At 44.0% G+C, this 144,179-nt stretch overlaps 3 protein-coding genes across 12 annotated transcripts; 1 reads left to right on the forward strand and 2 right to left on the reverse strand.

Moving 5' to 3' along the window:
* Positions 1-16,719: 16,719 nt before the first annotated feature.
* Positions 16,720-68,816, reverse strand: CSNK1A1 (casein kinase 1 alpha 1). Of its 9 annotated transcripts, none has more exons than XM_038412028.2 (11): positions 68,181-68,806; positions 67,265-67,371; positions 48,376-48,502; positions 46,335-46,433; positions 43,739-43,822; positions 39,574-39,713; positions 35,915-35,993; positions 34,817-34,891; positions 33,354-33,460; positions 32,246-32,394; positions 16,720-18,217 (listed from the first exon to the last, which is right to left on the reverse strand). In XM_038412028.2, the coding sequence occupies exons 1-11, from the start codon at positions 68,301-68,303 to the stop codon at positions 18,210-18,212; spliced, it is 1,098 nt and encodes a 365-aa protein (XP_038267956.1). In that variant the 5' UTR covers positions 68,304-68,806; the 3' UTR covers positions 16,720-18,209. The 9 variants fall into 9 exon arrangements, with proteins under 9 accessions (XP_038267956.1, XP_038267960.1, XP_038267963.1 ...); XM_038412032.2 differs by having other exon boundaries at positions 32,282-32,394; positions 68,181-68,760; XM_038412030.2 differs by lacking the exon at positions 16,720-18,217 and adding an exon at positions 23,933-25,387 and having other exon boundaries at positions 32,282-32,394; positions 68,181-68,760.
* Positions 68,817-83,108: 14,292 nt separating this feature from the next.
* Positions 83,109-86,431, reverse strand: LOC119860305 (toll-like receptor 13). The gene has a single exon (XM_038413850.2). The coding sequence runs from the start codon at positions 86,367-86,369 to the stop codon at positions 83,505-83,507; it is 2,865 nt and encodes a 954-aa protein (XP_038269778.1). The 5' UTR covers positions 86,370-86,431; the 3' UTR covers positions 83,109-83,504.
* Positions 86,432-114,789: 28,358 nt separating this feature from the next.
* Positions 114,790-140,446, forward strand: ARHGEF37 (Rho guanine nucleotide exchange factor 37). Of its 2 annotated transcripts, XM_043520168.1 has the most exons (13): positions 114,790-115,122; positions 120,571-120,788; positions 121,926-122,049; positions 122,911-123,058; positions 125,593-125,792; positions 127,320-127,450; positions 128,218-128,322; positions 131,000-131,107; positions 131,950-132,279; positions 133,022-133,150; positions 135,488-135,683; positions 136,464-136,640; positions 137,374-140,446. In XM_043520168.1, exons 2-13 carry the CDS (start codon positions 120,585-120,587, stop codon positions 137,601-137,603), a joined length of 2,082 nt encoding a protein of 693 aa, XP_043376103.1. In that variant the 5' UTR covers positions 114,790-115,122; positions 120,571-120,584; the 3' UTR covers positions 137,604-140,446. The 2 variants fall into 2 exon arrangements, with proteins under 2 accessions (XP_043376103.1, XP_038269557.1); XM_038413629.2 differs by lacking the exon at positions 114,790-115,122 and having other exon boundaries at positions 120,504-120,788; positions 136,464-136,636; positions 137,370-138,593.
* The last annotated feature ends 3,733 nt before the right edge of the window (positions 140,447-144,179 follow it).

Raw genomic sequence — 144,179 nt, forward strand, 5'->3', positions numbered from 1 at the left:
AGTGAAGACCCAGGCCATGGTGCAATGTTGTGCAACCTGGATGGCATACACGGGGACGTTTCCTTCCTGACTCCTGGGGGAATCAGTTTGCACCCTGAAGCATGACGCTGGCAAATGTCAGGACACTCTGAGCTGCAAAGTCTGAGCATTTGCCTAGCTGGCCTCCTGCGGCATTAAATCCCAGAGGGTGGTCACAATAGCATTTCCTGCTAACCATTCAACAGCTGCTCTCCTACCAGCTTATTGAAGGCCTCCGCACCCACTTGCGTAACTCTTGGCTGATGGGGCAGATAAATATTTGAAGGAGCTGGGTTCTGCGGACAAAGAACTAGCTGGGTCACCCCAAAACAGGCTCGCCTTCAGAACGATCGCCTGGGCATGGCGTGGGCCAGAGGCCATGCCCAGAGCGCCTGGTAGGGGCTGCTGGAGGGGCGGCAAGGCAGATGCAGTGTAAGTGATTAGGAAGGACAAGGCTGAGAAGCTGGAGATGAAGGGGGTGCTGGGTGCCCTTCCCGGCCAGGCACACATTCCCGCTGTCTGCCCTTCACCCATCACAGCACAAACTCAACAGCAGGGGAGTTACTACAGTGCAGCACAGCTCTCCCGTTCCCCGCCTGCCTGAGTCAGCACTTCAGGAGATTCATGTAAACACCGAAGTGCCCGAGTGCGTTTTCCAGGCCTGCCTCGTGTGCGTGAACAACAGCTGCGTTATGCAGCTCGGGCACAGCCGAGCACAGGGAAAGCAAACTCAGCAGAGGGGACCACACAGGAAAGGCCCAAGGGGCCAGGGTGCAGCAAAGGGGGTGCGCCTGGGGCCGGGTACACTGGGGTTGTGGTGCCCTTGGGAAGACAGCAGAGGAGCGGAGGTCATATTCCTGCCCACCTGAAATGGGCACTGCGAGGGGAGGGGCCGTGCTAGGGCTGTCACTTTTCAGGAGGAGCTGCCGACCCCAGAACAAGAGAGCAGCGAGACCCGACGGGCTGTTGGCGCTATTGGTATGAAGTCTAGCCTGCCATTCCAGTGCCCCCTGCTAACCTAGCTATGCCAGTGCCCCTACCCATGGCCCTAACACACTACTCGTCCCGTCCTTGCCCTGTCCCACTTCCCCTCCGGGCCTGTGAGCCAGCAGCGTCAGCTACGCTCAGACACCCTTGCTGATGGCACTGGCAGTGTGGGGCTTTCTGACCCAGCTCTCTGCTCCTTTTTAATAGAGGAGATAAAGCCAGGTGTGGCCCACAGCTTCCTCTGCCAGCAGACAAATGGGAGCCCGAAGTTCTCAGGCAGGATGGCACAGGAAGAAAGGAGGGCCAGGCCAAGCCCTGCCCTGGAGAGGAAGCGACGGCCCAGACATGCCCAGATTGTCAGCCAAAAGCAGGGCTTGAAAGCTCCATCGTCAGCAACCTTCGTGGCCCAGAGCGGAGCTGGCATCCCCGCCCATGCTGATGAGCAGAGCAGCTCGAAACCTGCTTGGCTGGGCTGGGCCATGGGCCACAGCAGTGCTGCAAAGCAGAGAGGTGGGGCCGCTGCTCCCCGCCCCGCCCAGGGCACCGCAGCCTGCTGTGCAAGCACCAGGAATGAGACAAGGGGCCAGTGCACCAGAAAGTGAGTCGAATGCAGACAAAACGCAAGCCCTGGCATATGGCAACCAGAGAGTCCTCTGGAGGCGAGAGGCTGCAGCAGCAAAGACATCCATCCCTTGCACCCCATTAGGTGGGGGGAAAGCCCCTCGTTCATGACAGGGCCAGGAATAGAGCCCAGCTCTGATCTTCCACCCCCACTCGGGCCTGTGCCTCATGGTGCTGAGTGCGGGTGGCAAGCACAGCCCTGAACCAGGCCGGAGATTAGCTGCCCCCAGGAGCTCACACACCAAGAGAGGGAGCAGGGGCACACCAGGAGGCCCTGAGAAGGACCTGGTGGGGAGAGAGGGCTGTTCTCTTCTTGCAGGCATCCTAGGAAGAGCCTGAGGTGTGGCTGCAGGGCAAGCTGGGTCACGTACAGGCCCAGGAGCTAAAGGGGGCCTGGCAGTTGGCAAAACTGGCAGAGAGGAAGGGGTGGGAGGGCCTAGGGCAGGGCTAGGGCAAGCAGGCAAGCACCAGTCACGCCCTTTCCTGCTCCCCCCTGAGATCAGCAATTGAATTCTGGCCGTTGGGGTGGATACCAAGGCAGCCTGCACTTTGACCTCTGGGCCCCAGGCTGGTGGCGGGGAATACCTGGGAAAGGAGGGTAGTGCCCTCTGATTAGCTCCTTTCTTCTGCTTTTGAGCCATTCAAAAGCTGGTGGGGCTTTATTACACCCATAAAACACAAGTGAAGCAGACTTAGCAGCTTTGGCGGCAGGTGCAGGAGTACCTGCTGGTAGGGGTTAAGTGCCTGCTCCTACCCTACAGCCTGGGCAGGAGCTCCTGCAGCTAGAACAGAAGGGAGCTTGACCCTCGCCAGCCAGCAGAGCTGGACCTTACTCTGCACATTCCAGTGGCTTTTCAGTAGACAGGTCCCCCCAACACACATGGCGTCCTTTGATGGTCTGCAGCCATTAACAGGCTGTGGTAGCTGCCTGGGAACACAAGGGGCTGCAAACCAAAGGGACTGCAGTGACAGGACGGGAAGAGAGTTCCCTGATGAGTTAAGAAGCCAGGGCTGTCAGGCTCTCTTCTACCACTTCAAACTCCGGGACTTAACCAGCATAACAACAGCTACGTAGGAGAGGACACAGATAGAAGCACATTCCCCCTCTCCCCCAGTGTCTTTTGAATTAGGAGTCTGCTACATACTCCCCAGCTATATCTTTGCTAGAGGATCACCATGGAAGAGAGAATACTTCTGCTGGAATGGGGCCACAGCAGTCCCCCTGCCTGCCCTGAAAGGAGATGCAGGAGAGAGATGGCGGACTTGCTTACAGGGGACAAAGCTCTCCAGCACAGGAGCCATCTTACCATTCTGTGAGTGTACAGCCCCTAGCACAATGGGCTGTCTGCAGGAATGAGGAAAAATACAACATCGTCATTGCTGAGGGGCCCCACCCAGGGAATGAGGGGCTCGCCCTAGCCAGCTGACTCTGCTCCAAAGAGAACCCCCCCTCCCTGTCCCAGCTCAAATCTCAGCTTGCAATGCGTCAGGGCAGCAGGAGTTCTGCCCCTCTAGCTTTTCCCTGTGATTCTGTTCCCAGCCCCTGCCTATAATGGGGACCGCGCTGCTTCCTGGCCGGCTGGGGCATCACCATCGCAGCAACCTGGCCTGCTGCTGAACTTCACCTTCGCCCCAGCCTTTTCCCGGGAGCCTGGCCGATCAGGGTTGGCTGGTCTCAGGAGGCTAAGTAAATAATTCGGCAATCGCAGCTGAAATCAGTCCTGCCAGGAAGGGGGTGGAGGGATCAGTTTGTATTTGGGCCAATACCAGCTCTTGTCTAAAGGATCTGCTTCAGCAGGGCTGCTCTCGCTCACCTGCTGTTGCCAGGGGACAGAGTGAAAAGCTAAGCACACACAATCCTGCAGAGGATTACCGCCTGAGCAGGGTAGGGCCTGTTTGACTTCCTGCTGCTCCAGCTGCTGCACCTGGATTGAGAGCAAGCCCAAGGGGTTCCTCAGTCTGTTAGCCAGCTGCACCCCACACTGCACCACTCATCCCCTTCTGCAGGGAAAGGGCCCAGGGGCTTGTGGGGTGTGAGAGGCAACACTCCAGCCACATAGGCTCGTTTAGCCTGCGTGAAACTAAGGACGTTAGTTTTGAGATTTCTTCTTCCACACAGCCCTGACAAGCCCCCCCCCCCCCAGTTCTCCCCCGTTATTCCACTTCTTGAGCTCTCCCCTCTCCTCCCCTCCAATTTACCACAGCACCTCAATACTGATCCCCGGTGCCCCTCTCCTCACTCCAGCCCTTGGCTTCACCCAGCACCACGGAGTCTGTTTGCTCTACCCGGAGCCTGGCGAGACCCCTGGGTCTGTGCAGTGGTGAGAAGGCTGCTGCGGTCTCTGCTCCAGGATTGGCCTTTCCACTGGGTTGCAGGATGGGGCCCAATTATTTGGGGATTTCCAATGTACTCCCCTCACCCTGGCATCAGGCAGTCTGGGCCCAACTGATCAGAGTCCCACCCCGTGGGTCATGCCTCATGCTGGTGGAGAGCTGGTGCAGTGCTCCCATGCTGATGGGTCCAGGGTAGTGCAAAGCTGGTTAGCAGTCAAAGGAGACTGTTCTGACCCTCAAGGAGAGTTCAGTCAACTCCACCATGACTGGTTTCAGAGTAGCAAAATGTGTTAGTCTGTATTCGCAAAAAGAAAAGGAGTACTTGTGGCACCTTAGAGACTAACAAATTTGTTAGTCTCTAAGGTGCCACAAGTACTCCTTTTCTTTCCACCATGACTGTAAGACATGTGAGTAAATAAGGTGGGCCCTTGCACCATGCCCTGATGGACGAGTCCCCCAGGCTCTGTGGATTGGCAGAGCTTGCTGCAGACACCCACATCCAGTAGGAACAGGGCTGAAAGCTCTGGCAGGACAGTGGCAGCCATTCTGCATCTCAGACAGATGCTACAGGCCTGTGGCTGTACTCAAAGCAGCGACACAGAGACGAAGAGCTCTCCCTCCTGGCGCTGGTCTTGGTTTGGTCCAGTCCCCCGGCCCCCTTTAACAATTTCCTCCCCAGAAGCACTGTCAGCATTTAAAGTGGGGAACACCGGCCTCTCGATTCAAACACAGAACTGCTAGCACAGATTGCAGCAGGAGGGCCCACCCCTCTGACATCAAGTCCCTTGGCTTCCCTTGCTAGAGAGGTTTGACAGGTTCCTACCAGACCCACAGACAATGCAGCTTAAACCTGAAATCAGTCATTCTGTGAAGTGAGCTGTAGCTCACGAAAGCTTATGCTCAAATAAATTTGTTAGTCTCTAAAGGTGCCACAAGTACTCCTTTTCTTTCTGTTAAAGTAGGTAAGCACTTGCAGACAGAAACTACAGGAGGGACTGCAGGGTGCAGGCAGGAGGGCAAAGCTCAGGAGACAGGTCTGAATGATGGACAAGGGAGACCATGTGTGGCAGGACTCCCCTTCTTCTCCCCACCCCCATGCTCTACACTGGTTGGCTAAGAAAACAGCTAGAAACTCAATCCTGGCTCTTTGAGCTCCAACAGCAGCCCCTGAGCAGACAGACGACCGTCATTCCTGGGGCATTAGAAGGAACAGGGTAACTGGAGGCTCCTGGGTCTCATTACAGAGAGTGGGGTGTTCTGGGCCTACTGCATCGTCCACAGCAGGAGGTGGCCATACGAGACCATGACGCCTATGCTCTTCACCATGTGTGGAGTGGGGCATAGAAGCTTTAATGAAAGGAACTTACACAGCATTGCTATTTCTTTCTCAACAATTGGTTTGAAAAGTGTCCTGTGATGACCCTTTCTGTGCAAGCAACACATTCTCTGTCTCAGTCCCACCCGCACCCTCCTGATGTACTGTTATTGCCATTTCTCTTCTGGTAATAACCATTTTTAGGCTATCCCTTCCTGAAACTCTGCAGAAAACTGATACAATTAGTTCAGGGCTCTATTGTCCAACTTCCTGCAGTGTTAGCAAAGCGTCCTATGTGCTCAGACTAAACACCTCTGTTTAGAATGGCTGCAGCCCGTATTTATATCACTATGGCTGCAAAAGACAACACAGGGGATATGAGAACTAGAGCAACTTCGGGCCTGTGTGTAATTAACAACTCAATGCTTTAGAGGACATATGGGCAAAAAGGGGATGAAATGATTAAAAATCCTCAGAATTTTTTCAGATTTTTCAGAAGCACTCGGTGCTGGCTGATCAATTTGCCTTTGGCTTCACATGGGAGCAGAGAGTTAGGCCAACTGTGAATGTTTTGGAAAATCACGCTCTTACCGGTTGGAATGCCTAATCTTTACTGCCTCAGCTCCACGGGAGTCCCTTTCCTGAGGAAATCACCCACCCCCACCCCCCCTTGGATACTTATGCAAAACCATCATTGGCACTGGCATGAGTTCTGTTTGCCTTTAATAAAAGATTAGCAATTTAAACTAGGACAATTCATTGTACTGGGGCCAGAATCTACTGCTCTGGCTTCAGATTGCAACCTTGGCCCTAGGGCAATAGATTGATGCAGTTTCCCCTCTGTTATAAATCTTACTTCATCTCAAGCAGACTGTGTTCAAATGCATCTTCAAGGCCAATGGCTTGTGGCATCAGGAGAGCACAGACCTAGCCAGCCCACAGGTTTCGGGCAGGGATATAACCAGCTGGTAGTGTCCTTGTTTTTATGAAGGCCCATCACAGGATCAGGAGAGCAGTGTTGCTGGCATATTCTTAGACCCAGCACTATGGCCTAGAAGACCTTTAAGGAGAGGCCAGGAGAGTTCAGGGCCTGTTTCTTGACAACCTCCCCTCCCAGTCCCCTCAATGCTCACTGAGCTATGACTCTGAGCACCTGGAGCAGGCAGAGTAATTAACTTGGCATAAAGCACAGAGACACTTCCCTTTGCACACATGAATTACTACCCATGGGAGATAAGGAAGTGCCTCTTGTTTACGTCACAAGTGGTTTTCTCAGATCACTTAGCAAGTCAGTGACAGAGCAGGTATTAGAGCCCAAATGACCTGACTCCCACCCCAGTGCTGTGCTGACATCACAAAACAATCCTTCCTCCCTGACCAGGCTTGGGAGTGGGAACAGACCAACCACCACAACATGAATGTCATGAGTTATCCAGAAAGATACAAGTTCTAGCTACTGACAGTGACCAGGGTGATCCAGCACGATGCATGCTCCATTTGCACTACTTGAGAAGTCTATTGATTGATGTTAGCCGATTACAGTTCTTCCACTTTAACAGATGGGGCTAGAAGCACTAGAGCCACTTGGGGTATGTCTACACTGCACACTAAGCTCGGGCTCTGACTCGGGTTTGAGCCCAAGCCCTCTTTCCCTCCACACACAGGCCAGTCCGACTCAGGTCAGCAAACATTCAGGACCCAGATCCTGAATGTGGGTCAGAGCCCAACTCGCCCTGTCATTTTGCAAAGTGGACACAACTCAAGCAGCAGACCCAAGTCAGAAGGGCTGCGTAGTGCAATATGGACACATTAGCATGACTCTGAGACCAGGTCTAGCAATTGTAAGCTCAGGTTTACAATTCAGTGTGGACACCCCAAGTCCACCAGGCTGGGTTTACAGTGCACTACCCTGTAGACATACCCGTGTAGCTTTGAATCCAGCATGTTCACAAATCTCAGTATAACCAGCATTATTAAATCAATTGCCCAGTTCACTGTTAAATATTACACCAGGCTCAGCGCCCTCTGGCAGGATAACGACAGGATGCCATGTTTAGGAGCGGAGTAGCAAGATGGGAGGGCGCCGGAGGATTTGAGAGGAGGGAGGTTGCAGTTTGGTTTAGCAACACTATGGGGGCTTTTTTGGCGGGAACTGGGGCATAGAAAGGCCGAACTGCAGCGCGATGGGGGTAAGGGAAGACGCGGGGAGTCCAGCTGGAGGCAGTTCTCTTTGTGGAACGGGAGAGAAGGGAAGATTCTAGGAGGATTCTGCCACCACGTCCTAACATGGTGTCTTATACGGGGGCTGTGCAGCCACCCAGCCGAGCTGCTCTGATCAGATGGAGAACAGCTAATCCTTTCAACTAGCTGCCCTGGCAAGGGCTGGCCTATGGCAGACCATCGAAGCCGGAGCAGGAATAAAGCCTTCTTCACTGGTGAGCTATGGTGAGCACAGTGAAGATGGAAGGAGAACATGAGATGAAAACCTTAGACCTTGTCTTCACTAGGAAAGAGATGAGTTTGTACTGTGTGCCACGTGCTAGTGTAGATGCTAGCAGTATTTAACACTAGTTTTAAAGCCAGGTGATGGCCCCAGCCAGTGTGTTAAAACTAGACTACCTTATCTACACTAGGATTTTCACTGTGTTTGTTAAGGTGTTAAACAGCCTGTTTTTTCCAGCAAAGGAGGTGGAAAATCTTAGGAGGTGTTGTCTCCTTTTCTCAGTAATTCTGAGGAAATGCAATTACGCCCCAGGATGGCCTCGAACAGGAGCAGAGCTCCTGCTGAAAGGGGCTGTGTCTGAGCTGGGAGGCCAAAGGGCAAGCAGGGGCACACTTCCCAGCCGTCGTCAGACAGTCAGAATGCGCTGCCCGCACTGAGCCAACTGCCTTCCAATGACAGTTCTGTAACGGAGACAGCAGACTGCGCTACTTTGGTTTGCGCCCCATTGGGCCAACAGCCAAACTCTGCACTAGGTGCTATCCCATTGGCTGTATGCAAGGTAGGCAATAAATAACCCACTTGTCCATTCTCCCTCTCCCAGCTGTAAAGCACAGGCTGAGTGGGGTGTCACCTTTAATAACAGCAGGGGGACAGCTGGGGAAATTGGAATCAGAGCAAATGATGGAGCCTGGTGGCGTGGAGCTGTTTATGGGGAAAATAAAACAGCACATTCTTCTGCTTCAGCCAGGGCTGTAAGTATCAGAATCTATGGCTGAACGACACTTGCCTATTATGAACTAAGCATGGGATTTTCAGAAGCACCTAGTGAGTTAATAGCACGAAGCAGTGGGACTTGTACTCCTTTCTCCCATTGGCCTTGTCTGCCCACAAACATATCACTTCAACTAGTGCTGTAGTTCAAACAGCACAACCCCCTGAAATGGACACAGTTATACTGGAATAAAGGTGCCTTATAACCGTACAGCTCACACCCCTGTCCATGCACGGAGCTGGTATAAGAGACAGTGTTGGACTAATTAACTACAGCTGTAAGAACCTACCCATAGCTAACAGCAACATCAGTCCAAACCTGGGAATAGAAGAGGGCAGGGCATTTTTGAAAAGCCCTCCTTAAACTGCTCCCAACGGTGCCTTGGAAGAAGTTTACTGGCACAGAAGGTCATTGGCTACTCATAACCACTCCTGTTAGGAAAGAATGTAGGCAGACTGTTAGAGCTCAGGCAAAGACAGGCGGTGGCTGATTGAGATGCACATGTGAACAGCTGAAGCCTCCTTTTACAATGACAGTTTTTGAGACAGAGGCTTTTCCATTTGCCCAATGGAACATTTTGACTGACGCAGCATTTGGCTCCAGTTGCCCAGTGCTAGAGAAGCAAGGCAGAGGTCCGTACAGAAGCCAAGGTAGCTCTCTGCCCTCAAGTGCACAGGGCACTGAGCCCACACTGTCACCATGATCATCTCAGCCCCACCCAAAGGTCAGACTGGAATGGAGGACAACAGCTGGACATAATTTTGCTTGGAGCTGGTCAGACTATTGGGGGCGGGGGGAGAAGAGGGGAAATCAAGAGCTTGTCTCCAATTTAAGCTATTTTTGTCACTGTTTTTTAACCTAGGCTGTGTCTACACTTAAAATGCTACAGCTGAGCCCCCACAGCGCTGCAGTATAGACATTCACTACAGGTTCTCCGGTCACTGTACTCCCCGAGAGGCAGTAGCAAGGTCAGTGGAAGAATTCTTCCTTTGACCTAGCACTCTTGACACCGGTGATTAGGTCGGTCTCCCAGGTGTGCGGATGTAAGTAGGCCAGGGTAAGTTTCCAGCATCGACCAGCCCTGATGAGTGGCTGGAGGAGATAGCCAGTCTCCTCTACACCAGTTACCGTATCCTATTCGACACCCTTGGTAAACACCCTCCTCCGCCTCAGCCATTGGACAGTGATTTTATGTAGGGCTGTTGGAAAACATTGCCATAAAGATCAGCATCTCCTGCTTCCATGAAGTGGAACTGCTTCCTCCGTGACCACAACTGGGGGAGATCATTTACTTCCACCAAGGTCCGGTATCCCAGCAATAAAGGCTGGACTGAGATCAGAGCTTTGGCTCTAGTTCACACTTACAGCAGCGCAGATGGCAGCATCCATATGGTGTCAGCTCCAGCTGATGGAAGTTGTTCCTGCATATATCTGTGCCCTTCTAGAAACTGATGTAAGTAACACACACAGTTCTTTCCTGGAAAGAGTTCACCTGGGTTTAGTATTTCCCCCTCGTGCTCTTTCCAAATGGATCCCAAGTGCTCTGCATTCTCCCTTGGGACTATGGCCCAGACACATGAAACAAACAGCAGCAGCTGGTGAATGTCACTCTGCAGGAGGAGCAGGATCCCTCCCTGCCAGCCATTAGCCGGGTATGTGTTAGTTTCCTCACTCCAGTTCCATGATCTCCCGCCAAAGACAAGGACTTTGGCCAACATCTAACTGAAAGGAAAGCTGAGCTCTGCTGCAACTCAATATGCTTCAGCTCCAACACAACCCAGGAGGTGTCAACTTACTCCAAAGAAATAACTGCTCTTTGGAGAGGGAAGAGCTGGGTGCGCCGTGACAGCCACGTTTTTTCCTTCAGAGAGACAGTTTGCGTGCAGTCCATCAGGAAACCTGTTGCAATTTGGTTATTTGCAATAAACAGAAGAAATGCTCCATGGAAGCAACGCTAGACCCCCAGAAGTACTCCTAGGATTCAGAGAGGGCTCTGGCCCAGGAGACCAAATGCCTCGGCTTACATACTGCAAATCTTGAGAACGGGGCCAAGCAGCTGCTGCCGACATGAAGGACTCCGGCTCTGACCTGTGGAGTTCATCAGCATCAAGGAGGCCCTCCTCCAATGTTAGAAGTGATTTTAATGTTGGCAAAATGAGCTAGACAATGAAGTCTCTCTCCACACGCCTCTGCCTGCTTTGACTCTGACCTACTTTGAGTCCCTGCAGGTAATGAAGTCTCCATGCCCACCCAAAGCCTCTCGGGAATACAGTTAATACTAGATTGCACTTACACATTGACAGGGCAATTTGAATTCTGACATGCTCAGCCAGAACGGAATGAAGGGCCATAGGCCCAGTGACTTCATTTCTCCCCCTGCGCCTTCCCCCACCATAGCCAGGAGGGGTAATGGAGGAACAAGGTGCAACAGCTGGGCAGCGCAACCCCCCTCCAGTTATCCCCTCTGTTTACCCGTTTCCTGGCAAATGTAAAGGAGGAGAAGGCTGTGGTGCGCTATTTTCACAAGCTGCCCCGCAGCTGCCCCCTTTTAAAGGTAACGAGGCAGGTCCGAGACAGTCTGTGCCAGCCACTCTTCCAGAACGCACCGCACCCTGGCACTGACCAGCACCCCAACAGGGAGAGAGGAAACCAACAGCAATGGCCTTTAACCCCACACTGACTAGGTGATTTGATTAGGCCCATCTGGCCTTAAATTCTGACTTCGTCTATGGCAGCCAGAGTGCAACAGAAGCAGGCAGCTGTTCATGTGAGCTTGGCGATGGACCCTGGCTTTTGTTGAAGTGATTGCATTTTTTTTTTAAATTTAAAACACACCCACCAGTTAAAGGAACTTATCATGATGGCAGAAAGGTGCTGGAAGACTCGGGCATTGCCTGGTGCTGTCAAACATCTAAACTGATGACTAGCATTGGTCCACAAAGAGCTGGCCAGCCCCCTGGTGCTGCCTCTCCTTGGTCCCAGCTGATAAGTTAAATTTTAAAAGACCCAGCTAACTGTGCTCTTCCTAAGGATACTTCTTCCACATAAAGCAATTACTGGAGGCATCACAGGGAGAACATGCAAGCACAAAAAAGGGGGAAAGAGGTGCATGGGACAAACCACACGTTTGGACATCTTTAATGAGATCATTTGCTATGGGAGGTGGGGGGAGGAAATTTAGTGTAATGTGTAAGAGCTGAAGTTTTGCTGCATGACACGCAAAAAACAAACCATGCCTGAGCAGGATTAGAGACACTGCATTCTCAGGCTGCACTTTGCCTTCTGAGCACATGCAAAGATACTTTCCCAAGCACATGACATACTAGAAAAAAAGCAAGTCTCTCTCTGAATTGCAGGGAGCACATTATTATTCTGAGGCCCCTATAGTACCCTCTTCATGTGCCCACTGACAGGAGAGGCTCTGAGTATTTTTGAGAGGTACAGGAACAGTCAGATGAGATACAAATTTAAAGAGTTGTCAGCATGGAGAAAGTTCATTCAACAGAATGATTTATGAAAATGGCGTAATCAGTATATGGAGCTTGCTACCAGATTAATGCTAGCCACAAAGCCATTATCATAAGCCAGATGGGCTCATTGCAACTGAGTCCTTTGAACTTATCCATGTTTTACATAAGTGTTGGGCACTGCCGCACTGGAATGACTGTAGCACATCTATTAAAAATATTGCTGACTCATTTAGTGCACCTAGAAGAGTGAAAAGTACATTTATTAGGGCTAATTGCAACCCCCTGAGGAGGGAATCAGGGTGGGGTGCATTTCCAGGATGTGACTCAAGTGTAAATTTCAGGTATTATCTACTAGTACCACTGCAATTTGTGACATAAATTGGCAAACACCTGAGTCACATAAGGAAGAATTGGCTCTTTCTCCTGAAGGATTGATGAGTACTCGAGATTTTGTAATGGCCCTAAATACTAAATACATATTAATCAGCAGGGCTTGCCTTTTTACATGTCATGACAACAGCAGCATACCCTTGGAAGTGGGCCTTCTAAAATACCAACTGCTCCTGCAGGACGAACTGCCAACAAAAAAAGAAATGAGTTCAGCACGGAAATCTGAGCTTAATTGCTTCCAGTAACCAGGCTAGAAGGAACCTGTGTCCCTCCCCTCTGGTATTTTCCAGTTTGAGCTTTTCTCGGCTGCTGTATAGAACTGTCATACAAGTCACTGGGTCCACACAGTGGCTAGAACTTAATCAGGGATATCCCATGGTTCGTAGCACTGCCATAAGCAAAGCCATTCTGCGATTCTTTTCCAGCAAACTGGGAAAATGTCTGGCCTTCTAGGCACACCCAGGGAATTGCAGGAAGGCAGGATTTTTCTCAAGTAGCCCTAGGGATATGTATACCCCGATTTGAAAACTGCCGCTTTCCATAATGCTGTTTATACAGAGGAAAACCCTAGTCTGCAGGAGTAGGTCATTACACAGGTGCATGGAGAAAGGAACTTCCCTCACAGGAGGGAAGCTTATGAGCCAGTCTAGGCATTATGTCAAAGGTGATTTTTTTTTTTTTTTAAAAAGGGGGATGGGGGAGAGGAAGAGGAATCCGTTTTCTGATCAGGTGTTGGTTTACATCCCGAATTGCTGTTTTCATTGTACCTTTAAAAAAATTTCTGTTCAAAACTCTGCCACTAATTAAAAGGTGACTAAATTTAGTTAAGTTGGCAAGCTCTACCCAGTATGTACTTAAATTCAGGATTCCCACCCCATCCTCTGAAATATGCACTAGTTCCATTCAAAATGCTGCCCCATTTGTTAGTTTAAAAACTTGAGACTTTCCCTCTCCTTAGCTCTGAATACTGATATTCTGCATGACACCGCAGAGAACCAAGATTCACTGACATACAAGTAGCTTCCCCCATTCAACCCCCCAAATGGGAAATTTAGGATTTCCAAAACCAAAATTAATATTTCAGACTGATAAACCCAGGAGAGAAACGATTGGGTCACAGTAGAGGCAGGGGAAAAAAAAAACAAAACAAAACAAAAACAAACACAAAGATCAAGTATTTACTGAAAATTTGCTTAAGTACCTTCAGGAAGCAAAACATGAAAGCTTTCCATTAGTAATACAAAGTACTTAGACTTTCAACAATAATCTAGCTGCATAATTAGAGTACATGAAAGCTTAATTCTAATTTACCTACTTCCCCTGGAGTTCATCTCTTCTTCACAAATTACTCCTAGCTATCCGAATCCAGCACTGGTTAATGCTGGCAGTCAGACTATACATGGTGCACTTGTGAACAGTTTTTTTGCACATGCTATTTGATGCATGCATTCAATGAGTCAACTAGACCAAAGCTTTTGTAAGTAAAAACTTTAATGCCTCAAACTCAGCTGAAGAATATGTTTGGGACCTGCAAGACTCTTTTCAAAACACCCAATTTCTTTGAGATAGTGTGTTAAGAAGATAGCTTTCTCTTCACAACTTAGGACAAAGCAGCTTCACATGTGTAGTTTGGAAAGGTTTCCATCAAAGTAGTCCTCAAGGCCGTGCACTTGTCAGCCTTATACCTCTTGTCCACCAGCCCAAAGAGACTTCACTGCATACAGGATTTGCACCAAAAGCCCATTGGTTTATTCCTAAATAATGGAACTTTAAAGATGCACTGTCCCACACTGAAGCAAGCCATGAAGGGAGCTGTCCTAGAAAGGTGGTTTTCTATAGTCCCTTGCTTGCCCCATTACAATTATGGGAGACATTTGTGCTTGCCGCAGTTAAGAGCTCTTCCTCACAGGTCAACTTCACCTTTCTGCTGGAGTCTGCGGTGCTTGTAAACTTGCATTTACGACACCAGGCTGTTATGAATTCAGCATGATAGCTTCACTCTAAGTAAGGAGCAGATGGGCTGAGGAAGCAGGCTGGCTCAGCAACATCTTCTAAATTAGATAACAGTGTCAAGGGAAATTAAAACCCCATGTGAAAAGCTCACTGGATGTAAGTTTTGAACTAGACATTGAAGGTTCCTTGGTGCAAAATTCCCACTTCAGTAGGTGTACAAGCCACATTCAAGTTCAGAGAACCTTCCAGAAGTGCACACTTACAATGGTAGAACAGAATAGATACATCTCTTCAACAACTGAATTTAGGTACAAAAGTTTAATAAAAACCAGAATGAACCCTCAGACACCTCAAGAGAATAAACTTAGTTAAAGATTGCGTACATCAAGGTTATACATTGAACAGGCTTTCAATGTGTTTAGTAACCATTTGGCAGGCTCCATTCCTTAAAACAAACCTGCATGTCCCAGTTAAAACCTAGAATCTCTTACCAGAGGCCCCACTGCTAATACCCGGTGACATAAGCAGAGCGCTTGTTCCAACATGAACAGAAAAGTGCATAAAACTTTGGAGCCCTAAAAACTTGGTAATGTGCCTACACTTTAAAAACAGCATCAAAGTGACAGTACACTCTTGGTTATTTAAACAGTTACAAAATTGCTTAAAACCTGTTTATTGTATTATGTTCAATTGTCAGGAACTCTGTTCTCACTAGGAGGCAAGTTCACATGGAATTGGGTCTTAGTCTGTGCCGTATATATGACCATTGTAGGTATGTTATTACTTGGAAATTTGTTGCAAAATATTTTGCTTTGCCCTTTAGGGCACTGGATATTAGTAAGGGAACCACCCATGTGACATATCTGGCAGAGCTGCAACTGAAAGCATTAGCCCAGATTCACAGAGTTTAGTACTTTGGCTTCAGTTTTACATCTTGGTTACAGTATGTATTGCACAGTATACAGCCATCCAACATTCAGCTGGTGTCCACTCTCTTTGGAAGAGATTCTCTCTTCTTTGTTCAGCCCGATGGCTGCAAGAGTGAGAAGTGCCTTCCAAAACAATGCCATACTGACTGACGTGCATATGACAGCATCTCCCATGCTAGACTCATGTTTTCACATCAAACAAGAACCATATACAGTATTAAATAGTACCAATTAGCTTCCATCCTTTCCTGCACATGGAAGTAGAACAATTCTGACTTTTGTAGTTTAACAGGATCTCTTGACTCCACCAAATCCAGGTTTTCCCGATAGGTGAACAAGGTAGGCAACTAGGAATGGATTTCACTTACAGTGCTACACAACTGCTGAATCCCCCCCCCCATTAATAATCCATTACAAACTCATTTGTAAACGGAACAAGATTATAGCTACACAGGAAAGGAATTCCCCCTGCCCCAACTGTCATATCTTCCCAAAACAGTAGATGATAGTGGCTGTGATGGCATCTCCCCACAATTTTGGGGAGCTACATTTATGCAAGGAAATAGCATTGGTGGCCTATGAAGTTCAGATCAACTAATCCTCTCTGGAAACATTACAGCTGTCCAGGAGGAGCTTACATTTCAGATCAGCGTCTTCCACTTATACCAGTGTGTCTTACAGAAGTGGGACTTTCCATTCAGTTTAGATATACCTCAGAATACTCTGGTTTATGCCTAGTTGTAAATTATGTGCCTAGATGCTATGGCAACAGGTGCCTTTGAAATATGGCTCTTTCCATTACTGAGACTGGGATTTGTCAAATGCTTAGAATTTCAAGTTTCCTTTGGCAAAATATGAAGTAGAGGAATGCCACCTAGAACCTCACCACTACCCCAGCAGACTCCAAAATATATGAAAGAAATCAGTTCCCTATTCACTCTGGAAATGTAGCTCTCTTAAGCGTCCTCCCCCCCCCGGCTGCAATAAACCGTCTTTACTCAAAGGCAAAGTTACAAAAGAAAAATGAAGCCCTTCAGATATAGGCAGAAGCACTGAAAGTATATTTTGATATATCTGAGGTCTTGAACATTTTCAAACCCCTTGCCCATCCAAACAGATATTTACCCACGTTAACCATTGAAGTGGCGTTTATTAATATAGTTGCCAGCTCACAAGACAAAAGGTTTCTCCGGATATGAATTTAACATCTTATCAGGAAAACTAGAATACAAGCCCACCCACCTGCCACCCCCCCATTAGGTTGCCCACTTTTTGGAACAGCGACAGTCTGTTATGATTGTGATCTCAGTCTCTTTAGTAAGAGTGCACAGGATATATTGCAGACTTGGAATAATAGAGTTTTTCAAATTAAAAGATTTTTTCCAACAAGAAAAATATGCCCCCTGGCCAAAAAAAACTTTGCTATATGCATGGAAACAGTCTAAAAATGCTAACGTAAAAACACCATTTACACAATAGGCATTTGGCAGCATTTTCAGATTTTTTTTAATTTATTCTGACATGCTATAAAGGAATAAATTACACTGTTAAAGAATTACCAGCAATAAAAGTACTTTTCTTTCAGCTGGGCTAAAGTAAGAGTGAGGAGGAAAGCCCAGGGCAGTAACCAATGTGAACACTGCACAGTGTGAGGCTGTCCAAGAACAAGAGTTAATTTGATTATATCCACTTCACAAGAACTTGAAAGAAAATGCCTTGGTTTAAAACCCTCCAAACACTTCCATTCTAAATTTTCAAAACTAATCACCACAAGTCAGTCCAGCCAACGCAAGACAACGGCAACACTTGTGGGCTGCCAATACTGGGGTCTTCAAAAGATGCCACTCTTGTTATAGAGGGCTGGGCATCAATGCAGCAGGTTATAAAAAAAATTGCAAGACTGCCCTTCCCCCTCAAGAAAAAAAAATTTAAAAACGAAAGTGAGGAAGAATTACAATACTAAATCTAAAATGATTTAGAAAGAAAAATGACTTTTTGCTTAACAAATGGCCTTGAAATTACCTGTTTAAAAAGAACTAGGGTGGTGTTGATTTCTTTAGACTGAATTAACAAGGCAAATTTAAAAAAAAAAAAATCTCATTTCCTTACAGAAAGTTTTTAGTTTTTAATGAACTTGTAAACAAAAAAGCTCCCGTTTCAAAATAAAAACAAAATCCCAGATCATATAGATGTTTACAGTGATTACATTTATCTAAGCAACTTACATACAGGTTGAGTTGTAAGATGTTAACTAAATTTCTGTGACAAATATGCTGTTTTTCCTTTTATACCAAGAACATTATAGAGTTAATGCAGAGTCCTAAAGATTATCTAGTAGTCGCTAAGTTTCTCTTAAGTCTTCACTTTAGATGCTGTTATTTCTAGCACAGGTAAGCAGGCAGAGTCTTTCATACGCTTAAAAACTGGAATCTTTGGTTACTACCATGTCAGCTGGCTTGGTATGCTGCACATAGAAGCCAACAATTTTAAGAATGTTTTAAGTGTACAACTTTCAAAACCCAGGGAGGAATAACCAGAAAGAGTGCACAGCTGTGAGCATTTACAATTATCACAACTGTTGCTGAAGCCTGTTCATGCCATTCTTTCAAAACAATGAGACCTCATAAGCAGTGTAGTTCAAAGTAAAAAGGTAACAAAAATTGGCATATGCACAATTTTCTCCACCATTTTGTGTCAACCATTTAGTTAACTTTTCCACTTGAAAAAATGCAATAGAAAACTGGACACCATGTTTCACTATCTCAGTAATTCACAATTACAGCTGCTGCTACAACTCAAAGTGCAGCATCACCAGCGCTGCCCAGAGCCAGTTTATACTGAAATTAAGTTCTTTACACCAAGTAAATGGTTGCCCACAACCACTGGCAAGTGTACGTATGAACTAAAATTTCTAGGATTTGGGGAGTGACAAGTCCTGCTCCGATCTGCTCTGCTTTGTTTGTTCCTCTCTTCATGCTCAGAAACCTGCAAGATAAACAAAGGCAACTTACTGATATTTGAAAAGAAAAGGAACAGCCTCCGGGATGGCAGGGTTAAACACAAATAATTATGGTCCTTTACAGAGAAAATGTTGTTCCATTTTAGAACGATATGGTCCCTGCTTTCTCTCGAAAGCTAAACATGGTTTGACTGATCACTGTTCCGAACCAACATCACATGCTTATAAATTTGTAGCAACAGTATACATATGCACTAACTAGATGCAAAGTCCTTCAAATGGGCATTCAATTTGGCAGCCAGCCATACAATTTCAGAACAAGATGTGCTCTTGCCACTAGGGAGCAGGGTGTAATTTCACAGAGTTGTTTTCTACTTGTCTAATGCGTGCATGTTTTGCAGAATGTCCCCACAGGTCACCTGATGGCAGTCTCTCGGAGGAGCATCAAGTGGCAGGAAGCAGATTTTATCCTGTTCTCTGGGGCCAGCTGGATTAGAATAGTTTTGGAATGGTGCAGAAATATTTTAAAATGCCTTTTCACTCCATGAAGCAACTAAGAATCAGCTGGGTTGCTTCAGATCCTTATTTTAAAAAGGCACATTGTGCTGTGTTTGGAGGGAGCCACTGCTTCGGCTGGGCACCAGTTACTTGTACAGCTCCCTCAGGGCTCCATTTAAGCCCTTTGTAGTTGTCTACTTATAATGTTGCTACTGGAAATGCTCAGGTTTAAGAATTGTAGGCAGGCCCCAGACTCTAAGGAACACTGTAGACTGAAGTGTTGTAGTGAGATGTTCACAAATCAAGGTGCATTTTGTTTATGAATGAATGTCTGGCCATCTGATAGTTCCCCTCCCCCCAATTCATTTGGGAGCAGTTACTGGAAAACTGCAATTCTGTTCTCAAACAGATGCAGCCATTAGATTTACTACACAAGAAACCTTCAATCAAATCACCCCCATGAAGTCATTTTGGTACCCCACAACCTTTAAAGGTGACAAGTATTTTAAAATTGGACTTGCGGCCATTGCTATTTCATGAGGGATAAAAGCCTGAAAGGTTGCTTATTTTTGTTTTTGAACTTCAAAAAAATTCAGGCATTTCTGAGGGAAGTCTGAACACTAATGACTTACTGAAGGGACTAGAATGCTGAAACTAACAGATTTCCTTTAATCAGAGTCAATCATTAAACAGATTTTAAAGAATTTTAAAACCAGCAATTAAAAAAATCCCTTTCCTTTAACAGCTCAGCTTTTAGCTCTTGTGATATCACCATTTCACTAGTTCTGGAGTCAGAGCCTTCCAGAATACACAGCACTTAGATTTCTAATGGAAACAAGCAAAAAACACTTTATGATCTGTAAAGAAAACTGAACTTCAATTAAAGAAGCCAAAATGGATTAGAGTCAAAGATTTTCTTCTTTGCAACTCATCTTTAATATTCCTTATCCAAATGACTGCAGCTGTATGTTTTTAGTTGAAAGAAAGGCCCATCTGACATGCTTTGTCCCAAATTACCCAGCTTCAGACTATTTTACCAGCCTACCAGAATGTGAAGTGCACTGCACCTAATTTGAAAAGCATTTAAAATGCTCAGCATTTACACCATCTTCTTTTAAGCACCCTCATTAAAAGCGGCTGGAAATACTACCGTTGTGCAGTCTGCATTTTTGCTATGTGGCTGTGTCCTTTTGTTGCGATAAGCCAAGTTGACCAATGCTTCCTACAGTCTCAGCATTGGTTACACAGATACTGGGGCTGTACTTTGGGAAGTCATGCTAATAAGACTGGCAACCACAATCTGGTATGTACACTTTCCCCCAGCATTCTGGTCACAATACCATCCAACACTAGTGCCATATCATTTGTTCAGATGCCTCTATTACTACACACCTATCACTGTTATAGATTCACTGCATTTTGGAAGTTCTCATGCTCAGGAAATCAAACATAACATCTTTAGAGCTTTTATCAACTCTCCATCACAGATACTCAATGTACAAGATAACACGAACAACACGATCTAAAGAAATGACTTATGGGAGATAGTGGATGAAACAAAAGGAAACAAAATGAAACAATCACATGAATCTCCTGTGTTCTGTATTACTGTTAAGCAAGGCAGGATAATCTACATCAGTGACCAAACTGTGGCCTGTGGACCACTAAATTGGCTAGTCTTGTGACAATAGCTCTTTGTTTCCAGTTGTCAAGCTGCATTAAGGACAATAGTACATGTCTTAAAATGAGAGAGGGGAGGAGTCAAAGAGTGTAAGTTTGGGAATCTTCCTAAATGCCAATAGCCATTTAGGAACCATGGGACCAGAACAAGATTCACTAGTTTGTGAGTTTATGGTAAGGAAAGCGATCTAAAAATGACACATTCAGTAGATTTGTTGTGTATGCTTGAGTCTCATCTCTGAAAAAAAGCAGCCAGTTTATAGTGATCAGCACTGCAGAGTCCATACAGCTATGGCACGATGAGCTGGGCTCTTCCGTGTCATGAAAAACCCCCATCAAAGATCAAATTGCAGATTACTGGGGATGATAAGAAGTGAATTTGAGCAGGTTATTTTTTTGCATTTCTGGTGTTAGAAGCTAGAAAATCTCTCACTAAATAACAGAACAAGTTTTATTTGAATCTGGGAAAATATGAAAAGAAACAAAAGCACATTTTTACACTGCCACTTTTGCCTATTATCAGAATTTGCTCAATTAGGTCTTAGGTACTGCCATGATCTATGAACAGCATGCCGTGTTTTGGATACAAGTACTACTAACATTAAACACCAAGGGAAAATACTGTTGCCATTTCTTGGCCTTCTTAGGCTTTAAAGTCAGACGTTCTACCAGTTTGTAATATTTTAATTGACAAGAGAAGCTTTCAGGTTGTTTTTTCAAAATCATTTTTGCTTTCAACTTTTGCCTCCACTTCCTGGAGGAAAGCCCAGAGTGGATGCAGTGCTCTGACAAACGAGCACAGCAGCACTTATCCAGGATACAGTGTCCTGGTACCGTAATGAACCAGCCCTCATGCAGCCTCTCCTCTGTATTACTGATGGAGGACTGTGGGATTAACAAAGTGAGGAAGGAGATGGGAGCATCCCCACCACAGAGGACACAAGAGATAGGTCTCATGCTGTGGAATCCATGGACCTCCTTAATGCTTTCCTCTAGCAATCCTGAGCATACAAGAAGAGTTAGAGGAACTACTGGGGAGGGAGCAAGAAGAGTACAGAGTAAGTGCTCCCACCACATAAAGAGGATCCATTTCTTGGTTCTGGTAACTGTCCAGTCCTCGGATGAAATGGCTGAGTTGGGACAATCATAGAATGCCAGGGTTGGAAGGGACCTCAGGAGGTCATCTAGTCCAACCCCCTGCTCAAAGTAGGGCCAATCCAATTTTTGCCCCAGATTCCAAATGGCCCCCTCAAGGATTGAATTCACAACCCTGGGTTTAGCAGACCAATGCTCAAACCACTGAGCTATCCCTCCCCCAATGTCTTCCCACAAAACCATGTCCCAACAGTTTGTTGAGACCCTGCGATCTACTACCTTTCTTTGCATAGAGCAATGCAAGTGGCCTTCATATGAGAAAGTTTCCTGGCTTCCCTCTTAACTACTTTTCCCTACCCACCAGTTACCTGACTACGTTTTACTTTATAGCCCTAGGACTGACCATCACTAGCTAACAATCAATCAATCATGATTAATCGCACTGTTAAACAATACAATACCATTTATTTAAATAAATATTTTTGGATGTTTTCCACATTTTCTAATATATTGATTTCAATTACAACACAGAATACAAAGCGTACAGAGCTTATATTTATTTTTGATTAGAAGTATTTGCACTGTTCAACAAAATAGTATTTTTCAATTCACCTAATACAAGTACTGTAGTGTGATCTCTATCATGAAAGTTGAAATTACATATTTAGGACTATGTACAAAAAAACCTTGTATTTAAAAAACAAAACGTAACATTTTAGAGCCTGCAAGTCCACTCAGTCCTGCTTCTTGTTTACGTCACCTGAGCTAATCGCTCAGATAAACAAGTTTGTTAACATCTGCAGGAGATAATGTTGCCTGCTTCTTGTTTACGTCACCTGAAAGTGAGAAGAGGCGTTCTCATGGCACTTTTGTAGCTGGTTGCAAAATATTTACATGCCAGATGTGCTAAAGATTCATATGTCCCTTCATGCTTCAACCAACATACCAGAGGATGTGTCCATGCTGATGACAAGTCCGGCTCGATAACAATCCAAAGCAGTGCGGACAGACATTCATTTTCATTATCTGAGTCAGATGCCACTAGCAGAATGCTGATTTTCTTTTTTTGGTGATTCAGGTTCTGTAGTTTCTGCATTGAAGTGTTGCTCTTTTAAGACTTCTGAAAGCATGCTCCACAGCTCGCCCCTCTTGGATTTTGGAAGGCACTTCAGATTCTTAAACCTTGGGTCGAGAGCTGTAGCTATTTTAGAAATCTCATATTGGGAACTTTTGTGTTTTCTGAAATCTGTCCTAAAAGTGTTCTTAAAATGAACATGTGCTGGGTCATCATCCGAGACTGCTATAACATGAAATATATGGCAGAATGTGGGTAAAACAGAGCAGGGGACATTGAACTCCTCAGGGGGGAACTGTGTCACAAATTTAATTAATGCTGGTTTAAAAAAAAAAAAGTGTCATCAGTATGGAAGCATGTCTTCTGGAAAGTTGGCCAAAGCATGAAGGGGCATACGAATGTTTAGTGTATCTGGTACGTAAATACCTTGCAATGCCAGGTACAAAAGTGCCATGCAAAAGCTTGTTCTCACTTTCTGGTGACACTAAATAAGAGAGCAGCATTATCTCCCATAAATGTAAACAAACTAGTTTATCTTAGCGGTTGGCTGAACAAGTAGTAGGACTGAGTGGACTTGTAGGCTCTGAAGTTTTTACATAACTGCACTCAAAACAATGTAAAACACAGCAATCTACATTTGTAAGTTGCACTTTTACAACAAAGGCTGCACTACCATACTTGCATGAGGTGAACTGAAAAATACTATTTCTTTTGTTTATCATTTTTAAAGTGCAAATATTTGTAATCAAAAATATGCACTGACTGATTACAACACAGAATACAATATATACGAAAATATACAAAAACATCCAAAATATTTAATAAATTTCAATTGGTATTCTATTAACAGTGCAATTAATTGCAATTGAGTTAATTGTGACTAATCATCAGCCCTAATATATATATATATACACATACATACACACACACACTCATTTAAGCAATTTTAGTTTAATAGTTTTGGATTAATTTACATTTTCAGTATGTTAGAAAACAGTGAATGATATTGCTTATTTACTGGATAATTAACTTTTTCCCATAATTTGAGTCATGCTGCATTAGGATGGCAGCTGGAATTTAAACACACAAAACAGCATTTTTATTCAACAAATTTTGCTTATCAAAACATATTTCACATTTACAACTAAATGATTTAGCAAATAGAGGGATTAACTGTGTTTAGAAGTGATTAAATTGATTTCAGATCAGCTCCCGTTACTTTCACTTCGGCACATTTGCCCAGGCTGAAGTTTCTTTTCGCGCAAGTCTCTTGAACATGAGAGAATCTCCTACATTTCTTAGGCCCTCCTTCAAACTTAAATTTCATCCCTTCTCCTTGTTTTTATTCATAGACTAGAAGAGGGACTAGCTTTCCTGCTTTTTCGACTCCCAATTGATTTCTCAAATTTGAATTAGTTCAAATAAAGCAAAATATTCACTGTGCTTGCAGAAGAGGCTACTGCTGTCAAAAGCAGGTTTAGCACTTCAAAAACCTCTGGTTCCAGGTGCTTAACTAGTGATTGCCACCAGTTCAGCGGTGTGACTTTGTTTAAATCATTAGCAAGCGTGTACGGCTTGAATAGTTTACCTCCAGCCCTGAAATTTATAGTAGTTGGCATGTTTTTTAGATACCAATACTATAGTAGCATCTTCAGCAGTTAAAGCATCTACCCTGGTACTCTGCATTGACAATATTGACAAGAAAAGGAGATGGAGTAAATGATAGATCCATCCGCTTCCTTACTGCCTGCAATTTAAAAATGTGTTCATTATTTCCTTTCCTCAACGTCTCTTGATGTTCCTTTCTAAATTTCAACAGCATCAGCAATACAGCAATCTTTCTGCAGTTTATCCAAGGCTACAAAAAAAGAGGTTTCAGTATATGCAGCATACATTCTACATTTCTCTTCAGTCTGATGTTGACTACTTCAGCTGTGATAGTTCCATCTATTTTGCCAACAATTTGCTTCACAAAGAGTCATCAGAACAGGTCAGTTCTTAATAAATACCTCAAGAGTCAACTACTAATCCCATTGTACATATTGGGTGAGAATTGGTTTAGATCCTCCTCCTCCTTTCAGCAAAGCTGAGGCAAAGTGGTTGTTAGGGAATTTTGAAATGTCAACATTTTCATTTATTCCTGGAGGTGTCCTTCGGCTAAAAGATTAATCAAATGAGCACTGCAACCCTAAGTTTTAGGGTCCCTTCATTATTTTCTTCTAGATATCTTCTCATCTTTGCAACATTTCCAGCATCGTCTATGATGCTACACACTTGAACTTTTGTTCAACTTGTTATAGCTTTTACTGCTACTGGTAAATATTCTGCTACATGGATATTTCCTGATGTATCCATTGTTCTTGTAATATAGACAACCCCATCTTCTGTTGTCACATAAGCACAGATTATTGGATCATTGTGTACATTGCTTCACTCATCAAGAGTCAGATTAATGAATTTCCCATAAATTTTTTTTGCACACTGTTCAATTTCATTCTCTCACTCTGTGTCCTGTAACATTCCAGCATGGTCCGCCTCTGTGTGTAGCCTCATCATAATGATTGCGTCACATCAAGGAAATGTTTGCTCTGAACAAGACAAAAGGGAGAATTTGTTGCATAAATGAACCAAGCAATCTTGTCACCAAAGGAGTCTGGCTGGAATTGGCTGATCCTGATTACTAACGCATCCATGGTTTTACTGGATGATGAAGAAAGTCTTTTCTTGATTCAGGTCATTTACTGTGACGCACAGTTAGTTGCAGCAATCTAGTGGTACCAGCAGATGACTCTGAAGTTGTAAACACTGCAGATGGATGTTCATAAACCCTTATTGTCTAAGATGGGCCCTGAAACAAAATGGTAAAAGTCACTAATTGAGTATTACTCAGTGTTTTGCTTATAAGTAAATAAATGAAGTATATATAACACACATGAAACATGCATCCTATTGGACCTGTTTGTACCACTGTTTAATTTATTCCGAACCTAGTTTTATTGGAAAAAAAGTCATGAGAATTATCCAAATCTATTTAAAAACCCTCATTTCTAGAAACATACCAGACAGCGTGAAAAGAAAAACCCCTTTAAATGTTAAAATTCATAAATGCCTAATCAAACTATACTTTTAAACAGGAAATCTTCACCTAGGATGTTTGATTATACTGCACAATAAAGTCATTTCAGAAGTCCACCAGTAACAGTAAAAATGGAATTGATAAATATTCCCACAACAAATTAATATACCAATTATATTGTGAACACAAAAACTTTGAAATTGGTAAGTAATCAATCTACCCAAAACACTGGTGTGAGACAATAAGCTAAGTTATCATTTACTAACATAGTAAGACATGGCAAGCAGAGTCCATAAGAATGGTGGAAAAATAAGTTTACTAACCAGTTAATCCAGATTGTTCAGATATGTCCACTTCATCTTTGAAATCACTGCCTTCTGAAGAGCATTTTGCATCATGCTTCATTCTGACAACCAGACCTTGCATCTCTGTTGTACTGCTTACATTTACCATATGGATGCTCCTTTTATACCCAGGAGGTACAATTTATTTGTTTGTGTTTTATAAATATGACTTGCAGCCATGGCAGGTCTCTTCCCTCCTCTATTCCCAAGTGTTGAAATGAATGGAGAAGGATTTCTCAGGATAAATGTTTTGGTGGCTTCAGTGCGGCCACCAACTTTTGCTGGTGGCCACTCATTTTTTCCTAAAATATTTATAGGCTGGAGCCTGAAACCTTGTGTCCAGATCCTGAAACTGACAGGGGATGGGGTCTGGAGCCCAAAGCTGTGCGGCTGGGGCCTGCTGCTGCACAGCCGGAGCCCAGGGCTGGAGCTCGAAACATGGCCAGAGTCTTATGCCCCGCCTCCCCAGGGCTGAAGCCCAAAGCCTGAGCTCCACTGTCCCTGGGAAGGTGGGGAACTCACTGGCTGCCTGCTCCTCCAGCATTGTGCCCCAGGTGTCACCGGAGGGGGGCAGGATCCAACCCCTATTGGCAGCCCTCCAACCAATACCAAGGCAGTGCATTCAGGAGCAACAGGGAGGGGCCGCTACTTTGCCACTCCTTGCCCAAGTCTCCATCACGGCCCAGGAGGCTGCGGCCACAAGAAAAGCCCAACAGCTGCATGTGGCCACAGTGGCTGCATTTGAAAAACACTGCGCTAGAGGCTGCACTCTAAAGAATGTTATCCCTTTTCCCCAGTGTCCTGTTTTCATTCCAGTGTTGCACCCTTCTGCTCCTTCTCCCTTGTTACAACTAAACTCCTCTACCCTGCCCCAGCGAAACAAAAGAATTAAATCCAAGCTATAAAACAGGAGGAGGAGACCTCCAGGCGGGCTCAGTGGATGATCCTGATGAGATGCATGATATCTCCTGAAATTAGAGGCCTGGTCCAACATTTATGATGACTTTGCCAGTCTCTTGCACCAAGCAGTACAGCCTGTGAGTCCACCACAGGATCAAGCTATTACAGTACATGACCTATTATGTCATTTATAAAGCTTCACCTCAAAAGTTAGAATCAGGGGGAAAACATTTTATATAGAAAAGCATCCTTTGAACTCGAAGCTTTTGATAGACTCATATTTTTTTATTCAAGTGTTGAGATTACAGCAAGTTTAAGCCTTAACATATTTTGTAGTAAATTCAAACTCATTTTAAAACAGGTTTATTTTTAAAGAGAAAAAATTGTTTAAAAATTTAAAATCTAGAAATCCTATTTTGGTATTTTTTCAAAAAAAATTCACCCATTTAGCAAGGAGAATCACAGAACAGTTCTTTTGCAACTGTTTACTGAAAGGGACATGAATAACTCAAAGATTCTTTCCTTTGGTGTTTCCCTCAGTGAATAAACTTGCAAATCAAGCTTTAAGAAATTGCATCAACTGCAGTTAGGGTTGGGCATTCAATCAGTCCAAAATAATTGGCCTACTGACTTGGTCAAACATTATTCAAAAAAAAATGTCAAATATGGAAAACCACTAAATTATCAGAATAGTAACAAAAAAGGTAACACTTTATGGTCTTCAATAGGCTTAGCTTTAAATACTTGTGCCTAATTACGAGAGTAAGTTATTTAACTTAATAATGTGAAGTACAATGAAAACATTCTAATAAATAGAATTACTACCTTTTTAGCAATGTGAATGTTATGCAAGAAAACCTCTGTGTAAGCTTCTCTCTCCTCAACAGAAGTTAGTCCAATAATAGATAATACGTCACTCACCTTTGGTCCCTCTAATATCTTGGGACCAACAGGGCTACAACACCACTGCATACAACAGTGCAAGACTGAAAAGTTAAGAGAAAAATTAAACAAATCAAATAGCATATGTAAAAAGTCATTTTTTAAATGCACTTATGCTAGTGAGTAGCAGGCCAACTCTTCAAGCATCTTGCTTTTCATTTATCTTTTTCTTCAGCTTCAACTACTTCATTTCTGCCACCAAATTCATCGGTATCGCTTCCCTCTTCATCCGATGAATACTGAGTCAACTCTTAATCTGCCATTTTCTTCTCTAATATTAAATTGTGACACATGGTCACCAGCTTCCCAGCAATGGCGGTCTTCAGTCTATTTCTGGTTTCTGAATGGAAGAGGATTCCCCAAACTGACAAATTTTGTTCTGTACATGCAGATGTACCCGGAATCACTTCTGCCACTGTAGCTAGAGTGCAAGGAGGACACAGCCCTTTCCACCGTGGTTAAGGAGCAAGCTCTTCTGATTCCCTGCTTTGCACACCATATTGTTTTGACTCTGAACAGGCTTCCTCTTACTTTATAATTTGCCACCTCCATCAGAATTGTTTGCACATTTGTATATACTTTAAAATTTGCAACAGTCACTAAGGTCACAAGCTGAATTGAATGCGTCACCAGAAAGGTCTTGGTCTAGAAATGTGGATCAAGAAGGTAGGCAGGATTATGTGCAGGAGTGATCACTTGGCTTTTCCATTATACTGTTTTGTCTATTATCTTTCCTCTTCAGCTTTTGTAAGTGGATTGTGTTCAGTATTCTCAGAAAATTTATCAGCAACTCATTCTTAGCATCAATGTTTAACTATAATTTTCCATAGTCTGAATGGACTGAGCTATGGGGTACAAGCAGTGAAATGAACTTTGAGCTTTATATTGAAGATATTGATATTGCCAGTGCAGAGTACTCAGGGGCAGCACTTGGCTACCCCTTTTTCCAACAGCTGTTTATTGAATGACCTTCTTGAATATTTGAAGATCTTGGAAACATTTAATAGAAGATGCCAATCGAGTATGACTATGCTTACTCTATGTGGATGATACTGAGTCCTGTACTCAATAACTTTGAAGAATGGCTGTTTTTCAAAATCTTGATAATGCTTTGCACTTTTGACACGTGATGAGAAATTGTCAGATCTCACCAATGAAAAACTGCATCATATGGACAGCACATAAAGAAGGTGTGGACATATTTATTAAAGCCCAAGCAGCTTTCATATTAGCCATGTTGTTGGTCACAACCAAAATAACCTTCCCTGGAGCCAATTCATTGATTACATTATTATACTGGTCAACAATATACTGGACTGTGTGGTGATTCTCAGTTGTGCACTGAAATGAGTAAAGCACTGTGGAGTTATCATGAAGTTGACGGAGCACTCTGACAATAGCTCCATCCATCAAATACTAGAGACTCGTGAGGAACTTACACAATAAGTACATCAATTCTTTTTCACATTGTCTGCTTTGGCATTCAGAAGACTTCCTATAAACTGTATCCTACTTGGTACTTCGTAAATAGGATGCAATTTATGAAAAAATTCTAGCATATGAGGATTTTTGATGGTATGAAATGGTATACTGCTGGCATGACCACCACCTCTACCAAATGTAGTCAAGTTAGGTTTTTTCTGATCATGGCACATGCTATCCAAAAGCCTCTTAAAAACAATTTAATTATGAACATCTGAATACTTTCCAGGAGTAGGAGTTTTTCAATGTTGAAGCAGGTGGAGTATCAAAATATTTATCAGAAGACGAAGTAGAATTAGCTTCACTTTCACTCATATCACTCTTAACAGAAAATCCCTGTATGCTTCATGATGCTGCCAAAGACAAAGTTGGAGTGCACAGAAGAAAAATTTTGATGCAGACCAGTTTTCCCTTTCTTGCTGTTTGACTGCAATAGTCTTTGCTAGTAGCTGGACACATCATGAGAATTCAAAGCGTTTTTCCATTTTATCTACGTGTCATACTCAGGAGAACAGAACTTGCACTTCACTTTAATGGTTTTTCCATGTTAATGTCTAGTAAAAAAAAGTTTCCATACAAATGATTCTGGCTTTCCCCAACTCTGCATAATTTATGTCACTGTTGTTAATGTCTTCCTACTTCTGGAATGCTTTCCAGATTATGAAGTGTCTCTTGTATTTCAACCAACCAATAGCCAATTTATTCTGTTTCTATCTGCTGCTGTTCCGGAAGAATCCAGTGAAACAGAACATTTTTGGGCATGCTGCCTCTCCCCCCAGGACATTTACAGAATTCCAGATCACATGAAAGGGAGAGACAGCTCTTCCTCCCTGCAGCAAACACAATGGATTTATAGGCGGCAGCAGCAGGAGGAAGAACACAGCAGGAAGGGAGAGGCCTTTACTGAGATGCGATATCAGAATCCACTCATTAGCAAGGACTTTTCAGATTATTGGCAAGCTTTGGCTGGGATTAACTGTGTGGGCATTATAAAGGAGATTTGTTGAGAGGGAACTAGTGGAAGTTTATTTACATGGGCATTTAATGTTGCCGTTTGCTTTGTTGAGGTGAGGAAAGGTGTGTGTGGGGGGTTAATAGCGGAGATTCTTTTCTTTATTTAGGGAGAGGTTTAATGGCTGTGTAGCTTCTCTGTGTTGGGGAAAAAGAAAAGGAGTACTTGTGGCACCTTAGAGACTAACAAATTTATTAGAGCATAAGCTTTCGTGAGCTACAGCTCACTTCATCAGATGCATATGCTCTAATAAATTTGTTAGTCACTAAGGTGCCACAAGTACTCCTTTTCTTTTTGCGAATTCAGACCAACACGGCTGCTACTCTGAAACCTGTGTTGGGGAAGGAAGTTTAATGCCTCCCTCCCCAACTCCAGAGGGAATTTCTTATGTTTGGTCAGTTTAGAGTAGACTGTAAGCTCTTCTGGGTAGGGACTGTCTTAAATTTGTTTAACATACTTTAAACACTCATGTACATTGTATTTATTTTATTTGTATACCAGGCCATCTCTCTCTCACACACACAATTTGTTCTATAAGGTTCTAACCAGTCAAGATGCTCAACTTTCACCCCCCACCCCAAACAGGTGGCATTAGCATGTAGCAGAGTGAGCAACCAATACGCTCAAGTTGGCTAGCTAACATATGGCATCATGGTTTTGATGCAATCAAAAAGGTAGGATGCCAGCTACATCAGACTATTCTTGCTGGAATACTTGACAGTGGTTAAGCAGGCCTTCAACTGACTGGCTTGCCAAGTGCAGCACTCACCTCAAAAACAAGTTTTAATATCCCAGATTGGTCTACCAGTAAGAGAATGCTGGAAGTCAGAATTGTGCAGTGGATTTCACAACACTCCCCTGCATTATTAGTCTTAAACTTAACCTGTTAGTTTACTGACTTCACACCTAGATTCACTGTAGGTTAAATTCTAACCAAGCATTATCCAAGGTTTCTCTTATTTCAGCCATGCTTGGCACAAGGACCTGCTATAGTAGTAGCTGTTACTGCATTAATGGACTATAATCTCATACAGCACACGCATTGTGAAGGTAAAATTGAAATTGTTTCCTTGCTCAAAGAGCTGAGTTTTAAAAGCAGCTAGAAAACATTCGAAGTAGTCCCTAGGGCTTTTCCAGCAGAATTCAACAGTGTTCAAACTGAAGCATGTTTAGTCTCAAAAAAGAAGTTTTGGAAAGCAATTGCATCTGAACATTTCACAACATTGCCCCGCGAAATCATCATCTAAAAACTTACGTTTTATACCAAGAAGTCTGAAAACCAAGAACATCCAGCCACTTTAAAATGAAAAGATGGAAAATTGTAACTTGCTGGGATAAAACCTTGAAGTACAACAGCAGTTCAAGATTATACCTGAATTTGAGCAAGACATTCCAAGCTTATTGGCCCAAAGTCCAGGGAAAGGACCAAGTGAGGCCGAATGCAAGATGTATTAACATCAGAGGAAGCCAACTTATGAAATCATATCATTCACAGTTTTCCATTTTCACTGTTGGACAGATGCAGAGTCGAGAAAAACCCACAACGCTCCTATAGCTGGAACAGAGCAGAACCCAAAGTCTCCAGACACTGGCCCTAGTTAATGAGGACTATCGCTGAAAAGTGTTAGGTCTAGGATTTTGGATTGTATCATTTATCACATTCCCAACACCAAGTCATTTTCTTGTTTTGGAAAAGGGGTTAATGCGGGAGCAAAAGATGCAGTGGTTAAAATGACCCAACATCCCCAAAAGAAATGATATGAAGAACAAGGACATTTTGGTTTAAAGTTAGTAGTCAAATTCTCCAAGGACGTCTTTTTTTTTTTTTTTAAACAAACAGCCAAATGTGTTTTTAAACCACCTCCTTGATCTAACACTTAAATCACTGGCATTGTCCAATTTAGTGTTTAATTTTTTTCCTGTAACGTCACTTGGTTCTTGGCTACTAACCTTTCATGTTACTCTTGGATTTGTCAGTTTGCTTGCCTGTGGGGGTTTGGGCCTGCTGCCCCTGCCCACTGGAAGAGGCGGCTTGCTGTGCTGCTTTCTGCTTTAACATTGTCCAGTCGAATGTGTAGTCATATTGGTGGTTCAGGGTCCTAGAAGACAGGGAAACACTTACTGCAATGCAACTACCTTACTGTGAATTTCAAGCCAGTCTGCTGAGAAATGAAGCTAGAAGTTAATCTTCAAAGCACTTTACAACAAACAATTAAGAGCAGGGTACAAATGCTAAATATTACTAACTGAAAGGAATCCTTGGAGTAAGTCTGAAAGCCATTTGGTAATGTCTGCTTCCCTCATTCACACAGATATCTGCATCTGTAGAAGTATTTCTGCACAGCCCAGCTTCTCCTCCTGCCTGCACTGAAGTCATGATTCTTCCTTTATATTGTCTTATAGGAGAGATTTCTGGTGCTATAAATTCATGTAGGATGATTTGTAAGATTCCAAAGGGCTCAGATTACAGAGGGTCAACACCAACTTCCATTATTTAAAGGCACTTTATAGAGAAAACAGTTGCTCTTATGTTCTTGTTTGCTTCTTTACAGTGTAAAAAGCATTAATGGGTTTTAAAACACCATTCCCTCCCCTCAAATAAACTTCCAGGACACCACCAGCAGATCTTTATGTAGCCCCAATCCTCACCGCACCCAAAAGCTTCCCATTGGTTCTTCTGATGATCCAAATCCCATAATCCTCTTGCCACAGAGTTGCTGGAGATGGTGGGATGTTGGACAATTTCAGCCATTTTGTGGGTTGAGGATGAAGAGGAATCAAAGTCACGGATCTACGTCATTGCCAGGGCAAAACAGATCAAATAGGAAAGATCCTCTTCCTTCACAGCCAGTTTCATGTAGTGCTACATTTCCTTGTTTTCTAAAGTTGTAGTTTGCATGCTGTTTCTAATTTTAAATGATTTCTTGAAGTAAACTTAGAAGTCTCCCCATTCCAAGAATTAAAAAAAAAAATCTCTAAAGAAGATTCATGAAGCAGTTATTGTTCATTTGAATGCTGACAATTAGATTTCTAAATTATGCTATATTTTTAGACTGACCTGAAAAGAATACGGAATAATTGCCTCAGATACATGTAATCAGGTGCCTCTTCAAAGCGAAGGCCACGACAGTAGTTCAGGTACATGGCAAATTCTGCAGGAAATCCCTGAAAGCAACAGCATTAGTCAAACTATGACCCACAATGAAGAGCCATTTGTAAGGATTCAGAAATCAAAAAAGCCATAGCCAATGTTTAAAGGCATAGTTTAAAAATGGATTTGGGTCTTAGGAGAAGGCAAGTCTCTGTTTTGGCCCCATTTTGCTCAGGATGCTCATCTGATCACCAGACACCCAAGAATATACTCCTTTTCCTGTCTTAATTCACAGGACCTTAATATGATGTATGCAATGTAAAAATAAAGATATATACAACAGCAGCATTTAATTAAAACTGAAAATATACCAAATGCTTATTCTTTTATACCCTTCCCCTTTTATTCTAATTATGCTTAGTTCTTAAAAATCCTTTGCCCCAACAGAAGTGGTTACAGTTCTTCAGAAAACTCAAAGTTACTCGTACAGGCTATTCTGGGGTATTATAAAAACAGAAGCTACTGCTTAATGCTCCTTGGGACTTAATCATGAAAAGTCTACTTTGAGAACTGGCATCATAATGTGAATTTCTGCTTAAGTGCTGCTTAAACGCCCTATTCTTAATAATAAAATAGTTATTTGCATAAACTAATGCTCTAGTGTTGTAAAACTTGTAAAATTTGTCATATGTAGGAAGTAGAGCTACATTTCCAACATTCACTATACGGTGATTTGCAGGATTGCAGAGTTAGACCCAAGGGACTCTTGGAGGACACCTAACCAACAAAATAATCTTACCCTGGAAATGGGTAAAAAGCAGGCATCTATGCCTTTGATGCCATGAGGTGCTGACATCTGCAGCCCTGGAGAGGGTACAGTGAGCTGGTCCTTTGAAATCCCAGATGACAGTATTGGACAAGTGGGATTCCACAGGGGTCCATTCTATTGCTTCTTCTATTCAACAGGTATAGGAGACTATTAGGAAAAACAGGCTGCTGAGTCTTCCCTCACAGCACTGGATGAGAGACCTTTGTAGCTCCATCTCATCCCATCTTTCCCGTGATGCAAGTGTTCTATTTGTACCTCAGTGAAATACTTTAAGAATGTGGATGACACTCAACCTAGATAAACCTGACGGAGTGTTTACATGGTGAGAGCAAGAATTGGCAAAAGTGAAGTTTTATATCGTTCAGACCGCCCAAACTGAGGCTATGCCTGCCTTATTTATATTTGCAAATTAAGGATCTTGTTAGATTGCCAGCTGCACCTGCTGTTCAAGTAGCAATGGCTAGCAGGAGAATTCAAGTGAATAGAGAATGCAGTTTATTTAAAGTGCTTTGACCGTGTGTCCAATGCACTGGACATGTCCTTTGAGTCTCTAAGGAATGATGTCATGTGGTGAAATAAACTTATTTCCATTTACTCTTACCTTACACAAGACCTCAACAGGAGTGGACATCTTCTTTTCACTAATCTTTTCATACTTTTGCTTCTTTGTTGCAGCCTGTGGAACATGTGGGTCACAATATAAAAAGATGTTGTGCAACACTGGATTAACAAGGACAGTAGCAAAAAATAAAAATCAAACAGGGAAAGCCCTTCGTCAACCAGAAGTTTTTTTTATGTGAAATCTCCAAGTCCCACATACTTATTGCAGAGGGAATGAAGGTCAATCTGGTATTAAGATTTGGACACAGTTTAATACAATTTATTGCAGTCTAAGGCTTCCATCACATGGCACAACTCGTGTCTTTCTAGCTGCTGCTTTTGTCCACTCATACCGTACTTGAATATCCATTTGCAAAAGTTCTATTCATTCCAGTTCCTGAATTCCCTTCAACTGCTGCCTGTACTTTTTAGTGAGAAACCATTACATTAGATTGCAGCTGAAAAGTTCTAATATTTCACAATCATATTGCTTGTTTAAAAACTTACTGGTTGTGCAGCTGTAATGCCCCCTGAACAGCAAAATTTCCATATGGGAAAAAAAACAAACTTAAATACAGGAAAGAGTAAGTCTACACTATTCAATCACACATTCACCATGCTTTTACATGATGACCTCATGTTCTGACACAGGGTAATGCAAATGAACACCTGAGTTAAGCTTCACGTATGTTTCAATTAAGATAGCAATTCAGCTAACCCACAAACGAGACTTAAATTCTCTTTTTAAAGTTATACCTTCATATCCTACATAGTTACTGAGACTACTAAAATAATCTTTAATATCTTATGTCTCCCTTTCCAAAATGACCTCAGCCTTGGATAGGAAGAGTACTTTTGCAAGGCTGATGTAAGCCATTGTTTAGCATAAATTTAAAAAGTGAAACAATACACACATTTTTCAATACAGCATGATAAAAAGCAGAGGCCTTCTCTTGTCACATCCAGTAAAACTAAACTTGGAAAAGAGCTCTGAGTTAGAAATGCACAGATCATTTTATGCAGGCTAGCAGTCAAGAGCATCCATTACCAGCTCTTACATTTTAGAGTCTACAGTAAGACTGTAGACTGCATGGCCTACCTTTAATCCTTGCCAAGGCAGGCTGGTTCTGTTAAAATACATCAATACATAGCCTAGAGACTCCATATCATCTCGACGACTGTAGAGGAAAAAAAAAAGAATCTTAAAAACTGAAATTCTATCAGAAGATTAAGATTGCACCATTTAGTGTTCATAAGAATCCTTAAAACTAGAAACAGTCTCATATTTGTTCATACTATTTCTAACAATGACAAAGTATCAATGAGCAAAATGGAAGAAAGAATCTGGGATTAAGTTATGTTTCTCTACAAGTCATTTTAGAGATACTGAAATTTAGGGAAAACATGTAACAATCAGTCTGAAGGCTCTAATGTTACTTAGTTTTTCAAAGTAAGGAAAGTGACTTTCCCATTCAGCTCCTATTGACATTAGTTGCAATTGTGACTAAACAGCTGCACATCTATGAAAATTTGTTCCCATGGAACTCCAGAAAGCCAAAATGAAAAATCTGATAACCACAGATGCATTAACTCCTTTTAAGGCCTGGTCCACACTTGATATTCAGGTCAAACCTAAATCAGGAGTGTGTAAAATCCACACAAGACTGACGCAGCTATGACGACATAACCGCCAGCGATGTCAACAGAAGAATGCTTCCATCGACCTAATTATGGTCATGTGGGGGACAAAATCCTTACACTGATGTAAAAACCCCTTTCCAACAGAGCTATGCCTGTATAGTCTCTGGAGTATACACACACCTTAAGTAACTCAGACAGAAAACGGATTTGAATTAGTGCTATTTCAAGAGACTTCTATAGTCTCCCTTATTTACATCTTTGACCTACTTAGAACAGTTTTTCTTGAACCCTGCTTTTATTATGGGGCTTAGTGTAGATTCTGATGTTCAGTTACTATCAACATATTTAGACAGGGAGCAGATGTGACCCCTATATTTAGTTATTTAAAACACTTTTAAACCATCAAAAAAGAGGAAAAAGTAAGAGGAAGCTCCAGTGCCATTTGCAGACTGCATTAAGAGCCTGCTGAAACATTGTTTCCACTAGACATGCTCCAGCACCACTAAGCAGCCTCAGACCTTATCACACCAAACATGCTCCACAGATAACATTTTCCTGAATCATTTTAAATGCTCGCACAGAAGAGACAGGTGCAATCCACTGCAGTGAGGAGGTATCTGCTCCACCAGTTTTCCTTCTTGGCAATGTCCTCTCTGCAATGGCAAGGAAGGCCTCTGCCCTTCTATATGCCAGCTTGCTGCTGCTGCCTATTTAACATGGTCTGAACCAACTCGTTTTCTGTGTATACCCACAAACCCCAGTTCATCAAACACACCTCCTGCCAGGCTGCTGTTCTGCAGGGAAGCTAAATGGCAATGGGTTCCCTCCTTCCGCCCAGTAGGGGTTAAGAGGAGAGGGGAGATGAGAGAAAGCTTTTTGGGGGGGGGGGGGGGGGATTTATTTAATGAGACTGTAGTGAAGGAGCATCTACATAAGTAGATTCCAAAAGAATCTTCACGTGCATGTAAGACAACCATACCCTGCAGAACTTACAAGGTAGGATGAAAAAAATGAAGGTGACAATAGTCAGACTGTGCAGTTTCCTAGACCACAGTGTGCAAAATGTGCTGGTTCTGAAATCATTTGCTTTTTCCATTTTAAAAAAAGCACTAGCAAAGCCCAGTGACCTTGTGCAAAGACATGATATGCTTAAGAGCTTATATGGGGGTGGTGGCAGTAGGACTCTGGGGAGAGTTCTCCGAGCCCAGGCAGTGAGGGGGCAGCATGCATCTCCTCTGTAATTTGTTTTAAATGGATTTTTCAATGCCATAGCTGTACAGTATGAAGCCTGGAATTTACAGTCTTGTACTGACATTTCCTAATAAAGGCTTCATTAGAATCCAAACGCATGTTAGTGGACTCCAGGATATCTGGCTTGTAAAGGATGAGATGATATCACCTTCTGTTATACTAGGTATTTATGCTACTTCAGTAACAGCTGTCACTACACTTGACAGAGCAAACCCTGCAGTAGTCTCAATTTAGCACTGTAACTGATGAAGGGTTCTCCTGTCAAGTTTCAGGTCTCCTCCATCTTCTCTTGATTTACAGCAGGGGATCACTTAGTGGCTTCACTACTGGCCTAGTCTGAATGTTTTAGTAATTCTTAGAGAGGGGTAAAGAAAGTTTACCATTAAACTAGAATTCCAAGTACCAAAATAGAGGATGGGAGAGCTGCCAGAAAAACTAAAAATAGCCCCAAAGAATGCATAGTCCTTTTTATGATCACTGCCTCCACCTTCAGATCTTATCCAAATCTACTTGGGATGCAATGCATCAAAACCTGTGTTAAGAGCATGTCTTCACATCAGAAGTTCTAATGCCCACCTTCTCTGTTTGCCCCACAAGTCTAAGATGTTAGAAAATTGCCCGAGAAGAACCACCATATTTAAATTGCTATTCATGACTGCTACACAAAAAAGCCATAGAGGAAGGAGGTCAATATGGAAACATATGGACCTTTCCTAAAGTCTATGGTACTAAGTCCTTCCCACATGCTCTGAATATCAGTTATACGTTTTGTTACAGCTGATGAGATATAACAGCTGCTCAAGCTATGTTTTAATAATGTTCAAGCTCTGACTATAGCCCACAGGGAGCAAAAATTCAGGAAAGGCTAATTACTTCAGGATGTGACCTATTATGGCTGTAAACTAGAGTCCTGCAGCAGGACTGGGATCCTGCAAACCCACTGAAATAACAGCAGAAGCAGGTAAAATGTACTTTGTTGTGCGTGGGGGGAAAAGCAAACTGCGATAATTTGAGGGAAAAGATTAAAAAAATTTAAATAGAGATTTTAACACTGAAATTTAAGCGAGGGATCAAAAGAAATTTGATGTCTATTATAACAGGAGTGAAGTAGTTTGTTTTTTTTAACCACATGGTTTAAGCAAGATTTGTTTTATTCTTTTAGTAGTAAACTGTCAGAAGTACACACAGAATTCAGAACAGCTAGAGGAGTGAGCATTCTCTCCACTTGATTTCTGGAGGAGTGGCGCTCAGGCGCACAGAGCAAGTGATGCACTCTGGCTCGAGATGGTGCGAATCCACCCTTTTGATTAATGAAGTTCAATATTTGCTTTGGAGAAGGTGGCTCGCTCTCACCCTTCTAGGAACTGGGATACTACTAGAACCACAGCCAAGTATGCAAAAGACTAGAACAGAGGAGGAAAGCAGGGATATTGTGATCCTCATAACCTAACAATTAATGACCGGGGAAGTCAAAGTAAAAATACCAGCACTGAAAGTCAGTACAAAAAGGCTCCCGAAGCCAATCAGGAGTTTTTCCCATTACTGGAACAAAAAACTGGGCCATGGAAGAGGATCTTCCAAGACCTTTCAAAGTGACAAGAAGTGCCAGCACAAAGAAAAAAATTTGTGCTTTGAAATCTTATTCAGAACAAGCGTCTCTTCAGCCTGCAAGACTCACTCTTCTTCAAGGAAGAAAATAAAGCACTTAATTAGCTTTCCTATTCTGGCAGAAGCAGGCAGAAAGGTAAATATTTGCCAAGGGATGTGTTCACACATTTGAGTGCAAGTAGTTTGGAGACTTCCAAGTCTTATGAATGAGGTCAGCCATAGCCTTCAGGAGCACTGCAGTAATCCCCTTGAACTCACCTCTGCTCAATGCCAAGATGTGCATTGATACTGGCATATCGAGCTGTGCCAGTGAGATTTTTGTCTTCTCTGTATGGTATGTGTTGCCTTGTCCTGTTGTCCCGGTACTTTTTGGCCAAACCAAAGTCAATAAGGAATAACTTAAAGAGAAATGAAAATAGGTTATTTCTTCCAGATGCAAGTATGTGGAAACCCCACCCAATATGTACTTTGTTTCATTAGGTCTGTAGTTAAACCAGAGGCAATAGTTTAAAGGAAGCAAAATAACACTACAGTAAGTCTTACTTGCTCTAACAAGCAGACTCAAAGTTTTAATATTCAATTTTTTTTAAGCCTTTCCTTTTCCAAGTGGGAGGGACTAGATTGTGCTACTCAACTCAAAAGGTTTAGTCTTAAACATACTTTACTACTGTTCTAATCTGTATTATATTAAGGTTATGTCTACACTGTCCTACAGTTTGGACTATGGGGGTGCGAACAACAGTGCGTGCTGTAACTCCCTTGTACAGATGCTGCGGGTGTGAACTAAAAAGGTTCTTACTTTGCATTCATGTAGTTCTGTTTGAAGAGGATTACATCAATGCACACTAAGAACCTTTTAGTTGATGTCAGCAGCGGGGCCACACGGAGGAGTCACTGAACAGCACCCTGACACGCAAGGCTATTCACACCCCCCAGTACAAACTATTGGGCAGTATAGATAAGCCCTTACTCAAGATCTGCGACATGTGATTATTAGTTAGGAAGGGAAATTAAAATATGGTATGGCTGTATGCATCACAAAAACATTTTTATCTGAAGCAATTTTGCACTACATACATTTAGATATTCACTTAATGGCAGCTCAGCAACTTAAACCCTTCAATTGTTTTGACGTGCTAGCGTTCGTGCATTTTAATTGTCACAGTAATCAAAGATCATTTTGCATAGCATAAAAGGCCAACTTCAATAGCAATGAGATATATTGCTTTCAGCCATACACCCATATTTGTAAGCTACTGATTAGAAGTCAGCAAGCTAAGTACCACAGAAGCATGAGATGCTTTTATTAAATCCAGCTGATTATATTCACATAGCCAAGCAGCTCTAGCCTAGTAAAAGGATCAGATTAAGATTTATTTCTACAAAGCCCATGTCAACTAAATCTCCCTAACTATCAAACTTAAATAGTAAGCAGGTTTAACTGGATTCCAGTTAGTGTGGTAACAGTTATTGTATTTTCTTGTGGCAAAACTTCAGGCAGAATCTGGCAGCAAAGAATGAGACTGAGGTATGTAAAAAAAGTGTTTTCAGTTATAGATCTGGAATATTAGTCTTCTGTCTCAGTGCTGAAGAACAATTAAATCTGTTCCTTTCTTTCCTTTAAGATACTCAATTTTTTAGCTGAACCTTCAAGTTTCAGCCTGATAACATGTGACACCCCACTGCCATAGATTAGATCCATAGGCCAACAGAAGATTGGGGTCTCAGTCCATACACATGACAAAGGATTGAAGTGGCTGAGTGTCAGGCTATTAAGGGAGCTTTTGCGACTCCTAAATAATTTGCAAGAGAACCACACTCAGGGTCTTAAGTTCAAGAGATTAATCCAGGTAACTAAGATAGAGGACATGGCTCTTAAATTCACTCAACAAGTGGGAAGGAAAAGACTGAAGGATAGTTTTACCCCAGTATAAGGAGAGAGGGCTGCCTTTGGTACATCTAAGTGGCAACAGAAATTAAAATCAACAATTCTACTGTGCAAAGAAGCTCCACTCTAGGCTGGCTGGCGATTTGTTAACTATAGTTTCTTCTGGAGAGCAATCAAATTCAGAGTACTCTTTAGCAGCCTGAAGGCAGGTGTTAAGTTGGCAGGGATAAGGGGCAATGTTTAATGCTGAACAACTTGGGGACATTTTGCCATAATTTATACCTGTTTTATATTTAAGACCATGATCTTAAGAACCTGCTTTTGCACAAATCTGCATGAAATTTTTTTTCTTCCTTTTCTCTTGAGGGAAAGCTTTGCCTTATGAAATTTCTTCCAATAATTTGGGTTGCTGTTATTTCATGTTCCACCAGATGAAGCCACTGCCAGTGTCAAAAAAACCCTCTATTCTTAACCACAGAACACAACTACTGGTAGAGACAACACCTCACAGGCTGAGCAGAAACACCAAATTCTTAGAACTACTGGGACAATTTAATAAGTCCTAAAGTAAAGTAGATGCTGTAAGTTTACACTTGTATTAGCATGCTACAAGTGCTACCTACCTTTGGACATAGGAAAAACTAAGTGCTGGTGTAAATTTATAGCTGGCCTCCACACAGAAAGACGACTCCCATCCACTGTTCAAAGTTTAAAGCTTTGTGATCACATGACCACCACCAATATGATGCTTTGATCACAAAAGCCGTTTGTTAGAGTGCCCCCTTCCAGCAACAACAAATATAAGTATTTTATGTCTCAAATAAAATAAGTATTTTATTCCTCAATGACTACACACATTCACTTAATCAGAACATTTAAACTACACAAGGAATTTACAAAGTACTGGAAATACTTCAAAGTCTCAGCTTATATGATAGGCACTTTTGTAATCCTTGGGGTCTGCCATTAATTGTAAGTGCAGGAAGAAACACAGCCTCATGATATTGATCAAAATAAAAGGTATAGCCACACACACACGCACACACACCAGCCGTCTTTATAGTTCTTTAGGCAAATTCTTATTTTTTCCTGGAGTTTTGTTCCCCATGGCATTTTAAAGCCTACCTGCTGTTGCTTCTTTAAAAAAAGAAAAAACAAACAAGCAAACAAAATCAAAACAAAAACAAACAAAAATAGCCACACTTAGTTGCAGGAATTTTGTGATACTCCATGCTTCCTGCAACAACTCTTATAGACCTGCTTAAATGCATATTGGGCTGATACGGCTGTTCCCTACTCTTAAAATTTACAGATAGCAATTATTTAAAACTGCCTAATCCAGTGATGTACAGTCCTGTTTTATACTGATAAAGTAACCCGAATCCGTTATATTCCACTGTAACTTCCCCCCCTCAGGAATTTAACCTAGTCTCCAGGAGCGGGACAGCAAGTTCAGCTACCTCCCTTCTAGACTACTATGGGTTCAATGGAGTAAAGTAGTATCTCTCAATGTAGGAGGCTGGGATCTCTTCAGAACACCCTCTGACCCAATTTAACAGGGACAGACTCTTTCATCAGATGCCAGTCAGCACTAACAGAAGAGCCATCACAGAAACAAGTTCAACAGCACCTTAATTTGATTTGAGGTAGAAGGGTAGGGCAGCTGCAGATATAGAATAAAGATTGCCTTGACTGACGTTTTCAGAACTAGATTCCTAATATCTGTCAGTGAGGAGCAGCATAAGGTAGTTGTTCTGTAGTACAAGCAGTGAAGACTACTGCTTCCGCAAGCTACACACCAGAATAGTACACCTTACTAACCGATGAATTGCTTTCTGATTAATTTCCATTTAGTTTAAACTGCATGGTTAGAAATAGGCACAAGACTTGCTTTCCCTTTCCAACCATGTCCTCCCTCCTAGCAGCAAGGAGCCCTACACTTAAGATTTGAAAGCAACAGGCAATGGGATTATCCAAGAGACAGGTTCATCAGGGTAGCCTCATTTTATGAGCACAGTCTTAAGTCATGAGTGACTTCACACCACCATTTGAAATGGATTTATCAAGCAAAAACTGCATGGGAAGGGAGACTGACTGAGGCGATCAACAGGATTTCCCCATATCTGAACGCATTCAGATACACAGCATGCACCCTGCTTAGTGGGCATATGTACAGCAAGTCCTGCTGCTACATTGCTACCACTTTGAAGGGGTAACCTAGACACGTCAAGACATGCAACAAATTGCACTAAAGTTTTATATACCAAACTAAAACTAATTTCTGCATTTGAATATAAGGCATGTACATATAACCCATTTCACATTTAAGTTTACAGAAAACACTTTACAGTTTAGACAAGTGCCACAGGGAAACATCTTAGAAATGTTACATGTTTGCCAAGTATGTCTGAATAATGCCAACATAAGAGGTGCTTTTGCAAGGTCTACATTCTCCAGAAACAAAACAAAACCAAAAAAAAAAAAATAAAGCACATGAATTTGGGGTTGAGGTTGGAATAGGAGACAGTTTCAGACCTGGTTTAATCCTGAGAAAGATGGGTCCTGAGAAGTACTAACAGTCATGCTTCTTTTCCTCTTCCCCACTGGAGATTCTAAACACTGAACAAACAATAGAGGGTGGCAGTGCATCAAACAGTATTGCTTACATTGCAACAATGGCCGGCGCAGACAGGCAACACCGAGGCGTTAGAGAAAGAACAGGGTAGCCAAATGCCATCCTTCTTCCACCAAGCACTGTAATTTTCCAAAATAGTTAATTTTTTTTTTTAAAGAGAGAATTTTGAAAGATGTGGCAAGATAATGTTTTGAATACGAGCCACTCCATAATGGCACTGCCTTAAACAGGGATAGCAATGGTGACATTTGGCTCTATCAAAAAAGGAAATTGAAGCTTTGCTTACAAAAAGCATTCTTTGGTACCACAAACTGCCCTTCCCCAAAAGACATTCAGAAAAAGTAAATCTTCAGTAAGGAAGAGGTAGAAGGCATTTAGTCACCTTAAAGTTTACTTTCATAAGCATGCAGGGCTAATTTCTAGCAGAGCTGAAAGTTCACCTTTTAAGGTAGGAACAAATTACTCCCAAATATCAAATTGAGAATAATTTTAAAATTGATCACTTAAATTTAAATTGTGACTACATTTAAAAAAAATATTGTTTATAATTGACAGGAAGCTACTGGAACAAGATTACCATGGCACCCTAGTCTTTTTGTGACTGGCATGTCCTCAAGGAGTATGTACAAAACTATTAAATATGTAGCTGCACTTAGCTACAAAGAAAAGGAACAAAACAGTGTGTTATATCTGGAAGCAAAAATTTCTGAAATGGAGCAGCCATTAGTCCAAAACTGAAGCAAAATGTCCCTTTTCAATTCTGCTTAGGTAAAGCAACAATTTTACATTCTTACATCAAGGACTATCTAAGTCATTAAACTTGGTATTTAATAAAAAACTCATGCCCGCAACAAGAGTGTTAACCACTATTTCATTGTGTGGCTCCCTAACACAAATAGCAAGTGGCACTGACTAAAAATTCAAAGTCTGCAGACAATTTAGATTTTCCACTCAGCTGATGTGATTAACATGCTCATCTAATAAAATGAGCACAGCAGTATTTTTCTAGGCCATTATTCCATATCAAGGTAAAACAAGGAGCTACAATGCCAACCCAGCATGACTGTGCAAAAGTGTGGGAAAACGGCCAAAAACGAAAGAAGTTGGAAATCAGAGACTGAAACTAGTAAAAAAAATTAAAACAAGCTATTTTAATTTTTTATAATTATATTGCCAGGTCTTGCCAGAAAATTAAAGAACCTGACTGCATTATAGCAGAGAAAAATAGAGCTCTATAGAGTAGAAGTATGAAACTTGGGAACGAGCAAGGTTTAACAGCAACAGGATTACATGAAGACTTTACCTTTCAATTGGACTGTTACAAAAGATTTTCCAACAAAAACAGTTAATCTAAATGTTCATTGTGCACTGCACCCCTTCAGACAGAACTCTGAAGTTTCTCATGTTAGCAACCAATTTTGTTTCTAATGTTAATGGCTTCAAGTTGGCATTCATACAGGCAAACAAAGGTAAACATTTTACAGCTAATAGTGCCCAAAGATAGTAAACATCCTCAGATAGCATATAAAGAACGTAAGTGGGAATCTTGCTTCCAATAAAAAGCTCAATTATGTACGTTTGTCCTGAAGTTAAAAATTTCTATTAAATAGCATGCTTACTGCATTGCCAATGCTGCCTGTCTGCCCGAGCTCAACATAACAATTGAGAATGAAACATTTCACTCAACAGAACTAGTCATTGAAAACAGTATTTCTCTATGCAAAGTTTCCAACTGGAAGCATGCATCTCTGGCTAAATTAACACCCCCCCTCCCTCCAAGTTTAAAGTTAGCAACTAGAAGTCCTCCCAATTTAACTTAAAATATTTAAGATCCGGTAAGGTCAGTTTTGGTGTGTGATCTTTAAGCATTCAACTAGTCTACATTTTAGTACTTCTCCAACTTGAAAGATTTGCAAAAATTCAGTTACAAACACAGTTTAAGTAAACAATGCTACCATCTATAGGCTGACAGTTATTTTTGTATGCATAATCCTGAAGATTGAAGGTTTCATTACCAATCATTGCAAATTTTTAACACCTTGGTGACAGGTAGGTCAGGAGCTCCTACACTGGTGCAAATACATTTTGCATCAAGATATCAGCCCTGGAGCCAAGAGTTAAGACTTGATTTTAATATTAAGGAAAAAAAATTATGCTATTTGGATATTCACCAACTTTAAATAAATGAAACACCATAGTTGGACAGAGAATGTTTAGGTAATCAATTAAATTAGTTTACACTTCAGATTTTTATGTTTAAAAACAATCCTGTCATTAAATCCTCCTTGTGGGGTGGGTCAAAGGCCCACATGTTCATGCTACTGCATTTAGCAATACATGTAAGGAAATCCCACCACCTGGCATCAAAGAATTAAACTGATTTAGTGTCTTTGGCAGAACCATTGTTAAAACCAATTGATAAACCAATGTTTATCAGAACCATTCTTTAGAGGCATTACCCTCCTTGTTCTTTCATGCAAAGAGCATTAGACTAACCTTATTACAGTGACGCCCGATACCCATTAGGAAGTTATCTGGTTTAATGTCTCTGTGTATAAAATTCTTTGTGTGCACATATTCAATTCTACTGATCATCTGTAAATACAAGAAAAAAATCAGAATTTAACATTAGAAAGAGAAAGCTAAAGATCAAAGATATTAGAAAAAAGTCCAGTGGTTTAGTTCAAGTTAATTTTCCTTAATAATGAATTCATTATAAATTGAGTATTTAACCAAGTACATTTTAACAAATAATCACAAAATAGATTGGTCAAGTGAAGCGACAAACAGTTTGATGAAAATAATCACTGGTCTGTCAGTGTAAAATGTACAGGTCTTCAGTGTAAAAGCCTCCAACTGTTTCATTATAAGTAGCACAAGTGGTATTCACAAATGATTTATTCACAAATTTAAAAAACCCAAGCAATCTAACTGAAGTTACTCTGTTTACTACAGGACTGTTTTAGAAATCTTTTCTTGATATTGTCTGACTAGGAACTAACTCATTAACAGTTGGTTACTCCACATATGCCTTTTAGCTATTCTGGTCATCTTAATTTGCTGGACAATATTATAGCATTAGGCAAGGTCTACATTACGGGGACTATTGGGGTATAGCTACAACACTATCGCTATGTTGGTATAACCCCATATAGCAATGGAAGGTGTTTTTCCTGTTGCTATAGGACCACCTCCCAAGCAATGGGAGCTAAGTAAATGGAAGCGTTCTTCCATCAACCTGGATGCACCTACCCTAGAGTGTTAGATTGGCATAACTATGGTGCTCAGGCATGTGGATTTCACCACACCCCTGAGTGCGACAGCTATATTGATCTAAATTAAACATAGACCAGGCCTTAGTGAATTACAGGTGTCAATACTGTAGCATGTCTCTAAGCTAGTAGCAATCCTAGTAGACTATATCCCAGTGGCCATTTTTAAAACGTAATGGACCGAAGTTCCTATCCAGCACTGCGTTTGAAGGCATTCCTATTGTCCCATAGATACTTAGGTTTTGATTCTTCGAGAATACCTTTTGGTTTACAACATTTAAAGATGCTGTTACCACAGCAGCCAAGAGTGGTTCTCCCTCTGAAGTGAGCATCAGTGACTAAAAGCAGCTGAGAACAAGGACAGTTGACACCTATCTCCACTCAGAAATGCTCTACGCTTCCTTGGCTGACCGCCTGGGATTTTATAACCATTTGGCAAAGTGACAGTTGCTACTAACATCAATTGGATAATCTTGAATAATTTTCAATACAAGTTTTAAACTCACCTATATTTAGGTCCATCTAACCCTGGCACTCAGGGCATAAAATTTTTCACAGCCCTGAGTGACTAAGCTAGGTGGTTCTAATTTTTAAGTGTAGACCAAGCCCTAGATTCTATGATGGAATATTTCATGCCTGAATAGAGGGGCAAGTGAAGATAAGGCATTTCTAAGGCACTCACCACTAAATATGTAACCTCAACTCTAGAGATTTGAATTAAGAGATAGGAGTTTGGCATCCCCGTGCTTGTCACTAAAGGACAGCAGACATCCCAAACCCATTCAAATTTGAGAAGACTAAAAGTCAGGATATCAAGGATGTAGCAGGTACATATTGATGTGCAGTGGCAGAGCTCGACGGAGAATTCCATATACAGCCTGCCAACAACATGCTTGGCTGAAGCCTATTGTAGTGCTTAATTTAATCAAAGTAACCCAAAATGCTGAGGATTGCTTTTTACCATTACCAGTACTTGACATCTGTGATGCAAGTAAAATAAAATTAAGAGCATGATTTTATAAAGTGTTAACACTAGCATGGGTAGAATACTAATATTTGTGTTGCATTCTTAGTTCTCTACAATGCTAATGTTATGCTCTACTATACCACAAAACTGCCACTATCACTGTTCCTATTTTTTGCTTCTATGTGGGTCAAATAGTCACTTGAGTATATAGAGTACCAAGTTGCACACATTCTGACATACTTAAAAGGAACACTATTTGCTTCATTTTCCTTACAATGCAAATTTAAGTTTCACATACCTGGTCTGCTAACATAAGTACTGTTTTCATTGTGAACCTGCGGGAACAGAAGTTGAAGAGGTCTTCAAGGCTGGGTCCCAGAAGATCCATAACTAGAACATTATAATCTTTCTCTTGACCATACCACCTGCAATGACACAGATGTCTAAGTTATCATTCTGTTTAAGATAAACTAACAATCTGTAGTATTAACAATGAGGTAGCCAGTTAATATTTAAATTTTAGAAGATGCCAAGTAGTACTATGTTTTCCCACTTCAAAACAACAATTGAGATTGTTGATGCATAAATGCAATTAACTAGACTGTTTTACAAAGTGTTCAGTATTTATAAGCAAGCCCTGGCTACCACTAGACATGGAGTTTTTTTGTGACAGTAATTTACTTTGATGTAAATTAGTCGCAGTGATGCATTTTTTTTATAATATTCATTTTGTTTAGGTCTCAATTGGATCAGCCCCATTTTGTTCTTCCTGCCATTGATTTCTAGAAAGCAGTGCATAATGCTGGCCTTTAACTACGTTAACTCCCATTCTCTTATTAACCACCAAAAGCATTGACTAAAAACAACCCACTGGCAGTTGGCCTTTACAAGCTGAATACAGTTTATTATTATTGTTTATTATTAAATAGAATACCTTTTTGTAAAGCAAGAAGCAACAGAAAGCTTTATAGCAACTTACTGAGTCACCCTACTTTCTGGAAAAGCACTCAACTTTCACAGGACATTACAAACAAAACCTTTTTGCTCATTTTAATAAGGTGTGCCTTCAATTTTCACTTCAAACAAAGGAGTGAAAGTTTCCACCTGCAACTCTCACATCCCTCTCAGTCTTCAACTAGATGTCTGCCACTTTCACAGAAGAACATTTGAAAAATACCAGTGTAGCAAATTAAAATGACAGAGCAAAGCAGAGGCAGCTATATGAACAGTAAGATTCAAACCATGTTTGGACTGGCACCTTTCAAAGGTATCACCTCATTTTTGGTGTTGCTTCTTGTAGTTTCCAGTTTTACCCCAGAGAAAGTTCACATACAAGTAGTCTTTCCTGAGGAGAGTTGTACAGTTGTTTTTTTCAAGCTACGACTATTTTTTCCACTAGATCACAACAGGGCAAGGAAGTTAGACATTCCCTCACTACACATTCATCCAGGTTTTTATTGGCAGCCATTTCTCCAGAATTTGAGCATCCAGTAGGTACATTCTGTTCTAGTAGAAGAAGCTGATGGAAAATCTAGAGAGAGATCCTTGCTATACTTAAGACAAAATTAAGATTTTACTAAAAGTAGGAGTTTAAAATTCCTAAAGCAGAAATCTAAAGGCAACTGTTAAAATAGAATACTAAATTACTTTACTCTGGACCAGGCAGATCTTGCAAGCCACCAGTGTCTAATCTCACAATTCTGAGCCAGGACATTGAGAAATAGTAAGGAACGACTTACAAAAAGCATATCTATTCTTTCAGCACCAAGGGAAGATCTCTTCCCATCCACAGTATTCCTACTAATGGGTCTATGGTATTTCACGCCATTGCATACTGTTATCCTACCAGATGTAACAGGGGTTGATGGGAGCACTTCAAAATAATTCCAATTCTTCCCTTCAGAATGCTCAGTATGGCGATGGGCTCATCTACATTGAGAGTGCTCAACTGTGAAGTCCCACAAACCTTAATACTTCCCTCCTATCAGGTTTAATATCTTTTTTGGGGGGAGAGGGGAAGGGAAGAAGGAATGACAACCACCACTGCTTTCTCTCCAGTTCAAATAGCACCTCTCCAAATAATTCCTCTGCCTAACCAAGATAATTGGTTGGATGAAAGTCAGGAAGAGGGACACGCTTTAAAAGGTTCTTCTCAGGATTCAGCAGTTTATAGTACATATGTCTTCCTTGCTCATTACTGCTTGAGAAAATGGTCATGACAAAAACCCTCTGCCATTGTCTAGCCAGAGGTTGCACCTCGTCTTCTCAAAGATGAACCTAGCCACAGTAATCGTACTTTTGGGACCTTCAGACTTGACTACTGGAACTCTGTACCCAAGTCTTTCAATGGACATACAGTCAGACACTGGAGACTTCAGTCATACAAAGCGAAGAAAATAAGATTAACTTTCCTGGGATCTGACTAATATGGCCCTTGCCATAGCATTAGTAATAAATACCCCCAAAATAAAGGTAGGTGAACAGAGGACTAGATCAAGTTCTGACTTAAGCCCCAACTACCATATGTCTGTATAACTCCTGTAGCAAATACCCACTTAAGGAGAGGGCTCTAGGAAAGTAAGTTATCACAGATTGATCTGTCCTCATCAATACTGACTCCATCAACCCAGATCATGTGTTTCAGTACAGCCAAATGCATGGTCCTACATCTAGGAACCAAGTACAGGCCATGCTGACAGGCTGGGGGCTATATCCTGGGAAGCAGAGTCTGAAGAGGACTGTAAGGGTTGTGGTAGGTAATCAACTGAATACAGGCTACCAGTGTGATGCTGCAGATAAAGAGGGCCAACATGAATAGGAGGATTAAGGAGGTACTGTACATGGCACTGTTGAGACCACCACCAGGCAGATATCAACACTTTGAAAGGACTTAGACAGGAGTCACAAGAATGATTCAACATCAGAAAAACATGCCATACAGTGAGGTTGGAAGTGTAATTTATAGTTTATGGAACAGAAAGTTAAAAGAAACTGGTCACATTCTTAAAACACATACACAGGGAGAAGATGCAAGAGGCTCTTTAGTCTAGAGCAGCAGTTCTCAAACTGTGGGTTGAGACCCTGTTTTAATGGGGTTGCCAAGGACTGGCATTAGTCTTGCTGGGGCCCAGGGCTGAAGTTCAAGCACTCCAGCCCCAAGTGCGCGTGGGGGTAGCTTCAGTTAACACGCTGCCTGCCTGGGGCTGAAGCTGAAGGGATTAGGCATTGACACCCCCCACCCTCCCTCAAGAACAGCAGAGCTCTGGCTTTGGTCCTGGCCCCCCTGCCCAGGGCAGCAGGGCTCAGGCTTCAGTTCCCCCACCTGGAGTCATGTAGCAATTTTTGTCAGAAGTGGGTTGTGGTGAAATGAAGTTTAAGAACCCTTGGTCTAGAGACTTCATAAAGAAATCTAATGGTTGGATGCTGACTACCAAAAAAAAAAAAATCAGTTGTGACATAAAGACACAAATTTGTTATAATGAAAGTAATTAGCCACTGGAATACTTTACTACGAGATGTGATTGATTCACAATGAACACAGGTCTAAGTCAATATTGGATGTATGGAAGGTAAGCTCTAGATCAGCCACAGGCTATTGGGTTCAATGTAGAAATTACTGAGTATGCCAACCAGTAAGAGCCTATACAAACTGGCATCCTAATGGTAATGAACAACCTATATTACCTATGCAAACCACTCAAATTTGGCATGTTACCTAGACACCATAAAGTTTAAAGCAGAGCAAAGGCACTCCTGAGCAGTGAACAACTGGACGGACATGAAGAAGAGATCAGTTTGGCTTGGGACCAACTATCTTGTCTTATAATGAAACTTGAAATTACTTTTCAAAGAATCTGATGATGAAGTGAGCTGTAACTCACGAAAGCTTATACTCTAATAAATTTGTTAGTCTCTAAGGTGCCACAAGTACTCCTTTTCTTTTTGCGAATACAGACTAACACGGCTGCTACTCTGAAACCAGTTTGTTGTACAACAATTCCAGGCACTGAGTCCATCTGTTCTTTGGCATAGAAGCTTCTGAACCAGTTATTCATGGTGGTCTTATGAAGATATAGTAAAAAGCTCAGTTAGCCATTAGACCAGGGGTCAGCAACCTTTCAGAAGTGGTGTGCAGAGTCTTCATTTATTCACTTAAATTTAAGGTTTTATGTGCCAGTCATACATTTTAATGTTTTTTAGAAGGTCTCTCTCTATAAGTCTACATATTATATAACTAAACTATTGTCACAGGTAAAGTAAACAAGGTTTTCAAAATGTTTAAGAAGCTTCATTTAAAATTAAATTAAAATGTACATCTTATGCTGCCAGCCCGCTCAGCCCGCTGCCAACCTGGGGTTCCGTTCACCTAGGCCAGCAGCAGGCTGAGTGGGGCCTGCAGCCGGGACCCTGTCTGGCAAGGGGTCGGCAGCCAGAACGCCACACCGGCAGCGGGCTGAGCCACTCAGCCTGCTGCTGGTCTGGGGTTCCATCCGCCAGCTCCTGCCAGCCAAGGTCCCACTGCCGGCCCCGCTCAGCCCGCTGCCGGTCTGGGATCCTGGTCCTGCCCACATAAAGTGTGTACTACCTTCTCCCTGGTTCTAGCCCATTCTCTTCCTCTCTCTCTGCACTGAGCTGTGAGTGGAAGTGCACTGAGCACAGGGCTGGGGGTGAAGGAGCAGGCTGGAGGTTGGGGTATAGGGTCTGGCCAGGAGCTAGAATGAGGGAGGGGGCTCAAGGTTGGGGCAGGAGGTTTGGGTGTGGAGTGCTTACCAGGGCAGCTCTCATTTGGTGCGAGGGGTGCAGGTGGGAATGTGTTTGGGGAGGGGGGGGGTTTGTAGGAGCTCCCGTTTGGTGCTCAGAGTGGTGGTGGAAATGTGGGGGGTGCAAGAGCCAGGGCATGGGTGTGGGGGCTGCAGGTGTGTGAGGGGGTGCAGGAGTCAGGGCAGGGGATGTGGACTAGGGTCCTGGGGGTACTCCCCGCCCCCTGTCCAGAGCAGCTCATGGCGGGGGCTGGAGGGGATATGTCCTGATTCCAACCCCTCTTCCCCAAGGCCCTGTCACCACCTCTTCTCCACCTCCTCCCTGGAGCTGCAAGCACACTGCAGCTCTGCTTCTCCCCCTCCCTCGCAAGGGCCATCAGCTGATCAGAAGCAGGGAGGGAGAGGAGATGGGGCAGGAACCCAGCACACCGGCAGAAGAGGGGGGACCTTGCCTGTCCTGCAGCAGCAGCCAGCAGGACCAAGCTTCTTCACCCTGCCCCCGCAGGCAGAGATTGGCGGAGATGGTTGGAAGATGCCAGGTAAATTCCCAGTTTAAAGCTCTCTTAATCAGTTATGCCAGCCTCCATTCTAGAAGTCTATTTCCTTCCCTAGAGAACTGTCCTCTGTCCATGAATGCCTCCCAGTAGCCATACATCCCAAAGCCCTCCTTATAGCACCACTGCCTAAGCCATCTGTTGATAGTCAATCTTGTCACACCTTTGTTGCCCTTCTCTAAATCCCACTAAATCTTCTCTAAACCTTCTCTAAATCCCACTAAAGATCACCTGAGCCTCGATTTCCTTAAGCATCTTCCCCAGCCTAGCATAGTCTCCTTTAATACTTTCTAGCAAGAACCTAGCCGTATCATTTGTTCCCACATGAAGGATAGTTAGGGGATTCTTTCCCGCTCCATTTAGGATCCTTTTCAACCTCAGGTCTACATCCCGGCCTGGGTTCGGCAGCAGGCTGAGCGGGGCCAGCAGCTGGGACCTGGCAGGCAGCAGCGTGCCATTAAAAATCGGTACGCGTGCCACAGGTTGCCGACCCCTGCATTAGACCTTAAATTCTTTACTGGAACTCTTGGACGGGCCCACTCTCAAAACTAAGTAGAGTTCTTGATGTCAAGTTTTTTCCACCTACTTCAGAACAGAAAGTAGGATCAGAAGAAACCCAGACAACACCATAGTCAGCACTACACAGTAGTTATGCAATGCCCTATAGAGGCTAATCTACTAGTTTTTGAAGTAGCGAGTCAGTTTTTGCCTTTGACAGAACACATAAAACGTCAAGACCACTATAAGACGCTTTTAGGTTCTGGTTTCCCTTTCAAAAAGTACTGTATTTTGTTTGCATTATAAGTGTTGTTACCTGCACAGACTAAAATAGACAAGGTTACCCAACACTGTCCATCGTAAAACCCTTTTCAACCCAAACAGTTAAATTTTGGTAAAAGTTATAAGCAACTGAAATTTGGCCAAGTTATGAGCTTCTGAAAGTCTCAGCACCTAGTTTGGCAGCTACATTCTCCAAAGAGAATGGGCATTCTGCAGGGGTAGAACAGACTTTCCTGCTATTGCTCCTTCCACCTGGAAAGAGCCACTGTCACAACATGCATTGGGAACTGAGTTTCCCATACTCCCCCTGCTGGGACCTAAGAAGAAGGAGAAGGGGGGACAACTTGACTGGAATGCAGAGGGATGAGGAGCTAAGGGGGCAGAGACTAGACACAAACAGGCTGGAGACGTCAGGACAGAAGGGTCTAAAGCCACTTGCGAATATTCCTTTCAGAACCTGGAATAGCACCCACAATTTCAGAGTCCACATTCCTTTTATGTCAAATAGCAGTGAAGCATACTGAAAATGTATGCATCATCCTGCAATCCAAGCGTTTTTAAACAAATCTCATCACTGTAGGTTTTTAAGCACAGGTTAGACTAACGTGTCAGATGGTCTAGGACCGATCATCTCAACCTGGGGAGGGGGTCCAACTTTTAAGGGGTGTGACAAACCTTCTAATAGTTCAGTAATTATAGTAAATGTAGGGGGTACTGTGACATTGCATCCTGATGCTTGCCTCTCATTTAAAAGCAAATTTTAGGGGGTAGGGAGGGACAGGTCCAGGAAAAACAATGCTAAGGTGGGATGTGATTTAAAAACACGTCGGATATAGGTGTTCTTGGCCCTGACTCAGCACAGGAGGGCAGTATTAGATAACCTCTCAAGATCCCTTCCACCCCTACATTTCTATTATTTAAAACTTAACACAGGAAATGAGCACATTAACAATGGAGCTGATGAACTAGTTTAGAACTAAAAAAAGCTGCTTAATTCAACAAAGAAATAAGAGGTCAGTGTGTTTTTGGATGTATATTTATAGGTATCAAAGCGTTTGGGCAGACCTTCCAGAGAAGTTGTTTCCTACTTGCTTTGAAAAGCATTTCAATCCCTCCATCCAACCCTCATACACTGTATGAGCAAATAGATGGATTCACTATGATAGCTCCACCTTGCTTCTGCCCAAAACATGTTTCACTAAGTGCTTAGGTTTACCTCAAATGTAGAAACTGAATGCTAATTTCAGACATGTTTTTATTTAAGTTAAATTAAGGATTATACAAAGCAAGGAAGCAATATGCTCTATTCCTGCTATCAAAAATAAAAAGGTAACTGACCCCAACCAAAACATGCAGGTATATCTCAGTGAGGTCCATGAATTGTTGAAAGATGTAGGATTTTTTCTAACAAGGCACAGATTTTGTTTTTAAATAGACAGTTATCAAGAAGTGGACTAGGATCATTCACCCAGACTATAGTCTAGTTTTAGATTTTTGTTAACATCTCAACATATTCTCCCTCCCACCAAAACAAACTATGTTTTGGGTGGATTATATTCTTTATGGGTCATATGCTGGCATTCTAGAATACACAAGAGGCAGATTTTGTTTAGGGATTTTTTTAAATACAGAAAAAACCCTGTCCTCTTAACCGATTCTAAAATAAATTATTTCAGTATTTATCAAGGGTTCTTAACAGGCTTTTAATATTTAGTCTCCATGGCCTAAAGCAAAGCTAGTTCTGCAACAACTTTCTAAAAGGAAAGTATGTTGGAAAATGCTGTAGTATTTCACCACCACTTTCATTTCTTAAATTGTAACATGTCAGAAATAATTCCTGTTGATTCACATAACCAGTCAATTTGAAAGGTTTGGTAAAGGAGATCTGAAATATTCAGTGTCTGGGTTTGCTAAACACTGCAAATCAACAACTTCATTTTCCTGTAATGTTTCCAGGAACTGGATTAAGAAGTGAGGCTACATCTTGTCCATTCAAGGTTTGTTTGGTAGCTGCTACTATTGGAAACTAATAGTAAAGAATGCAGAAACTTGGCTCTCACAAGCAAACCCTTGGAAAATATACTTACAATGTTTAGCTAAACAGTCATGCTACTTCAGGACATGGCTACGGATTTACTGGTAGTCTTGGAATGATCAGATTTTTAATCAGTAAGTGTCAATAAATGGTGAGTTCACCATACACACACACACACACACACACACACACACACACGAAAATATATGTTCATCAATGATAATCAAAATTTACGGATAGGCAAAGAAAGAAAAATGATGCTTGAGAACTTAGTTTGCTTTAAGGATATTTACATTGTATATTTTGATGTGATGCTGACAATTTGCATTTTAACAGTTATAAAGCTTTAACTTTTTGAATCAACAACTACTGTTATTAAACAATTACTGTCTGACCCCCCCATCGTCTACTTCCGCAAACAGCTTTCCACAACTGAAAAATTTAAACTGATAAAAATCTATAACACTTAAACACAAATTGATACTATCAGTCAAAATAATCAAAAGAGAAAAATCAAATTCTGCCAACCCTAGATATAGGCTGCACTCAAGTTAGTAAAGTACACCTTGTTTATAGGGGTAAGAAATCTGGGAGATCAGAAATTGAGGTAGCCTTGAGAGTTTTAGGCCTACAGAGCTGGGGCCAGTAGTCAGATTTACAACTGTATGCATCCCTGCACATATCCCTACTTTCCAATGGGCTGAAAATTTCATATTCATTAAAATGAACTATTCAAAGGTACTGATTAAAAGAAGGGCAAACTTTCAAATTAAAAAACTGTACATGGCATCAAAGACTTGCAAAAATATACAAACCTTCAAGTCATATATGTGCATTAGCATATTTTTACTATTTGAAGCAGGATAACATACAAAGGCAGAGATGGAAAACTTGTTTGTAACCTCCTGTGCTTCAATGTCTGTCACTATTCTGGGGAATTCAGTCATGTGATACTGTGGTGTGTGAAACTATTTGGTTTGCAGCTCCCAGATGGGCAAGCAGGCATTCTGCCAAGTCACATGATTCACCTTAGGGCTTACTCAGCAAACCCATGGTTTTTATTTCTTTAATGACTAACCTTGAGGAACGCAAATGAAAGTGTTGATACCACAATGCTAGGTACACAGTTACCGTACTTAGTTCCACCAAGGCATCATCCTTTAAAACAGCAACTGCTTTTAAGTTGGCTACAACCAAGGTCCTACCAAATTCATGGTCCATTTTATAGTGATGGACTTTTAAAAATTGTTAATTTCATGATTTCAGATATTGTGAAATTTCAGATTTTAAAGTGTTGTAACTGTAGGAGTCCTGATCCAAAATGGGGGAAGGTGGGTTGGGGGTTTGCAAGGTTATTGTAAGGTGGGGGGGGCACAATATTGCCACCCTTACTTCTAGGGTGATCAGATGTCCCAATATTTGGGGCTGTCTTATATGGGCTCCTATTACCCCACCCCGCCCGATTTTTCACACTTGCTATCTGGTCACCCTACTTACTTCTGCACTGCCTTCAGAGCTGGGCCCATCTCTCCGGCAAGCCAGCTCCGAAGGCAGCACAGAAGTAAGAGTGGCAATGCCTCAACCCCCTTACAATAACCTTATGACACCCACCCCCCACAACCTCCTTTTGGGTTGGGACCCCCAGTTTGAGAAACGCTGGTCTCTCCCATGAATTCTGTATAGGATAGGGTAAAACCATACAAGAGATCAGATTTCAGAGTCAGTGATATGTTTTTCACATCAGTGAATTTGGTAGGGCCCTAGCTATAACATACATTTTGGAACTTTTCAGTGTAGAAACCCTTATGTTAGTGGATACATGTTAAAAGAATATGGCCAGTGACAAATTAATATTTAGAACATCTTGAGAAACCAGATGTCACAAGAGCAAGTTTACTAACAACACAATTTTGTTCAATCATCAAAGCAGTAACCTTATGGTCAAATGTTACCTCCTAAAGTAGACTGTACATTCACTCTTGTGTGAGGAAGGACTCGCTAGAGTATTTAACAGAGGGAGAAGGAAGAAAGCCACGTGTAGGAGCAGAAATAGATGAAACCACTTGTTTCTATGTTAGCTAAACAGCCAGTGAAATTCTAGGCCTGATTTCAGACCATGTTGTACCACTTCCACTGTTCTACAAAATAGCAGTTAAGAGCTTAATTGCAAGTCAGTAGGGAAGTATAAACAGCATTCACATAACTTCAAGGAGCAGAAAAAGCCATTACATCTTCAGATAAATACCCATCTAAGAGTTCTCAAACATACAGATCTGCCCTTAACTGGGGCACAAACTTAAAACTCAAACACTGGCATAAAGGACTCAAAGGAATAATCTCAAAGCAATCTCAAAGGCATTCTTAGTGACAGTTACGAAGTACATCATGTTACTAAATACAATAAAACTGAAGCAGAACGTAGCCATGTTAGCAGTCTTAGACACAAGAAGCACAACTGTGCATTTGAGTGCATGAGGAAATGCAGACAAAGCTGTTGTAAATTGTAGATATTAAGTTAAAGTTCAAACATCACTACAGCTTTAGATCTCGTTTACTCAAATAGAAATGCGTTTTATCTCAGACTACATCTAATGAAACGGACTACCTGAAAATATCAGTGGTAACTTATTGACATCCAGCATAACTTACGCATATGGATTTCATACCTCTACCAGGACATTACACACATTTATTTGTCTTAGTTCCCTATGTTTTGTCAGTATCCTGTACTGCTTTAGCCTACAATTATTCCGACTGGTACCAAGCAACTGGTTCCTTAGTATCTTTCCATTTCAAATATACAATTTCATTATGGCAGTCACTTCTCAACTATTAAAAAGAGGGAGGAAAATTTCATGGCAAACAAGTATGCCTATGTACCGAAAGTTTGGATTCTTTACACTTGCTGATTCAACGTCTCCAGAAGCAGCAATAATGTAATGCACAAAGAAAAACAGAGCCTTTCATCATGAGATATTTGAGACTGAATTGCCTAAGTATTTTACAATTTACCTATGTGTTAGCTTCTCCATATTGACTTGTATGTTCTCTTCCATAAAGCTGGAAAAACAATTCTTAATTGTTGACCAACTAAGAGTCAGGAATACAAATGCAATTAACCTAATATGGGATAACTGGTACCGTCAAGTGAAATATTTAGCAGATATCACTCACTGTGGCAACTAATGTTAGTTATAAATTAGGCTACCCAAGTAGTAAATTAAGAAGCGGCAACTAAACACTTTCTATAGGAAAGTTAGAGAGTTACTATAAATAAAATATTGTGACTGTTTTGTACAGCTAAGACAGATTTCAAATATTTGAAGTATGCTAGTGCAACTCATTCCCATAAATACCATGCAACCCGATCGTTTAAATTGACTGGAATTCTTCATGCTGCATATGCACTTCTAAGTGATTGACTTGCTATTTTACTAATTGCTTAAGGCAGAAAATCTACATCTGGTAAATTGTTTCTACATATATGTTTCTATAGAAATTAAACCTTCCTGCCTTTTTGTTGCAAAGGTAATCCTCCAATATAAGGAGGAACCCATGGAGTGCTTTCATCCCAAGTCTTTATATTGCTCTAGTGCCGCTCAGCTTTCCCAAGCAGGATGAAAACTGACAAAAAAACTGGGTCAGTTTAATTACTGCATACAGGATGCCACATATATTGAAACTGAAAACCGTTGGCTACCTTGGTATCTGCTTCTGCTAGATAAAAGGTGTGAGCAGAAGCAGATAGAGCCAAGTATAAGAGAAGATCTAAAAAAGATTGAAGCTATCCCTATTCAATAGAAGACATGACCCCCCCTTGTCAGCCAAAAGGCTCTGCCACAAAAAGAAAAGCATCAGTTGCTGGAAGGGAAAAAAGTGGCAGGGGAGTCATACATGCCTACAAATATGAAACAGAATCCATTGACAGGACCCTCCCTCATTCCAGCAGCTCACAAAAATGGACTTTTTTCACCAGAGCGCTGCCAGTGGAAGTTATAGTTGTGCCCTCTCCATGTCTCATCTGGCTAGCAGGTCTGTTTTTCAAGCCCTGTCTTATGATCTCAAATAAGCAGTTCCAAGCTGAGAATGCATCCTCACCAGTTAAAATATTTAACTTGTATAACACACTGCTTAAAGGGACATTCACTTGAAAAGATGTCTGAAAATTATGCATCTATTATTAATAAAACTCTAGGATTACTATTAAGTACCAATTTTTTCAATTTGCTTTGTGCATTTGACAGCACTACGTAACTCAGTTTCACTGTTTCCCTGAATAATTCATTATTATGGGAGATACTAGCGAACACTACAGCCAAGAGACCCTTGAACATTTTTAAGATGTTTCAGGACACCCTGTTTGAAGGGTGCTTTATCATAAGCTATAATATTTATAAATTTGAATGGTTTTAAAATTAATACATTTCCAAAGTCCTTTACATCACTACACATCTAACTGCACATACTGCACTCTTAAGGCTTAATGCCAGAGTAAGTTTTATTCATTTTATGAGTTAGGAAGGATCTATGCTAAATGTTAAATTTGAATAGCTCCATAAAACGGTGCGATTCTACTTACGACTAAATTAAAATGTCACTTTAGTCAGCTTCATATGCTTAGTGGGGTATTAAGACTCCTACAGTGAGAACATAGTGCAGACTTCTCTAAACCTGGTAGGTCATATCAGGAGAATAAGGTTAATCATAACAATCTTCTAGAATTTGCTTTCCATGAAGACGGTGGGTGGTAAGAAGCTCCAACCTTCTCCCTCCACTCCCCCTGCAATAAGGAATATGAAAATTGGCATAAACATGCCTCATCACCTGTAGAATATACAACCGATTTGAACATTAAGCTGAGTGGAAGGAAAGCTATGATATACACAACACATTTTTTCAGTAGCCTTGGAATTCATCAAAGAACCAATGGTATATTTTTAGTGCCATTAATTATCACCCATCAGTGTGTGTTATTATGCCTTGTCTACACAAGAGCAATGGCTTCCTCATGTAGCCACAGCCTTAGTTCTGCCCTCAAATAAATGCAACATTTAATATGTTACAAATGATTGGCTATAACCAAGGAGCAGATACATCATCCATTCCAAATACAGCCAGATCCTGACAATTCATCTGACCAACTAATCCTCAAGAAAAATCTCTACCCAAAGAAAACCTATTTAAAAATATGTAGAGGGTGCATCTTGAAAGACATTTAAGTTACAATGATTGATTAATTAATACATACAAGAAAAAGTTCAGAACAAGCCACCAGCCAAATACACAGCCAGCCAGAACCAAGGAATCTGGTACAAACTCAAATACTTTCTTGTTTAATTGATCACATTAATTTGGGGTAACAGATGAAAATGCATTGCCAGTACAAGAAGCAGACTGACTTAATGCCCTAGCACCATCTGGATAAACCTGCCAGAAGAATGCGGACTTCATTCAGTCCATCAGAGCTGCCTTAGGGCACAAAATCATTTGAAGTGTACCTTGATTCAAGCTCTGTCAACCAAAAATGAAATTCATGTTGTACAATAAATGTAAGTGTCAAGAACACACATTACACTGTTTAACTACTAGTGCATTTATATAGTTCCTCGTACTCGGAACTATTTTCAAATTCTTAATAATTTGAAGGGGTCTGCATGGTGGGAGTATGGAATAAAAGCTGTGCCCTTTTTTCAAAGCTTCTTTTACACCATAAAGCAAAACCTTTCCTGCCCAAATCTGACTTTTTTTTAAATCTTAGACATAAGGATTGCAAAGTCTCCAACCTGTCCTGTTTACAGTGATGGCTGAAGATTCGTGTACTGTCAGCTTTCTCAGTTCTTTGAGATGACATTCAAAAACGTATTTTAAAATTGGATTTTGCCCTTTTGCTTCTTTACACATTATGAATGCATGTAAGGGGTTTTTTTTTTTTTTGCTAATTTATCTTAAAATATCTCAAAGATCAAGTCTAGTCATCTTGGTTTTACTAGATCTATCTAAGCATGTTTCTGTGCTTGCATCTAAGGTGCAAGAGAGTTGAATATTAAACAGACTTCCCTTATTGCAAAAGTATTAACAACTGCACTTCCGTGTTTACTGCTTTGATATATATATATATAGGGTATATCTACACTTAAGCGTAGCACTTCAGTGTAACATTACCTACGGCAACAGGAAGGGTTCTCCTTTCAACACAGGTAGTCCACCACCCCAGGTGACAGGTAGGTCAAAAGAAGAATTTTTCCATCAACCTAGCTGTCTACACAGGCACACAGATTGGCTTAACAATGCCACTCCGGGGTGTGGATTTTTCACCCCAATGGACACAGTTAAATCAACCAAATTTTCTACTGTAGGCCAGGCCTAAGAAGGCCCAACATGTTTTTCAGAAGCTAGCCTGCATAATCTTTACATTAGTAACTCAGACGTACCATTTTATTTCTTGTATAAGCATAACAAAGGTCTTATCTAGTGTTTTTTATACACAGGTCTCAACACTGATTCATAGAAACATAGGACTGGAAGGGACCTCGATAGGTTATCTAGTCCAGTCAGCTGCACTGAGGCAGGACCAAGTATTATCTAGACCAGGGTGGGCAAACTTTTTTGGCCCGAGGGCCACATCTGGGCATGGAAATTGTATGTCAGGCCATGAATGCTCACAAAATTGGGGATTGGGATGCGGGCCCTGGGGTGGGGCCAGAAATGAGGAGTTCAGGGTGCGGGAGGGGTCTGCGGGCTGGAGCAGGGGCTTTGGGTGCAGTGGGGGAGTGAGGGCTCTGGCTGGTGGTGCAGGCTCTGGGGTCCAGGACAGTGGGACCAAGAGGTTCGGAGGGGAATCAGGGCTAGGGCAGGGGTGATGGAGGGGGTCGGGGTGCAGGCTTCGGGCAGCGCTTACTTCCAGCAGCTCCCGGAAGCAGCGGTACATCTCCCCTCTGGCTCCTTCGTGGAGGCGCGGCCAGGTGGCTCGGCATGCTGCTCTGTCCACAAGCGCCACCCCTGCAGCTCCCATTGACCTGCCAGCCAATGGGAGCTGTGGGGCTGGCGCTTGAGGTGGGAGCAGCATGCAAAGCCCCCTGGCTGCCCCTATGCGTAGGAGACAGAGGGCGGACATACTGCTGCTTCTGGGAGGTGCGCGGAGCCACAGCACGCATGGAGCGGGGCAAGCCCTGGATCCTGTTCCCCGGCAGGAGATCACGGGCCAGATTAAAATGTCTGAAGGGCCAGATGTGGCCCCCGTGCCATAGTTTGCCCGCCCCGATCTAGACCACTCCTGCTATGTTTGACTAACCTGTTCTTAAGTTTCCAACTGCTGGAGATTCCACAACCTCCCTACATAATTTGTTCCAGTGCTCGACTGCCCTTACAGTTAGGAAGCTTTTCCTAATGTCTAATCTAAATCTCCCTTGCTTCAATTTAAGCTCATCATTTCTTGTCCTGTCCTCTGTGGGTAAGGAGAACAATTTATCCCCCCTCCTCTCTGCAATAACCTTCTACTTTCTTGAAGACTTATGTTCCTTCCCCCCCCCCCCCCCCCCATCTTCTCTTCTCCTGATGTAACATCCCCATTTTTTCCCCCCAGGTTCTCATAGGTCATGTTTTCTAAAACTTTAATTGTTTCTGTAGCACTCCTCTGGCCTTTCCCCAGTTTGTCGAATGTGATCTTGCATTCTTTTGTAAAGTATTACCTTGGTTTTACAGATTGGGAAACTGAAGTACAGAACAATAAAGTGACATTTCCAAGGTTATACGACAAGCCAGTGGCAAAGCCAGGAATGAGCTCTCGAATCCCTGTCAAGTGCCCTATCCACTGATCACAATGCCTCCTGTTATGACTACTTTAATAGAGTGCAGCTGTAAGGTTTTATAACAGTTTTAAAGCTTGCCTGATTTATGAAGAAAAAAAGGATTAAATTTTCCTTAATGTTCTCCTCAAACAGAGCACAACTCAATTCTATTCCAATTGTTCAGATACACACATTCTGTCATAGTATTGATGTGGTGTACTGTCAGAATATTTAACTGAAAACCTAACTAAACTAAATATAAAAGTCAAACATTTTCCAGATTGGAATGGATTTAAAGAGTACCAGATCACATGTGTATAAAGAGACATACTGGAAAATCGAGCACAACATGCACACTATATGGACATCACCAGGATCAAAGTCACAAATTAATTCTTTGTACAATGTACATATCCTTGATGGGTGTTCTAGTGACACATTCCATGTTGTAAGTCAGGTTATTCATCTTCATTCACAGAACACAAGTATTTGGCCTGAATCAAATTGCATCATCTTAATGTTTGTGGACAAGAACTTTCTTGAACAAATTGTTATTGCCCTTCTCTGATGTTAAAGTAGAAAACGCAAAATAAGAAGCACTTTATTTTAGGTTCTCTCACTGCAACTGTCACCAGATATCATTGAGCAGAATGCTAGCCAAAAGCAGAAGTGTGTGGTTACAATACGCCCCCCCCCATGCAAGATTTAAACCCAGCAGAAGTGCTGTGGAAGAATTTCGAATTAGGGCAGATGTTCTGAAAGGCAGCATTTTGCAAAACATTGTATGGTAGGACTAGCACTGTGAGAACCTGAAAGTGAAATTGACCAGAGACTGTTTCAGTCACCTAATCTAAGGGATTGCTCAACCTGAACTCTCTTCAATTTTAAAAAAATAGTGAGTTGAGTAGTTTCAGATACCATATCAGTTGCCAAATCTCCCAATCAATTTTTTGTGATATTACTCATCATTTCCTGTTCTTTAAAACAGTTGTTCATTACCCCATTGTGTGGAAAAAACACATTTAAAATAAACAAAGGGGAAATTGCTGACTATATACAAAGTGAAATGGGATATATAAAATACTGTCAAATGCACAAAGAAAAAACTAAAATATTAAAAACAAGTTTTTTTTCTTTCAGTGATATCAAACAGTAGGTAAGTTTTATACAAGAATCTTATTTAAGTCGACTTTTAGCATCTCAGCTTGGAAAAAACAGTAATAAGTTATCACTGATCAAGCCTGATGAAATCTCTTTGAACTGTAATTCACTTCTGCTATATTGAAAGAATACTAAATTAAGCATTTGTTGGTAGCATAACAGGTATGTTTTTCACTTAAAGAGTAACAATTTACATTTCCCTAAAAATACCTGTTTTTTCAGACTGGTAGTGAAATATTAAACACTTGTTCGCTTTGGCAGTTTTTCCAAGTCAGCATTATTTTAATATGCAACTATTTCAGAAGTGGCATTTCAATAGACAATGTCAAGTATTTCTTCAATGGAAGGCTCTCATTTTTAAAACTGTGAAAAGGATATTGAAACTGCATAATCTGTGCAGCTCTGGTCTCACGCTTAAAGCTAGAGGTTTTTTACTTCAGCCAGGTATATTTGCTCTATCCTTACATAAGGCTATACTGATTTTACAAAGGGTTTAAATATATAGCACAATGCAGCCTATGGCAATATAGTTATGGCATATGTGCAGGAGATATTACTGCTCATAACTGGGGGCACACACAAATATCCTTATTTTAAACTAAAGAAAGCATTAAACCAATTAGTATTCAATAAGATTTACAAAACATGTCCTACAATAACAGCGGCCAGTCACAATGTCCTACAAAATCTGTGGGGTTATACCCATTATGTATTATAAAACAAGGAAAAAAAGGGGTACAAAGCACGTACTATAGCTAGGCTTGTCAGAGTTCAATTTGTTGTTGTTGTTTTTTTAAACTGATGGCTAACATTGAATTTTAAACATTTTCTATATTTATCAATTTAAATTTTAACAGCTGCAGGAACTTTTGGGGGATCAGACAATAATAATTTAATGAGAGCAGATGTTGAGATTCAAAAAGTTAAAGCTTCAAAATCATCACCTCACCTCATATACAACGTAAATATCCTTAAATCAAATTACATTCTCAAGAAGCATTTTTCTTACTTTGCCTATTTGTAAATCTATATTATTGATGGAAATTTTTCATTGGTTTGTGTGTACACGGTGAAATTGATGTTTATCAAGATTTACCAATAAAAATCTAATTCTTCCAATCCTAACTACTGCTAATACCCTATCCTTTGCAAGCCACTAAGTTATGTTTATGTAGCTATTGACTCCAATAACATAGCTTTGATTTTCTTCGCACTCACCACACAACAGATGTTAAACACAATTCACAAAATTTTAAATGCGATAAGATTCTAATGAAGGCTCTTGAAAAGTGACAACTTTTATAAAGTTTTTGTATAAAGACCGTTACATTTCAATTCATCTCTATACTGAAGTAAGGGGAACCCACCAGTTTTTGCTTTATTCTTGCTCACCTGGCTGACCTACCAGTATTAGTAAATTAATCCAATTCTCAAGTATGCTTCACTACTAAAAAAATTTAAAAATAGTTCTGACTAAGTCTCCCCTGATGTATTAAAACATGTTTTCATAACCAGCATGAAACACAGAGGCTGCATAACAAGCAAATGGAAGGGGGAGGAATAATCTTGGCACTGTATCTCTAGAGGGCTCAGCGACGCATCTGTTGTGGGCAACAGAAAGGGGCTGCCATTTCATTCCCCCTGGAGGTTCTCCGCAGGCCTGAGCCTTCCAGACACACAAACATGATGGAAGGGAGAGGTACATGCCAGAACATGTCCCATGTCCCAACAGAAGATGGGGGAAGGGTTAGTCACGTCCATCCGCCATTTTCTGAGCAGAGAAGGAAGACATGTTGGAACAAAAACACAACAAAAGAGAGCAGCCATTTCCAATGCTGCCTCCCAGGAAGCCAGCCTACACTCCCAATCACAAATCCTACAGGAATTCCCCCTCCTCAGGGACTGCTGCATAAAGGGATGAAATCTACAGGGCAGTAAGGGGGAATGGGTTGGAGAGATCCTGCTAATTCTACCAGACACACACTTTTCCACCTCCTAAATCAATCCTGAGTAAAATTCACTCACCCCTTCTCTAACCATGGAGCCCCATCACAAACTGATGCACACACAAGAATCCATACTGGTGTCCCACAGCTTGTTTGACTCTTACCTTATGTGTGGGATGCCAACTCCCCCTTGCAGAATCTTGTACAATTTGCTCTCATACAGCAACTGGGGATGCCTGGCCTTCTGAGACTCCAACTTCACAGCCACTTCCTGCAGTGAGAGGGAACAGGGATCAGAGTATCCACCAAGCACAGGGGTTTAGGAGGACACAGCACTCCACTCCCACTCAGAGGTCTGCTGCAGTAGATTTTGGGAATATGGGAAAATTTTCTAGAGCTCACAACACTAGCTCAATATCCATAATATGGAGAAGCAGCAGGCTCTGCAAATAAAATCCACACGGTGCTGATTTGTGCATAAATATCCATCCTGGAAGGGAAATACCAGAGATGTTTAGTCTTCAGATCCATACAACTAATCGAGATAGGAATTGTTTCTTCGTGGCTCAGAAAAATGTGGGATGGAGAGAGGAAAAAGAAGAAAACCGGAGAGAGAGAGAGAGAGAGAGTGTGTGTGTGTGTGTGTGTGTGGGGAGGTCTTCTGTGTTTCTCACCATATGTTCAGTGCCAGGTAAGTGTGTGCCCCCTCAAAGTGGAAAGGGATAGACGACTGGGGGAGGGGAAGATGGCCCCCTGCGCTGCTGATGGCAAGGGACATAACCCCCTTTTGAGGGGGGAGTTCCTAACTCTACCACCCATCCCCAGGGTAAGTGGAGATCCCCCGAATCGATGTGCTATCACCCGGTAAGTTTCTCCTGCGAAGGGCCGGCCAGCCTCCCTCTGGTAGCGGACTAACCACCGCAGCGGGTACGCGGATCGCTCAATCTCTTGGTGAAGCCAACCACAGGGGCCTGGGCTCCCTGTGCTGACAGGACCCCGGCTCGACGAGGGTCACTGGGGCGGGGACTCCCTGCAGGGATGAGTCGCGGGGCTCCCTGCGGGGCTACGTGGCGCCCTTACCTCCCCGTTGGTGATGTTGATGGCCAGATAGATGTCCCCGAACGAGCCCGACCCAATCTTCCGCACCAGCTTGTATTTACCCCCGACGATGAACTCGGCCTTGGAGCCGCTGCTGCTCGCCATGGTGAGGGGCGGCTCGCGGCCCTCCCGGCGCTGAGGGGAAGGGAGATGGGGGTCCTACGCTGGAACAACGGGCCTGGGGGGCACTACGCCGCCCGGGAGGAGGCGGCAGCGGAGGAGGAATGTGGTCCCCGCCGCTCAGCTTAGGCCGGGCCCCTGCGGCGGGCGTCCTCCCCCGCGGCTCTGCCCTACTCCCCGGCCGGGCGCCACTACACTCTCTGCCCGCTCCAGAGATACGGGAGTGGCACCGGGAGGCTCTGGGGGTCCGAGCGCAGCTGGCACCGCCGGATCCCGGCCGCCGCCGCCGGTACTTCACTCAGCAGCCGCCGCCATCTTGTATATCGCGCGGCTGCTATCCCGGACACAAAATGCCTCCACTCTGCGGCCGCCGCTTCTTCACCGCGCAGGGCACTCTGGGAACGGGGCGGGGCAGCTACTGCGCATGTTCGACAGGACACAAAACGCGCAAGTGCAAGCTAAGAGGGCAGGCGAGGACGTTGAGCCAGCGCGCATGCGTAGACAGAGTTGACTCACGTTCAATGAGTAGCTCGGCTCTTCACGCAGCGTCAGCTTCCGCAAGTGCACATGCGCGCAACCCTCTTCGGAAACCAGGTGGAAGGGTGAAAAGGAAAGGGTGCCTGCTCGCCCGTCTTCCCTCACCTGTCCCCCGCCCCCATCCTTAAAGGGCCAGTGGCCTTTCAAAATCACAAGGGGCCTCTGTCACTTGACACGGCCAACTTGGTGGGAATGGGGCCAGGGAGTGGCACGTGGGCTTTGCAGCCTGTTTCTGGCAGCCAACCTTGTTTCGGGGAAAGCAAAGCCAGGGCCCTGCGCTAGCAATCTTAGAAATCAGTAGTGCATCCGATGAAGTGAGCTGTAGCTCACGAAAGCTTATGCTCAAATAAATGTGTTAGTCTCTAAGGTGCCACAAGTCCTCCTTTTCTTTTTGCAAATACAGACTAACACGGCTGCTACTCTGAAAGAAATCAGGTTTCAGAGTAGCAGCTGTGTTAGTCTGTATTCGAAAAAGAAAAGGAGTACTTGTGGCACCTTAGAGATTAACAAATTTATTAGAGCATAAGCTTTTGTGAGCTACAGCTCACTTCATCGGATGCATTACGATGCATCTAATAAATTTGTTAGTCTCTAAGGTGCCACAAGTACTCCTTTTCTTTTTTTGAAAGAAATCAGTCACTTTCAGAGGGGGCCATCTGATTGTGGGTGCTTCCGTTTTTGGTGCCCAACTTGTGACAGCTGGAGCCTGATTTTCAGAGATCTTCAGCATCTATTGCAGCATTCAGTGCAGTTAGGGGGAGCTTCTCAATTGGTGCTCAGCACTCAGCACTGGAAAATTGGTCCCACAATGTCTCTAGCTGGCAGTATTCCTCATGCTGAGTATTCAAAAATCAGAGTCAAGCCCCAGAAAAATCATGAGCTTGGCTTAAAAATTATGAGATTTTAAAAAGTCTAAATTTTGAGTTCTTTTTTTGTTTGGCATCTGTTTTTTGAGCCTCTAAGGTTAATATTTTCAAGTTTTCTCTGCAGACATAAAGGATAGAGACAATTTTTAAAATGTAAGCTGAGATCTTCAATTAATCACGTGACTCTGGGTGCTGAGGCTTTATGAAAAAAAACAAATGTCATGAGAGCTGGCATTGCAACACTTGGGCACCCAAAACCAGAGGTATCCAAAATCAGTGGTCACTTCTGAGAATTTGGCCGCACGTACACAGATGCTTTTTGTCCATCGCACAAACCAATCTGCTAAATATTGATGGTTGGTTGGCTCTTTGTAAAGTGGCTGAGAGGACCCTAGGTGAAAAATACTTTGAAGATATAAAGGGCCTAAAAGTCAGATCAGGGGTAAATGGGTCCACTCCCACTGAAGTCAAAGCAGTTGCAACAGCTTACATTTGGCCCTTTTTATAAGTGGATGGAGTCTCCTCTAGAACCTCTTTGGAGCAGGTACCTAACTTAGGTGCATTATAAATAATAATAAATTAATGCTTTGGGGTCACATTGAGGAAAATAGCAGTAATGTTACATTGTGCTTAAATGCAGTATTCATAGATCTGATTCTTGTACCCATCCTCTTAGTCAATTTTCCTGCTACATACCCCCTTCTTGATCTTCAATGTGTCAATTACACCCATTTACACCATCTTTCTGACCAGTACACACATGACCTGTAATTCACATCACCTTTTACATCAGCTCTGAGTATGGCCCAAAGTGGATTGTTTCCAAGCTCTGCTGACAACTTACCCAAATCAAATCTGAAAACCTTTGGTACATTAATGTTAAGTGCTTGACTTCATTGTATAAAAAAATAAATTCAGAATAACATGTGGCACCTAAGGTCCTCCTGCTATTATGAGATCCTTGCTGCAGTATCTCAGGCCCAAAAGCACAATAGGGGTGAATTAAGAATGGAGTGGAGCTGTCTTGTGCTTTTGTGCGTACACAACCTCTGTTTTATCATCCTTCTTTGGTAGGTCTGACATGATTTGATTTATCTCATAAACTTGGTTCAGCTACGAGTCTTTTTGGATTGTAAAGTGTGTAGCACTAATTCCTGGAGATACCTTGCAAATTTCTGCCGGTAGTTCTTTAATCAGCTGCTTTGTGTCAGACAGATATATTCTGGGTTTGCTGTTTCTTTCTGCTTTTTTAAATGTTCTTTCCTTCTTTGTCCTCTCGATCCATTCTCTGCATTGTTCTTTTGCAAGAGCATGAAACTGAGAATTCCTTGTGACTCATTATTACTCACTGTCAGGATGGGCTCCACCAAGCAAGACTAAATTTGGGAGAAGATTTAGGCCTCCAGCCCTGTTGAGAAAGTACCTAGAGAAATGCAGCCAAATTATAAGAGCAGCATACATAAGATGCCAACTTGGCATGTCTCTTGCTAACTGGATCAGCCACAGAAGCTCCCTTTCAGCTCAGCTGGTGGGGTTGCTAACCACATGCTTATGAATGATAAGGAGCCTAATTTAAGGCCTTGTCTACACACACAGTTTATGTATCGATTTAACTACTTTGATTAGGACTGTGACTTTATACTGATATGGTTAAAGTGGTACAACCTCTAGCGTGTATGCAGTTACACCAGTATAAAGGTGCTTATACCGGTAAAGCTTATTCCCCGGATATATCTGCAACCACACTAGCGGTTGTATATTGATCTAGTTATAGTGGTAGAAAAACTCTCGGTCAACAAGCCCTAGGCTGTGACTATGTGATAACTCTGAGACTTGCCTAAATTCATTTGGTCTCCCCTTGTTATCTATAAGGTGGCTGCAAAGCAGGAAACCAAGAGGGATGACGAAGTCCAAGTAGGGGATGAAGCTTGCAGTTAGCAATGATCCTGAACTGCAAAGTTCAGCTCCAAACTTTCTTGTGTTTCAGGGTATTTGGATCTAAGTTTTGCTTTGGTCCCATCTCTCCCTGCAATGAAAATAAAACTGATCTTAACCAACACTGGTCACATTCTGGACTAATCCACATACTTTAGAATCAGTAAGGATGCCCAAAGTTAGAGTCTGCCCAAAACTCATTCCCATGTAAATTCTATAATTGATTGTTTGCATAAGTAAGAATATCTGCACTGGTCTCTCACTGAAAGTGAATATTGATCTTGTACCAAGGAGTATGGATACATATCACAGGAGGAGGGAACTGGACTTTCAAGGGCACGTGAGATGTATCAGAACAACTCCGTCAACTCATTTCTAAATAAGGAGCTTTGTGTCCCCTGTTGCCAGTGCTGTTACTGTTGATCATGATGTGCAAACAGCTCAGGACGACTGAGAAGCACTTAAAGCTCTACAGGATTTTTAATAGCTGCTCTTGAAGGGATTTGAGCAGTTGGGAAGTTGTTTGGCTTGAGTCACATTTATCTGGAAGAGCAGGAAAAACAGGTTATCCGATAAATAGACCATATATGGGCGTATCTGAGTGCTACTGACCTCTCTGCTCTAGATCTGCAAAATTGTGCAATGCTGCCATCTGATGGCTGAAAAGTTACTGCTATTATTAAGAAAAGGAGTACTTGTGGCACCTTAGAGACTAACAAATTTATCTGAGCATAAGCTTTTGTGAGCTACAGCTCACTTCATCGGATGCATTCCGATGAAGTGAGCTGTAGCTCACGAAAGCTTATGCTCAAATAAATTTGTTATTCTCTAAGGTACCACAAGTACTCCTTTTCTTTTTGTGAATACAGACTAACACGGCTGCTACACTGAAACTTACTATTATTACTGTTTAAAACTAATACTTACATAAGTGCTGGAACTTGGGTGCTGAGGGGTACTGCCACAGCCCCTGGTTGAAGTGGTTTCCATTATACACAGAGTTTACAGTTTGGTTCAATGGCTCTCAGCACCCTCACGATAAAAATTGTTCCACTGAATATTTATATTACGGTGGCACCCGGAGACTCCAATCAAGATTGGAATCCCATGAAGACACTGTGTCTGCCCTGAAGAGCTTACAATCTAAGAAGACAAGTATCATATGAAGGGGGATATGATGAAACATACACAATTTGTAATATACATATAAATATTTGTTATTTTTCTCTTGATAATTTTAAATATATAAATAAATATAAAAGGTAAATGCCAGTTATCCCCATCTGTCCCTCAAGCCATTATTAATTAGCTAACTTCTTACAGGCATCACAGCAGAGAGAGGTTTTGAAAGATTTGAAAGAGGATCAGTTCAGGAAGGATGTTCTGGGCATAGAGGGCAGCCAGGAAGAAGACACAGAGATGTGTGTGAGAAGCTGACGAACATTTGGTGAGTAGAGCTCTGAAAGGCCTTGAAAGTGAGGACAAGAAGGTTAAACTTGATGCCATGAAACCAAGGGAGCCAGTGAGGAGAGTCAAAGAGACTTGGTCAAAACAAAGAAGATGATCTTAACAGCTGCATTTTGTATGGTGATATGGAGGTTTGGGAGGCCACAATAGCGAAGATGAAATATGATGAAAGCTGGATGGGAGTTTTGGCTGTCTGGACAGAAAGAAAAGAGATCTATTTATCTGTTTATGCTTCTAGTTAGCAAAGGCATCAACATCAATACAATCATCTCCCCAGGTAACCTTTTGATTCCATACACACACAAACATATGCATTGCCCACTATTTAAACATAGGTTTCAGAGTAGCAGCCGTGTTAGTCTGTATTCGCAAAAAGAAAAGGAGTACTTGTGGCACCTTAGAGACTAACAAATTTATTAGAGCATAAGCTTTCGTGAGCTACAGCTCACTTCATCGGATGCATTTGGTGGAAAAAACAGAGGAGAGATTTATATACACACACACAGAGAACATGAAACAATGGGTTTATCATACACACTGTAAGGAGAGTGATCACTTAAGATAAGCCATCACCCACAGCAGGGGGGGGAAAGGAGGAAAACCTTCCATGGTGACAAGCAGGTAGGCTAATTCCAGCAGTTAACAAGAATATCAGAGGAAATAACAAGAAATATCCTTTTCCCCCCCCTGCTGTGGGTGATGGCTTATCTTAAGTGATCACTCTCCTTACAGTGTGTATGATAAACCCATTGTTTCATGTTCTCTGTGTGTGTGTATATAAATCTCTCCTCTGTTTTTTCCACCAAATGCATCCGATGAAGTGAGCTGTAGCTCACGAAAGCTTATGCTCTAATAAATTTGTTAGTCTCTAAGGTGCCACAAGTACTCCTTTTCTTTTTATTTAAACATACACATGCACACACATATGCTTTCCATGCACATGTGCACACAAGATCACAGGGACAATTCCACCATGTCATTCATCTGCCTGAGGCTCAAGGAACATGGCAGAATGTATGTAGGCTTGGAAGGATTCAACTCTTATCAGGGAATGTCAGTTTCACTGCACAAACACACACACACACACACACACACACACACACACAAGCTGCTGCAAAAATATTTCCATAGATAATAACTGAAATTTACAAATAGGCAAAGTAAGAAAAATGCTGCCTGAGAACTTATTAGAATTTGATTTAAAGATATTTATATTGTGTATTTTGACATGTGATTCTCACAGTTGGTTTTTAACAGTTACAAAGCTTTAACCTCTTAAATCTCATTGTCTACTGTCTTAAATAATTACTTCCTGATTTCCCCCAACTTTCCTACAGCTGTGAAAATGTAAATCGATAACAATAAAAAAAGTTTAAATCCCATAATTTTGCACAACTGAAGATTTAAATTGATACAAATTGGAAAAAAAGCTTAAAAATCAATATTAGCCATCAAAATTATTTTTAAAAAAATATAATTCTTCCAAGTCTAGATGTATGATATTGAAATGACATCGGCTCATTTCCTGTTTCTACTACTGTTCTGTCCACATTTTAAATGCCAGTTTTCAGATTTGAATCTTGGCCGTTTATGATCTGTACTTGTGTATGCATCTTTCTACAATAGCAAGAAGGTAATATTTTTCTCAAGTAAAGAAAGAGAAATTAATTTCTGGACAGGAGTTCAACACATTAAGTGAATGGGATTAGTAAGGACATAGGATCTGAATGAAAATCATAGAGCTATCCATTCAGGTATCCCATGGCCTTACCCATATCAGATCAGATCCATAGGTCCATGCAGTCCTGTATCCATCTCTGGCACAATGTATCAGACTCAAAGGCCTAAGCTGGTATTCTGCCCCTTGCCATATAAGATCAGATCCACAGGTACGTTTAGTATGGTACCCTACCTTCTGCCATACTGGATTAGATCCATAGATCCTTCTACTCTGGAATCCTGCCTCTAGACCAATATCTGATACCTCAGAGGAAGATGAACACTCTTGATAATGCACCTTTCCAGCTGTCATGCCCAATAGGAGAAATAGTCTCTTTCCAGCTTTCCCATAGATAAACACGGCCAGGGATGAAAGTACTCATAAATTCTTACCAGTATGGGGGCCGGCTCTGGCCCCCGGAAGGGACAGGGCCTCTGGCAAAAGGGGCAGGGCTGCGGATCAGCCTCCCCCAGCCAGCTCATCTACACTGCCTGGCCCCCGCTGCCCGGGGCTCCAGAAGCGATTTAAAAGGGCCTGGCTATCCAGCTGCTGCCATGGTAGCAGCAGCTGTGCCCGGGAGCCCTGAGCCCTTTTTAATTGCCAGCCCTGGGGCAGCTGCCCTTTTGCCCCCCGTCATAAATATAAAGGGAAGGGTAAACACCTTTAAATCCCTCCTGACCAGAGGAAAAACCCTTTCACCTGTAAAGGGTTAAGAAGCTAGGATAACCTCGCAGGCACCTGATCAAAATGACCAATGAGGAGACAAGTTACTTTCAAAGCTGGAAGGGTGAGCGGGAAACAAAGGCTCTCTCTGTCTGTGTGATGCTTTTGCCAGGACTAGAGTAGGAATGCCGGTCAGAACTCCTGTAAAGAGTTAGTAAGCAATCTAGTTAGATATGCGTTAGATTCTGTTTTGTTTAAATGGCTGATAAAGTAGCTGTGCTGAATGGAATGGATATTCCTGTTTTTGTGTCTTTTTGTAACTTAAGGCTTTGCCTAGAGGGATTCTCTATGTTTTGAATCTGATTACCCTGTAAGGTATTTACCATCCTGATTTTACAGAGGTGATTCTTTTACTTTTTCTTTAATTAAAATTCTTCTTTTAAGAACCTGATTGTTTTTTCATTGTTCTTAAGATCTCGGGGTTTGGGTCTGTGTTCACCTATGCAAATTGATGAGGATTTTTATCAAGCCTTCCCCAGGAAAGGGGGTGTAGGGCTTGGTGGGATATTTTTGGGGAGAGACGTTTCCAAGTGGGCACTTCCCCTGTTATTCTTTGTGTAACACTTTGGTGGTGGCAGCTTTTAACCTAAGCTGGTAAGAATAACCTTAGGGGGTCTTTCATACAGGTCCCCACATCTGTACCCTAGAGTTCAGAGTGGGGAAGGAACCTTGAAACCACCCCATCGGTGGCCCAGGGGGGCAAAAGGGGCAAGCAGCACTTTAACGTTGTTGCCCCTTTTGCCTCCCCCATCGGCAGCCCTGCCAGTAGGGTCCCTACTGGAAGGGCTGCCGACAGGTGGGGGAAGGGGCAGCAACGTTAAGGCACTGCCACGGCAGCGCTTTAACGTAATCTCTGTACCCACGTTAAAGCGCTGCCGTGGCAGTGCCTTAACGTTACTGCCCCTTCCCCCACACGTCGGCGGCCCTTCCATACCGGCTCACTTTCACCCCTGAACATGGCCTATACTGTGGAGTCTGGTCTTTAGTTTACAGAGCTGTGAATGATATTGACAGTCAAAAATCCATCCAGGCCTTTCAGAAATGCAGCCACAGCCTCTACATCCACGTTCTCACTCTGCGACTTTGAGAAAAATCACGAGTTACACAAATGTTACCAACATTTGCACAGCCTGTCAGTATCAGAAACAAATGAATTGATGAAAACTTCTGGCTTTGGATTTCTTTTTTAAATCACAGGGAGCATTAGTGGCATTGTAAATGTGAGTTGCAAGGGGATATGTACTGTGTGTCAGAGGAGGATGGACAAGTCTGATCAGCAAAAGAAGCATGCATTCCCAGCTTCAAAGGTGGTTTTGAAAACAACTGAGAGAAAAAAAGTAATTGCTTAATTCAAATGTAAAACTGGAAACTATCAGCCTACACATCCCCATCAACAAAATATGATAAAAAAATTTCCTGAGACAAATCAATCTGATGGAATCCTAGATGTGTAGGACTGGAAGGGACCTCGAGAGGTCTTCTAGTCCAATTGCCTGCACTCAAGGCAGGACTAAGTATTATCTAGACCATCCCTGACAGGTGTTTGTCTAACCTGCTCTTAAAAACCTCCAGTGATGGAAATTCCACAACCTCCCTAGGCAATTTATTCCAGTGCTTAACCACCCTGACAGGAAGTTTTTCCTAATGTCCAACTTAAACCTCCCTTTCTGCAATTTAAGCAGTCACCCCACCTTCTGCAAGTCACCCCACCTTGCTCTAGGCTGGATCTTTGCAGACTGACTACTACTGCACACTTCCCTACAGAATACCTTCACCAGCAAGCAGCAACGGTAAGGTAAACCACTGAGAATGTAAAAATTTGTAATTTTAACACACTTTTCAATACACCACACTTTTTAGCCTCAGCCCTTTAATATTTTCTCTGTCTAAAGGCTCTGAGATGCTCTATGAGTCTCGTGTACTTCATTGTTTTGTGGGGGGCAATGAAGCAAGGAAGAGATGTTTATATCTGTATCACCAGATAAAGCAAAAGGAATAAATCCCCTTTCTTCTCTCTCCATTAGATACACTGAACTTCCTGCTTTGTTGAGAACCATTCTCATACAATTAGCTCAATATCACCTTGATCCCAGCACTGCTCACACTTCAGTCATTCTTTCTATGCAACTGAATGTCCCCAAAGCTTTTAATTTGATCCCAGGGTAGGGAGGGGGGGCTCATTTAAAACACCATAATGAAACAGCTGTTCTATACAGTACAGATCTAGCAACATACTTGCAGTAGTGTTGGTGAATCTGTCACTGTGAAGTCAGAGAGAGAGAGGGAACAGATCCTCCTTCTGGGCAGCAGGGATATCCCCTGCTCTTGCCAAACAGCACTGGGGGGGAAGCCTTTCAATGACAAGCTACACCATGCAGTGATCTGAAAGGTCAGAGTGTCAAGCACATCTCCTCATGGGTGGCCTGTGAGTGCTGATAATTCGGTGTTTAATTTCTGAGCCCCCTACTGGGATTCACTCTGCTTGCTGCTGTTGGCAATAGGGGGCTGGGACCCAGTGTCAGAGAGGAGAGTCTAGACTCAATTTTGCTAGACTACTGTTTTAACATCAGAGCTAGGGTGGAGCACTTCACAAATAGCAGGTTTCAGAGTAGCAGCCGTGTTAGTCTGTATTCACAAAAAGAAAAGGAGTACTTGTGGCACCTTAGAGACTAACAAATTTATTAGAGCATAAGCTTTAATAAAAAGAAAAGGAGTACTTGTGGCACCTTAGAGACTAACATCCGATGAAGTGAGCTGTAGCTCACGAAAGCTTATGCTCTAATAAATTTGTTAGTCTCTAAGGTGCCACAAGTACTCCTTTTCTTTTTGCGAATACAGACTAACACGGCTGCTACTCTGAAAGCTTTAATAAGTTGCATCTGATGAAGTGAGCTGTAGCTCACGAAAGCTTATGCTCTAATAAATTTGTTAGTCTCTAAGGTGCCACAAGTACTCCTTTTCTTTTCACAAATAGCATAACACTTACAAAGACTTTGGGACAGAATCTGATCTCAGGTATGTCAGCGTAAATCTGATGCAAGTTCAATGAATTACTCAAGGTTTACACTGATGTAAATGAGATCAGGATCTGCCCTTTTTGTCCTTGTATTGCTCCTGCCATTTGAGGATCTCCAATCACATTACGACTTTTCATGAATTTAACTCCACAACAACTTTATCAAGTAGACAAGTAGCAATACCTCATTTCACAGAACCTGAGGGCCCCTGCATTTGAGGGGAAAGATTGTCAAAGGCACAAAGGGAGCCTAAGCCTTATGTGATTTGCTCAAAGTAACACAGGAAGTCATTGGCAAAGTTGGGTATAAATCTCAGATCACCAGACTTCAAGTACCTTGGTCTAGTTATTAAATAACACTGCCTCTCCATCTGACTGGTGGGTTAAATATCGAGTTGCAGAGACCTATGAAATAGCATATACCCAGTCATGGGCAGTACAGCCTGTTTGATGCAGTTAAGAAAGGTTGTTAATACAAAAACAGTAACATGGCTAACATCTACGTGCTTCTGCATTAGAGAAGGGCCAGCTCCTGTGTTATTGGCACTGCTACACTATTTATGCATCAAATTAGATCTGGATAAATGGTTTTGCAGACTCACTGGGATATTCATTTCAGGACACCCATTCTGCCTCAGCATCTCAGTGCTTTCCCGACTGCCCATGCTGTTATGTCTGGAGCATGTCATTGAGACAAGGGCACAGCTTCCTTGTGGCTATCCTTCTGAGCAGGGTGGCCAGGTCTGTAGCTTTTCTATGACCTTCAGGTTGGGGGCTTTTTACAGCAGAGAGTAGGCCATTTATTGATCTATTTTTAGAGCTGCTCACAGCTTTTTGGGCTGCTGCTGTAGACAAGAATCTTGCGCTGCTAGGGGCCAAATCAGATGCACATCAGCCAAGGGCAAGACACCGGGACATAACCAGAGGTAGCATTATTGCTCTGATAGCCACTAGCAGGGCTCAGACACCCAGAATATTGGGCTGCTGAAGTTATTGACAGGATTTAAGGTTCAGCAATCGCCCCCATACAATGGCTGTTACACTCAATGGGCCAAATTCTGCTTCTGAGCCATGTGCCTCAACCCTGACCTGGAGATTAATACAACAGATCCCTGCTAGAGTAAGGGGAGTTCAGTATCTGTGGCCCATTCAGTCACTGGGCTATCTGCTGAGACTGTCGGCAAAGGTGTCAACTGGTGCCACTGTGATGGCCGTTTCTATTCATGATGTGAGGAGCTACTCAGCATGAGTAAAGGTGGAAGACTCAGACCCTAATTATAACCAGGAAAAAGGTCTGGATATCATTGTGAACAGCTCAATGAAAGCCTCTGCCAGTGTGAAATGGCAGTAAAAAAGAAAGTGTCAGGGTGCATAAGGAAGGGGACAGGAAATACTGCTAGAGATATTCTAATGCTATTGGATAAATCCAGGGTACACCTTCCCCTGACTGGAATAGTGTGTTCAGTTCTGATCAGCCCATCTTAAAAAAGATACGACAGAAATAGAGCGGGTTCAGAGGCAGGGAGTAGTAACTAGATGCCTGGAGAGGCTTCCATAAGAAAATAAATTGACAACTCTGGGACTATTTTTGAGAGGAAACAAAGAACAGGGAGCATCAAAATAAGGACTGGAATAGAGAAGGCAAATTTGATGCCCTCTCAATATAAAAACAAAGCGATCTTCAATGGAAGGAAAAGGCAGCAAACTTAAAACTAATATAAGAAAATCATTTTACACAACCCATAGTAATCTGTGGAGCTCACTGTCACAACAGATCACTGAGGTCAAGAGCTAAGTATTAGAGTATACTCCAAGCTCCACGGAAGTCACTGCAGTGGTGGATGTGATCCAGAGTGTCATTCATTCATCTTTTCATAAACACTGCATCATCCACCTTGTTTTATTAAAAATTTCCCTTCTAACATATACTAAAGAATTAAGACAGCAGCTACTAAATATGTTCAGCAAAATGCAACAGAATGTGCTCATTTAAAACATCCTGTAGTGATTCTTAAATGCTGAGCTATAGCGAAGATATCCACAAAGACTCCACTACTATATATCACCAAATTAGACTACCAAATCCATCCAGTTAACTCACACTGTCTGTGTGTTAAGGTTAATTCCCCACTCTGGTGATTCGAGTGCAGAAGGTGGGGGCCTGCAAGGATTCCAACAATTAATAGTGGCCACTCCAGGCTTGTATTAAACTCCCAAGGTTACAGCTTTTCTCTGACCTTGGACTGGTAGATACTGCCATCACCCAAGTGCAGAACTCCTTTGAGAACTCAGGAAGGTGCACTTGGGAATTCCTTCCTGTGGGGTATCCTCAAGCCCCTTCACACACACACACCCCTGCTGGGAAGGACTGAGAAAGAAAAAAAAAAGAAGAAGAAATCAGCTGTTGTCACCAGATAATTAAACAACATGTGCACAAACCTCTTAAGACACAAAAATCCAATTCTGGTTTTTAAAAAAGTAAATTTTATTAATAAAAAAAATACACCTGGGAATTTAGGCATTTGCTAGATTTAAAAAAAACCCAAACCTACAAGGATTAAGCATTTAGAATAGCTTTCTATTTATTTTCTATTTCTATAAAGGTTACAAGCAAAACAAAAGGACCTGGGGTTAGCATAGAGGAATCCACAAGCCATAAAGAAAAACAAGGAATAAACCTAATTGCGTCTTCCTAGATATTTCCTGATCTACTTACATATCTCGGGTTTTAAATGAGTAGTTTCTAGGTATGATACTGATGATTTTTTCATACCTGGCCCAAGCTCTTACAGCATAGCTCTGTTTTGTTTGCCTCTCCCCAGGAAAACAACAACAGACAGACAAAAGGGGAGTGCTGTTTCAATTTTAAAAAGTTCTGGCCTTTCCATTGACTCTTGGCCAGGTGCCCACTCACTTCCTTTTACCTATGCATAACAGTGAGACTCTTTAACGCTTTACAGGTAGAGCAATTAGAGAACAGCTACTAAGAGGGATTTTATAGCTACTGGCTGGGTGGGTGTCCATAAAAGTGAGCTTCCCCACCCCTTCATTTATCACAAGGTGTCTTCTTGTAACAACAGAGAATCCCTCATAATCCATTTGCTTATGCCAGAGTAGGAAGTAAGGGCCCAATCTAGCAAAGCCATTAAGACTAGAGCTGGTTGAAAGTCAGAATTTTCATTCTGTGGGAAATTCCAAAATAAAAAATAAAGTTCTGTTTAGAAATGCAAATAGAATTTCGAAATTCCCTGCAAAAGGGAAAATCTGGAAAAAAAATCAGTTTGAAAAATCAAAACATTTTGTTTAAAAAATTTCTAAGTGAAATTGAGCCTGAGCTTCCGGCTCAACTGTGAATCCCAGGGCTTCTAGGATCCTGACTCCCCATCAGGCTGCTTAGGAGCCAGGGCTCTCAGTCTTCCAGTTCTGTGGCTGGGAGCCTAGAAGCCTTGAGAGCCCCTAAAGCCTTTCAGGCGCTTGGGTCCGGAGCAGAGACCTTGAAGCCATAGGGCAGTCCGCATAGTGAGACTGCTCAGAGCTGCAGGCCCCGGAGCTTGTGGATTTCTGATACAGCCCTCCCCGTGTGTGGTTCATGTTTTTGTGAAATATTTCAAGTTCAACAAACTGGCATTTTCCAAGGAAACTGTTTTGTTGAAAAATCCAGTTTTAGTTAAGTGGGACTACTCACATGCTTTCATTCTATTCTATATTGGTTCTCAGATCTCGCTGATCATCATAGTATCTGAACACTTGCTTAAAGTTAAGCATGTGCTTAACTGCTTTACTGCATTTAAGCCTTAGGTCTTATGTACACACAAAAGTTGTTCCATTTTAATGACACCACTATAACTAAAGCGGTACAATCCCTCTAATGTGGACAGCTATATATCTATAAAACAGTGCTATGTTGGTATATCCTTATATATATACTGGTATTCCTGTATGGGAAGCACAATATGCAATAGTGGTACAAGCACTTTTACACTGTTATAACTGCATCCACTCTAGGGGTTGTACCAGTATAATTATTTCATTAAAAATTACAAACCCACCAACATGGTTCTACCGTATAAACACAGTGTATAGAACAGGACTTAGTGTGGATATTTTCTCCCTGTCCTGATTGACACTGGTAATCAATCTCTTGTCCTAAAGATTAAAAAAATGAAATGTAGAAATTAACTTAAACATTAGATTTTAACAACTGTAAAGATAATTAAAAGTTCATAGTAGAGCTTTTTCTCAATGCAGTTGTTCTCTTTAATTGCCTCGAAGCCGGATTTACATAATTTCAGGGAGTTTGAAAATGAAAGTTTGTACCTAACTTTTTCTTAAAGGTGATTTGCAAATTGTTTTAAAATAGTTTCACAATAAAGGTCATATGTTCACTGTGCCAAACAGCTGCAGACAGGAAGGCATTCATAATTTTGTTAAGTTTTTGTTTTGGGTTTGCGAAGGTTTTTTCCATCATTCTTTTCTACCCCAGGTTTGCTCTCTTTGGTTCACAATTACTTAGCTTTGCTACTGAGCTTTCTTTCTTTCTTGCTTTACATTTTTAAAGCACATTAAAATCCAATTAACAAATTTCATCAAATTAAGCTTGATGGCCCTGCAGACTCAAAGCTTCTGTTTAGCCACAGAACAGGTACAAGAACACATAGTATCAAAGCAAGCTTCACACACATAGTCACTCGCCCAGTCTATAAGCCTCAACCATGGCTTGGCAATGTGCAGGTGGTTTTAGGACTGACCTCTTTGTAATGCAAGTGCCACTGTCATAGTCTCCTGCAGTGAGGGGAAGCCAAATATTTTCAAATACTGGACACAAATGTCTTCAATAGCCAAGCTGATATCTAGAAATCGCAGAGATGGTCCCATCAGAAATGTCATAAGCAGACAGAGAGAGTCACTGCAGGCCACTGTCTTTACTGATCTCCATCTGGAATGATCCCAGACAAAATAGGATCTTCATCCTCTTTCCCCTCACTTGTCTTCAAGGACATGTTGAGTTTATGCCAAAACAACGGAATCTCCTTCTCCTCCTGGGGCCACATGAGGTATGTTTTCTTCTTCACCAGCTTTCTCATTCTGTGGTAGGGTGATAGACTATCACTGGGGATGTGTTCCAGGAAAATTAGGACCAGGACATCCTTGTGTTCATCAAAGAGGCGAAAGCTGGCCACCTGGATCTCCTTAGAGCACCACTCACTTTCCAGGTAGTGGCGGGTTATGACACAAATGGTCTTCCTGCTGGCATAGATGTTTTCCACAATGTTCTTCAGGATGCACTTCCCTGGTTCAAAGTCACGGTAGTGCAGACATAGCCTCCAGTGGTATTTGTCTTCCAGTGTGGGAAGGAGCTCATTGATCACCCACTCCTGGTCATGCAGGTTGTAGGAGACAAACGCGTCATAGTCGTATTTTTTATGTTGCCTCATCCTTTTGTGCCTCTTGTCATGAATATAGGCAAGTAGCAGGTGGTAAGCATAAATCCCCTGCCACCTCCAGCGAAAACAGATGCAGACTATCATCAGTAAAATAATTGTGGTTGTATTCGTAACAAACAGAATAAACTCATGGTCGACTGTGCAGAAGGAGGTGTGGAAGGCCCACAGTTTCCTTCCCTTACTGGCAAGTGGGAAAGCACAGGTGTACTGGTAGAAATAGATCACCTGAGTTTTTAAGTCATGAAGAGACCAATTGAGGAACATTTGGTTATCGCAAGAACAAGTGAAAGGATTTTGTCTAAGATCCAAAAAAGTAAGGTAAGATAAAGCCCTTATGTGCTTAAGTTCAATTACATTTAGTTTGTTTCCAGACACCCTGAGTATGACCAGCTTAGAAAAGTTTACGTGGAGAACAAAATCAAGGGACTGTAGCCCTATTTTATTGAGATGTAGCTCTCTCAGCTTCGGTACAGGCTGGAACAGAGCTGGGCTAAAGGGACTGATAGGATTATTGCTCAAATCTAGTTCTTCAAGCATAGGGGTGTAACTAAAGGTGGCTGGATCCAAATAAGTGATCGGCAAGTTGCCAGCATGGATTCTCACTATTGATTCCAACCCTTGCAAGAAGTTAGATGGGAAATTCAGAAGCCCATTCCGACGTTGGCTGTTCAGAGAGAGGTATTTTAAGGACTTCAGGAGAATGAAGGGAGGGTTGTCAAGTTCTCCAGATGTCTCATAGGAGATGTAATTTTCAAAAAGCTGAAGGTCAACCAATGAGTTTACTCCCTGGAAGATGCCTTTCTGGAAAGTTTGCTTGGTGATCTTATTTGTGGCAAGAAGCAGTGTCTGAAGGTGGCTCAGACCTTCAAAGGCTCCGGGTTCTATTATGCTAATTTGGTTGTCCAGCAGGCTGAGAAACTGCAGAGAAGTCAGATTCCTAAAAGTTTCTTTCTTGATGGAGCTCATCTTATTTCCTGTTAATTCCATTTTTTCCAGCTTCCCTAAACTATCTGAAAAAGGTTGTGAGATTTCCAAAAGGAGGTTCATTCCGAAATTTAATTCCAACAAATTGTGTAGATCCGAAAACAAATCTGAGCTGATCTTAGTGATTCTGTTTCCGGTTAGATTGAGGTGCTCCAGGTTCTTTAGATTGGCAAAGTCATTTGGGACAATTTTCCTAATTTGATTAAAGCTGAGATCCAGACTTTTCAGAGACGTTATATTCGAAGTTGCATTTGGTACTGCAGTGAACTCATTGTTTGCCAAGGAAAGACTCTGTAAAGAATTCAGGGGCTGAAAAGATATACACGGCACCACTTTAAACCTGCTGTGTGTCAGATCCAAATGGCATAAATGAGTGCAGTTTTCAAAGACAGTTCCTTTAATGTTTTCAAATTTATTGCCTTGTAAGTTAAGAGTCTTAACATTTCGGTGCCAAAGGCATACTTTTTCTATGATATTGTCAGAATCAGTCAAGTTCAACTCATTTAGGTGGATCTCTTCTAGCAAAGAGCAATTCAGTTTTTGGACCACAGCCAATATGTCTAGTAGTGTCATAAATATTCCTCCTAAATATAATCTCTTTAACCCTTTCAGGAAACAAGGGTCTTGTATAATCCATGTAATGTGGTTATGGGTGCCAGAGAAAGATAAATCCAGTGAAAGAAGTCTATACAAAGCATCAGTTGCAACATCAATGAAAGAGATTGGGTTATGGGATGCATCCAGTTCACGAAGCCACATGGGCACATTAACAATATCTTTGGTAGTGAAATTTGTTATATTGTTCTCTCTTATGTGCAGCTCTTCCAAAGATTTTGCCTTAAACACAACGTCCAAAGCATTCAGAGAATGTAACTTGTTTGATGATAAATCAATTACCTTTAACTTCATCAGGTGAGCAAAGGCAGATGCCTCAATCCTGTCAATATTATTTCCCCTAAGTAGCAAGACTGTAAGGTTCCCGAGTCCATCAAACATAGAGCTGGAAAGAACTCTCAGCTGGTTTGAAGTGAGGTTCAAAATCTTTAGGCTGCTTGTGTGAGTAAAAGTGCCTTCTTCAATTAGATGAATTTGGTTCTGAGAAACATTCAAGACTTGCAACAGACTCAGTTTGCTGAAGTCGCTCTGCCTCAGGCTTGCAATCTGATTCTCAGACAGATCTAAGCTGCTTACATTCCAGGGAAGATGACTTGGGACTCGAGGCAAGTTCTGATGATAGCACAGCACCTTTATCATTTTGCTCCACTGTCCATGGACCATACAGTTCTTCAGTGAGTAAGGAGCCACTCCTTGGCCTTGGCTGTAGAAAATCAAGACAGAGAAAAGCTGCAGGAACAACATCTCTCTAACTCCTGATCACTCCTTAGTTCAAAACCAAGAAGAGTCGTAGTGAGGAGAGAGCTGAAAGTGAAATTAGTGCTCTTGTGTAATCAGGAAAAATCTCCAAATGCGGAAGAGAAAAATCCTCATGTTACATATCACTATTAATAAAATATTGAGGTCTCTGTTTTCAGAAGAGCTGGAGTTAGTTGCTTTAAGTCTCATACTACTGAAGAATTAAAAATTAAAGGGCCAAATTTTCAAAGGACAGTGCAGTGAGTATGTGAGCACCCGATAGGGCCTGCATAAAACACTAAGGCATGTGCACAATGGGTAAGTGTGCAGAAAGGCCATAATTTCACCCAGTTCTTCACCAGGCCTTGATTTTGCAATTTAAGTCACTCAGATGTTTAAAACGCCAATTGCTCCTGTAAATCAGGGACATACCTGTAGACATCTAAGCGTCCAGAACTGTTAAGGCAAATAATCATGGGTACAAAACTGCACCTGCAAGAATGAGACCACATTTGAAAAGCTGGCCTATAAAAGGCCTATTTGCTTATGTGGTTTATTTTTGTCTCAGGTGTATAGGGTAGTTGGGAGGTCAAACAAAGTGAATTTATTCATTGTGTGGCTTCCTTTAAAAGACATGCCTCAACGATTGTCTTTCCAGATAACAGGCAGAAATCTGGAAGTGTTTCTTTTGAGAAAATGAGATTTTTTTTTGGTGGTTAGTTTAGAGGATAAAATATGTATGTATGTGCACTGCTACCCTCTGCTGATAGGAATCAGACCTGCTCAGTATAGGGGTATTTCCTAGGAATATGAACAGGATTTAGTATTGGAATTTGTGATTCAAGTGTTTGGGTTGTCTTGCATTTACATTTTGCAAGATCAAAATAATGATATGTCACAGCACCGCCTATCTGGACTGGCTTCGGGCTAGCCGCTGCCTCCGTATCCTCTTCTTGGGCTCCCTAATAACTTCAACATAGAATTTAATGTGTCAAGTAACATAGGCTTTAATGCGTCTTGGGAGCTGGGTTTATTAACAAAGGGTGGAATGGGTGGGGTTGCACCAGCACGCACTGAAATTTGGCCGGCAGCCCCTCTGTCATGACAGAGGGGCACTGGGCCAAACCCAAGTGGTGTTGCAACCCCACGCACAACATCACAATGCTTGGAGAGGGGAACCGCAGCTGCGGAGTGAGTGCAGTTCAGTTGTTTGGACCGTGTAAAAAAATGTCTGGGGGCGCCCCTTAAGCCCTCTGCCTGAGAGCTACAGAGAGTCATGTGCGGAGTGGCTCATGCAGCCTTCCTCCTCCTCCTCCCCTCCTTTGAGTCTCTCCCTTCTCTATCAAGCAACGACTCCCAGAGCTTCCTACCTAAAGGCTTTTCTTCTCTCCCCTTTGCACTCCACAGGCTTCTGTTTTATCTACACCCCAGAAGGCCTGATTTATCCACATGGCATGCCTGTTCTGTGACCTTGTTCATTTTCTCCATCTGGGAAAGCAAACTAAGTGAGTCATAGGTGGGGTTGGACCCATTTCCCCTAAAGGGCCAGTCATCCTGTGACATGATGGTTAATGATACTTCGTTCTCTCCACAGTAAGAGCATAAGCTTTCGTGGGCTACAGCCCACTTTATCAGATGCATAGAATGGAACATATAGTAAGAAGATATATATATATATATACATACGGAGAAGGTGGAAGTTGCCGCACAAACTGGAAGATTAATTAATTAATTAATTAGTATGGCAACTTCCACCTTCTCTGTGTATATCTATCTATATCTATATCTATATATCTTCTTACTATATGTTCCATTCTATGCATCCGATGAAGTGGGTTGTAGCCCACAAAAGCTTATGTTCTAATAAATTTGTTAGTCTCTAAGGTGCCACAAGTACTCCTGTTCTTTTTGCAGATACAGACTAACACGGCTGCTACTCTGAAATCTCTCCACAGTGTAATTTACCTGAGGCAGACAGACAGCACAAGGGGTATGCTCCACTTAAGTCCTTCGCAAAGGGGTGAATTTCACCCTGTGCCTTCCATCTGAAGATCTCAAAAGGACTTTACAAATATTCATGAGTCAAACCTCATAACAGCTCTGTGGGGTATGTATGAATAAGGAAATTAAATGGAGTGTTGCCACTGCATTGCATGAGAATCTCAGCTTTTTTTAAAGTTAATTTCTAGCCCTAGTGGTTGCAGAGAAAAGTTGGAAAATGTGACCATTAAAAGTGCAAACACCAGAAGCCAAATAAAAAGAACCCCAAATGTACTGGGTTTTGAAATCACATGATTTTTAAGCTAATCTTGTGATTTTTGAACCCTTGGGGTTGGTAGCAGTATGAGTATGGTGGGATGTGCTCCCCACACTGACCCTGCAAGAACTGAGTAGGACCAGGTGGGCCAATCTGCTAATTAGGCTGCAAATGGGGAAGCTTGAGGCTGGAGGCAGCTAGTTAGAGAGAAGCTCACCTGTGAGGGACAGGTGAGGTTTATACAAAGGACAGGAAATTGGAAGCAAAAAGGGGAGCAGGGAGAAGTTGTGATTACTCCCTGGGAAAAGGGAGGAGTGGTTGTGGGGGGAAGCATGCTGCAGAGATGAGTTGCCTAAAGTTACTCCCCAGGAGGGAAGAGACTGGCAAATGTAGAGGTGTGGGGAGGGCCAGATGGTTTGGAAACAGCTCAGGGAAAGGCAGCAAGGTGCAGGAAATTGATCTTGGCTGCTGTGTAGAGGGTCCCTGAGCTGGAACCCGAAGAAGAGGGTGGGCCTGGGTTCCCTTACCAGTCTCTGTGGGAGTGGCACTGTGAGGCAGTGAAGTGGAAGACTGTCTGAGGCTACTGAAGAGCAGGACCTTGATGCATTCCACCATATACACCCCCTCCCCCCGGGGTAAGTACAATAGTGACCTGGTCGGAGGGCTGAGTGATGAAGAGGATGCTGTGGTTCTGTAGTGAAAGATGGCCTGCAGAGGAGAAATTGATAGGGTATAATTGCTAAAAGGGGTGTTGACTTGACCGAGCTAATCCCCAGAACCACCAGGAAGTGAGTAGAGCCCCCTGTCACAGTGGGGCACAGAGAGACTTGTCCAAGGTCACACAGTGAGTTTCTAGCAGAACAAGGGCTAGAACGCAGATCTCTGGATTATTAGAGCAGTGCCTCAAGGGGTATTCCTGGGGCCGTTGTCATGGGAGCTCTTGGCTTTGCACGTTAACTGCTCCTGGATGCTAGGAAGATTGTGAGACCAGATCCAATGTCACTTTGGCCCCATAAGTAGTTTCCCAAGGCAAAAAAGCCAGTGACAAATCTAAACTCCAAAGGGGATAGAACTTGGGAGGTAACTGGCTTGACCGAAATGTCTGTACCTTCAGAGGGAGGGAGTTCCATGGGGCCCAGTTGCACAGCCTTGGTGATTCAATATGCTTCCCTCTCCTGTCCATCTCAGGAAAAGGACCAAGGCTTCAACTGAGTCTGCAGAAGGCTGCAGCTGTGAGTACCACTCTACCCTGAGTGTTAGTTGTGTGCTGGGTGTACCACAAACTCAGAGGCAAGGTGTGTAGGTACTCCAAACACAAGGGCTTCAGGCTCTAACTCTTAAGGGGTTCCCCAAAACCCTTGCACACTTTGTACAACTGAAGATTGATTCTTTTCCTAGTACTGCCAGAAATAACAGCTGCGCCCTGGGCATGCTTGTTTTAATGGTTACAAGATAAATCCCAGTTCCCAGTTTAGCCCAGAGGGGCAGTCCAGCACATGTGCATACGGGTATCCAGGAGTCATTGTGACCGCTTTGTATTGGCCTTCTGCTGGGGGGCTGCAGCACCATGTCTTCCTGTTGCAACTGGGTTAATGGTGGCTCAGCTCTCCGGCCCTCCAGAGCCCCAACTCCTAGGCTAACTACTGTCCAGCTTTTCCCTTCTCAGCCTGCTCACAGGTTGCTGCCACCCACTTCTGGCTCCTGTTTTAATGATTATGGATCCCTCCGCTAGCTGGATGTTGGACTATGGTAACGAAGCCCAGTAATGAGCTAGCCGGCTCTTTACAGTGCATCTGTAGATAATGCAGAATGGAGCCAGTGCTCGTTTCCTGTGCCACATGCATGTCATCTAGCTCATGCCCAGCATATCTGTATTTCTGTGGCAACAGCTTAGATACAAGTTGTTGGTTCAAGACTCTAGGCCAGATGCACTGTTGGTGTAAATGGGCACAGGTCTATTGTCTCAGTGGCGTTTCATCCCTTTACAAAAGGTAAGAATCTGGCCCAGTGTGTTTTCAATCCATATGATTGGGTTGAGTGTTTTTATAATCAGTTGTGAGTCCAGAAAACATGAGTTTATGTCTCTCACTTCCCTGCCAGCCTGTGGATTTCCAGGGCAGCTAGAATCACGGGGTTCTCCTATTGCACCACTGAAATACTTTGACTTTTTGCTTACTCAGCCTACTTCTGTCTCCAAACAGGAAACTAGCTGCCATCGCAGAGTCAAGCCTTAAATACATTTCCTGTGCTCGTGGCAATTTAGAGGAGGCAAGGAAATCTCAGGCCATTTGCTGTAAATGTCTTTGGTACCATAGAGGGAAAACAAAAGCAACCAGGCTGTAAGTGGTTTATATTCTACAGACTACGCTTAGGCCAGTGGTCTCCAACCTTTTTTGATCGCGCACCCTTATCAGTTTAAAAAAAAATTTTTGAGCACGCACCCCAAATATAATGTATATTTATTTATGTATAAATTACATACATGTACTACTGTACTAATATATTGTGTAAATTATAAAACATACACAAATAGAAATTAAATGAGATAAAGATGAAATAAACTATTTTTTTAAAATTTTTTTTATTTTATTAATGGTACAAAAAACCTTTTTGCTCTCACTAAAATTAATATTTTTTTTAGTGAGAGCAATGTGATTTGAACATGCTTTTTTCTTTTTGAAAATCTTGGTTTAACACTTTGTGATATAGTGGGTGCTCAGGGTGGGGGTGCGGGATCTGGGAGGGAGTTAAGGTGTGGGAGGGCGGTCAGGGTGGGGGTGCAGGGTCTGGGAGGGAGTTAGGGTGTGGGAGGGCAGTCAGGGTGGGGGTGCGGGAGGAGGCTCAGGGCTGGGGCAGGCAGGAAGTGCAGAGCACTTACCTGAGGCTGCTGCTGTTTGGGGCAGGGGGGGTGCAGGTGGCTCTGCGCAGCGCTACGATTCTGGGAGCTGCAATTCTGGGAGCTCCCCTCCCCCCCCCGGCAGGCAGGACCAACCAGACCATAGGGGCTTCAGGGCCCTGGACTAAGAGGGCCCCGGGGCCCTGGCCTGAAGCTCTAAATCCCCTTTCGGATTGCGGCCCTGAGAGCATGGGCCTGAGGACTCGGGAAGAGCAGTGGCAGCTACGCAGCCAGCGGCCGGAGAGAAGCGGCACTTCCCCTTCAAAGCAGTGCTTCTCTCCGGCCGGCTTTGAGGGGGAAAGTGCTGCTTCTTTCCGGCCACTAGCTGTGCGGCTGCTCCTACTCCTCCACGGGCCGGAGGACTTGGGGCCGCCCCCCGCCCTTTTTTTTTTTTTTTCCCTCCCTCGGGCAGTGCTCCTCCTGCCATGCCGCCCTTTTGCTCCGGCGGTGCTCCTCCTGCTGCACCCCAATCGATCATTTTGTGCACCCCACTTTGGAGACCACTGGCTTAGGCAATGGTTCCCTTAGGATTACAGACTGAGAACCAGCTGCTTGTTTTGTCTAGGACCAATTGGAGGATAACGGGCTGTCCTGAAGGGGTGGGATAGCAAAAAGTGCACCCACCCCAGAGCTGTGCAGATTTGTGCCGTAGTGTCAGCTGGTCCCTTGCCTGTCTCTAGGAGAAGGATTAATTTAAGTGCCTTTCATCCCTACTAGCATTCCCTGCAGGTCAGTGTTCAGGCAACTGGTCTGAGACATCAGCAGTTCTGAGGAGCCCTCACTTGCACTGTACTTTGTGTTTACCCTGTTCTCGCTCTGGCTCAACTCCTGATAGGCCACAACTTGAGAGGTGCTGAGTATGTGCCACTCCTCTGGATGTCCAGGAGAGGTCCAATCCCTTGACATTGCTCAGTGGGAGTTTTGCTGGAGTAAGGATTTGGGGATTTTGGCCCCAGACTGGAACACCCAATTCCAGACAAATAATTGTGACGGAAAAGCTGCAACTCAGCTCACTTTGAAAGATGAGCCTCTTCAGTTAGAGTGATATATACATCTGTCACCTCTGGCCTAAGTATCTGCTCCTCTCCACTGAACTGCAAAGCTTTTCTTGCCATTTGAGAGCTGCTGCTTGCAGAGATCAAAAGAACATGGCCTGAGAGAAACTGTTTGACTTTTTTTTTCTCCTCAAAAGGCTGTTGTGAGCCTCTGTTCATTAGCGTTTGTGAAGAGCTGTGGATGGAAGGTGCTAGCTAACAGAAGGGTTATTATTGTTGCCATAGTAAGGTAAATATCACCATCAAATCAGTCTCACCCTGGATGAACAGAGCCCCTGTTCCATGTCTTACTATGAGCAGTGCTTGCAATGCACAGGTCTCCCCTTTCTAGCTTCAGGATCTGAGTGTTAGATTAAAAGGATGCAAGCTGCATTGCTCTGGTGCTTTTCAGACCAAGATCTTCTAAGAGTTCCTGTAGAGTGGGGCTTTAAATGAATTTCAGGGCTGGTGAACAGTGTCATGGTGACAGCTCTGGAGACTTTCCAAAGTAGGGACCTACGTTGGACTCCTAAATCTATATTTAGACACCTAAAGAAGTGATCTGCTTTCAGAGTTGCTGAGCACCCAGCAACTACCATTTGGCTTCATTGAAAGCTGCAGGATGCTCAGCACCTTCCAATAGCAGGCCGCTTATGTAAGTTCCTAAATACAGGCTGGAGAGCATAATCCATTTTGGCAAATCCTCCACTTAGCCCCAGAGCAAATGCAACCCAGGCAGCATCAGGACAAGCTCCCCCTCGATGTGCCTGAATACTGACTAGGAGGGACTACTATCTGGGGTGAAAGGGCACTTCAGTTAGTCCTTGCCAGCTGTGATGGCAATTTTGTGCAGGAGACATTTCTCCACTAATCGCTGCACCGAGGCCAACAATTTTCTTCACTGAGTTTCTCAACAATGTACAGAGCAAGACTATTTTTAGACCCATACCCCCACCCTCCCCAGCTATCTGCCTCACAGAGGGCAGAATTCCCTTTTTTGAGTTCCTTTCTGGAATTATTATATTATTTGCTTTGATTCTCTGCATTGGGTTTAGATACCATGGTCATTGATTCCTGATCAGTAGTGCAAGCAGGGTTGTACTTTCTAGTATGCAGCACCGGCAAGAGGCTTTTAGGGGTATGGGGTACCAGAAAGACTTGGGGCTAGGCCCCACCCCCCTCCAGTGGTGGGATGGGGCTGCACTCTGCTCCTTAAAAGAGCAGAACACAGCTAGGGAGGACATTCATTCTTTATATGGTTTTAACAGCACAATACATATGCTAACAAACTTAAACAAAGCCTTTAAACAAAAGGCTTTAAGTTTGTTAGCATATGTATTGTGCTGTTAAATTGGTCAAAAGTCCTCAAGAGGTGAGGGGTTGGGGGGGGTGGGATGGGGATGGAAGGAGTTTAAACAGTGTTTTTTATTTTGTTTCTCCCCATTGGTCTGAATTATCCAGGACATCCATACTGCATCACATCAGAGGATGTTTGGATTCAGATGTCAGCCCAATTTTGCAGCCTAACAGGAATCAGGTGTTGTCTCCAGTGAACACAGACTAGTTTGGCTGCAAAGAAGAATTCTAACGTGCATTTTGCTAACTGGAACTGGAGCAGCCAAACAAAGAAAACAAATGCCTCATTTTCCAGCTTTGTGGGTGAGAGAACTATAAGTGAAGATTATAGTGCCGGACACTGATGACCATAAACCAGCTGCCTCAGGAATCTGCCAAGAACTTTGCTGAAAATATGTTCCTCATCTTGGCAATGGAGCTAAGACTTATCACGCTTCTGCCCACCTTTATTCGAATGAAGCTCCTTCTGATCTGACAGCGCAGGCATCGTCAGTTTCATCTAGAACAACTTACAAACTTGGAACCTAATCCTGTAAACCCTTAATCATTTGATAAATCCCATTGAAGACAATGGGACTATTCGCATGTTTATGGACCACTTTTGTGGTAAGAGTTTGAGTCTGTTCTGTTCCTATAAAGGAAGTTGACTCCCACAATTGAAATGCAATGTTTGGGTATGATATAATGCAGTTTAGAATGCAGTTCTACTTAAAATTTGTCTTTTAATAAGTCAGACATATGCTGAAATGTCTCCTCACCCAACTCCCGTATTCCATATAAACAGACTGAAATACTACATATTTTAAGGGAAAGTGAGTAGTTAAGCATGTTGATGTTTGTGTATACAAACACCCATTTCATCAGTTTACTGGAAAATATAGCTGAACTTAAATTTCTGAAAGTTTAACAGCCCCACTTGTTCTCTATTTTAATCAGTGTGAACCTGAAACAATTACAGGCCTTCTAAGAGAAAAGAATCAGTCCACACTTACTCAAGAAAAAAAATTCTTTCCAATTGTTGTTCAGAAGAATGCTATAAGACACATACATAATCTCATGAGCAGAGGGCGGAGAGAAGACCCTCCCACACTATGACCAGCAAATAAAAAAATAATAATAAAATCTCAAAAAGGGAGAGGTTCACAGATTTGCAAACCTAACAACCTGTGTTATGCTTTAAACCACCTCAGCACATACCAGGTTTGAACATTAAAAAGTTAACTACAAAGGAACATTGAAGCCTATTAACCTGAATGTGTGCCAGCCAGTATGCCCTCTCTGACTAAAGGTGCAGTCACACCTGAACAGCTAAAAATTAATCTTGCCCTTTTAAGCTAAACAGAGTCATATCACTGGCTCCATCTCTGTTGTTACATAACGGATAACAAAACTCCCGAGGGGCCTGGTGCTGGCACATAGGGTCTGATGTATGTGGTGTGATTTTTTTCAGAATCTCTTCTGGGAATAGTCATGTAGGTGAAATAGCTAGTACTTATGATTATGCTATTTCTATGCATGTAATATTCATCTTGGTATCTGAAGTTATGAATATTTGCTATGTTTACTACATGTTTGCTCCTGTGGTAACGCCCACAAGGTATTTAGCTAGCACATGAAGGGACAAGTCAAGTTGAATGGCCCATTAAGGAACACTTAGCTCACAATGGACCCTGGAAAATGCCTGTCTACACTTAATGGACTTTTTGTGAATGTTCTAAGTAGAATATTGGTGGGGGTGATGGACATGTAACTTGCCCATGTGACTCCAAACACCATCTTTCACAGTAAAAAGAGATTTCCCTTTACTCGGCACTTAGCAGAAGCTAAAAGGTCCTGGCTGGAAACATTTCCATTTTGCCTCTTTCCTGCTCTGGCCTCTGGATTATGAATATATACTAATAGGAGCATTCTAAGCAAGGGACTGAGGACTTTAAGGTAATCTGGAGCCTTCATATTTCCTTGATCCTTTGCAGATGGACTTATGAGTTGGATATGGTACAGAGACTGTTCTAGCCTCATTGATTGATTGCTGATTTCTCTCTTGCAATGGACAAAGATCAGATGTCATCTGACTTTTTCACTTGACTCAGCAGCCTTTGATACCTGTGGTATAAGCACCATAACCCTTGCTTGAGTGGAAAATAATAAAACAATTTGGGCTGTAATTCTATCATGCTGGACATGGCACACACAGTTCTATGCCTCTTTTCCATCAAACCCAGATGGCGCAGCATCTTTGCTTTCCTAGTGCCTGGTGGAGAGCAATACTTAGATACAGACAAACTGGCAGAAGCTTAGTTTATAAGGGAGGCACTGATAGTGTGTTAAGGGAAAGTGGGATGATTGTCCTTCCTATCCTTCTTTCATTTAAGAAGTTTTCAATTTGGGGTGCTGCTGGATCCTCAGTGACACCTGGAAGGACAAGTGGCACCAGGCAACTGTTGAACAGATACAGTTGTAAAATTTTAGACCAGTAATGGGGATGTTGGAGGACAGGGAGAGTGTGGGGGCCCCAGGCTGGGGGTGGGGTGGGGAGGAGTACAGGGAGGGTCACGTGCCCCCCCCTTATGTCCCTCCCATGCGTGCAGTACCATCAAGAAATGATTTACTTGAACCACTGTTCCTGATAGATAAAAAGTCTATTGAAAAACTGTCAGGCCATTATGATTACAGATGTCCAGGTCCAGGTCCAAAGCCCATTAATAACTGGGGACCAGATAGAATCTAGCTATGTCCGAGAAATGATCTCCTTCCCAAATCTTCCAGTCCCTCTTGCCATCCTGATATCTCCACAGGTCTTACTTCCTCCTAAATTCGGGAGTTCTCAATCATTTATAGTCAAGGGAAAGAATCCAACTGCTCATTAGCCACTTCACAGAACAAGCCACCTACATCTTGTTTGTTAATTAAAAGAACAGATCATTGCACTGCATTTTCTGTATTAAAACCAGTGATTTACATCATTCTAAAGCTTCATCAGGCTTTTCGTGAGTCCAGGATGATTGGCTGACATGGAGGCAGAAGAGAAAAGCTCAAGATTCAAAGCAGAAGAAATAAACATTCAGCATTCATCAGTCCACAAGGATTCATCTGAAATCAGCTCCTGACACTGTTCTGGACTCCTCCATCTTCCTTTTGCTTTATATGGGAATGGACCAAAATATTGGAAATGATTGGATCTTGCATTTCTTGGACAGTGTTCAAGGAGAGTGCAGGTGAATGCAGAGCTGGAGCTCCCTTGGGAAGAGATTAGACTGCGATGCAAGGACAACAAAACAGAGAAACCAATTTCCAGGGTCACTTCTTCTGAACTTGGTGTATCCACCAAGCTGGGTTGTACTAATATCTCTCCTGACCTGCCAGCTTTGCTCCATCTTATGTATAAAATGTGTATTCTCAATGTCTCTGAACAGTCTCACTGGAGCTACTCCTAGATGATTTGAGGAGGAAAGTTGGGCCATATGACATATAAAAGCTAATTTTCTCTATGTTTGCAATAAGCTCTCAGATCTATGATATGACCTGTTCTATCACAGTAATTGAGTCATTCTTCATACACACATAGGTCACAGAGGAAACTTCACTAGCATTATAATTCAGGGAGTGAAACTGGTTGATTTGTTCAATGCTTTGAACATATGACATTTCCATAAATGCTATTAAAAGCACACTTTTTAAAAGTTGCAAATAATTCTGAAAACAAATGTTCTTAAAATAACAATTTCCTCTTATTTTTCCTATGCAAGTCTCCCTTGTGCATCTCTCACATAACAGGATAAAGACAGCTGGGGCCAGATCTTCCCATGGGGTAAATCCGCCTTCTTTCACAGAAGTCAATGGAGCTATTCAAATTTTCACCATCTGAGGATCTGCCCCACAGCATGAAACCAAAGGTAAATGCTGCAAATCCTTGGTATGTTCAGCATCAGTTCTGCCTGCATTAGGGACCACTGTGGGATTGGATGCCAGGTTTTTTCATTATTGTGAAATTCAAACTCTTATCTCATTGAATTCAATAGGGCTATAGCACCGTAACTAAGAGGAGAATGTGTCTTTAGCTCTTCAGTCACACTAATGGCAATGAACTAATACAAGACTTTGGAATTATCAGCCATTTCACAACAGCCTGTGTTTTTTCCGGTGCAAACTGAGTCAAGTGCTCGTATAGCATTGTGCCATTGAGACAAACCTTCTGAGGTGCTGGGGTGGTAAGAGTAGCTGGACCTGGAACATAAAAATATTAAATAAATCTTATCAAAAAACCCATTATTTTACTCCATATTAAGTGCTTTTTTCCCAAGCAGCCCTTGCTCCCCCAGACCATAATGAGATTAATGTTCACATTTAATGGCCTGTAAGATATGTCTTTGTTAGTTTGTAGTCTCTGTGCTTGGAAAGGCAACAGGAAATGCCACAGAGAAACTCCCTTCTGCTACTGATAAAGAATATTTCAAGGAAAATAAGCAACTGGGTATGAAAACAATGGCAAAATGGAACACGTAGCGAGACACCTTGGAGCACATCCCGCTGCCACTGAAATCAATAGGAATTTCCCCCAGCTGCAGTGGAAGCAGGTTTGTGAGAAATGACCTAACTGTAGTAATTATGTAGTTTAAAAAAAACAAATGTTTTCCTTGCATCACACTCCACATGCAGAAGGTCTGTCTGCAGTATTTGTCTGCACAATCTGCCCTGTCTTATTCATCTCCTTCCTGGGCCCCAACACCAGAGTGTCTTATGTTCACCTCTCAGCAGCAGTTTAGCAAGAAATTGGTCTTAAAAAAATTGTTTTGCATCTGATACCACCTGCAAAGAACATCAAGAAGATGCTGTAAAACACAAGATCTGCTTGTGATTTAAAGGGTTATTTTGAACAGGAATGCCTGGAGGGACTTCTCAAATAACATTCTTGTGGGAGGATATTGTTTAAAGTGGCATTTATCCAAAGGGGTCTCTTACAGTTTATTCCACTGGAAACTACCACTAAAAATGATGATATAGAAGCTTCTTGATGCTATCTGGATGAACAATCCCAGCCTGTGCAAAATCTCTTTGTAAAATGTTGTTTTACTTTTTCTTGACCTGGAGTGAAAGCAACCCATATGACCATCAAATCCTCTTTGCCTTAAAAGTCCTCTTGGATTTGGGTGCTGTGCCACTGAACAAAACCTCTCTGCCTTGATGTAAAAAAACCTCAATCTTAAATCACCTTTAGGATTTTTAAGATGCTGCTGCCTTATGTGACTGGATATAATTTTTTAGTAAAATTGTTTACAAGTTACATCAGGGATCTAATGTTACTTGAAGAAAACCCCTTGGAAGAAAACTCTTATATATACACACTGAAGGGGTTCACTGCCTTCGGTTTAGTATTTTTGGGGATTAATTTCTTGTGGTCAAAGTGAAGTTTAGGACTGAAGAACTTGTACTAATGAAGAGGAGGTGGAGAAGGGGAACCAGTTAATTCTACCATGGAAATTAGGAATGGTTATGCCTTTATTCTAAGACTGCAATGTTAGGATGTACAGAACTTTGGTCTTTAAATTCCAACTTGGAGCATTCTAGCAAAATTGGGTTAAGGGTACTAGTAATTTAACTGAAAGGAGAATACCTGCTACCGTGTATCCAAAGGGTTATGTTTTTAAAATCATTTTGAGCTGGAACTTCCTGTGTTTGGTCAAAAATTCTACGTAGGATTTGTGTGGTAATGTAGATAGTTACAAGTAACACGGAGACTTTTACTTGGGTGTGGAACACTCACTTGATATGCAACCACCATTCTGTAGTTGCTGAAAGCCAGTATTCTTTTTTTAAAGGTTCTCAGGACAGCAGTATAGACAATGTGCAATATGCTTTTACTCTGATCTGTGGCAAATGCTGTGTTTTTTAAATATCATGTTAGACAGTGCTGTTTGTTATATTTTTAGATAATTTAGTTTTTAAGGGATGTGTTGGGGTGGAGGGCAAATCTCTCTCAAAAATAACCTGTCTGCTAACATTTGTTTTAACGATGAGGGTCTCCTTAAAAATATTGCATATTGTAATTTTGTGTCTCACAGTAAGATGACTCAAAAAGAAAAGGAGTACTTGTGGCACCTTAGAGACTAACAAATTTATTAGAGCATAAGCTTTCGTGAGCTACAGCTCACTTCATCGGATGCATTTGGTGGAAAAAACAGAGGAGAGATTTATATACACACACACAGAGAACATGAAACAATGGGTTTATCATACACACTGTAAGGAGAGTGATCACTTAAGATAAGCCATCACCAACAGCAGGGGGGGGAAGGAGGAAAACCTTTCATGGTGACAAGCAGGTAGGCTTAACAATTAGCCTACCTGCTTGTCACCATGAAAGGTTTTCCTCCTTCCCCCCCCTGCTGTTGGTGATGGCTTATCTTAAGTGATCACTCTCCTTACAGTGTGTATGATAAACCCATTGTTTCATGTTCTCTGTGTGTGTGTATATAAATCTCTCCTCTGTTTTTTCCACCAAATGCATCCGATGAAGTGAGCTGTAGCTCACGAAAGCTTATGCTCTAATAAATTTGTTAGTCTCTAAGGTGCCACAAGTACTCCTTTTCTTTTTGCGAATACAGACTAACACGGCTGCTACTCTGAAACCAGTAAGATGACTGTGTCCTTAGCAGAACAGGCTAGGAAAGTTTAAAATCTATTTCATTTTTAAAATTTTTTTTTTTAAGTTACAAATCCTAACAAAACTGAAGAGGTAATGCCTTCCAGAAATTAGTTTAGCAACTTAGAGAATTTAGTTCACTTTTTTTATTCTGTTTGGGTATTTATATGGAACTTATTTCCACAAGGTTTTAGTGCATCTTAATGACTGTTATAGTCATTTGGCCATTCAGCAGACTGTAAAGAACCTCTTAAACATGCAGGGAATATTTTGGTACTAGGACATTTCTGACTGTGGAATCCATGTGTTTTTTCGTAACCTCTCTAGAACAGGTCATGTGAAGTCTTATGTTTGACAGTCTGCAGTCACTCTTTAGTGACCATTTCCACTGCGAGCTTGATGAAGATTGTCCAATAAACAAAAGACCTGTATCTGACTACTTATTTGTTAATGCTGTCTGCGTTCTCAGTGTATTTCTCCTAAAAGGAGCCAGTGAACTTCTGCCCCCACCTTGCACAGAGTAATCCCTTGGTCAAGTATCTGTGTATAGAAGCTATAGTTGTTGACAGTGCTTCCTGGGACACAACAGAAAAGTGTGATACACAGGATGAATTAACAAATGGTATTTCCATGGTTTAGGAAACCTATGCAGGAAAGCTTTTCAAAAAAGGAATGGTAAAGGATCAGGGAGGTGCTACTCACTGCTTGGGAAGTGAGGAACTATTCCAAGTGTAAGATGTGGCAGCATACAAGGAAGCAAGAAGTAAATCAGGGAAGCAGTCTAAGGAGCAATTAGAAATGATGCATCAGGACTGAGGGCATGTGGTGAAATGACAGTTTATGATGTGATGTGACCAATACATTTCTTGGGCATCCTATCATGCTGCTTATGCGATTTTAATTCTGAATTGGAGAGTACGCCTCTGCAATTTCTTTCTTTCCTTCATGGTCACTTTTCTCTATACATGTCCTTTCCCTGGGTTCTCTCAATTTTGCTCTTTATGTTCTGTTCATAGAGGAGCCCCAAAACAAAGCTCTGAAAGAAGCATATCGAGGTTTCTCAGAATAGATGAGCTAAAAAGCCCAACATTACCTCTTGTTTTGGGAGAACATATCTTCTGCAATGCCTCTGAATGCTGGCAGGAGTTCCACTTTAATTTCCTGGCTAGTGTACATTTAAGCCACACCTAATTTTATGTGTGAATTTCCTTTTGTCTTTAGCTACTTCCAGAGGTGGCATGTTTTTCATTAAAGTAGGCAACTGTAATGTAACTGTAAACCTGATCATGTCACTTACAAGGACTTACATAGCTGCACAAAAAGCTGGGTGAGTTTTTAAAACTTAATGGATGTTACAGGACATTTTTACAGGTTTCAGAGTAGCAGCCGTGTTGGTCTGTATTCGCAAAGGGAAGGGGAGTGCTTGTGGCACCTTGGAGACTAGCAAATTTATTTGAGCGTGGGCTTTCGTGGGCTGCAGCTCACTTCATCGGATGCGTTCGGTGGAGAATGCAGTGGGGAGATTTGTATACGCAGAGAGCGTGAAACAGTGGGTGTTATCGTGCACGCTGTGGGGAGAGTGATCACTTGGGATGAGCTATTGCCAGCAGGGCGGGGGGAAGCCAAGCTTTACGATACAACCGCATTTGCTCCAATCCTTCAGACAGAAACAACACCTACAAGATCTCTATCAAGCATTCTTACAACTTTAATACCCAGCTGCTGAAGTGAAGAAACAGATTGACAGAGCCAGAAGAGTACCCAGAAGTCACCTACTACAGGACAGGCCCAACAAAGAAAATAACAGAACGCCACTAGCCATCACCTTCAGCCCCAACTAAAACCTCTCCAACGCATCATCAAGGATCTACAACCTATCCTGAAGGACGACCCATCACTCTCACAGATCTTGGAAGACAGGTCAGTACTTGCTTACAGACAGCCCCCCAACATGAAGCAAATACTCACCAGCAACCACACACCACACAACAGAACCACTAACCCAGGAACCTATCTTTGCAACAAAGCCCGTTGCCAAACTCTGTCCACATATCTATTCAGGGGACACCATCATAGGGCCTAATCACATCAGCCACACTATCAGAGGCTCGTTCACTTGCACATCTACCAGTGTGATGTATGCCATCGTGTGCCAGCAATGCCCCTCTGCCATGTACATTGGTCAAACTGGACAGTCTCTACATAAAAGAATAAATGGACACAAATCAGACATCAAGAATTATAACATTCAAAAACCAGTTGGAGAACACTTCAGTCTCTCTGGTCACTCGATTACACACCTAAGAGTGACTATTCTTCAATTTAAAAAAAAACTTCAGAAACAGACTCCAACGAGAGACTGCTGAATTGGAATTAATTTGCAAACTGGATACAATTAACTTAGGCTTGAATAGAGACTGGTAGTGGATGGGTCATTACACAAAGTAAAACTATTTCCCCATGTTATTTCCCCCACCACCCCACTGTTCCTCAGACGTTCTTGTCAACTGCTGGAAATGGCCCACCTTGATTATCACTACTAAAGGTTTTCTTCCTCCCGCCTCCGCCTTCTCCCCCGTCCCCCCCAGTAGTGGCTCATCTTGGGTGATCACTCTCCTTGCAGTGTGTGTGGCACCCATTGTTTTATGTTCTCTGTGTGTGTGGGTCTTTCCACTGGGTGCATCTGATGGGGTGAGCTGTGGCTCACGAGAGCTTGTGCTCGGGTTGATTTGTTGGTCTCTAGGGTGCCACAGGTGCTCCTTTTTCTTTTTGCGAATGCAGACTAACACGGCTGCTGCTCAGTGGTTTGAGCATTGGCCTGCTAAACCCAGGGTTGTGAGTTCAATCTTTGAGGGGGTCATTTAGGGTTCTGGGCCAAAATTAGGGATTGGTCCTGCTTTGAGCAGGGGGTTGGACTAGATGACCTCCTGAGGTCCCTTCCAACTCTGGTATTCTATGAATCTTTAAAATGAACGGAAAATACCGATGGTCTGTTCAGTCGTTTCTAGAAACTCTTGTTGCTCTCCCAGTGTCATGGGTCCACAGGCTTGGTGCCCTTGAACACTCTGACTCAACACCTGGCAGGAGCCTCTTCAGCGTGACAACCCCCGCAGGGCACACTCTCAGTAGGGTAAACTTCCTTGCCTTCAATGCCTCCTGGGATTAACCACGGAGCCTTCAGCACCCTGCAGTGAATCCAGCTGAATAGGCCACTTGAGGAAGCCTTGCCCCCGCCCCCCAAAGGGAAGCAAAGCACACACACACACTCACACACACATGCCTTCCTTAGTCCTCAGTCAGCAGCGACTCTCAGCCAGCATTGTAAAAACAAAAGGGTTTATTAATTGTCTGGAGCACAGCATAGAAAATTCTTTGTTAGCACAGCGAGCAGGAAGTTACAGCAAAATCTATCTTGGTCAGATCCAGAACCCTAAGAGCTGGCTCTCGACCCTCAAGTCCCCATTTCACCAGCCCTCCCCCCTCCCCCAACGCCTTCCAGTTGCCTCATGCTTAGCCATCACCTCTGGCTCCTTTCCAGTCCTTTGTCCTAGTTCCCAGGAAAACTCTTGTCACCTGCTTTCCACCTTAGTTCCTTTGTTCCCCAGCTGGTCAAACTGGTTGATTTCCTGCAGAGGCTTGGCTGTCCAGGGCTGTTAGTTGCTAGGCACCAGTTGTCTGGGCCATCAGAATGACCCTTAACCTCTGGCTGAGTTACTGAAGTAGTCAAATCATGGTTTAAAGACTTCAAGTTACAGAGAAGCTACCATTTACACTAGTTTAAACCTGCAAGTGACCTGTGCCCCACGCTGCAAATTCCTTCCCAACCCCAAGACCCACCAGCTAGACACCTAGGAAAGAATTCTCTGTAGTAATGCAGAGCCATTCCGAACTAGTGTCCCATCACTAGTGGAGATATTTGCTGCTAGCAGACATAGATCAGCTACATGCCATTATAGGCAGTTCCATCATACCACCCCTCCATAAACTTATCAGACTCAGTCTTGAAGCCAGTTAGGCATTTTTTCTCCATTGCTCCCCTGGGAAGCTGTTCCAGAACATCACTCCTCTGATGGTTAGAAACTTTTGCCTAATTCCAAGCCTAAACTTGTTGATGGCGAGTATATATCCATTTGTTTTTGTGTCCACATTAGCACTTAAATAACTCCTCTCCCTCCCTGGTATTTATCCCTCTGATGTATTTATAGAGAACAATCATATCTCCCCTCAGTCTTCTTTTGGTTAGGCTAAACAAACCAAGCTCTTGGAGTCTCCTCTCATAAGGTAGGTTTTCCATTCCTCAGATCATCCTAGTAACCCTTCTCTGCACCTGTTCCAGTATTAATTCGTCTTTCTTAAACATGGGAGACCAGAACTGCACACAGTACTCCAGATGAGATCTCACTAGTGCCTTGTATAATAGTACTAACACTTCCCTGTCTCTACTGGAAATAGGTGGAATGTTTCTTAGAATTCATGGAGTTGGCTTATCTTTTTACCAACAAGAAAACTAAGTTTTGACCCATTTTGAGCCAGAAAGTTCTTATGTCTTCTGGCAGTAGTTGATAAATTTGTGGTCACTGTGGGAAGGCAAATACATTCCAAGCAAACACATTCCAAGTTGCATCAGCACCAATGGAAATGTCGACTGAGCTTGTGCCCCAACTGGCTTGGCAGCTTTATTCTTTGCAATGTTGCTCTCACATTCCTTCCATCTTTGACTTTCAATCCAAGCAGGAAGAACAAAGTTCAGATCCTGCAGCAGTGGCCAGGAAACCAGCATCTGACTTCATCTTCAGAACAACAATGGGCCATAAAGACTGGGCTGCTGGTCAGTTTGGTGCAGAAACACGTATTACTAAGAAGTGGATGAGTTGTCAGGATTAGTGTGATTCCCTGCAAAACATACACCAGAGAGGAAGAGCTCACCTCAGGTAGGCACCTCATCTTATCTTTCAAAGCCACTGCTTCCTGATGTGCTGATAGTGTGAAATATACCAGCAAACGAGCATGCAGCTTCATTGGTGATGTGGTGCATGGGGGTACCGATGGCAAGATGTGGGGGTATTTTGCTGCAAATTGGGGGTATTATGTAGTCCAGGGTCTTTGGAACTGTGGGGCAATAGTGTACAGCAGGGTATAGGTCCAGCTCTGGATGTCAGGTGTATGCAATAATGGGCACACAACTGCAGATTCAACACAAAACCAGGAAGAGAGAGGAAAATAGTATTGTCAAATGTGGATGGTTGGGTCTTTCTCAAAAGCCTTTCCCCAACTGACACTTTCTCATGTCTTCATAGCATCAGAGGGGCTGATTTAATCTAAATATTATTTTTAAGAATTTACTTTAGAGACAATACACTGCAAGTGGACTTCCCTGATGGAATTATTTTTTCCTCGTTACCATATTTACAGTAAATCTAATTCACCCCAAACATCCCAAGGAATTTTGAAACATACATAAGTGTAGATACATGGCCATTTCAGTCTATTCTGTCAGTGATCTGCATAGCAAGAGGTCCCCAGGTAGTCCACATATTGTATATGTATGATCTTATGTTACCACCTCACCCAAAGTGAGGTCCCAGGTGGGATTGAGCATTTGTCTTTCTGAGCTGAATTGGGAAACTTTTCCTGCTTAATTAGGACAGAACTGTGCCCCTTATGGAGGTCAGAAACTATTTGATGGGGGATGCTGGTGACCAGAGCCTGAAATTGTGGTGTAATCATGTTGTGTCAATAGAATGGCACTCTTCTCCTGCAGTGATGAGGTACAGGTGGTGCAGTTTGTGGGAGTGGGAGTGGGAGGTACAAACACCCTTTCCATCATACCCATCTTCTCTTCCATTCCTATTCTCAGATTCTTTTGTACAGCGCTACATTCCCTTGTGCATCACCCCCAGAAACCTGCACAGCCTGACTTCAGATTCTGAGTCCAAAAGCAGGAACCACCTGCCAGCTCTGCAAGCAAATTAGCAGGCTATCATGGAGGAGCCAGAAGTTAGCTTCCTGTCAGTTGTGTGAGGAGCCCAGGGCTCGTTGGGTGGAGACCTTACTGAGTGGGATGGGAAATAATTCTAGTGGATGCTTGTGTAATATCCAACTTGCAAAATAGTTACTTCTGCTCTCCAGCAAACTTGTGACTTTATTTACTTATTCCTGTCACTCTCCATGGCCCTGTCAGACCATGGCCTTTCCTCCTCGAGGTTGCCCAAAACAGGACATACTGTGGCAGTGTTCAGTGTGGTGTGCACACTGATTACAGTAGGAACTGGACTCAGATCCATCCATTCATTTCTTGTAGCTATCAGATGGCGATGTCCACAATCCAACTGGGGCTGGATTTGGACAAAGAGATGAAAGGCTCCATGCCCTTCTACCAGTTCCCCAGGATGCCTGGTTCCCGTGATCATCCTGAGATCTCAAGGCATCTTTCAGCCAACCAGCCCCAGTTGTGATCAGGAATTTATGGAGAAATGGAAAAAATCCAATTGCTGATTAGAATAAACCCTTGTAACCAAGGCAGCCACCTGCATCCTTTGCACTAATAAGAGGAAGGAAGATGAATAAATATTGGCATCATTTAGTTTCTTGAAAAAAGCAATTAAAGTGATACTGAGACTTCAATAAAAGTTCCAGGAGCCCAGAATGCTTGATCTGCATATAGAGAAAAAGGAAAGCTCTCAAATCAAATAGAAAGAAGAGCAGAGTGTTTGACATGCATCAGCCTGTGATCATCACTCTGAAATCAGCATCTGGCTTTCTCTTGATGTCCTCAAGACATCATGAACTGGAACTGGCTTAATTGGCATGACTGGCTTAGTCCAGATTTGGCAGCCCTGTAAGAATTTAGAGAGCATGAATGGTGGGATGCAAGGATGCACATCCCTGGGAAGAGAATACAATGCCAACGTGCCTTTGGTTAAAAGTCTAGGGAAGGGAACGCTGGAGACTGGGACAACAGGTCCTTACAGCATAAAATGGGGCAGAGGGGAGCCATAAAACCATGATAGAAATGAAAAGGGGTGATGCCATGTGATCGAGAGCTGACATTTCATTGTCTCTCTTGCTGTTGGGGTTTATTTTTTCACCATTATTTATGTTAGGGCGAGAGAGAAGAGAGGGAACGCAGGGAAAGGGAGAACAGGAGAAGGAGGAGACAGGAAGTGGGAAGGAGGATTGAAATTCAGTGGAAAAGAGGAAAAACTGCCATCATGCCGGAAGCAGCAAGACTTCTCAGTCTGTGACAAATGGAAATGAGGCTTTCTGATTCAAGCAGGGAGAGCTGGCAGGGGTGACTCTACCCACCTTACCCAAAGGAGAGACATTAAACCTGGGAAGGAGCAGGAAGAAGGTTAACTGCAGCTGTCTCTGCACTGGGAATGACTGGTCAAAATTTTGATTGAGCTTTACCTTCCTTCTCACATCCAGAGGGGTGGAGGGTTCTGGGAGAGAGCCCATGCTGAGATGGGATCGAGCTAAGTAGATTGTAATCAAATTAGAAGGGAGATTGGTTAGAACATTGAAAAATAACGTTCTGGTGAGTATAACTCTCATCACTGAAGAGAGCTTTATTATAAAGAAAAAAGTCTCTGTGGAATATATCCCAGGAGCTGAGCCGAATACAGTTTCACAAATGTCAGCCCATAAATAAACCTCTCAGCACTAAAAGACCCCATTGAATGCATTCTACTTGGATCAAATCCCCTCCACTTATTTTCACTATCTGCTTCCTTTCCTATCCTGCTACTGAAGTTGTATCCCAATGGGAATTAAGGACCAGAACCTCAGCTTCATTCACTTCAAATGGAACTTCAGCGGTTTATGCCAGTGGAGCATCAGGCCCTAAGTTATAGGCATGATTCAAAATTCAGAGTCAAGTTTTCAAACAATTTCAGTAGGCAAATCTGTGTGCAATTATGTGCCTACTTTGTGGGTGCAATTACTGCAAGTGCATATGTACACACACAGTGGGTAAATGCAAGCACAGATGAGCCTAATTAGCTGTGGGGTGATGATGAAGATATTGGAATTACCAGCTCAATCTTAACATTGTCATCACAGAAATGTTTGCTTAGCATATATGGTAAAATCTGAGGGAGAATACAAAAATATGGCATGAGCTCTAGCAGCACAAATAAACCCAGATCATTTCCAGCTATTCATTACTGGATAGTTCCATACCATTTCTCAGAGCTGGCCCCGTTCTCCCCAGAATGGTGAGATTGACAGTACAGCTCGTGGGCCGGAAGAGAGTTCAGGTTTTGCAAACCTCACATTCTATTCTGTAGATTCACATAAATGTGGCTCTTTCCCCCCAAGGAGTATTCAATATTTAACCCCCACAACTTGCTCTTCTACCTATGATCCCCGGTCTGTACAGATCAAGGTGCCAATCGCACCTTTTTGATAAACCTTTCCCCAAAATTGATACTCTTAAAATTCCTCTGTCTAGGAGGGATGAGAAGAGGAAAAGCATCTTTTTGTTCTGGACTTTTGTGCTCGTTAAGTGTCTGATTCTGTCACCCTTATGCATGCTGACTAAATAGCTTCCTCTACGAATAGTGACATGGCTGGTATATGTGGGTTCCCTGGACCTTATTAAGGCAGCAAAAATGATGTCCGAGGATCTATCCCAACCTTCACCAGCTGAAGTTCTGGCCCCCTATATTATATTTCATTGGATTTTTTCTTTCCTTCTCACTTCCTTCCCCCATGTTTCTGTTCTGAGCAGAACATGAACAGGATAACATAAGAGTCTGAGCTGAATTGTCAAGCCCACAGCGTTTGCGTTGTCTGAAATTACATCAATCAGGTGAGTACATTTCTAGACTGTGTGTTTTCTGACTGGAAAAGAGACAGTGAAATCAGTGATATCAGTAAATGGAGAGAAAGACCTTGTGGGGCAAAGAGCTGAAAAGAACAATATGTGGGAAATAATCAAATACACGTTAAAGCAGCCCTGCCCCAGCCTGTGTGTACATGATGCCCTAAAGAGAAATAACCCCATTGCAATTGTTGGGTAAGTCTTGTTGCGCTTCGTCTGCATCAGTCTCTGTGTACAGAAAATCAGCTTTAGTTTTCTGAGGAATCACTGGCAATCTCAAAGCAGTAATTGCTCAATGTTCTCTTTGGGAACTTCCTGTTTTTAATTTTGATCTGAAGAGCGTTATGAGTTAGGCTTTGAACAGTTCATATGGCTCGTGCCCTGCTCTGTATAATCAAAAATGACTTACCAGAGTAACAGCAAAAAGAAAAGGAGTACTTGTGGCACCTTAGAGACTAACAAATTTATTTGAGCATAAGCTTTCGTGAGCTACAGCTCACTTCATCGGATGCATTTGATGAAGTGAACTGTAGCTCACGAAAGCTTATGCTCAAATAAATTTGTTAGTCTCTAAGGTGCTACAAGTACTCCTTTTCTTTTTGCGAATACAGACGAACACGGCTGCTACTCAGAGTAACAGCAAAATGCTAAGGTGACAAGCAGAGGGGGCAACTGTCAGCATCATGGATGAGCTGGTTGTTTTATTCTGTATTGAGTCTTAAACTGTCCAATGTCCAATGCCCTCTCTTTAGAGTACTCCTGGATAGATGCTGGGCAGCCTACCTATGTTCATCCCAGTGTCCTCTATGGCCGTGAGTGTGACATATTTGCCCAGCTAAGCTGCAAATATCCTTCCCTCTTCTTATGCTATTATTGCCATGCCCATTTTGGTCCACAGCCCAGTGATGTCAATGGAAGCTTTTCCATGGCCTTCTCTGGGCTTTGGCTCAGGTCGTTATTGAGTTGGTCAAGCAAGGGGTGCTGCAGGCAGGAGCCGAGCTCGCCAGCCGCTTTTGTGAAAATATTTCCACCGGAAATTTTACTGAGCCCCTTTCTCAGGAAACAAACACGGAGAAAGGGAAACTGGAAAGAACAGCAGAAGCAGTAAAGGGAGCTGGCCATGCAAGACAAGGCCGTGAAGTGAGTCAAGGCAGTGTGAGCTAGGAAGGGGGTACAGCTACCATTCTAACATTGCTGCTTGGTCTGATCAACATTCTGGTTCTCGCTCATCCAAAAAAATAGCAAGGAAAGAATAACACCTATAGCAGCTAGTTCAGGATTCACACCTTGTGGAGTCCAGGGCCTGTCTGCAAAGCCACACAGAGGTGCAGGTAGTCATGGACACTATTCCTTCCCCGCCCCCCTGGAACTGAATAGAGTCCCACCAAACTCTCTGTGTAGGCCACCAAAATGGTGGCAGGCCCTGGAAGTGTTGGCTTTAGAAAATCAAGCTGTGTGCAGCTTGGCTTGTGGGTAACTAGCGTGGGGCACGTATGATAACAGTCCGCAGATATTTGAAGGGTGGAAACAGCACACGGGAAGGGAACCACTTCATTTGGTATGAAGGGAGGGGGAAATTTCACTTAAATTTCAGGAAAAATTGGCAGTGAGATGTATTAGGTGGCAGAAGCGACTCCCAAGGGAAGAGCAGAAGCCACGTTACTTGGGATTTTTTTTTTTTGAAAACGGGACTACACAAAGCATTAGCAAATGTACAAGAGGAAACAATCGTGCATTGACCCACAGCAGGCGGAGTGGGTGACATAGCATGCCTTTCTGTCTCTAACGTCTATGGCTCCATTATTCCATTCAATGGTGGGAGAAGTATTGAAAGAAGAAACTGCTGCCTGTCTAAGGCCCTGGATTCCATTCTCCAGTTCAGCGTGTTACACAATAAACTGTGAGGTATAAGATTTTGACAGACGTGATGACAAAACCGGAGCTACAGCAATGTAAGCAACACAGCATTGATGGGAAATCACTTCACTTTCTGACACTGTCTATCCCACACAGCGGCATGGGCCAAACTAGGGGTCAGGTGAAAACAGCTGCCAAAGGAAACAAAGGCTGGCAGGAAACAGCTCAGGCACCTCAGCAAAGCCAGCCCAAAGGTGCAAGCGCAGGAGACTGTCAGCTGCACTGACACTTCCTCCTGCCAGCAGCAATCCAGCGGGAGTAGTTTTGCATATTTATCTCTTAGAACAGTTGAGTGAAGATTGTATTTATTGTGCCCTTATTTTCCTTTATTTACTCTGAGTGGCTTGAACTGGTGCCACCACCTGTCCCATTACATCTGGGATCGTCCTGATTTTGTGGGGCTGGTTCCACGTCTGGCTAAACTTACTGGAAAGGGTGAAAGGGGGCCCAGGATAACTTTTGGGGCCCTTGCAACAAGGCAAAACAACATTGTGAGCCCTGGCATCATGATACTACTTTGTCCTACAGGAGAAACTCTCCAAAGAAGGCAGCCCCACTGCCCTTAAAGGGGCCTTGCCTGTAGTGGGGAGGAACACAGGTTGCAGGATAGAAGATTTGGATGAGGAATCTGGAAGTCAGTCTGTTTGCACAAGGCTTGAGTTGCAAATAGTTCTCTTAATACAGAGGTAGTGTAGATTTAGAGACATGGAGTCCTCTCAGGTTATTATCCAGCATGCAGGATGCTGCCCACACATTGTGTGGTTTCACTGGATAAGTGCAAACAGGTGGTTGGTCACTTGCACAGAATATATCAGATCATAGTAGATACAGGTAGAAAAGGTCTGTTGGGTCACCTAGTCCTGCATTTGTATTGCCATAGAACAGTTACCCAATAAAAGAAGTAGAGTGATGGTTAGACATCATTATTTCTGGTTATGGTTGACTACAGAGTTCTGCCCACAAGAGCAAGACAGAATCAGTCCTGACCTGCAGACCCTACCTGCTATTCCACCCTCCCTTGTCTGCCGAGGCCCCTCACTCCTGATCCACAGTAATCATGGCTATTCTAGTCTTGTGCTTCCCCTCCACACTCTACTGAGGCAGCTCAGATCTGATCTGCAGCATTTCCTCCTATTACATCCATGGGGTCTCATTAAGGTGGGGTCAGGGACTCCAGAGCTGAGTACTCCTCTTGAATTGTGGAGAGGCTTGGATCTTGATCCAGAGCTGAAGTTTCTGATTCATATCCACTTGTGGCAAGAACCTGTGTGTCGTTCTCCCCATGTCACCTTGTAGACACAGAGGATTGGCCTCGCATGCCAACTTAGTTCAAGCTGCCACAGTCATTTCACTGAGGCTAGAACTAAGGCTAGATTTAACTGAGGGAAGGATTGTTTGTAAATCAGATGCTGCTTTGTGGATGATTTTCTATACCTTATTACCATAAAGATGTGAGAGCCTAATAAGCCAAAATTAAACATAGTGACAGGGCCAGGCCAGATGGCTACATGAGAGTGGTCAAAGGTAGATACATTAGTTCCAGGTTAAGCAGGTCCCTTTTCCCTGGGTAAGATAACAGAGACTATTCCAGAACACTCAGGAACTTTCTAGAACTAATTATGGCAGGCAGGCTAATTAGGACACCTGTAGCCAATTGGGAAGCTGCTAGAATTAATTAAGGCTAATCAGGACACCTGCTTTAAAAAGGCTGTCACTCCAGTTAGTGAGGTGTGTGTAAGGAGCTGGGAGCAAGAGGACGTGCTGCTGGAGGACTGAGGAGTACAAGTGTTAACAGACATCAGGAGGAAGGTCCTATGGTGAGGACAAAGAAGGTGTTGGGAGGAGGCCAAGGGGAAGTAGCCCAGGAAGTTGTAGCTGTTGTGCAGCTGTTCCAGGAGGCACTCTAGACAGTTGCAGTCCACAGAGCCCTGGACTGGAACCCGGGGTAGAGGGTGGGCCTGGGTTCCCCCCAAACTTCCCAACTCCTGACCCAACACAGGAGCTTCCACCAGAGGTGAAGGTCTCTTAGCTGGTCCCCGACCCACATGGTGGATCAGCAGAAACTGTGGGGATTGTTCTTACTCTTTTTTCCCCATGCTGGTCAGTGATGAGGTTATCTGAGTGAATGGCAGATTTGAGCCACGAAAGTGGCCAAACTGAGGGCTGCTGTGAATCTCTGAGGTGAGCAAAATCCACCAATAAGCACAGGACCACCAAAGTAGAGGAGGAATTTTGTCACAACATTGAGAAACCATCCAGCAGAATGATTTGTGTAACTACTGTACTTACTCAAATGGCTTTATCTTCTATTTCAAGTCAGAGTTATTACGGTAAGAAACCCTTTTCATACCCAGTGCTTGGAACGCAGTCCAGAGGAGGTGTGCACCAGGATCCAGTGTCTGTGCCTGTCGGTTTCTTTAGAGAAACCAGTTTGTTCTGTGGCTGTCAGACTGGACTCTCTGCTTGTTGTGGAAAAACAAGTGATGTAGCTAATGCAGGCAGGGGGTGAGGAATCAGTGTGTGTTTGTGGCTGGAGTACGGTGGAGAAAAACTTCACTAGAGCTGGCTTATTAAAATAAGTTTAAGGGCTACTGATTAGAGTTGAGGGGCTAACCTGTGTGAGAGCTGAGTGACAGGGCCATAAAGAGATGCTGGATAAGCTGGCCCCTCAGGGATGGATCATGTATTTCTTCCAGGCAGGGGTTGTATGCCTTTTGTGTGCGTATACCTATAGCAGCATCCCTGCAGGGCCCTCCTGGCTTCTGCCCCTGCTGGGCAGAGAAAGTCACACAGAGACCTTTAGGTGCAGTGCCCACCTGCTGCTTCTATTTACTCCACCACCAGACAAGTAATCCCCTTCTTGCAGTTTACCGGCAGGAGAGAGGGGGCACGCTATCTCTCTCTGCTTCCCCTCACTACCTTTCCTCTATTGCAGCTTTCCTCTTTCCAGCTTCCCCTTCCTCCCTCCCCTGGCTTCCTTCCCTTGGGGCTCTTATCCAGCCCCTGCCTGATGAGGCAGCAGCTGTTCAAGCTTCTCCAATCAGGGCCAGGTGGTCTACCCAGCTCCAATTCACCTCCCTTAATTGGAGCTGGAGTGACAGAGGGTTGGTCTGTCACAACACCAAAGGGCACAGAGTTGATGCTCAACAAATAAACAATCAGAGGTGAGGTGAGCACTAAATGATAGATCATGTTGTGAGCTGTAAAGATACCACAGTGAATGGCACAGCATTAGAGAAAGAGAGAGAGAGAGAGACAGTCCTGTGAACTGGCAGAGCCACAAAGGGGCTGCACTGGGCCAAAGCTTGGCAATTGCCTTTGGGGGTCAGCTAATTTTTGTACCCCATATTATTTTGCCCAGACCATTTCCCATTCCCTGACCCACCAGTTCTGCCTGTGTTCTTGCCACTCCCCATCTCCCTATCAGGTTTGGTTGGCTTTCCAGGCAGTAAGCAACATGCTTTCATCCAGCAATCTCCCCAGCTGGCTGGCTGGCTGCCAGAGCCTTTTCTGCCATGGCTGTGTCTGCCTGTGTAGGGAGAATGTAGCTGGCTCAGCTGATCTGACTCTCAAGGGGACTCTCTCTCTCTCTCTCTCTCTCTCTCTGTGTCCCTCACTATTGCCAACAGCTTGGGGAGAGCATGACAATGACCGAGAGGAGCTGGGCCCTGCTCAGAAACACGCACACACAGCTGAGTGGGCTGGTCCCTCCTGTCACTGCAGCACACAGCCAGTTTATCATTAACTTCCACAGAGGCAGCCGAAGCAGCAGCAGCAGCTGCCACAGCCTGCGCCAGGTGTAGCTCCCCGAGGCCAATCCCTGACTCGTTGGCAGGTAAGAATGACAAACCCTGAAATGACCATTGCTTTGCTGCCACTGGAGTTATGCCCAGACCGGTGGTGAGGCCCTGAAAACGTATGTGGTGCATTAGCAGAGTGTGGAGGATCTGGCCTCTGCTCAGCAGCTGCTGTCTCCGGTGCAGGAGGGTTGCGTAACCAAGTTGGAGATCATGTACCTTCCAAGGCCTGCCTGTCTCCTTGCGGGACAAGAGCAGGTGCCTATCTGAAAGGGAGGAATGCGGGCACCTGAGAGGCGGGCTGGAGTCTCCGGTTTAGAGCCAGCCCATCTGTGTCACCACAGCTGAGTCATACCAGCAGCAATGATAACACTTTGAGCTTCTACAGCAGCTTTCACCAAAGCACCGTGCAGGTGGGTCAATAATGTGTTATCCCCACTGTACAGACTGGGAAACTGAGGCACAGAGCAGCGAAGTGACTTGCCCAAAGTCGAACAGCTGGTCAGTGGCGGAGCTGGAGATGTCTCTTGACTCTCAGTCTCCTGGTTTAACCACTAAGTGGGCTGGCTGCCCATGAGACTAAACAAGGACAGGCTCTGGTGAGACACAAGAGGAGTGTCAAAGCTACACGCTCCGGTTTATTTCCAAGACAAAGCTGTGATTTTTTTTTTTAAAGGTATTCTCACTCAGACCATTGATTGGCAGCTGTCAGACAGGCTTTTGTAGCCTAGTTAGAAATATTTCTCACCTGATCCATTCATTCTGCCCCCTTCCTAGATTAAGAAGCTGCAGGGTACTGTGTTCGAGTCACAATTTCACTTCTTTCCCTTGTTTTTGGCTGGAGCCCTAGAAGCAGGTTCTCATGTTTAAGTTCGGGGAGGGAGTTTCCACAGATCTGGAAGAAGTCCTAGCAAGAATGAGCTGAGCTAATCAATCCCTCCTGCAGGTTGCATTTTCCCCCAGCCAGCACCATGCAGAACAGGGACCTCTGGAAATGAAAGATGTCCAGAGGAGAAGCATTGTGGCTGGCAGGACTGATCCCAATGGAATATTCTTTAGGGAGTTGTCCAGTCACTTTTGAATGATTCCAGGGAGGGGCCTTAATAGGTTATAGTGCGGGTGCTTATCGTGTGGTTACTGTTGGGATTCTTATGGTTTGCTGAGCAGTGACAATGCACTCAGTGACATGGATTACCCCCGGAGTCCCCTGCTTGGAGTGACTGGGATTGCCATCTCTTGGAGCTTGTAAGAGGACATTGAAAAAGGCACTGAAAGGGTGTGGCAGGGCACAGCTCTTCATTGGCAGGGGGATGGACTGGGTGAGCTGCTATGGTAAAATTCTGGGAATCTGTGCTAAGTGCTTTCCAGACATACAGGAAGGAAGCTTCCAGCGAGAGACAGTTCAGACTTGTCTGATGCACAGGTGATCACGGTAGCACCCTGAGGTGGTGCAGGAATCTGAGTCTCAGCGGAGACTCTGTGGGAGAAGTGTAATTAAGGCGGGGTAGGAAGAAGAGTAAGGGTGTATGGGCAGATGGAGACAGCTCCAAGCTTGCAGAGTGCTGGAGAGCCAGGTAGTTGGGAGGCCAGGTATGGCAGCTACCACTCCGGGTGAAAATTCTACCACCTGGTACAGTGCACTGGAGTGAGATTCACCCATAGAATATCATAGCAGTAAATCACTCCAGGGCATGGCCACAGGGTCTAATATCACAATGTTCCTCCTGCCACAGACACTGCCCTCCACGAGGGTAACGATATTCTGGTGGTATCGACCCACGTGTGATATGCCGATGTTATCCCTGAGAACTTGCCAGGCACTGGCTGAGTCAGGCAGATGCTTCTCATTCACACCAGTGTACAGTCACAGAACATGTGAAAGGGCTCTCAATCATCATGAAAGAAAATCCCAGAAGTATAGTGCTGCAAAACTGGCCATGTCCGTTAAGTGTGGGGCGGCTACCTTCTCCTAAAGTGTCACATACAGACAGATATAGATGGGCCGTTCCCTACTGACATTCTGACACTCATAAGAGTTGTGGAAACATCTGAAACACCAGGTGCTACAGAGAGTTGAGGCAGTGCAATCCCATGAGTAGGCTGTAAACCAGCTCAGAATTCTAGTCCGGTGTCTGTAGAACCTCTCTTTTGATAAGTACCTCCGGGCAAGAAGAACACAGATGTTAGCATCACTGCTGACTGATGGGCTCTGGGGAGCAGAGGAGAAGTAAGCCAGTCTGCAGCAGGACTGGACAACCAAACATCTCTCATTTGTTGGAGAACGCACACCAGAAGGCATTTCTGAGAGCTGGACTTTCCTGGGGGAGGCTGCCACGTAGAACTACTGTCTCAAAGCTACGGATGGAGAAAGCTCTGTGTTGTGCTAGCTTAATCCTTAAACCTCTAGCATTTTCCAGGCTGCCCTTCCCAGGGGATGCACAGGAGGATGTGTTTGTGTCCGTAGTCCACAAAGGGTGATTAATAATTGAGATGAGGATGATATTTGCACCCCAAGATCTCAAAGCTCTTTATAAAGGGGGATCAGTAGTATTATCTTCATTTTATTGATGGGGAAATGGAGTCACAGTGTGAGGTCACACAGTGAGTCAGTAGCAGAAGCAGGAATAAAACAAGCTCAGGAGGTTAAATTATTTATCTGGGTGTGAGGGTGGGACAGGCAGATCAGAGAACAGCAGCGAGCAATGACTATGAGTGAGGCTAGCATGGGACCAAACACCCACTAGTATATTGTACCCCAAAGCAGGATACTCCTCTCCCGCCCCCCCAATAGGTGCTGGAACTAGGGGTGCGGGGGTGCTGCAGCGCTCCCTGGCTCTAAGTGGTTTCCATTATATAGACGGTTTACACTCTGGTTCAATGGCTTTCAGCACCCCCACTATACAAATTGTTCCAGCAGCTCACCCCGGACCAGTTCAGTTTTAGGGATCACCATATTTAGGGTGAGGTGGTAATTCAGCCCCTGACCAGGCTGGTGAGGACCTTGGTGCAGGAGGGGCTGGTTTCACCTTCCTTTGGGTCCCCAAGCCGGGATCAGCTTATTAGAATCAGGCAGGTTGATCACCTGGGGTCCCAGTGGGAGCTTGGGGCATTGGTGAACCTGTCTCCTCTGGTGTTTCTATTCCTGTGGCAGCTGTGCTGCAGGGAGAGAGTGGCAAAGGGAAAGATGTTGAAACCTGATTAGACAGATGAGCTCAAGCAACAAACTGCATCCAAACCTTAGGGAGAAACACAAGATAAAATGCTCCCTTGAAAACTGGTGGGATGAAAAGAGTGTGGCGCTAGTAATCATTCAAGTTCAACTCTTGGTCTTTTCCCTTCCAAATACGGCTTTGAACAAGGGCAGAATTCTTTTAAAGCAATTGAGTGGGATTTTAAGTGGTAACAAACTATCTAAATAATTTCGCTTTGGAGCTACTATCGGTTGGGTAGTTTGAGAGCACACCCAATAAGAGCATTACATTTCAGTAGCAATTTCAGTTTTCACTGCACCTCTCTTATCCTGCCAACACATCTGCACCCGGCCCTAATTTTTCACTTCAGCCTCCTATTTTGCATCACCTAGCACGCATCTCTCCCTCTGGGGCCAGTGCTTTAATTATTGCTTCAGAAGCCTTGGTATTTTAGTGAAGCTAAACTGTAGATTGGAGCTGATACAGATTGGAGCTGTTTATCCTATTCCAGGCTTCCCGCCCTGTAGTGATTTTGAGTATATTGCTTTGCCAATTCCAGTGCTGCGTCTTCCCCCCTTTACTTCAAAATGAGCAACATGCAGAATCCAGGATGGAAACTATGTGAGTTAACTCCATTTATTCCTGTTCTCTGCAGGCAGGGAGGAACTCGGATAGGCATATTCTAATGTGAAAGGCGTGCAAATTCCTGATAACAACACTCCTCCTCCTTCTTCTAATATCTATAACAAATGAAAGTTTAGCTTTTTTTTAAACTTACTTCCCCTACCGCACATGCCTGTCTGAGATTCTGATCCCAAGTCAATGGAAATAGAGCTGAGAGGGATTTTTTGACTGAAAATTTTTGGGCAAAAATGCTGATTCTGTGACACTGAACTTTTCACAAATTCATGTCAAATTCCCTGAATTGTTTTGGTCAGAATAAAACTTAAACAAATAATTCAGGAAAAATCAAAAAAGTTTCAAAAATTTCTAAAAATGAAACACCTTGATTTTTTCAATTCAACAAGATTTTTCATTTTGAAATTTCCTTTAATTTTATTTTGAAACATTAAAAATATTAAAATATTATCTAAATCAAAAATATGCTGTAAATGCTTTGCTGACCCAAAACTCCCCACCCCGCAACTTTTAGATTTGCTGAAATTTTTTTAAAAATTAGTTTTCTATTTAATCCAAAACATTATTTTCCCCTGATTTTTCAGAATTGTCAGCAAACCAAAAAATTTGCCCATTTCTAAATGGCAAGACTCCTCCTGGACTTTGAGTAAAGCTCTTGAGCTGCAGGCAGTATTCCGAATGGTTAGAGTTAAAGTGAAGTTGGAAACAGTACTAAGAATCCCAGTCCAAAAGGAACATGCAGAAAAGAAGCCAAGAGTAAAAGAAGCACCATTATCTAACAGTCATTGAATGGAATAGCCTGAGGTCCCTGCACTTCGGATTTCTGGGCCCAGGTTTTCAGGCAGCTTAGGTGCTCATTTGCAATTGAAAATCTATTTTTTTCACACCCATCTACTACAATTGCACATGCAGGTCAGATAACTATGCCTGCACATGCGGCTAATTATCTGTTTGAAGGTGCATCTACCCAATCCATTCATGCAGCCACTGTAATTGTGCCCATAAATCTGGTGAATTCCTTCTGGCATATTTTGTGTCTAACCTAATTGAAAATCCAACCCTGTGGGTGAGTGAAATCAGCACTTTATGGCTATGTACCGCTTACTCCCAAGCCTTTTTTATTTCTCCGTCCTGCACTCGTTATGTGGAACTGGAATAATGGTTTTCGGTTTTCTGCAAAGCCAAACCCTAAAGTGAAGGAGTACTTGTGGCACCTTAGAGACTAACAAATTTATGCTTATGCTCTAATAAATTTGTTAGTCTCTAAGGTGCCACAAGTACTCCTTTTCTTTTTGCGAATACAGACTAACACGGCTGCTACTCTGAAACCCTAAAGTGTAACTTCTTTTTAATCCCTGAATTGTAATGGGTTATTGGTATCGTGCCAACGCCTGAGCATCAATATCTCTTCACTGGACTGAGACAGCACTGACTGAGACCCCCACATTTATTCCCCATGGGCCACAAAACAGCCATTGAGTGATAATGACTTTGGTTTGCTACCAGTTTTGGCTGGATGAAAAATGGAGACCTAGTGGCAAAAGGTCACTCAGGAACACTGAATCAAAGCATCTGCATTTATTATAGTCATGCATAAAGCTGCTGAGATGAGTCAATTGCAGAATTGCTCTAAACTGAGCTCTCCATGTCTCTCAGAGCCTGCCGCTGACATGGCAAGCTCCAGCTCAGATGAGCCGTCTGCTAAGGAGACACCAGGAGCTGAGTGCCCCATATATGAAGAGGTGTTATGCCTTGACAGAGCAGAGCAGAACCAAAGACTGGCAGTGGAAGAGCTGATCAAGACAGAGGCCAGTTATGTCCACACCATCGAGCTGTGTGTGTGTGACATCCGGGTACACCTACAGCAAAAGCAGGTGAGAGCTAGACTAAAATCTCCCAATGGAGATGTCAGTCACAACGTGGGGAATGTTCTGTTGGTGTCGGATTGGAATGGGAGCTACTGTGTTTCCTCTTGGTATGAGCCAAGCCTGTTCCACTGTACAATGGAAGGGCTCTTTTAACCAGCCTCTTCCACAGGAGAGAAGGTGGCCAGGGGTCTAACCAATCCTGAAAGATTGACATCCAAGCCCCAAAGTGAAGCTTCTTAAATTCACAGAGGCAGAACCCTCCACCAGCTCCTCAAAGAGTGACAGTTACCCTGGAGGAGTTTTGCCCCAAAGAATTACCTGTGACATGAGGTGACAGATTTTCAAAAATAGCCACTGAATTTGCACCTTCTTACCCATTGAGATTTTCATGTCTGCTTTTAAATGCACAAACATCCAGAGTTGGGCACAAAAAGTGCATTTGCACAAGTGAACTGAGGACATGCAATGCAGTTTGAATGCCTAGCTCTGAACTTCTGCAAGGGTACAACTAGATGTGGAAAAGTGTGCATGCAGCTGGAGCTGGTCAAAATATTATAAACAACGTTTCCCTTGACAAATGCCAATTCATTGACACTAGAATCTTTTTTTTTTTTTTTTTTTTTAGTGAGTGGTGGGTGGGAAGGAAAGAGAATATGAGAGACTGACTCTGATTCTATAGGAGTGTTTAGGATGCTTGTCTAGGATGTAGGAGACGCAGGTTCAAGTCTCTGGTTTCTATCAGGCCTGGCTATAGAGAGCCAGAGTGTCTCGCTCTGTTAAATTTCCAGAGGTCTCATTTACATTCTCCATTAAAATGTTGTGTTTTTGTGTTTTCATTTGTTGTCCCCCCTAATTTTTTGACACCTGGGTGCAGAGGCTCCTCCCCTTTGGCTGGGGGTGGGGCAGCTTTAGATGTGGGCAGGCCTGGGCCTGCCCATCCCCAGAGCCTCCATAGGCGGAATGTTACCACATTTCAATACCTCTAAATGTTTTGTGAAGTGGAATTGTTGTTTTCAATGTGCAAAGTTCCATGTGCAACTTCTGAAGATGGCTTGAAGGATGCTCATGCTGCTGCCCGGAGGCTGGTGTCTAGTGTGGGACTGAATTCATTCTGATTGCTTGTGGCTTCCTTGTTCCTTTCAGCTGCCTGACATAGACCTGGAAGGGCTTTTCTCTAACATAGATGACGTCCTCTGTGTCTCCAAACGTTTCCTGAAAGGGCTGGAAGCGACAGTGAGCCAGGAGCCTGAGCAGCTGCTTCTGATCAGTAAGTGTGAAGGTGGCAGCGAGCAAGGCTCTGTGTGCCAGGCTAACACTGAACTGATACCGCTGATGCCTGGCAGCAGCAGGGGAAAAGGGCCTGCTTCACCTTAACAGCCATCACCCTTGTCTTCCTTGGCACTCTTGATATTCAAACATTTACCGTGGCAAAGCTGTCTGTGGATCTGGCAGACCCAGCCAGCCTCATGTCCATGGGCAGCAATCCAGGGCAGCCTGAGTTGTACTCATGTCCTGCTTCTCCCAGGAATCCAGAGCCTGAGGGTAAGGAATTGTTGGGTCTTGTGTGTTAATCTCAGCAGATTGTTTGTTTCACTAGCTCTGTGCAATCACTGAGAGCCTAACCCTGCAGGATACATGTTGCACGAGGCACGAGATCGGACCTGCCCATGGAAGGGTTGGGGCACATCAGAGTCAGGTTAGAATAGGGTGCCTGAGGGTCAGTGATGCCCATTGTTGGGCTACATTTGGCTGGGGCAAGGCCTGGTCTTGTTTACTCTCCATCTCCTCGTGTTCCCTGTTCCCCAGTTTGCAGCAGGGTGGAGAGGAGCCTCCTGTGACTCTGAACTTCTTTTGCTCATCTGGTGGGGAGAGTGGAGACCTCAATCTCTGCACTAGCCTTCAAAGGTTTCCTCCACGCTGTCCCCTGCCTGTGTTCCTCAGCCACAGCGTGGCGGTATCTCCCTCAAGGGTGCCTCGTCTGCCATATCCATTCAGTCCTTGGTCTCTCTTTGACCTGCTGGCCAGAAGGCTAATGACAGTGCTGGCACTGTGTGCGCTGAGGATGCTCCTCCCCAGGGAATGAAGCTGGCTCCCCAGCATGACTCTGTCTGGTAACTTTGCTGCCCAGGTGCCTTGTTCCAGGAGTTCAAGGAGGAGATGGAGAGCATCTATAAGGTTTACTGTGCCTGCTATGAGCAAGCCCTTCTGCTGGTGGAGAGTTACAAGAAGGACCCGAGGTTGCAGCAGCAGATTGTGGAGACCCTGAATACGACGGTGTAAGTACTGTACCTGTTCCCCAGCTCTCTTGGTGAAGCTAATTGTGCTTTGGCCTGAATGGCACTCTTTATCCAGGATGGACTGGGCATGCCTTGGAAGCACATTCAGTTTACACAGCTGGCTGGACTAGCTGGATGTCCCTGTCCTCCTGACCAGAGAAGCTGCTGCTGGGGGCACATGTCCTCAGTCAGCTGGCTGGATCATGCACTCTGAAACAGGGGTTGGTAACCACCTTTACACCACAACCTCCTTCAGCTCTCTGGCAAAATTGTGCATCCCAGAGTCCCAGAATCCTCTGGTCCAGTTGCCAGGGTGCTTTGTAGGAAGCACTGTGAGGACTGGCCTGTGGTTTATGGACATTCCCAAGGTATGGGGAAGACTCATTTGCAAGGGACTGAGTAATTCTGCTTCAGCAGGAGATCGGAGATGAGGAATGGTGATGGCTCACAGCCACCTCAGACAGCTACTGATGCTCCCATGGGAAGCTGTGATCCAGGAACCGAAGTGTTGCCCTGACAGCACCATTCCCCTTTCCCCTCATTCTGGTGCAGGTAGTCACAGTCTCCTTTAGATATGAGAGACCAGCCTCAGAAGAGGCTGGATTTTCCTTTCTCCTCTGGGGTATCTGGCTGCTTGGCCATGGTGTTTGAATTTGGAAAGCGAAATCTCCTTCCAATCTGGGGTCCTGGGGAGAGGCTGCCCTCACACCCCAATAATTCACCTTCTGAACAAAAGTGGGGTCAGGGGCCATGTCAGCAGGGAACATGCCTAGGGACTGAAGAGGATGAAATGAGGTTTGGGGGGCAGCCCTATAGCCCTGCACTGCCTTGAGGGGTAGGGGACCCTGACTGCATTCTCAGTGCCTCGACCCCTGTCTGACCATGTGCTCAGCTCCTGGTGACAGATCCATCCTCCCTCAATATCGGCCCCCTTGGGCCAACTGAGCAACCGCCTTAACAAGCTCTGAAGGGAGACCCATCTAGTCCTACTGGACAGAAAAGGACATTGGAATGGGAGCGGGAGAAGGAATAATTGGAGGTGTGTGGAGGGGGCCCCACCAGCATTCTGAGAATATCACTGCTGTTCCCAACACACGTGACGGACGGGGGGTGTTAATCTGTTGACAGGGAAGGATCAGAAATACAAGCCCTTGCTTTGTGTTGCATTTGCCTTGGACCTTGGTCCCTGTCCTGGACCCTTGGCTCATCCTTCCAAAGCTGGACAATAGGCGAGGCTGATAACTGAGAGAGCATCTGCAGCTTGTGCCTACTCCCCTCCCCCAGCAAGCAAGTGGGAAATCATCACCCACATGCAGAAAGGGTGGACTGCCAGTGGATTGTAAGATGTCCTCAGCATGACCTGGGGCAAGAGCCGACATGGGCTTGCTGCTGACACTCTCACTTCCCTAGTCACCCTATTAGGTGGGGCACTGATAGCAGGGGAGGCAGTTGCTGGGGTTTCTTACGCTGTGCCTCCATGGATCTTGCCACAAAATCACTAGTGAATAGTGCCTGCCACGCTGCTGGGAGGAAGGCTGGTCAGCCTGCAGCACTCATTCTCTGCTAAAGGCAACTAGTCAGTGTCTTTGTCTCCCTTTCGCTCTCTCTGTCCCCAAGACAAGAATCAATCCCAGGACCTGTTCACTAAACAAACGGGACACTGTGTAATGAGGCAAGGAAATCCGTCCGCAGCTGGCAGTGTCCTTCGGGTCACTCCCTGGCTGGTGTTGGCAGAGACAGTCATCGCAGTGGCTTAGCACAGCTCTGAGGGGTGACAGTTCATGGGCTCTGCCTGCTTCCCTTTGGAAGGCTGAGATCAGGGCTTCATGGCCTGGAAATCCCTGAGCACCTGACAGTGAGCTCCCCAGCACAGGAGGCCAGGTCCTCAGCTAGTGTAAATCCGCAAACCTCCCTGCAGTCATTGTAGCTACAGAGAAACTGATTTTCAGCAGCTGGGGAACTGGCCATGAATTTGAAGAGAAAATGGGAGCAACAGTACTGCCCATCTGTAACGTGCACAGAGGATCCTCCCCACTGTGGTGCCCTTTGGGGGCGGGGGGAGGGCTGCTACACACGTCACATGGATTCAGGGGGTGGATGCAATTAGCCTGGGACCTTATTGTGAAATGGAGTTTCTCTGAAGGTGATCACCCTCATTACAGGTTTCAGAGTAGTAGCCATGTTAGTCTGTATTCGCAAAAAGAAAAGGAGTACTTGTGGCACCTTAGAGACTAACAAATTTATTTGAGCATAAGCTTTCGTGAGCTACAAAGTGAGCTGTAGCTCACGAAAGCTTATGTTCAAATAAATTTGTTAGTCTCTAAGATGCCACAAGTACTCCTTTTCTTTTCACCCTCATTATATCACAGGTGTCTGATGTCCATTTGCCCCCCCTGCCTCCACCCTCATGACTGGGTACATCTGAAACCTGAGGGGTCTCTCACCCAGCTGCGGATAGGAAGGAAGGGCTTAAAGCCCTGCAGGACTTCAGCTGTACTCAAGATCCTAATCCTCCCCATTCGCTTCTCATACAGGCCTCACACGGGTGCTTCAGACCTGAGCTTCTTCCTGGTGATGCCAGTGCAGAGGGTCACCAAGTACCCGCTGCTGCTGCAGAAGATCCTGGAGAACACGTCAGCCAGGGACAAAGCCTACGCTGCCCTGCAGAGCGCAGCCAGTGCCATGCTCGAGATTAACGCCAACATCAACGAGTACAAGAGGCGCAAGGAAGTAGGTGAGGAGGAACAGGCCTTGTCAGGATGACGGAGGGTCTGTAAAACCCAAGATCAAATGGAAACATCTCGACTCATTGTTATCCCATTGAAAACCATTTTTAGTCTGGCTTTAACCTGCAGTGGAAGAACCCTTCCTTTCTCCCACCCTCTGTTTGTTTGTCTTGATTTTAAATTCTTCCAAACAGGGACAGTCTCTAGCAGCATCTAGCACAGTGGGATCCTGATCTCAGTTATGCCCTCCAGGTACTAGAGTAATAATATTACTATACTAATACTACTCATTGCAAAACAAATTGCCCTGTCTAGGGGATCCCTGAAATGAAACTGACTAGAAACAATCATGAAACTGACCAATCTGTTGTCCCTCTCAGAGCTGAGAAAGGCAAAGAGGAAACAACCCTCCCCAATGGTACCAAATAAAAACAGGCTTTTAAAATTCTTTCTGATTTCTTTTTCTATATTATTTGTATTCAGCCCAGCAATTCACCTTGATACATTGCAGTGGTACCTAGCAACACACACACTTCTCCAGCCGCTCGCTTGTGCCAGCAATGAGTCATACCTTAAGTTCCCTCTAAGCTGCGCGGCCGTGCAGCTGCCTATTAAGCCCGATGCAGGTGTTCAGAGCTGCGGCAGGGAGAGGCACCCCTCCCCACCAGCCCCAGCATGGACCTGCTGCAGCGGGGAGAGGCATGTCCTGCCCCAGACTTGCCATGGCCTAGGGAGAACAGCCCCTCCCTCAGGCCAGAACCCACACCCCCAGCCAGAGCCATCAACCCCAAACACACCCCAACCCTCTGCCCCACCCTGATCTCCTTGTACCCGGCCCCATCCCAGAGCCTGCAACCCCAGCCAGAGCCATCATACACACCCCTGGACCTCAACCCTCTGCCCCAGCCCTGAGCCCCCTCCCAAATATCACCTCTATATTGGTGCGCATAACAATTAATTCCGCACATGGACTTAAAAAATTGGAGGAAACACTTCATACCCATGGTGGTTTGCACACGTGAAACCACATTGGCCTTTCATGTCTGAATATTCTACTCTGTTAATGGTTTGAGTTGTCTCTCTTTCCACTAATCAGTCTGATTAGAGTCATGTTACATTTCCTACAATCCTTTCTTTGTGTTTTACTATTCTTTTGACTATTCCTACCTTATTTCGTATTATTTGTATCACAGTAGCACCTGCAGGGACCAGGGCCCCATTGTGCTAGGCACTGCACAAATACTTAGCAAGAGACGGGCCCTGGCAGGAGCACTTATAGTCTAATTCAAATAAGACGTGTGTCAAACTATAGGAGGGTAAGAGTGTCCAGGGGAGAACTACAGGAAGGGGTATAATGGAATAAGCAGGTAGGTCATTTACAGCTTCAATTATACTCTCTTCCCTTTATGAGGGGTCAGTGCTCTGCATTTGGGCCCCAAAGAACTGAATGAGATGTGATCCCCAGAAGGGACCCAGGCTCAGAGGTTTCTTGATTCCTCACCTGTTTATCTTCCTCCCCTTCTGTCCTGAGGCAGCAACCAAATACAGCAAGGTCGAGCAGCTGACGCTGCGGGAGCGCCTTAGCCGGCTCAACAAGCACTCCATTGCCAAGAAGACCATGCGGCTGAGCCGGCTCTTCATGCATGAAGCAGGCATTTTGCCCAAGGTGAGGCTCCTGCTCACATCCGGCTCCCAGTAACAATACTAGTGTATATGCTAGTGACATAGGTAGGAGGAAAACTGTTCAACCAAGGGCAGCAGGAGATGGGGGGCCGCTTACTAAAAACACCTGTTTTTCACAGGTGGCCTTTCTGTGGCTTAACACTGGCCATCACGTGTATTTGCAATTGTGATGTGTGAAACATGGGTGAGCCACACTGAGGTCTTATCAACACAGAGGTCATGTGATTCATGTTGATATCATGTGAGATACTTAAGTCCTCATGTGACCTGCCTGTGGTCATTTTTCCTAAATTTAAAGGCTGGCCTAGTGATCTAAGTTCAGGTATCAAATTCACTTTCTTGATCCCCTGGTGAGCAAAGTCTTGGAGCATTGTAGAGGAAGCTTGCTCAGCTCCTAAAGGTTTAGGAAGGGAAACCAATCTAGTGGGGTGGACCCTTCCTGTAGGCTGTGGCTAGTGCATTCTCCAAGTCCACTGAAGGCCTTTCTATGCCCAACCTCTATCCTGCATGCGTCCTACCACCACGCAAGTACATTCTGGGCAAAGTTCTGGGCCTGTTGAAGCCATTGGCAAAGCTTCCAGGATTTCACCCTCTGTGTCCCCCAAGAACTGTCTATGTTCCAGTCCATTTGGTGTCACAATCCAGTCCATCCCACAAGACAGCAGTAGCACTGCGCCTGTTCGGACTAGTCAATGGACTGATTTCCCATCCACGAGCCCACGGTATATTTTCTTCCCAATTGACTTTCAGACAGAGGACAAAGAATTTGACTGTTTGGAGGAAAAGTTTCAATTCCTGGCGTCTGGTGTGACTGAGCTGAAGGAGAATGTAACCTCTTACCTGAACAATTTACAGGTAAAGCCCACTCATCCCATAATACTTGGGGGGTGAGAAACCCACAGAGGCATCCCAAGGGGGCAAGCTCCTGTGGATGGCTCAAGCACCTTCAACTCCACCTGAAACCAATGAGAGCTGAAGGTACTCAGCACCTGACAGGATCGGGGCCTTATTTCTGATGGGTGAAATCCACCTCTGTGCAGAGGGCTCACAGAAGGTGCAGAGGGGTCATGTAAGGTCTGTGGATTGCTTAAGTCCCCAGACTGAGCTGCGATTGAAACAATGCCTGGGCCTTGTACTGATTCTCTGCCCAGAGGTAAAGCTCACACCATGTGAGGAATAAATAAAATAATAACTGCACCATGTTTAGAAGATGCACGGTGCTATAAAAGGTCCCAGGATTATTCAGGCTGTGAAATCCCCATGCTGCATGAGAAGGACTCTTTCCAACACTAAGGCTGACACATTGGGAACAAGGACACAGGGTGACACAGTGAGCTAGTGTCCTGGCTTTCCTCCTTTGAAGACCTGATTTGCTTGCTTCTCAGCCTTCCCACCAGTGGCATCTCTCTGTGGGAGATGGCCTGGGTATGGTGGCCACAGCTGGAGGCCTGCCTTCGTCTCTAGATACAGTGTTGCCAGGTAGATCTTGACAAACTGCAGGGAGCTCTGAGAAGAGCATCCAAAAGGCCCAGGAGGCTGGAGGGATGGACTCATAAAGACCAATGAGAAGTGTTAAACAGGATAGGCTAAGAGAGGAGGAGAAGGGGCCAAATAGCCCTTTATAAATACAGGAAGGGCTTAAAGCCCCATGAAACACAGGAATTCTTTGGGCTGGAACTGGGAGGAATGGGATGAAATTAAGGAAAGGAAATGTATTCTGGGATGCCAGTGACATGCTAGTGTGCAGAATAGTCTTCCAAGGAAATGGTGGAAGCCCCATCCTGTGGGACTTTTGAAACTAGCCTGGAAAAAGCCCTGGAGAACAATCCTGCCTTGGCCTCAGGGTGCTGAGCTGGATGCTCTGAGAGGTCTTTACCATCGCTACAGTTCTCACACCATGGCACCAGGAATCAGGGAATAGTGCTGAGCATCCAGGACAATAAGCTCAGGAGGTCTGGCTGGGCAGGGCTGTGATCAGACACAGCCTTTAGAAGTGCCTGAGGAAAGGAGTGTGTCCCATCCCTGCCCCAGGGAAATCCTCTGGTAAATATTAATAAAAGCTTGAAATGATGTGATCTCCTAATGCACCATTTGGCAGGTTGGCAGCTCCTTAATCCCTCCAGTCTGATCCTCCTCATTCATCTGTACATGCCAGTCCCTCAGCCACCAGCAGAGAGCCAAATCACTATTTATACAAACCCAGACCCTGGTGCGGCTCAGAGGGTCTCAGCCACAACAGCAACCTTGGTGGTGGAGGAGCCAAAGATCCCTCCCCCCCCATCATCTTCACTGCTTCTGGCTCCCACCTTTTCAGTTGCAATGAGGGCCTGAAAAGGGAGCTTCATTCCCTGGGACACAACCACCTCCTCCTCTGGCGGAGGGTGGGGGAGAGCAGGAGCGCACCTGAGACAGAGGAGTCACTAGCTCAGTCTGAGCCAAGAAAGCACCTTCTGCCAGTATTTCAAGGCAGCCCAGGCTGGTGGGAATGGCACATAGAAGCCCCTCTTGAGTGGCCTGGCGAGTATTTCTCTGAAGAGGAAGAAAACCCATCCAGATGTGAGAGCAGGGAGTTCCAGTCACCTCAGCAGCTGCCCTCAGGCAGTGGTCCTTATGGCTGAGTAGGTGGTGCTCTCATCTCTGGGCCAGAGCATTATGGGTTGGATTCTCCCCTGAGGACTGAATGCTGCCGTTGAAGGGTAGCAGTGGGTCGTGCACTGGGAGAGATGCTGCCCATGAGAGGAAAGGTTGAACCAAAGCCTCTAGGAGCTCAGGCTGTCACTGTAGGAGACCTAGGACATCTGTTTGCCAGCTCCTCTCCCTTTGCATGAGTCCCCCAGTCACGGCCTCCCTGGCAGAGCGTGTCTGCCAAGTCCTCTGTGTAGCATGAGTGTTCACGTTAGCCACGCTGCCTGAGCTCCAAACACTGCGTGCCAGGGAGTACCAAAGCAGCCCCAATCACACTGCTCCAGGGGAGAGTGTAGCAGCCCTGGAAACTTGACAACAAGATCTCCGATCAACTGGAGATTTGGGTTTCTGCAGGGTTTCTTGTGGTCACTGGGCTGTGGGCACCTGTTTGTTACTGTAGGGTGGCTCTTGCCACGTGGTTTGTGCACCCTGACCTGGGGGTCATTCCTGAGCATTGGGTGCACAAACTGGTTTGCTACCAGAAAGCTGCTTGGAGCACTGGTCTACAAATACTGCTTTGGTATTTTAGGATAACTTGGAGATGCCAGGCTGAATCCATTGGTTTGTTATTGTAGATAGCTTGGGAGAATCAACCTGAGTGCACTGGTTGGATACTGTAGGATGCAGGACAGCTGCTGTAGTTTTTATCCTCAAAGAAAAGAGGACAGGAGCTTTGGGTGGAAGAGATAACAAATGCCTGGAGTTTACAAAAAGCTGTAGGAAAAGGAGTAGGTCACATTCTGAACCTGCCTTTAGGGAAGGCTGACACAGCCCTGGGCATCTCCCAGGTTTGAACACACATGGACAATTCTAGGGTTCTTAGCCCCTTTTTCCCCCCCTCTCCCAGGTCTTCCTCCTTTCCAAACCACAGGAGTGCAAGCTGGAAATGGAAGGAGCTGCCCAGCAGTATCGCCGCCTGGCAGGAACGCTCTGTCGCACCACCTTCCCGGAGTTTGTGAGTGCCACCTCACTTACATCTGTGTGGGCAGGGAGCCTAGCGCTGGCCCTGCGGGTCCCACCCCAGGGCTGTTCTCATTCACTTACAGCAGGCAGTGAGGGCAGGACTGCATCCGAAGAGAGGACTGTGGGAAAGGCAATTACACTGGCTATTTGACTTGCCTCCTGAACAGTACTCCATAGGGAGCTCCATCATGTGCCTCAGCCCCAGCCCTCCCACCACTTCTAGGGGTTCCCTGACCCCTCCCCCCAGTCAGAACTTGTGCACCTTACTCCACTATATGTTCCCCCACCCCTCTAGCACCCTGCCTGTTTCATTCCACGATGCCGGCTTATCACCTGGGGACTCAACACCCTCCGAAGTCTGCTCTCTGTCTTGTGCTCCACGCTGCTCACTGCTGCAGTTTCAGTGGCTCAGAATGAGGTGGGTGGGTGGCTCTTAGTGTCTGAATAAACATCCATGGAGAGATGCCTGTTGTGTCTGGCTACTGATGGAGAGGTGTCTGAGAAGATGCAAACCATGTGTGGAGTCTGGTGGGAGCTTCCTGGGGTCTGTCGGCAGAAGGCCTCCTTGGTGAGCCGAGTGGAAGATTCCCCTATGTCAAGTCAGTAGGAGCCAGAAGTTGCTCTCTGCAGACATGACAATTCCCTCCTCTCCTGGCTGCCAGCCATGCAGGAGGGTTGGGCGCTGACACTCTCATCCATGACAGGCCTGGAGAGCATGGATTTCAAGGGTCCCCCATGCTGTTTCTGATGTTCAGGCAGGTGCACTGTGCTGCACGGCTGGCAGATCTGGGACATCAGGATTTCACTAGGGTGCCTCTGGGTTCTCTCCAACAGAGGAGACAGCTGGACCGGCTGGTCTACCAGCCACTCTGCAGCCTGTCAGAGACTCTGAAGGGACCGCAGCAGCTGATCAGGAAGCGCCTGGACAAGCTGCTGGACTATGAGGAGATCGAGGAGAAGAAGTGTGAGATGGGAAACGTGACGTACGATGAGGAGGCCACCATGAACACCTACCTTGCCATCAACACCCTACTGGTGTCCGAGCTCCCTACCTTCAACCAGGTGGCCATGCAGTGGCTGGGGCAGATACTGCGCTCGCTTGTGGCCCTTCAGAGGGACTTGGCCAAGCAGGTGCTCCAAGAGGCTGAAATAGAGCTGGCCCAGGTAACGGAGACCCCTGGATGCATACTGAGCTAGCATGAGTTAGAAGCTCTTGTGCCTGGCCTCAGCGGACAGCCATATACCACTAAGACCCACAGGCACAGGGTTAGGGGGAGCACCAGGAGAGGTTTCTGCCTGGGTAGCAGTAGGCTGCTTTCCTCCCACCCTGACTCTCCACAGGCAGATGCACCAAGCTCTCCTCACAGGCTGTACTTTTATTTACATGTGTCTGTTTCCCTTCTCCTTTGGGTGGGCTGGAGTTGCTTCTCCTAGACTTCTATGGGTGGCCCTACCCCCTCTTGGGGAGTTCCACATGGTGGCTGAGGATTACTATTAATATTTGAATTGTGCTAGTGCCGAGGGTCCCAATTGTAGACTTGGGCCCCACTGCGCTAGGTGCTGTACAGATGCAGAACAAGACAACAGCTCCTGCCCTGAGGAGATAGCCTGATCAAGCCAGAATATTCTTGATCTCCTAGGAACCCTCCTCTGAGTCCCGACAGTATCACTGACCATTGCACACATGGGGAGGAGCTATGATTCAAAGTCAGACAGGAGCATCTTTTGTTGATGAGGGGGACCTGATAGATTATTCAGGTTTCTTGAAATGTAGAAACTCTTGTTCTCTTCTGGTTTCTGATTCCCTTTCCTTCTGTTTCTCCTCTTCCTGACACCCTTCCCATGGATTTCTGTCTGCACAGCCCTTCTCCCTTGCGATCTCTAATTCCAGTGTGTCTTTTTACAGCTACCGCATAGCCACATCCCTCTACCTACTTTCTGGAAGATGGTGAAGGACACTTTAAGCCAGTCTGGTGCTCAGCTTAACTCCTTCTGCCAGAAATTTGAGATGATCATGCCAAACCCTGTGCTACAGGTAGGAGCAAGAAGGAGCCAGGCACCTCCTCCCATCACATGGCTGAGAAGACAGGAAAAAGAACGAGGAGTATTTGTGGCACCTTAGAGACTAACAAATTTATTTGGGCATAAGCTTTCGTGGGCTAAAAACCCCCTTCATCAGATGCATGCAGTGGAAAATACAGTAGGAAGATATATCACAGAGAACATGAAAAATGGGGGTTCCCATACCAACTCTAACCAGACGAATCAATTAAGGTGGACTATTATCAGCAGGGAAAAAAAACTTCTGTAGTGATGATCAGGATGGCCCATTTCAAACCCATTAGTTGACAAGAAGGTGTGAGTAACAATAGGGGAAATAGTTTTTAGTTTGTGTAATGACTCATCCATGCCCAGTCTTTATTCAAGCCTAATTTAATGGTGTCCGGTTTGCAAATTAATTCCAGTTCTGCAGTTTCTCGTTGGAGTCTGTTTTTGAAGTTTTGTTGTTGAAGAATTGTGACTTTTAGCTCTGTAATTGAGTGTTCAAGGAGGTTGAAGTGTTCTCCGACTGGTTTTTGAATGTTATAATTCTTGACGTCTGATTTGTGTCCATTTATTCTTTTGCATAGAGACTGTCTGGTTTGGCCAATGTACATGGCAGAGGGGCATTGCTGGCACATGATGGCATATATCACATTGGCAGGTGAACGAGTCTCTGATGGTGTGGCTGGTATGATTAGGTCCTATGATGGTGTCCCTTGAATAGATATGTGGACAGAGTTGGCAACGGGCTTTGTTGCAAGGACAGGTTCCTGGGTTAGTGTTTTTGTTGTGTGGTGTGTGGTTGCTGGTGAGTATTTGCTTCAGGTTGGGGGGCTGTCTGTAAGCAAGGACTGGCCTGTCTCCCAAGATCTTGTGAGAGTGATGGGTCATCCTTCAGGGTAGGTTCTCGATCCTTGATGATGTGCTGGAGAGGTTTTAGGGGGCTGAGGGTGACGGCCAGTGGCTTTCTATTACTATCTTTGTTGGGCCTGTCCTGTTGTGGGTGACTTCTGGGTACTCTTCTGGCTCTATCAATCTGTTTCTTCTCTTCAGCAGGTGGGTATTGTAGTTGTAAGAACGCTTGATAGAGATCTTATAGGTGTTTGTCTCTGTCTGATTGATAGATTGGAGCAAATGCAGTTGTATCTTAGAGCTTGACTGTAGACAATGGATTGTGTGATGTGGTCTGGATGAAAGCTGGAGGCATGTAAGTGAGTATAGCAGTCAGTAGGTTTCCAGTATAGGGTGGTGTTTATGTGACCATTGCTTATTAGCACTTTAGTGTCCAGGAATTGGATCTCTTGTGTGGAGTGGTCCATGCTGAGGTTGATGGTGGGATGGAAATTGTTGAAAGCCATGGTGGAATTCCTCAAGCACTTCTTTTCCATGGGTCCAGATGATGATGTCGTCAATGTAGCACAAGTAGAGTAGGGGCATTAGGGGACGAGAGGTGAGGAAGTGTTGTTGTAAGTCAGCCATAAAAATGTTGTCATACTGTGGGGTCATGCGGGTACCCATAGGAGTGCCGCTGACTTGAAGGTATACATTGTCCCCAAATGTTGAAATAGTTGAGTGAGGACAAAGTTACAAAGTTCAGCCACCAGGTTTGCTGTGACATTATCAGGGGATACTGTTCCTGACAGCTTGTAGTCTATCTTTGTGTGGAATGTTGGTGTAGAGGGCTTCTACATCCATAGTGGCCAGGATGGTGTTTTCTGGAAGATTGTAGATTCTCAGGTTTCAGAGTAGCAGCCGTGCTAGTCTGTATTCACAAAAAGAAAAGGATTACTTGTGGCACCTTAGAGACTAACAAATTTATTTGAGCATAGGCTTTCGTGAGCTACAGCTCACTTCATCAGTATGCATCCGATGAAGTGAGCTGTAGCTCACGAAAGCTTATGCTCAAATAAATTTGTTAGTCTCTAAGGTGCCACAAGTACTCCTTTTTGTTTTTGTAGATTCTCAGTGTTTCACAAATGCAGGAGAACATCCTGTTGGGGACAGCCAATGGCAATGCCAAGGACTTTGCAGCAGTCGTGCTATTGGTTTTGACTCCTTGACAACGGTTGGCTGGTAATTGTGGTGAGTCAGGGAATCCCCCACATCAGGCTACAATGGCCTGGGGTGGGTCCCTTATCTTTGGAGATCCAGCTTCATATCCTGAAGCTGATCAGATGTTTTACTGCAAGTGACAGGAGTCCCTACCCTGGCTGCCACTGATCATGACATAACCCCCAATAATCCAGAAAGTAAACACACTCGGAGGGTAAGATCTCATAGTAGGGAACATTTTCTGACTCAGTTCTCCCTGTGTCTTACTCCCCATTAGCCTCTTAGCCCTGCTGAGGAGTGCAGGGTCCTTTCACTTGTCAACAAACATGGCCCAGACAAGCTCTACCAGCTGACAAGCAACATCAGTGGCAGCAAAGATCTGGACCTGACCCTGCAGAGGGGACAGATAGTGGCTCTCCTGCACGAAATGGACACCAAAGGCAACGCTAACAGATGGCTAGTGGATGCTGGAGGTACTTGCAAGGACTACAGGAACCTTCTCTTTTTCCCTGACACTAAGGGTCCCTTAGGCCAGCATAAAAAACAGAAGGGAAAACTATGTTCTGACAAAGTAAAGTGCTCTGGGTTGGTGAACTGTCCCAAGGGAGGCTTCCATCCGGGAATTTCTGGGGAAGCAGAGACTGCTCTGCTCTAGGGCTGTATCTCTTTTCTCTTTGGAGCAACCTTACTGAGATCCATTCTCCTTGACTGCTCACTTGTGGGTGGAATACATCAGAGCTTTGCTGGTGGTACTCATGGGACAGAGCTCGATGCACGGAGAGAACAGAAGGTTGTGAATTCTGTTCCAAGTGTGTATTTAGGAGATAGGCCTGAAGCAGAATCATTCATCTGAACCAGCCCGAACTTCCTGGGATTGGATGAAACAGGAACTAGATGTGACCCTCCCCTGGTTTTGTCAACCCCAGATCGACCCCCATTGTTGCCCAGTTCTAATATGACTGCAGCCACAGGCCATTACACATAGTGCTCAGGTTTTGCCACATTAATTCCCCAGGGAGCATTTGTGATGTGCCGCAGCCTGGTCCCCTGTGCTCAGCAAGATCTCAGGATCCCTTCATGGTGCTTCCCGGTGGGGCCAGATAGCAGAGAGGTACAGCGGCAGAGCTATGCAGCCTTGCACTATGCCAGGGTATTGCTAGTCATTCCTTCCTTCTTCCCCTATGCATGAATCCATCCACAAAAGAAGAACAGGTAACAGGTGCCCAGCCTGACTGAGTCTGTCTGTCTTACAGGTCACCGAGGTTATGTCCTGGCTGGGAAACTCCAACCATATCATCTGGTCCAAAGTCAAAGCCCCAGGATGCAGATGCTGGCCCTGGACGATGGGGCTGAGAGAAGACGACACTCTTACACCTTACCTGAAACACCCAGGCCACAGGTCCTCATCACCCCTCCAGCTTTCCAGGTGGGTGTGGAGACACCTGCAGGTACCTATGTTTGTTCAGTCATTACACCCACCTCTGTGTGTATAGCTGCCCTGGGCACATCCAGTACCTGCACATATACAGCACAGGAGTGGGGGAAGCACATACAGCCACACTCACAACACGCACATGTGTATACTCAGGACATACTTGGCCATGTGTGTAACCACTTCTAGGGAAGCTGGGAACGGACAGCACAGACTGGATCCGTGGCCCATCCGGTTTGGTATTTCCTCTCTAACATTAACCAGTGCAGAAGAAAGGGACTCTATCCATGTGCTATTGACTATTGTACAATGCTCTAGCTAGAGGAAAAGGCCTCCCTGACCCCTGCAATGATTAGAAGATGCTCAAAAAGATGAGATTTGATTAACCCTCTGCACAGACAACTGTAAATGTCCTTTTGGCTTGTAACATTACACTGTCCCTTTGTAAATCCTGGGTGCAAAATTTAACTCGGACTGTCTCATCACTCAGAGTGCGGCCCAGGGCAGTCATGGCTTAAATGACAGTAACCAACTCCTTGAATTCCTCTCAAAAGCAAATAGGTAGCCAGTGCTTCCAAATTCCACACCCATGCACACCTCTCTGAATTGATAAGGCCTAAATGAGTGGGATTCTTGCATTCATCTCCACTTTAGCCCCCATGTCCGACTCCCCTTTGGATCTTCTTTCCAATGACGGTTTTCTGTACCATCTCCATGCTTTTTCCAGGTAGTTGCAGGTTATGCATTCACAGCCAGGAGCCCCCATGAGGTCAGTCTGCAGGCAGGGCAGCCGCTGACAGTGCTGGAACCTCACGATAAGAAGGGAAGCAAGGAGTGGAGCCTGGTGGAAGTCAACGGACAGCGGGGCTACGTACCTTCCACTTACCTGATGATGGTCCCCACCCAGGAGCTGGGGGGTTGGAGCTTGCCTGCTTGGTCTCTACCAACTCAGCAAACATAGTGGCAGAAGCAATGTTCAGGAATGAGTGATTCACTCCCCTACCCACCCTTCTCCCCAAAGAGGCTTGACACATGCAGTGAGTAAAGCTGGAGAATGAGCTGGCAAAGAAATGAAGAGGCCCCACTGGACTGAGAACAGGAAGGACAAAAACTACTGACAGAATTTTGCACAGGGAACTTTGTGTGCAGGAAAGTGTGTGTGTTAGTCTGAGGGTGCCTTTTGTGTTGTCATGGAGGAGGGCATGAAGGTGTGAGGGTGTGTTTGTGTCTGCACCATCTGAGCCATTAGCAATTCTCTTTGAAAAGTCATGGAAGATGGGAGAGATTCCAGAGGACTGGAAAAGGGAAAATATGGTGCCAATCTATAAAAAGGGACATAAGGACAACCCAGCGAATTACAGACCAATGAGCTTAACTTCAGTAGCCGGAAAGATAATGGAGCAAATAATTAAGCAATCAATTTTGCAAACACCTAGAAGCTAATAAGCCGATAAATAATAGACAGCATGGATTTGTCAAGAACAAATCATGTCAAACCAACCTAAATAGCTTTCTTTGACAGGGTAACAAGCCTTTTAGATGGGGGGGGAAGCGGTAGATGTGGTATATCTTGATTTGTGATACTGTCTTGAAAGATCTGCTCATAAACAAACCAGGGAAATAAAACCTAAATAGAGCTAGTATAAGGTAGGTGCATAACTAGTTGGAAAACGGTTCCCAGAGCGTAGTTATGAGTGGTTCACAGTCATGCTGGAAGGACATAATGAGTGGGGTCCCGCAGGGATCAGTTCTGGATCTGGTTCTGTTCAATATCTTCATCAATGATTTAGATAATGGAATAGAGAGTGCACTCATAAAGTTTGCTGACGATACCAAGCTGGGATTGCAAGGTGTTGCAAGTGCTTTGGAGGGTAGGATTATAATTCAAAATGATCTGGACAAACTGGAGAAATGGTGTGAAGTTAATAGGATGAAATTCAATAAGGACAAATGCAAAGTACTCCACTTAGGAAGGAACAATCCGTTGCATGCATACAAAATAGGTTAGGAAAGAGTACTGCAGAAAGGGATCTGGGGGTCATAGTAGATCACAAGCTAAATATGAGTCAACAGTGTAACACTGTTGCAAAAAAAGCACACATCATTCTGGGATGTATTAGCAGGAGTGTTGTAAGCAAGATACGAGAAGTAATTCTTCCACTCTACTTCTCGCTGATTAGGCCTCAACTGGAGTATTTTGTCCAGCTCTGGTGCCACATTTCAGTAAAGATGAGGATAAATTGGAGAAAGTCCAGAGAAGAACAACAAAATGATTAAAGTTATAGAAAATATGACCTATGAGAAAAGATTGGAAAAAATTGGATTTGTTTAATCTGGAGAAGAGAAGACTGAGAAGGGACATGATAATAGTTTTCAAGTATGTAAAAGTTGTTACAAGGAGGTAGGAGAAAAATTGTTCTCCTTAACCTCTGAGGACAGGACAAGAAGCAATGGACTTAAATTGCAGCAAGGATGGCTTAGGTTGGGCATTAGGAAAAACTTCTTAACTGTCAGGGTGGTTAAGCAGTGGAATAAATTGCCAAGAGAGGTTGTGGAATCCCCATCATTGGAGATTTTTTTAAGAGCAGGTTAGACAAACACCTGTCAGGGATGTTCTTGATAATACTTAGCCCTGCCTTGAGTGCAGGGGACTGGACTAGATGCCCTCTCGAGGTCCCTTCCAGTCCTAGGATTCTGTGCTTTATTAGAAGCCAGGAAGGGCGGTGGGTGCATGTTGTGCCCCTTTGCTGTGATTCGCTGAAGTTAATAATATTGAGAAGAAAGAACCCAGCTGGAAGCTAAAAGAGATCCAATGCTGACCTCCCCGGACACATGGAGACCTCCAGACTGAAACGGACAGCTGTTTGGTGGCCTCTTTGAAATGTATCTGGGACATGAGAACATGACTAGCAAACCCGTGTCCGCATCCTGAAAGCACCCATCACAACTGGCAAGGGCTGGTGCTCTTACTAGCCATCTCAACAGAGAGGCCAAGGATCAAATGAGCCCTGGAGACTTAGGGGAAATCTGCTCAGCTGCTGCCCTTGCTGCCGATTCAGTCTCATGGGCTCAAAGTCCAGCATCTTTGACTCGCACTAAATTCACTTTAAATAAAAAAGACATGGCAATGGCTGCTATATTTTAAAAGAGCATTCAAATTAGCAGTGTGGCCTAGGGCATAGAATGCTGGAATGGAACTCAGGAGATCTTGGTTCCATTCCCGCCTCTGCCACTGGCCTGATGGGTGACCTTGGGCAAGTCACTTCCCCTCCCTTTGCCTCAGTTTGCTCAAATGACCTCCTTTGAGATGTTCTGAAGAAAAGCTAACAATGACTACTAATACTATTTAATACTGAATATTATTCTGACATGTCATAGATGCATAAAGCTACATACATACAACAAACTTTCTTGATACTTAGGGATAAGCTACCAAATGCTTCCTTCATGCACTGTACTTGGGGGGGAAATACTACTGAGCAGCTAAGTGATAGTTACTGTGGGTGAAGGGGGAACCATCATTCTTTGCACTCCAGCAGTGGGTAGGGCGAGCATGTGGGCAGTGGCAGTGCTAACATGGCACAGACGCCCCCAATACATCACCTCCACGTCGCCATGACAGGACTCATTTGCCTGGGATTCTTGAGCTGGAGGGCAGCACAGCTGTACTGATGGGGATGTTTCAGACTGTTTGTACATTATCGTCACAAGGGCTGGAGTACTGGAAGCATGCCGGGTAAGAAATGCTGATGCTATGGTTAGAAAGGGTTGTGAGGCTTTTGCTCTCTGTGGCTGATGACAGGAATTCTTTAGTGGCCTGTGACACACCTGTGTTACAAAGAGGTCCCAGTGCACCCTTAAAAAAAAAAAAAAAAAGGAGTACTTGTGGCACCTTAGAGACTAACAAATTTATTTGAGCATAAGCTTTCGTGAGCTACAGCTCACTTCATTGGATGCATCCAATGCATCCATTTTGTTAGTCTCTAAGATGCATCCGAGGAAGTGAGCTGTAGCTCATGAAAGCTTATGCTCAAATAAATTTGTTAGTCTCTAAGGTGCTACAAGTCCTCCTTTTTCTTTTTTGCGAATACAGACTAACACGGCTGCTACTCTGAAACCAGTGCGCCCTGTGTCCCACTGCGTATTCATAGTGTGGCCACTAGATGGCACAGCTGTGCCATCCAGCTGCTGAATTTCCAGATCTGCCTCAGCTCTGAAAGAGCAGAGCCTCCAGAGCAAACATTTGGCTTGAGAAGTCAGTGGGGACGGACAGCAGTTTGTAGAGGAGGATCTGCCATCCCATGTCCCACTGCCTGGGAGGTTTGGTGTTCCACTGCAATACTGCGTGCTAAGCCAAGGCAGGTCTAGTTGGTGCTTGGATGGGAGACACGCAAAGGGGCCCTAAGGAGCTGCAGGGACTCGGTTCTCAAGCAGAACTCCGGTGTGGTGCCAGGGCATGGTGCTGCAATCTTTTCCTTGCATTGTGAAGCTGAGGCCCTGACAGATCCCAGGGCACTCGAGACTGATCTTAGATCAGAATCATGGTCCTTTCTGTTATTATTCAAGCTCTAAGATTGGCTTGGCAAGCCCAGCCAAATTGCACTGAAGGTGGTTACGACAGCTTCCCTGCCAGCTCTACTGAGTAAAGGCTTGGTCTTCACTCCTTGTGCCAAGCTGTTGTGTAGAGTTCCTGGGCCCTGTTAAAGAGCTGCCAGGCCCTACCCCAGAGGTGGCTGCATTTCACAGGTGGGTGAATGGATCTCTGTGTCTCCTTATAAATAGGAGATATGACTATTTCCATCTGTGTGGCTCATGCCCAGCACTGGCTGAAGCAGGCAGTGCATGGATGAAGGGAGTCTTTTGTGTCACTTGATGGTGGCCTGCTCCAGCTAACATGGCTACACTAGAAACTTCAAAGCACTGTTGCGGGAACGCTCCCGCGGCTGCACTTTGAAGTGCGAGTGTGGTTGTGCGCAAGCACTGGGAGAGAGCTCTCCCAGCGCTCCTGGTAATCCACCTCCATGAGGGGATTAGCTCCGAGCGCTGGGAGCCCGGCTCCCAGTGCTCGGAGCCTGTCTACGCTAGCACTTTAAAGCACTCAGACTTGCTGCACTCGGGGGTGGTTTTTCACACCCCTGAGCCAGCAAGTTAGAGTGCTATAAAATGTAAGTGTAGACAAGCCCAGAGTAGCGGTGCTGACTGGCTCTAAAGGCAAGAACCAGCAGTTTCTCCACAACTGGAAACATGCCAGCCTTAAAGGTAGGATGTGTGGAAACAATAGGCCTACAAGTCTCCAAGAGAAGACATCCCTGTTCTTCACCCTTGGATGGGAAGAGCTATTTAGAAACAACACAGTTGCCTGTAGCAGCAGCATTTCCAGCCCAGAGAAATGGTCATGGAAAAGAGAGATGGGAATTGTGAGGAGCAGTGGCCACCACAGAGTGCTGCTGAGGGACAGGATCCAAGTGGACCATGAGGCCTAGGTGGGACCTACAGAGAAAGATGTAGTCTGAGCACAGACCTGGGAGCCAGCACCTCCTGAGTTCTAATCCTGGCTCTAACACTCCTCCCTCAGCAGCCTCATGCCATCCCCTCAGTGTACCTAGCCAGGGAGACTGTGAGGAGTAACTGGGGAATATTTGTAACATGCTGTGCAGGCATGAAGGGTTATGAGGCACCAGGCTGGCTTACAGCTATGCCAGGTCCACTGCCCTACACAGCAGGATGGGCACGGCCTTGGGAAGCAAAGCTGAACAATGCAGCAGAGAGATGAACCAGCCTTGGGGGAGGGAAGGAGAAGGGATGGTCTGTGGAGCACTACTGGAGCGAGGCTCCAGGCACTCAGAACATGCTGTTTCTATTTAAAAATGCTGGGCTGGAAAAATCAATCCCAAGTTATATATTATAAATGCTGAAAGCCTCGGCTTTCAGCCTGTTGGGCATGAAAATAGGCCGAGGTCGTCCTCTCAAGCCCCTGCAAAGCAAGTAAAATGCACAGCCCATGCAAACTTCTCTCCTCTTGCCACCAGCCAGCCTGATGCTCCAGGGCCCTATGCAAGGAAGAGGAAGGCTGAGCTGTGTCTGGGTGAGGCTGCAGCCTGCAGATGTGGCTGGCCTGTCTGCAGGGCAAGTATGTGTTTTGTGCAGCAGTCTATCAACACAGGCAGCCAATGTATGCCAGCCGTGGGTGGGCGCCACAGGTGTGTGTGTGCACCCTACATGTATGTTCATAATTTTGGGGTTCTTTGAGATGCTGGCTACAGGGCACAGAGCAGATAACACCCATGCACCCGCCAGCTGCAGTCATGGCACCGGGGGGGAAAGCAGTACAGCTGATGGCTGTGAGACAGCTCCCAGTACCTGACTGCTAACGCAGATGTGCACTCTGACAAAGGCATGCTCAATATCCAGTTCAGTCCAGTGACAAGCTAGATAAATGCCGCCAAAGCATCAGACCAAAAGCTCAGACCTGTCCAAGGTACGTGATATCCAGACACCTCTGCCCAGGATGGGACTGCACAGGGGATATGTGGTTCAGTCCCTTATGTCCATTTGTTGCTAGTGTCCTCCCCGATACACACACACACACACACACATCATATTCAGAGGGTTTATAGTAAAGTGGTATTTTATATGTATATATTTATTTTGATGGATAAAATGTAAGCCCCTCTATCTGCGTTCAGGCTGGGCGGGTGGTGTCTATGTGGTGGGTACTCCTGCAGCTTCAAGGCACAGGATCCTGGTGGACAGTAGGTTGCCACAGTGTGCTCCTCCTCACAAAGGGCACATCGGTCACTTATCTCAAATGATCACTTCTGGCCAACTCAATGACATGACCGACGGGTGATTTGCGCAAGGCAGCAGCCCTGGAGCCTGAAGGCCTCTATGATCCCTAGAACAGGTACAGGCTGGACTGCAGCAAGGCAAGATCCCCCCGCTCAGGCCTACAGTAATGTGTCGAGAGGGAACTCCCCCAGGGCTGAGGGTACAGCTCACTCGCCACGGCCTGTCTGCCAGCAGAGGCCAATCAGTGCCAGATGCTGGAGCCAGGGGATTGGAGGTCTAGCCCTGCAGAGCTCAGTGACTCAGTAGCGGGCAGCGTTGTGCCCGTGGGAGGTCCTGGATTTGTTAACGGATTCCCATGAGGCTATGTGTGCACTACAGCACCTGTGCTGATATAGCTTCGTGGGCCTAGCTCCTAATGTAAGCACGGTGCACTGGGGACACCAATTCCCTGAACGCCATTAACTATGCTGACAGACACCCTCTTCCAGCTGCAGCTATACTGAGGGTTTAGGCTGTGTAGCTATGCTGCCATGAGAGGCAGACACAGCTAGGCCGGAACAAGTTTTAGGTGGAGCCCAAGCCTTAGGCTTACTACTATTTCTGCTAACTGGCAGGAAGGCAAACACACAGGGAACAAACAGGAATGACTGCCCAGCAGGCAATGGTTTAGTATGTCTTGTGTGGCGTCTTACACAGCAAGCCTAAGCCATCCACTGGGCTGGGCCTTGCCTGAAGCATCATGACTAGC

The sequence above is a fragment of the Dermochelys coriacea genome, chromosome 8, assembly GCF_009764565.3.
Source record: "Dermochelys coriacea isolate rDerCor1 chromosome 8, rDerCor1.pri.v4, whole genome shotgun sequence".
Taxonomy (NCBI): Eukaryota; Metazoa; Chordata; order Testudines; family Dermochelyidae; genus Dermochelys; species Dermochelys coriacea.

Excerpts from the sequence above, each read along its gene's own strand:
- ARHGEF37 (XM_038413629.2), top strand. The coding sequence starts at position 120,504 with ATGCATAAAGCTGCTGAGATGAGTCAATTGCAGAATTGCTCTAAACTG. Across the intron at positions 132,280-133,021 it reads CTGAAATAGAGCTGGCCCAG|CTACCGCATAGCCACATCCC; the intron begins GTAACGGAGACC and ends GTCTTTTTACAG. Across the intron at positions 136,637-137,369 it reads TCACCCCTCCAGCTTTCCAG|GTAGTTGCAGGTTATGCATT; the intron begins GTGGGTGTGGAG and ends TGCTTTTTCCAG.
- LOC119860305 (XM_038413850.2), bottom strand. The coding sequence starts at position 86,369 with ATGTTGTTCCTGCAGCTTTTCTCTGTCTTGATTTTCTACAGCCAAGGC.
- CSNK1A1 (XM_038412027.2), bottom strand. The coding sequence starts at position 68,303 with ATGGCGAGCAGCAGCGGCTCCAAGGCCGAGTTCATCGTCGGGGGTAAA. Across the intron at positions 33,461-34,816 it reads CTGTTGAGGTCTTGTGTAAG|GGATTTCCTGCAGAATTTGC; the intron begins GTAAGAGTAAAT and ends TGTTGCTTTCAG. Across the intron at positions 32,395-33,353 it reads TTATTCCGTATTCTTTTCAG|GACCCTGAACCACCAATATG; the intron begins GTCAGTCTAAAA and ends CCTGTCTTCTAG.